This window comes from Lissotriton vulgaris, chromosome 4_1 (assembly GCF_964263255.1).
Source record: "Lissotriton vulgaris chromosome 4_1, aLisVul1.2, whole genome shotgun sequence".
In the NCBI taxonomy this organism is placed as follows: Eukaryota; Metazoa; Chordata; class Amphibia; order Caudata; family Salamandridae; genus Lissotriton; species Lissotriton vulgaris.
The window spans coordinates 1,980,775,620-1,980,919,798 of NC_141691.1; the positions used below are offsets into that span (position 1 = coordinate 1,980,775,620).

The window sequence follows — 144,179 nt, forward strand, 5'->3', positions numbered from 1 at the left end:
ACACTCCCTGTACTTTGCCGAAGCGTTTCGAATTTAACATCCTTCTTCATAGGCACTTTGGAAATGACGGCAGACCACACAAGCACTGGCTTAATCCCTCATTTATTTCAAGCCTGACTCCCAAGGCATTATGGGACCAGTAGTGCGTAACATATATCACCAATGTGTGCCGTCAATATCCTTTTCACTACTTACAATCACCAGGGGTTAATTGTCTGCAAGTCTTTTCAATCATTAGGGCGTCTTCTGTTTCACTTCTAGCTGTCATAATCCCGACAGCGAGTAAACCCACATTGCAGCAGCAGTGGGATTCCCCCGTAGCAAGGCAATGAAGAAATCACCGCACCGTCTCCCAAACAATCCGTAGTGGACGGACTCCTGCGGCTTCGTGGTGGCGCCTGCCGTGACCAAGGGCGGGCCACTAGTATGTCTCTCCAAGTTTCCCATATGTGGCAGGTACACACAGGACTACTCCTCTCCAATCAGGCTGCCAGACACACTCCCTGTACTTTGCCGAAGCGTTTCGAATTTAACATCCTTCTTCATAGGCACTTTGGAAATGACGGCAGACCACACAAGCACTGGCTTAATCCCTCATTTATTTCAAGCCTGACTCCCAAGGCATTATGGGACCAGTAGTGCGTAACATATATCACCAATGTGTGCCGTCAATATCCTTTTCACTACTTACAATCACCAGGGCTTAATTGTCTGCAACTCTTTGCAATCATTAGGGCGTCTCCTGTGTCACTTCTAGCTGTCATAATCCCGACAGCGAGTAAACCCACATTGCAGCAGCAGTGGGATTCCCCCGTAGCAAGGCAACGAAGAAATCACCGCACCGTCACCCAAACAATCCGTAGTGGACGGACTCCTGCGGTCCTTGCCGCAGGAGTCCGTCCACTACGGATTGTTTGGGAGACGGTGCGGTGATTTCTTCGTTGCCTTGCTACGGGGGAATCCCACTGCTGCTGCAATGTGGGTATACTCGCTGTCGGGATTATGACAGCTAGAAGTGAAACAGGAGACGCCCTAATGATTGAAAAGACTTGCAGACAATTAACCCCTGGTGATTGTAAGTAGTGAAAAGGATATTGACGGCACACATTGCTGATATATGTTACGCACTACTGGTCCCATAATGCCTTGGGAGTCAGGCTTGAAATAAATGATGGATCAAGCCAGTGCTTGTGTGGTCTGCCGTCATTTCCAAAGTGCCTATGAAGAAGGATGTTAAATTCGAAACGCGTCAGCAAAGTTCAGGGAGTGTGTCTGGCAACCTGATTGGAGAGGAGTAGTCCTGTGTGTACCTGCCACATATGGGAAACTTGGAGAGACATACTAGTGGCCCGCCCTTGGTCACGGCAGGCGGCACCACGAAGCCGCAGGAGTCCGTCCACTACGGATTGTTTGGGAGACGGTGCGGTGATTTCTTCGTTGCCTTGCTACGGGGGAATCCCACTGCTGCTGCAATGTGGGTTTACTCGCTGTCGGGATTATGACAGCTAGAAGTGAAACAGGAGACGCCCTAATGATTGAAAAGACTTGCAGACAATTAACCCCTGGTGATTGTAAGTAGTGAAAAGGATATTGACGGCACACATTGGTGATATATGTTACGCACTACTGGTCCCATAATGCCTTGGGAGTCAGGCTTGAAATAAATGAGCGATTAAGCCAGTGCTTGTGTGGTCTGCCGTCATTTCCAAAGTGCCTATGAAGAAGGATGTTAAATTCGAAACGCGTCGGCAAAGTACAGGGAGTGTGTCTGGCAGCCTGATTGGAGAGGAGTAGTCCTGTGTGTACCTGCCACATATGGGAAACTTGGAGAGACATATATATATATATATATATATATATATATATATATATATATATATATATATATATATATATATATATATATATATATATATATATATATATATATATGTGCATATGTGTGCACATAGAGAGAGGTAGAGAGTTGGAGAGGTAGAGAGGTAGAGAGGTAGAGATAGAGATGTGTGGCGTTTAGAGCTCCGAGTGAATTTTCCCGATTCATGCCCTTATATAGGTACAATTCACATTGCCCTTATATAGACCTAGAAATCAATCCCTTATTTAGACCTAGACCATGCGACCCAAATACAGGCATGGCTACTTCCACCCGTACCAAATGTCACAACGATTTCTTGGAAAATCGGCTTAAACAGTTAGGGAACTTCCCCTTGCTTGAATATTTATTTGTCCAAGAACTCATGCACTTTGCAAAGAACAACTATTCCCTAGGGGTTCTTTCCTGAAGTTCATATGCCCGACTTTACGTCAAACTATGGCATTCCTAAACACCTTCAAGGTATAAATATACCTTCGTTTGCTAAGGCAAACTACGGTGGTTAGGAGCAGTTCAACTATCTACTTGCCCGACGCATCTCGCTACAGAAAGTACGGAAGGAAGCGGACTCTCCAGCTGAGGCACTGATCAAGAGGCTGCCCTTCTTTCGCCGAAAATCCAGCTCCAGCGTTTCCAAGCTCCCCTTGGGGGCTGTTGAGAAATCGAGTCCCGAGACAGAGATACCAGACCTCCTTTATTCTAAACTAAGGTATGGAGCTGATTAGAACCTAGAGAATCCTTGGGTAGATTCTTTGCAAAAACAACTAAACCTATACTACATAATACTTACTTCTTCTTGCGTACTAGACTTAGGTTAGGTAGATTGGGGTAGGCTTATTTAGAAGCACCAGTTGAGTATTTTCAGTCAATATTATTTATGTATGTATTTTTTATAGCTTAGAAACCATACAATGCTTTTACAGTATTATTTTATAATACTATTCTCGCTGTACGCATTATACTTTGCCGTCTGCTTAACGATTATAGCAGTTCACTTCTCTTGTATGAGAAGGAAGACTTTTCAATAAACCAACGCCCGTCTCTCTATTTCTCTACAACTCTGTTGAAACGAAGCATGCACGATTGACTGAGTAAAATACCTATTTATTGTTTCTACGACTCTGAGAGATATATTTCTTATTCTTGGGAAACAAAGTTGTCATGTTTATGCAGTTGTCAGAAACGAATCCCTTCTTGTGAATTCAAGAAAGTTTCTAGTGACCTCTGAGCTAGCTGGGACTCACTATTATGTTTAGTATATTCGATAGAGACCTAGTCGACCTCAGTCCCACGTCTAAACTATAGGATATACTATTCCAATGTGCAGAGCCTATTGGGAATATTGGAACTACACTACAGAGAGGTAGAGGTAGAGAGGTAGAGTTGTAGAGACAGAGGTTGAGATAGAGGTAGAGAGAGAGGTAGAGAGTAGAGTGTAGAGAGTCGAGTGTACAGAGTAGAGTGTAGTGAGTAGTAGAGAGTGAGTAGTAGAGAGTGAGTCATAGAGAGTAGAGATTGAGTTGTAGCTGTTAATAGACCTGTGCCTGCGCTCTGTGCGCTTCGGGACCGGAGCTGCTGACAATTTTAATCGTACCTCGTTTTTATTTTATTTGCATTTCAGCTATTTTACCTTGCTCTTAATTTCGCTGGCCCTTACCTGCACCCTAACTTCTGGGAAATCCACCGCTGTTGGGCGGGTCCGCTTCCCGGCGTAATTCCCCTGCAGTAGCGCCATCTTGTAGGTAGACGGTGCCGCGTTTCGCCGCCATCAGGTAGTATACACGCTCTAGTCGTCAGAAGGACGCTAGGCGTGTACAAAAGAGAGGAAAATCTTGAACTCTCCCTTTCTAGCTGTTAATAGACCTGTGCCTGCGCTCTGTGCGCTTCCGGACCTGAGCTGCTGACAATTTTAATCGTACCTCGTTTTTTATTTTATTTGCTTTTCAGTTATTTTCCCTTGCTCTTAATTTCGCTGGCCCTTACCTGCACTCTAACTTCTGGGAAATCCACCGCTGTTGGGCGGGTCCGCTTCCCGGCGTAATTCCCCTGCAGTAGCGCCATCTTGTAGGTAGACGGTGCCGAGTTTCTCCGCCATCAGGTAGTATACACGCTCTAGTCGTCAAAAGGACGCTAGGCGTGTACAAAAGAGAGTCATGCAGACGCGCAGCGGTTACGCGCAGCGGGGACGCCTGATTGACGCCGGAGTCACGCCAGAGTCCAGCCCGTCTGAGCCCGTCAGCGTCCGGGAGGCGACCGGGGCGGCGGGTTGGGCTCAGCCACAGGGCATATGTGTGCCTGGGTCCCTTTTGCTCCGATATTCATCCTGGGAGCTACGTTCACTACAAAATCCTTTGGGTGGCTGCTGTACAGTCTTCCCCGGACGATATAGGGGTAAGTCACGCTGCCCTGGCTGCGGCTGGTGCCCCAACTGCGCTCTGTCTTCGCTTCCCAACAAAACGACTGATAGTGTTGGGTATCTCTGCATGCTGCTAAACACCAGATCCGCATGCAGACATGCGCAAGACATTTACGATCTCCTTGATATGGAAAAGCCACTCTGTCTCATGTTGACCGAGACGTGGTTGGGGGAATTCTCAAATCCAGATGTGGCCATGGCTATTCCTCCTGATTACAATGTTTTCAGGAAGGACAGGCTTAAGGGAAGGGGCGGTGGAGTGGCACTGGTGGTGAAGAAATGCGTGCCATGTTCTATTCTGCCAGTGGATGATATCCGCGGCTCTGAGTCTCTTGCCTTTGCTATCACTTTGGCACCTCACCAATCCTTCAAAGGACTATTAGTATATAGGCCACCTGGTCCACCTGGAACCTTCTTTGAAGAGTTTGACTCGGTTCTATCGGGACTAGCCCTGAAAGCAGAACATTGCATTGTAGCCGGGGACTTCAACTTTCGTATGGATGATCCATCGGACCCGGATACCATTAAACTTCTGGAGGCCACGGCCCCTCTGGACCTGATTCCTTATCTTCAGGGACCAACGCATGACAAGGGGCACACTCTTGATCAGGTCTTCTCGACATCTCCGTTGGAGGTGAAGGAGATTATCCCGGTGCTTTGGTCAGACCATAGGCTAGCCAAATTCCTGGTTAGAGGCACGGCGAAACCGTCCAATCCCGTGGCTCAGCATCAGGGACGAGCCCCTAGGGCATATCATCGAGTGACTCCTGCAATGCTGGCTCAAGCTGCTCTGGATCACCCTTGCCTCCTTTCTGGCGACCTGGAGAAGGACCTGGAGTCTTTGCAAGTATGGCTATTAGATAGGCTGAACGATCTTGCCCCGGTGTTGGCCCCCCGCATAACATCTAAACGGGTCTCGGCTCCCTGGTTCACTGCGACACTGTCGGCCGCTCGGCAGCAGTGTAAGGCAGCCGAAAGAGCTTGGCAATATGACTCTGTGGCAAGGCTGACCTACAAGACAGCGATCAAGACCTATCACCGGGACATTCGCCTAGGAAAAAAAGCCTATCTTGCAGGGAGGATAGAAGCCGCCTCTAACTCCTGTAAGGAGATTTTCACCATAGTGAGAGAATTTATGGCCCCTCGTTCCAATACATCCCAAGGTATGCCTTCTAAATCCTGGGCTTCTGATCTTGCGATTTTTTTCACCAGCAAGATTAAACTTATCCAGGACTCTTTCCCACTGGCGACGCCCATGGGGCCGGTCAACCCTGAGGACGATTTGTGCCTTTCGGCCCCGCTAGGCCCAGTGCTGGCCGTTTTTCCAATTATTTCAGCTCCTGCTTCCTTAGCACTGATGGGCAATCTTAAATCTGGGTCGCCTTTGGACCCCTGCCCTGCCAAATTCTTGGCAAAAATGGCGGAAGTGATAAATCTGCTGGCGAATCCACTCCTGAATCTCTCGCTGAGCAAGGGAGTGGTTCCGCAGGCCTGGAAGCAGGCAATGGTCATTCCTTTGCTGAAGAAGCCTGGCCTCGATCCCAAGGCTCCGGTTAACTATAGGCCTATTTCCTTACTGCCTGCTCTCACGAAAGTCTTGGAGAAGCATGTACATATGGTGCTTTCCAATTTTCTGGAAACACATAAGATTCTGCACGCCACTCAATCTGGCTTCCGCCCAAATCTCAGTACAGAGACCGCGCTCCTAGAGGTCTCAGAAACCATTAAAGGGGTTCTGGACGCTGGGGGCAAAGCCATGCTGGTTATGTTGGACTTGTCGGTGGCCTTCGACACCGTCCCCCATGATGGCCTTCTCGCAAGACTCTATGAGATTGGCCTACGGGGAACGGTGCACAGCTGTTTTTCATCTTTTTTAGCTGGCCGCCGGCAAACGGTCTGGGCCTCCCCAGACTCCGCCGTGATGCCGCCACTGGGAGTCGGGGTTCCGCAGGGCTCTATATTGAGCCCGACCCTTTTTAACATCTTTATGACCCCTTTGGCGGCGCTGGCGGAGTCGTTCTGGGCCCAGATCGTATCCTACGCCGACGACACCCAGCTCCTCTTCTCTTGTAAGAGGGGAGGAGACTTCGATGGAGAGAGTATCCGGGATTGCCTTAGGGCTGTTTTTAAATGGTTCCAGCTGAACAGCCTCAAGTGCAATTCTGATAAGTCCGAGGTACTCTTCTTCGGGTGTGCTGCGGAGCCAGAATGGCATGTTTGGTGGCCTAGTAACATGTTCCATCCGTCTTGTTCATCCCAAGTAGCTAAAAACCTGGGGGTCAAGATGGACAAGGGTTTGACGCTGAGATCCCAGATCCTTGGTGTGACGGGCACATGCTTCGGCCTCCTTAAGATGCTGCGGAGGTTTCTGCCTCTTCTGTCTGAGGAAAACAGGAAGCTGACTGTGCAGGCTCTGATAGGTTCTAGATTGGACTATTCCAACGTCCTCTATCTGGGCCTGCCAGAGTATCTGCTGCAGCGGCTTCAAGTTGTGCAGAACGCGGCCGCGAGGGCCATTTTTGGCCTAAATAGGCGAGCCAGTGCTGTTGGCCTTTTGCAGACCTTACATTGGCTGCCGATCCGTAAACGGATTGCTTTCAAGGCATTAACTTTGGCTTACAAAGCTCTTCATGCTGTGGGAGCTCAGTATCTCCAAAGGAGACTCGCCTTCTACCAACCGGCTCGCTCCCTCAGATCAGAATCTCTGTTTCTGGCGGTTGTGCCGCGTGTAAAGAGAGCTCGCATTGGAGGCCGCTCCTTTGGACTGCTGGCGCCACAGCCGTGGAACACCTTGCCGTTGGCACTCCGGGGAGCTACTAGTCTACTCGCGTTTAGGAAAGGCCTAAAAACCTGGCTGTTTGCCCTCTAGGTTTTTTTCTGTTTTTTTTTCTGTTTTCTGCTTTCCACTTTGTTTTTATTACTGTGTTGTGTTATCCCGCTGCAGGTCTCATTATTAAAAGCGCTGGGACACTCTTTTTGAGTAGCCGTGCGCTATATAAAAATAAATATAACATAACATAACAGAGAGTAGTAGAGAGTGAGCAAAGAGTAGTAGAGAGAGTAGTAGAGCGTGAGTAGTAGGAGTAGTAGAGAGTGAGTAGTAGAGAGAGAATAGTAGAGAGTGAGTAGTAGAGAGTAAGTTGTAGAGTGTAGTAGAGATATAGTAGAGAGTAGTAGAGCAGTAGAGAGTGATCAGTAGAGAGTAGTAGAGAGTGAGTAGAGAGTAGTAGAGAGTAGTAGAGTAGTAGAGAGTGAGTAGTAGAGAGTAGTAGAGAGTGAGTAGTAGAGAGTAATAGAGATTGAGCAGTAGAGAGTAGTAGAGAGTGAGTAGAGAGTAGAGTAGCAGAGAGTAGAGTGTAGTAGAGAGTGAGTAGTAGAATAGTAGAGTGAGTAGCAGAGAGTGTGTAGTAAAGAGTGAGTAGAGAGAAGTCTATAGTGAGTAGTAAAGAGTAGTTGAGAGTGAGTAGTAAAATGAGTAGTAGAGAGTGAGTAGTAGAGAGTAGTAGACAGAGAGTAGTAGAGTTAGTAGAAAGTAGTAGAGAGTGAGTAGTAGAGAGTAGTAGAGAGTAGTAGAGTGAGTAGTAGAGAGTAGTAATGAGTGAGTAATAGAGAGTTAGTAGAGCCTGAGTAGTAGAGAATAGAGGGGAGTAGAGAGTAGTAGAGAGTGAGTAGTAGAGAGTAATAGAGATTGAGTAGTAGAGAGTGAGTAGAGTAGTAGAGAGTAGAGAGTAGTAGAGAGTGAGTAGTAGAATAGTAGATTGAGTATTTGGGAGTGAGTAGTAGAGTTATTAGTAGAAAGTTGTAGAGTGTGAGTAGTAGAGAGTGAGTAGAGAGTAGTAGATAGTGAGTAGTAAAGAGTAGTAGAGAGTGAGTAGTAGAATGAGTAGTAGAGAGTGAGTAGTAGAGAGTAGTAGAGAGAGAGAAGTAGAGAGAGTAGTAGAGAGTGAGTAGTAGGGAGTAATAGAGAGTAGTAGAGAGTGAGTAGTAGATAGTGAGTAGTAGATAGTAGTAGAGAGTAGTAGAGTGAGTATTAGAGAGTAGTAGAGAGTGAGTAGTACAGAGTTAGTAGAGAGTGAGTAGTAGAGAGTAGAAAGGAGTAGAGAGTAGTAGAAAGTGAGTAGTAGAGAGTAGAGAGCAGTAGAGAATAGAGAGTAGTAGAGAGTATTAGAGAGTAGTAGAGAGTAGAGTAGTAGAGAAGACAACACGGAAAACGCGAGGTGTAGAGGGGTACGGTAAACAGCGGCAGAGGGAAAGTGGGTGGGTGACAAAATAATGTTCTAGAACCGTAATGAAGAAGACTGGAACACTGCTTGCCATCTCCCACGTTCAATAAAGGAACGATTGCATGACAGGAGCTCGCTGCTCTCCACACTGAACACCACAGACTCGTGTGTTTTTTTGACTCATATGTTTTTAGGTCTCGCCTACACAGCGCGCATGCGCTAGTAGGAGAGAGACCTAATGCCATTGGCAGAGCTTTGGGGGCTAAAACATGCACGCATTGCCTTGCTTGCAATGCCAACGCGTGCACGTCTGGCGATTGTCCTGCGGGAGCGCGCTGCTCCATATGGTGGCACCATATGGTCGCAACTTGCTGCACGCTCCCGCAAGGGAATCGCGCAGGTCCCCTCCCCCTGCTGCCGCAGGAGTGCAGTAAACAAGCAGTTCCAAGCCTGTCAGACTCACGGGATCAGCACTGCAGCTTCCCAATGCATCTGTCTCGCTCACCTCGTGAGCAGGGCTTCACAGAGGTACCAAAATTAAAGCAAAGTTTTATTTGGAGGCGATTATTTACTATTATCTTCATTAAGTGTGTTATCTATTTCTAAATGAATGCAAGTACTCTGAAATCGTCGCTTGTAAGGAAAGCTGGCATAGAGCAACATCGCCATATTGCGGTCTTTCTAAGTAAAGCTTCTGGCAGCAGTATCACTAAAATTCATGAGTAATTCACGAGTGCAGTTTTTATTATCAAAAGGAATGCAACCATCAATAGGAAGGAAGAGGCGTTGGATTCAGGAAACTGCTCTTGAATCTTTATACAGAGGTTGCTACTTTATCTGAAGAGTCCAAACATCTGGTAGATCATTTACACTTTGCCCACTATGAAGCATTCCAGTGCTCCAAATATTTCATCAACATTGATCGCCTTGTCCAGTGTCATCCTGTCAGTCAATAAAAGCTTGTCTTTGAACTTCAATTTTTTTAGCTCCTACAGAACACCTTCAAATTAACTTAGCACTGAAACTCCTTCCATTCCCTAGTGTTCAACTTCATTGAAATAGACTACAAGTCACGGAGAAGAATACGTGGAGAAGTGTGGCTCACTGGTTAGAGCAGGCAGACCCTGAAGCAGAGGTCAGACCTGGGACCAGGGTTTGATTCCCGACGCGGCAGGGTGTTGAGCTCAAATGTCCACGGACTCGATAATTCTCGCTTCGGTGCCTGACCTAATCATGGGTTCACACTCTGCAACTCTGGGCATTAAGCTTGCTTAATCTCCACAACGCCCCCCCGCGGCGGGATGCCTGGCTTTCACCTTGGGGATGCCCTGTAGGGGCTATCTCACAGGGAAAAACCAGGACGGGTTCCCAAGGCAAGCGCGGAGATACCCCTTCGGGGGTTCGATTCTGGCGCTATATAAGAAATACAATAACAATAATAATGTATGCTACCATGTTTAAGATTTAGATTTTCTCAAACTGAAGTGTCATAACAGTAATAGGCCTGGGCGGTAAATTCCGTTCCGTTCGCGTAATTTGCGTAATTTTGGTAATTTCGCATTCCACAGAGAATGCAAAATTGCCCAAAAGCCTGCGTTCCTCAACTTCGTGAAATCTTTTGCTTGTTCGCGTTCTCAAAATGCCTGTTCGCAAGATATTTTTCCCCGAGCACGCAAACAGCGATTGCGAACAGTAAAAAAGCATTGCAAAAAAGCAATTCCGCGTGTTTGCAGAATTTCTGCGTGCTCGCGGGGATTTTTACCGTTTCGCAGAGATTTGCGTAAAGTGATTACGCAAATTCCGCCCACCCCTAAACAGTAATCGATAATTCAGCATAGAAAGTTATAATCACTTTTGTATAGAAGCATTACCTCAGTAGCTCACATGCCTGGAATTCAAGTGGTTGAGTACAGCAGAGATCCTCACACATTGTATCACGCTATTGTCTCTCAGCATCCAAAAAGCAGCATCCTCACTGTAAGCTGGTCATCGTTGGCTATCAGAGAAGCTTTCAGAAGCTTTTCAGCTGCATAGCGTTGTGGGGTACTCAGTGTCATAACACTTTTCTGATGTGTCGGTGTTGTGCCATAATGATGCTCGCCGACATCACATGTAGATGTGATGTTGCAAACACTTATTGCTGGCCTTCGGCTCCAGGCAGGGATGTAAGCATCAGGTGATGTCTCCGATGCCTGTCACACATTTAACCCTCCGGCTCACTTTACCAATGCAGTGCTCCTCTCTTTGACGTCACTTAACATTGGCTCACTTCTGTGATAATAACCACATTCTAGTCAGTATTTTTTTTTAATAGGTGCAATGCTCACTTTTGAGGAATAGTGATGTTCGGTATCAAACAGGTTTTGTCAGTTGATATCCTTCTCTGCAATCTCACTTGTCGCCAGGTGTAGAAGTGTATTTATTGCATCAAGCACAATACATCTTTTGGAGAAGGGAAACCCCCAGCAATTGACACTATAAGAATAATTGTAGCCAGCCTTTTATGTGGTACCTTGTCAATACGTATTCTAAGAACAAGAGGATGTAGCTTAACGGCTAGAGCGGTCAATCTCAAATCTGGGGAACCAGGTTTGAGTCTCGGCAATGACACTCAAAATCCTGCGAATCACTTAATCTCCCCTTACCAATCAAAAACCAGCGTTTGCAATGCAATAGGTCTAGCATTTGCGAGTGTTTAAGCTATTAGCATTGCAAATGACAATGCATTTTATTTATGTTTTAAAAACCAAAACATAAATAAAAGTTCTTGTCATTAACAATGGCAATAGCTCAAACTCGCGTAAATACAAGACCTTTTGGATTGCAAATGCTTGCTTTATTTGTATTCTTTGAAGAGGCAAACACAGATGCATATCAGTTGTTCTGCTTCCTCCCAACACGTTTTCCCCTGCCGCAGTATGCTACTCTTTGCCTAGGGAGGGGCCCTATGTGAGGGCGCGAGGGGAGACAGGAGGAGGTGGTGAGGGTGGGAGTGAGGCAGAAGAGAGGGAGCAAGAGGAAGGAAAGGGTGGAAAAAGGCAGGGAAAGAGCGTGACGACCCAGGGAGGGAAGGAGGCAGGTGGGTGAGAGAGTATTTCTCTCAAATTGGATATCAAAGTTAACCCTCCTTCAAGGTTAAGAAGTCCAACCATCAAAAAATACTCTTTGTGGTGGGGCAGGGTTTAGAAACTCAGATACTATGCGATTCAAGTCAGTAAAATCTACAGTCTCAATGTTTAGTGAGAGCATCACCTTTGAACACCAACAAATAAAAATAAAAACACACAAACGGTCGACTGCTTGCCAGTGGAAACAGGAAAGTCTTTATTTTTACGTCAGGAACTGGGAGTTCAAAAAGAAAGCTATGAATATAATCTAATGAGAAAAAGTAAGCCCCGGTATTTACACCCACGACGACGAGTTGGTTTACTACTTCATGCTTGGAGATGGGCACCTATTAAAAAAGTTGGTGTAATTTAGCAGCCAAGAAAAAGCGAGACCAAGTAGTTGCAGGCTATGCTTTTCTGAAAAGTGAGAGTGCCCTCCACCCCAAAACCTCAAGCTGAGAGGCTGCACAAAGCGCAGCTGGCCTCTTACCGTGACCATCCATCTGCTGCCGGGCACTTAATTCTGACAGCCCTGGAAGTGCCCGGGGCGCCCTTCTCAGGCCTCTTCAACGCGCTGCTCCCATGCCCACTGACAGCTGCTCTGCCACAGTCTCCCCCCCGGCTCCACCTGCCTTCAGAGAAGCGCCGCCGACCGGGCTTAGACAGGTGACCGACAGGAGGGAGGGCGAGGGCCGTGCATGGAACCGGAGCAGCACCCGGCTTGCAGGACACCATCTCAACGCCCAAAATCCCTTTAGGAAAACGTTTAGACTTTTAACTATTAATGTGTGCTATTAAAGCCCAATCCCCCTAAAAAACAAGGAAAGAACGCACACAAAAAAAGCTCTCGCCAGTCAGCCACTGTTCATTTTTGCATCACGCTTTCACTTTAAAGTGAAAGCGCGATGCAAAAATAAACATGTGGTTTGCTTTCCTTCTGTCGAAAGCGATTTCTTGTCTTTATCGGGGCCATGTGTTTCAAACACATGGCCCCATAAAGATAAGTAATCGCTTACGACAGAAGGAAAGCAGGTGAGGCAGTCCAAGTGAGACGTCACAAAAAGCCAAAGGGAGGCAACAAACACAGCTCTTTTCCAATGGCTGGCCACTGTTTTGCATAAACGGTGATGCCAGCCAATGGAAAAGAGGGGCGGGGCTTAAATCCCTTTTGTAAAAGTACTCCAAGACAATAAATCTCACTGAGCGAGCTGCGTATGAGCGCAGCCACGCTAGCCTGACCTTAAAAGAAAGCCCTCTTGCTACATAACCGATGACCAGAGGAAAAATTGATTTAAAAAATATTAACTCTACAAGTATTAAGCGCACATGTCCAACAACATAGGGTCGGCCCATTGGCTTCTCTTGCAAACTGGATAATTCTATATGGCTTTAAGTAGACGTACACGACCCATGGATTGATAGAGAACCATTTCCCAATATTTCAGAAATGTTATGCACGTTGGTTGGTGCAAGTGTATTCACTACATTGGACATGTCGACTGTATATCACCATGTAGTTTTATGTGTAAATTCAAGACACCTCACCACTTTTGTTATGCCTGAATGCGCATTTCGTTTTATATGTATGCCTTTTGGACTTGTATCAGCCTCTTTAGTGCTTCAAAGATCAATGAGAGAAATTTTTAAAGATTGTTAGGGAGTACATTGTTTCCAGGATGACATATTAATCTTCAGTAATAGTGTGGATCAACACACTATAAGATAGCATAAGGTATTGAAAGTTTTACAGGATAAGGGTCTAGAGGGTGACGAGTGCAAATTTGAAAAACCAGTTGTAGACTATTTAGGGGATCACATTTCTGGAAATGGTGTAAAACCTATAATGAAACAAGTAAAGGCTATTGAAAATGTACCCTCTACCCACAGACAGAACCAATTGAGGTCTTCTTGCGTTTGGCGTAATTGTATTTACTATCTGTGCCACATTTTTCTTGTATACCCAGTCCTCTTAGGGATTAACTGAAGAAATGGATTTTTTTTGAGTGGGACGAAAATATTCAGAAGGCATTTGAGAGTATAAGGAATGCAATTGTGGCTGCTCAGCCATTAAAATCTTTTGATACAAGGAATGAGTGTGATTGTAACAGATTCTGGTAGTTGTGGTTTGGGTGGTGTTCTAATGTAAAAAAGGGTCAGTGATTGTGAAGAAGTTATAGCATTTGCTTCCAGAGCACATAAAATACTGAACATACTTATTCCACTATCAAAACTGAAGCATTTGCCATGTGGTGTAGAACACTGTATTTTAAGCCGTATATATGGGGTTTTCCTTTTATCATCCACACTGACCACAAACCGCTAGTTGATTTGTTTAGCACAAAGAACATGTGTAGGCCACACCCAGAAATGCAAAGTGGCAGTAGAGGTTGCAAGAGTATAATTATAGTGTTGAGTATGTTCCTGGGAAAAGAAGCGTGATCACAGCTGAAGATGACGTGGTGAGTAAAAATGATGAAAAAGCGTGTTCCAGATAAAAGATGTGATAAGTAGGACAATTGAGGAATATTAATGTTATGTTATGTTAGGCGTATTTTTATAGTGCACAACTCACCCGGGGGCATCTCGGCGCTTACCTACTGACAGGAGGCTGATTGGATGATACCAGAATCAAGTTGGTGTATAAATTCAAAACAGAAAGGCTTTTGATTGTTTCCTGAAAATGCTATATGAGGTACATTCATGCAGAGCAATGGGCAGTTGGTTCCAGTACTGCGGGGCAAGGTACGAGAAGGCCTTGCCCCCAGAGCGACTGAGACGTATTCGGGGGGCCTTCAGGAGAGCTAGAGAATTAGATCTGAGGTTACTACCAGTTACCTGTTTGGTAAACTTCTTTTGCAGATAATAGGGGCCTTTACTGTTTAAGGCATTGTAGGTGAGGCAGCAGATCTTGAAGTTGGATCGATTCCTTCCTGGTAACCAGTGAAGCTCTCTCAGCAAGGGGCATGGGGGGTACCTGCCGGGCAATTCAGAATCATTCTTGCAGCGGTGTTTTGAATCACTTGCAGTTTGGCAAGCAATATAATAATAATAATAATAATACTGCATTTTATAGAGCGCGAACAGCTACCTCGCTTGGAGGTGTCCCTGCGCTAGAGGAACATAGTTGACCTAGAGGCAGAAGAAAAAGGAAGCTAGCGGGGTTGGGTGAAGAGCCACGTTTTCAGCAGCTTCTTGAAGCAAGGTTCAGAAGGAGCCTGCTGAATTTCTTGAGGTAAAGTGTTCCAGAGAGAGGTGACGTTTGCCGAGAAGGTCCGACCGCCTAGTCGAGCCTTTCTCGATCGTGGAACGACCAGCTGAACACGGCAGTTGGATCGAAGTGCACATGTTTGGGCATATCTTGGGAGGCGTTTTTTTAAATACTCTGGGCAGGAGCCATGCAGAGATCTGAATGCTAGCGTAAGTGCTTTGAATTTTATTCTGCTGGTCACTGGCAGCCAGTGTAGAGAGCGAAGATGCGGAGAGACTGACTGCCTGAGAGGAATTCACAGTAACGGTCTCGCAGCCGCATTTTGGACTACCTGGAGTTTTTGCGTCAGGTATTTCGGTTGGCCAAGATAGAGTCCATTGGCGTAGTCCAGCCGAGATGTAACAGTGGCGTGAATAACCGTTTTCCGGCAGCTCTCCGGGAGAAGTCTCAGGATTTTCCAGAGATTTCTCAGTTTGCTGAAGCAGCAACCGGCAACTTGTTGGATGTGGGAGGTGAAGGACATGCTATCGTCCCATCTAACTCCAAGGTTTTTTGCCGAGCGGCTGGGTGAGGGGGCTGGGCCCATCTCCGTTGGCCGCCAAAGTTCTGAGGCAGGGATGGGGCCTCTGCCAAAGAAGATCACTTCGGTCTTATTGGCGTTCAGTTTTAATTTATTCGTGTTCATCCAATGGGCAATATCTTGGAGACAGCCTTTGAAGTTCGAAAAGGACTCCTGCGTCATCTCTGAGTACGGAAATACCAACTGGGTGTCGTCGGCATAAGAAATTGCCTTGACACCCCAGTTGGCAATCAACGTAAAGAGAGGCGCAAGGTAGATGTTGAACAAAAGGGGGCTGAGGGCCGACCCTTGCGGAACTCCACTGCTGAGGGCCTTGGGGGCTGAGGAAATCGTCCCTAGTGCCACCTTTTGTGTTCGCTGGGACAGGTAGGAGTGAATCCATCCCAGCGCCTTGTCCTGGATGCCTATCTCGGCCAGCCGGCTGAGTAGTCTGGCATGGTCCACCGTGTCGAAGGCGGCCGACAGATCCAGGAGTACCAGCATTGCTGAGTTACCTGCATCCATCGACCACCTTAATATCTCGCCTACTTCCGCTAACAGTGCGTTTCCATAGTCCAGGCGACTAACACCATAGCCTGGACCAGGATTCTACGGTGTTTGATGGGCAGATAAGGCAAAATCTTGCATAGGAGACATAAGCTTATAATAACAGGAGCTAGTGATAGCAGCAATGTGATCTTTCATAGATAATGTCTGATCAAGTTTTTGTCCAAGATTTTTCACAGATTGTTTGGAGATAGGGGCAACTCCCAGCTTAGACAGCCACCAATCATCCGTCCAAATGGTTGATGCTTTCCCCATTAACATAACCTCGGTTTTACTAGGATTCACCTGAAGGCAGTTCTCCGTCATCCAGCTTGAGATGGCGAGCATACCTGCCGAAAATCGGATTTTCTCAGCTTCTATGTTGGTGCTGATTGTAAACATAAGCTGAGTATCAACAGCATATGAAATTATTTCGAATCCTAATGGTTCTACAATTTTTGCCAAAGGGGCCATGTAAACATTAAATAATGTAGGACTTAGGCAGGAGCCCTGGGGTATGCCCCTGTCTAGGCGAATTTTCTCTGACAGATAGGGACAAGCATAATCGTCTGACGTCTATCCGACAAAAAATTCTGCAGCCATTTTAGGCCTGTGCCTTGAATACCACAGGAATATATTCTCTCCACGGGCTTTGAGTGTGAAATGGTATCAAATGCCACAGAGAGATCTAGGAGGATCAGGACTACTGATACACCTGCATCCATTATCTGTCTGGGGGAGTCAGTCACTGCCAGGATAGCGGTCTCAGTGCTAAAGCCTGGGCGGAACCTGATTGTGAAGGGTCCAGAATTTTGTTAGACTCAAGATATGCGCTTAGCTGCCTATTTATTGCAGTTTCCAATTGTTTACCCAGCAGGGTTGACAAGGATATTGGTCGATAATTACTGAGTACCTGAGGGTCGGCGGTTGTTTTTTTAAATATTGGTCGTACAAATGCTTCTTTCCATAGGGTTGGGATAATACCTGATTGAATTGAGCAAATTAAAATGTTTCGAATTTCAGCAGCACAACTAGTGAATAGAAGAGCTATTATTTAATGGAGGGGGAAAGTAATTGAGGAACTTATGAGATGTGTAGTAAAACGATGGACAGTTTAGAAAAATGAGGATCAGGAAATTAAATGATATGTATGCATTTCTTCTGAACTTACATGTTGTTACAAACACTTGGCTAGTTAGTTATACCAGACTATTAGGAAAATAATTTTTGAGTTGGTACATGAGGACTATATTGGCATTGAAATGAAGAGTGTGTGAAGATTAGTGGTGACCTGTAGTGGTTAAGGATGTTAAGCAGTTCGTGACAGATTGTAGACTACATGTTTAGAGATAAAACACAAATCACTAAACATTCACCAGTCGCGCATGTAGATGTTCCTTTTTTTATGTGGTCGAAATTGGTGTTGGATATTGCTGGCCCAATTAAAGATTTGGGTGAAAAGTTCAAATATGCCATTGTATTAATAGATTGTTAGAAGTTGGGTCTCTCGTTGACAGAGGTATGCACTCTGCCCAAGTAGGGACCACAATCCTCGTCAGTGTAGGAAACAACACAACCTAAATTATCATATGCTAACCCTCCGGTAGCTTGGCACAGAGTAGTCAAGCTTAACCTAAAAGGCAATGTGTTGAGTATTTGTGCAACACCTCATGCAAAACACAGTGAAACCACCACAAAAAGACTCCACACCAGGGTAGAAAAATATATTATGATTTTATAAATAAAACAAGACCGCAACAACAAAAGTCCATCAACTATAAGTCGAGTTATGATTTTGTAAAGAATAAATGTCAAGGTGGTGCTTAAAAGCAATAAAAGCTTAAATGGGTTCATTTGGTCATACTAGACCGGGGCACAGTCAGAATTTCAGGCGGACCACAATGGAGCACGGGCTGGATACGGGAACCCACTTGGGCCAACTGAGCCAGTCAGAATTTCAGGTGTACCACAATGGAGCACGGGCTGGATACGGGAACCCACTTGGGCCAACTGAGCCAGAGTAACTTGATCCCGTATGCTTCATTGTCGACAAGGATGCGAGGTGCAGCTAAAGCGATGTGTCGGTGTTGAGTCACGCAGTGGACGAGATGCATTGTTTTCCTCTACGCAACTGCGGCAATGTGTTAATCCCAAGTGCGATCGCTGGTTCCCGATGCGATGCATGGCTGTAGCTCTTGCAGTGTGTGATGTGTTGAATTAAAAGGCGATACACTGGTTCCAATAGTGATGGCCAGTGTCTGCTCCACACGATTATGAGGATGGGCTGGTTCTGACTTACTCAAAAGCCGAGATGTGCCAGATCCACTGAGGATACATGGGTTCTGGATGTAGAGCACATTAGACCTCACTCCCATGTGTTCAGGACTGGGGTGCACCACTTGACAGAGCAACCTCACAGCTTTCAGAGTACAGGTACAGATGCAGGTTGTTTAAGTCTTTGATATCCCTGAGACTTGAAACAGAATGCAAGCCAGAAGGCCCATGGAGTCATTCTGGATTTCAAGTGATGCAGGGCCAGTCATTCTCACCCAGGCAGGAGAACAGCATGCAGCAGTACAGCAGAGTTGCAGTCCTTTCAGCAGCACAACAGCTCTTCTACCTGGCAGAGTAGTCATTGGTCCATAATTGTACTGATGTGGTAGTACCGGAAGTCCAGTACTTATATCCAGTGGTGCTTTGAAGTGGGTGAGACTTCAAAGAAAGCTTTGAAGTGCACAGAGGTTCTCCCTTCTTGCCCTGGCTCTAGATGCACCACAGGGGGGTTAATCAATCTTTTTATGTGGGGATACGACACATCCCTTTCAGATGTAAGTGTCAACTCCTCCTTCCCATCCGGCTCAGGATGTTCCATCTGCATGCAGATGACCACTTAGGCACACCTACCCTTCCTTTGTGAGTGACTGTTTAGAGAGACTGCAGGACACCAGCTGTCACCAACCGCAAACTTGTATTACAGAGACAGGCAGAAGGGACCAAATGGTTAATTAAGTAAGAGCCAACTTGGGGAGAAATTTGTGTGCCCCCGGAACCTGTCTCTTTGGAGGAACATCTGTCGCCATAACCTATGACACCAACTGTGACACGTTGTGATGCTGAATCCTGTCTTCTCTTCTTCCCCCCTTCTATCCTGACCCGCTCTCCTGTGTCCGTGTTTGTGTACCCGCAGCTCCCCCTGCCCCACTGTCAACGCCTCGCTGATCTCATCTACTCCATTGCCACTCTTCTAACGCCTCCTGGCGTCTCTTCTTTTTCTCCACTATGTTCCTTTATGACACAAAATAATAAAATCAACCTTCATTGTACTGTGCCATCTATTCTTGCACTGTTGCTCTCCTGCTTCATTATGCTGCCTTGCCTCCGGGATGTTAGGCTGAATAGCTGTGTGCACTTTTTTGAATACAGGTTTTACAATAAAAAAAGAAAAAAAAGTAAGAGCCAACTTTCTAAATGTTGCGTATTTGAGGGTCAGCCCTTTTAAACAGCAAGAGAAATTAGCCATATTGTAGTCCCAAACTGGACCAAAATAATAAACGCATCACTGTCACAAGGGATCCTCCCCGACTGCCTAAAAACAGGGCAAGTTGTTCCCATAATCAAAAAACCTACAGCGGTTGCAACAGATCCGAATAACTTTCGCCCAGTAACCAACATCCCTATACTGGCCAAACTAATTGAGAAATGCGTGCAGTGCCAACTGAGCCAACACATCACCAAGTTCTCACTACTAGATGAATGCCAATCAGGATTCAGATCTGGGAATAGCACAGAAACAGCGATCCTCCATATTATCGATGATGCGCTACAGGTCCTAGACCAAAACCAAGCATGCTTACTGATTCTCCTGGACCTGTCGTCGGCATTTGACACAGTAAATCACGAAGCTTTGCTGACCAGGCTGCAGGACAGGATGGGACTAGCGGGAAATGTGCTGAAATGGTTCGAATCTTTCTTACGGAACAGAACTCAACGATTCCTGGTCAACCAATCAATTTCATCTATATGCCCTAATTCAATTGGAGTTCCACAAGGATCAACACTATACCCTGACTTGTTTAACTTGTATGTCGAACCTCTCACAGAAATTCTCCGAAAATCACAGATATCCTATCACATGCATGCGGACGACACGCAGATATACATAAAGATCGCCTCCCTTGAAGACATTGAGCTAATGAATGAGACTCTATAAATGGCATTGCAATGGTTAACTTCCAATCATCTGAAGCTAAACGCCCACAAAACAGAGTTCCTTCTAATTTCTCCAACAAGGAGCCAGGCAGAAATAAAGGAATGGACCAAGCTGGTGACGGCGCTGAACTGCACCCCTACTCTAGTCAATTCAGCTAAATTGCTAGGAATCACTTTAGATGAAAACCTTGACATGAAAGCTCACATTAATTCAATGGGTAAAAGTGCCCGCTTCCACCTGAACTACTTAAGAAAATTTAAACCATTCCTCTCAGAGGCAGATCTTAAACTTGCAATCCAATCCCTAGGATCGAATATGGCTGCACCACCCTAGCTGGCCTACCAAAAACTTCCACAGCACCTCTAAAAGCTTGCCTCTACGCAGCTGCAAGACTCATCACGGGATCAAGAAAATTTGACCATATATCCCCTCACCTGAAAGCTTTAAACTGGCTACCCGTTGAAGCCAGAATTCATCTAAAGATAGCGTGTATCACCCATAAAGCGCTCCTCTACAGCACGCCAAGATACCTAGCCAAAAAAAATAAGCTACCGGGAGGTAACAGACCAACGAGGAGTACCAAGGAGCTGCTGCTGCAACCAGCCTTTTTCAGAAGGAAAAAAACTTATGACATAGCGTTCTCAGGAGCCGCCCCTAGAATTTGGAACTCACTCCCTCCAAACATCAGGAAGATTTAGAATATTGGAACATTTAAGCGAGAAGTGAAGAGCTTCATGATGTGTAAATATCTTACATAGGTTTATTGATCACGGTTACAAACAAGTGCAGCTCTACTTCAGAACATTCCCGCCATCAGTAAAGTGGAGCCTCAACAGGAATAAGTTGTAGGATTCAACGACTTGAGACTGGCGTCATTACTGAGGCAGGCATCTCTACCTCATGTCAATGTTAATTTATATATTACCTCACATCGTAAAGCCATATAATCTTCTACCTCATACTGGTTTGCGTAAATAGATGTGATGTAAGTAACCGTAACCGACCTCCTATGGCATAATGCTCATACTGAGGTATTTATATCTATACGCTCCTCCCAAAGCCTTATAATTATCTACCTCTTATTTGTGTGATGTGACTATCTACCTCAGTTCTATGTGATGTTATCGATATGACTTTATATGTTAATCATGAACATGTTCTCTCTTTCTATGTGAAGCGCTCTGATACCCATGGGTCTTGTTCGCGCTATACAAAACACTATAATAAATAAATAAATAAATAAATATATATATATAATCATATGCCTTAGATGAAATTATTCAGAGAACGCTTTAAAGTCTAGGACAAGTAAATGAATTGCTTTCTTGCTTTCTTGTACATTATAAGACTGGTCATCCAAGCACAGTTTTAAATTTCTTTTGGTGTTTATGCAATCACTGTATACTTTTTGTTGAATACATGTATGGTTTTCTAGAGTGTAATAATATGATTGACTGAAAGTGGTTTAACAGACATGTTTAAGTGCAATTTTAAAAATTGCATGAAAAATGTAATAATTGGAATAAATACTCAGGTCAAGAGAATTGATTTACTTGTCCGAGAATTTAAAGCATTCTTTAAATACGTTTCTAAAAGTGGCCTTTGCTAAATTGGAATTTAAAATCTAACTTCACCATAATAAATGATGTTAATTTGTGAATTCAGTGACACTAAACTTGAAAAGTCTATCTCTTCACAACTGGGAATTACACTTAATAGATATAATACAGTAATCCCAATGTTATCCTACGGGGGAGATAGAACTTACAGTAGTGAAAAATGAAATTGGGAGTTATTCACTACCAGGCCATGTAAAACTTACAAGTATATGCTCTACTTTTTAAATACATTGCATCCTGTCTTCTGGGGTGCCCAGGGCCTACCCTATGGGTGACTTACCTGTATTGATAAAGTCAAGAGGTTTACCTTGCCATGTTGATATGGCAGTGTAAAATTACACACACAGGCTTTGCAGTGGCAGACCTGATACATGGTTAAGGGGCTACTTATGTGGGTGGCACATTCAGTGCTGCAAGCCCTCTAGTAGTATTTAATTTACAGGCCCTGACACACGTAGTGCACTTTACTAGAGACTTATAAGTAAATCAAATATGCCAAATGGGTATGAGCCAATTGCGTATGAGCCAATATTACCATGGAGAGGTGTGGCACAGAGGCCAGAGAGGTTGACTCCGGAGAGCAGGGCTTATGGTTCAATCCCTGATGCCGGCAACAGCTCAGCTCAGCATCATGTGACTCTGGGCCATAGCTCACTTAATCTCCCCAAAGGTCCCCCCGGTGTCAAATATCCTTTGGCGTAATTAGTTGCGCTTTACAAATCCAGAATTATTATTAACATGTTTGGAGGAGAGAGCACATGCACTTTAGCACGGATTAACAGTGGTAAAGTACTCAGAGATCTAATGTCAGCAAAACTGAGGTCAGAAAAAGAGGAGGAGAAATGCAAAATGTTTGGAGTGGCCCTGCAAAAAGGGCCATTTCCAACAATTATACATCTTGATGTAAAGAAGTAATGTTTGTAAAGAATTTGAATACTGAAAATATAATCCTATTTCTATAGAGAGTATTTATGAGAGAAGGTTATGCAAATTGAATTGTAACTGACAATGACAAAGTTAGTTTCCAATGAGGTGAGAAGGTTTCTGGATGCCAATTGCTAAAACATTCCAGAACATCATTGTACCATCCTTGGAGTAATGGGTAGGCCGAGCTTCTGAACATCACTTTGACGGCACAACTTTAAGTAGCATTGGTAGGTAAATGTTTTTGGGCCTATAGAACTGCGCCTAATTTTGCCACAAGTGTGTCCCTATTTGTTTTATTGATAGGGTGCGTACCTGATTCCAAATTGAATGGAAAATGAATGGAATGGAGAGAACAAAAGGATAAGAGTATATCACTAGTGAGTGAAAAGTCACAGTGTGGAACTGATAAGTCAAGTAAGATGATCAATGAGTAGTTTGTGTAGCTCATCCAAATTGCCTGTGCTAAGCACAGTGTGGTTCATGCTAGTGATGGGCGAGTGTGGAATAAGGAAAGGGAGGCTTTAATATCACGTGGAAAAGGAGGAGTTTGTCTGCATGCGTATTGATAAGGATATGGGTTTATCAGTTGAAGAAAACTTACTCTTGCTTTTATTTGCCACAGTACGAACTTAGATTTAAATTTCTGGAACCTTTTACTGGACCTAACAAGATAATGCCTTTATTACTTCTAGTGGACCTTAGGTCCCCCTATTATTAAACCCCTTTCTAACAGGACAATTTTGAGAACCTTGCACCCGAATTCCATAGTAAGGCAGTATTACTACAAGAGTAAGTAGTGTACACTATTAGCTACATCTTTGTGAATATTGCCTAAAATGTGTTGCAGACAGATGCAAGGCCTAAAAAGCAGTATTGTGCAGTTTCCCAGGTCTATACCTGACCAGCTGCTCTAGTCACTGTATACTCTCTGCATTCTGCGACTTGTAGTTCTGGGTTTATAGTAGGATACACAAGACTATACGTCCCGGGTGCAGAGAAAACATATCTAATGGAGAAGCTGAGCCTAGACCTAAGAAACCTGGCAGTGCTGAAAAGAGCCGTCGATGCTGTAGTTGGGTCAAACCTTAAAACACTCGAAGGGCGATGAATGGGAATGCACGAGTCAGTGTTTCTTTTCCATTGGCATTGCTCTGGGTGGTTTTGTACTGTACAGCTGTTTACTTTTATGTGCAAATACAGAGTGAGACCAGTCAAACGGATACCAGTCACTTCCCTTGCGCACGGAAACAAAGCAACGCCCTGGCAGAAAACGTCGTGACACTCCAACGATTTACAACAGCTCTGAATCATTGCACACTTCAGGAACGACTCACATTACCTTTTCGAAACAGGGTTTAATGCAATCTGTGCAGAGTCGAGGTAAAACTACAAAATATTGCAAACATTTGCAATTTTCCAAAGAGACAAAATAAAAACAACATGCAGCAGCAGACTAGCCCAGCCAGAGTAGCAGCTCGCCCCTCCAGCAGTTCATGTTTAAAGACCCGAGATCGCCTCTCTCTCTGACTGAATGTTTTTTTATTTAAATAGTTTTAACTGTATTGATCATTTGAAAACAATGCAACACTAGCCTGCCGTATCAAAGGCCCTAATACCGGCAAGGAAAGCGGACTCCTAGAAAACGCTTGGGTAGCAAAACAGGTGCTTATTAGTGTAGTGAGCCCGGGTGCCACTGCACCTTCCGCACAGAGTGGCTCTGCAGCGGTTTGCACCCTTCCACCCAACCTGAGGCAGACGATCCTTGGCCCTCGTATAGTGAGAAAGTGCAACACTAGGGTGTAGCGTCCAGTGTGTAAAACCAGAGGGTGTGTAGAAGTGCAGATTAATGCCCTGGCTCACCCTGCTGCTTTTCCGGTGCTTCTTGTCCTGGTAATTATAGGCTGTAAACTAGGGCAGGCAGGGGAGCTATCCACCTCACCTCTTAGCAGCCTCAGTCCAGACTCACGCTCCAGCATGGAGACAGGAAGGATGCTACTGCTGCTGGCCGCAGCCCTGTGCGTGCACCCAGGTAGGACCTCCAAGGCTACTTTAAAAGTAGGAAGGGATTAAAATAATTGAATTTAAGTGCAATACTGACAGCTTGACAGGTCATTCTGAGAAGGACGATACTTATTCCTATACAGTCAGTAGTTTAAATATGTTTGCTGTCATAACTCTTATTCTAATTATTAAAGTTATAGTACTTGTATTATAGTATTTCCATGATTATGGTCGTTGTTTTTATGGCTTTATAAACACTTCAGCTGTAAAGGGTGCTCTGATATTATTCTTGTTGCTAGCCTTCATGCTCTTCTTGATGTTTTTACATATTTGATGTCAAAGATGATGATTATTGCTATTGTTGTTATTATTAGTTAAATAATTAATAACAGGGTTTTATTTTGAATTTCTGTTGGATTTTGTTTTAGTATGTGTTTTGTTTTTTGCTGCAGTTGCTAAACATATAAGGGATGTTGATGTTTTTTTGCCAATACATTCTTTTATAATCATCATATTTATTTTCTATTTAGTAATGTAATTTGATTATTGTTGGTATCATTCTTGTTCTTATTGTTATCATCATTATTATTATTGTTCTTACCATTATTATTAGGATCATTATTATTATTATTAGAACATTGGAATGCTGGGAGCTCCATTGAAAACAATGGAGTGCTCCGGATTATAATGGCTGGTATAAGCCTGGAGCTCCAACATTCCAATGTTTCTTTGTTCACAGCTCTGGCTGTGAACAAAGGCTTCAGGGAACCTGAGGGGATTCCAATCCCCTCACGCTCCCATAAGGCTTTGTTTTTTTTGTTAGAACATTCTGTCCTCTAGTGACAGAATGTTCTAATAGCCTTATAGCCCTTCGTAGATGGGCTATACCGCTATTAAAGTCCCTCTCCCTTGTTAAAGGCCCTCGCCTTCGGCTCGGGGCCTTTAACGCTGGAGAGGGCCTTTAATAGCCGGTATAGCCCTCTACGGCGGACTATAAGACTATATTATTATTATTATTATTATCATCATCATAGTACTAGTAAAAGTGGGAGTATCACTGCTATTGTTATCAGTATCATTGTTATCATCATTATTATTTTCATTATCATCATCATCATCATCATCATTAATATTATTATTTAGGAGTGTTATTATTGTTGCTATTATTAATATTATTATTATTATTATTATTATTATTATTATTATTATTATTTGTATTACTATTATTATTATTGCTGTTATTATTAATGTTGCAACTATTGCTAGTGATAATACAAATAATAGTAAAAATAGTTTATGAGGTCTTACTCATTTGAGAGTTCTAAATAAAATCTCAAGTTCTATGTTGTGGTTAGTGGCTGGGTGACAAGCAGAAGTGAAGCAACAATCTACATGGGTTACATGTGGAAGGGCGTGTTTGAGTATTATATGGGCATGACTTCAAAAGTAGGAAGGGATTAAAATAATTGGATTTAAGCACAATACTGACAGCTTGACAGGTGATTCTCTGGCCATGAAACAACAAGCATGACGGTACCCCTGGGATCCGACGACACGCCTGGAGGCAATGCTGTGGCACGTGAATTAGCCTTTAGCAGCAAAGTGTGCATTGATCACACAGCAGTCATCACACTAACCTGCTATTAACTCATCAGTGGCGATGTGCTAGTTAATTATGTGAATATTCTACTCTTACTTTCACAAGCTAGGTACAAGGCAGATTTAGCAATATTTCACACAGTGCATTGTAGCAGCCACCTTGCTGCACTACACTGCTTGAAAGGGAGTGGGCAGATTTGTGTTCTATTTGAAAATATATGGCACACTACTGTCCTCTTCTTGTAATGGCGCACATGTGGCTGCCTAGCACCAATGCAGTCGCCCTTACGTCATGGTGCAAGGATGCCTGCGTTGCAGGTAGGTTTGTTTTTGTGTTGGAAGGGATACCTTTCTGCATAAAAACAATCCCCCGGTGTTATTTCCTCTTTCTGTGTGTGTTGCCGAATGCAGCACACTTAGAAAGAAGAACAAACAAGGAGAAATAAATATATTTCTCCTTGTTACACCTCCCCTAGGAAGTCGTAGCATTTTGATGTAATCCCAGCGTTACCACACAAATCTGGGAATGTGCCATAATCCATTGTGGCAATGTGTAAAATCTGGTCCTAGAAGTGTTGTAGCAAGGATCTATAAGCATACAATTGGGTTAACTCAAAAAGCTTCACCAATGTGCACAGAAGAAAAGCACATTTAACCCCTTCGCTGCTGGGGTTATTCCCCCGCTGTGCTGGGGGGGCGTGCACAGCGTCCGCATGCTCATGACGAGCTCAGCTTGTCATGAGGCACGGCGCTCCTGTCACAGGTGCATTGGCTCCCGTGGAACGTTCAGCACAGCAGGGGAACTCTCCCCACACCTGAGCGTTCCACAGGCCATGACAAGCTTAGTTCGTCATGAGCACTGGAGCGCCGTGGCTCATGACGAGCTCAGCTCGTCATGAGCATGGGAGAGGGTTAAAGAATGCATTTAGCAAGGCTGTATTTTCCAATATCTCACAAAAAATCTTTCATCACTCATGGTAAATTATGTTAAGGGCTCTGAAACTATTATATGAATCCGTTGAGTTTGTTACACTCTTTACACATGAATGCAAGTGGCAATACTGCAATGATTTTCAGCACTCCAAGCAAAATATAACTCAAACACTATACACTCAAAAAGTATTTTTCTGACCTTTTGTTGCAATTCTAAATTAATGCGTGGTGACACCTTCAGGGATGCCTTACCTCAGCTGATAGAAGCGCTGGTTCTTATGACAAGTTCTTCTCGAAGTGCAATTGCGTTTGTATGCACAGGGCAAATTAAAAACACTTTGGTTCAGATTTATCAAAGAATTGAGTTGCCCTTGCGTAACACTTGGTGTGGTAAGGGCAGTGCAATCCTTAAGTCAGATTTACCAAGCCACGTAAGAACGTGGCTCCCCGTTACTTGGTAAATCTGGAATAACGCGAGACAGCACAAGTCGCATGGCTTGGTAAATCTGGAGTCACAAGAGGCAGAGAAAGTAACGTGGCTTGGTAAATCTGGAGTACCACAAGACAGCACATGGCGAGTGACTTGGTAAATCTGGAGTCACAAGAGGCAGAGAAAGTAACGTGGCTTGGTAAATCTGGAGTAACACAAGAAAAGCACATGTCGAGTGACTTGGTAAATCTGGAGTCACACGAGGCAGAGCAAGTAGCGTGGCTTGGTAAATCTGGAGTAATGCGCAACAGCACAAGTCGAGTGGGTTGGTAAATAATGAGTAATGCGAGACAGCACAAGTTGTGTGGCTTGGTAAATATAGAGTAACGCGAGATAGCACAAGTCGTATGGCTTGGTAAATCTGGAGTCATGCGAGACAGCACAAGTCACGTCGCTTGGTAAATCTGGAGTCACATAATGTAGAGCAAGTTGTGTGGCTTGGTAAATATGGAGTAATGCGAGACAGCACAAGTCGCATTGCTTGGTAAATTTGGAGTAATGCAAGACAGCACAAGTCGTGTGAGTTGATAAATATGGAGTAATGCGAGACAACACAAGTCGTGTGGCTTGGTAAATCTGGAGTATTGTGAGACAGCACAAGTCGCATGGCTCAGTAAATCTGGAGTCACACGAGGCAGAGTAAGTTGTGTGGCTTGGTAAAGCTGCCTTTTGGACTGTGTTGCCCTTGCAACACTATGTATGGCCAAATGGCAACGCAATCCTTTGATAAATCTAGCCCCAATATTTACTGGGGTCGCAGAGGAAGAAAATTCAGAACCTGGGATAATATTTTCAACAGGAGGGAAAAACAGAAAATTAACTAAGCAGCATTTGCCTCCTAACCTTAACCACAAATCATGGAATTTTCCTCAGGCCAAACATTTGCCAGTTTAAAGTTTTTAACCCCTCCCATGCTCATGACGGAGCCGCTCTGTCATGAGCATCGGCTGAGCTGTGCTCATGATGGAGCGGTTCCGTCATGGCCCTGCCGTCGCGGCGCTGATTTCGCGCCTACGCTGTGCGTTCTATTGAGCGGGCGGGGCCATGACGGAACCGCTCCGTCATGAGCACAGCGCAACCGCGGCTCATGACGGAGCGGCTCCGTCACGAGCATGCGAGGCCCGCTCGCCCCCCCCCCTGCGCCGCGGCGGAATTGCCGCCGCAGCGAAGGGGTTAAATGACACATATGTCAACAATATTCAGAGACTTAGTTGTACACTGCAGTTATTGTGAATCCCTTCAAAGTAGTAACATTGCATAATCTAACTTCAGGAGAGCTTCACTAACTGTATCCCCAGCCAGGGTCATATTTTCCTTTCAGTGCCTACAAAATATGTGCTGGTGTCTAAAATTATATCATAGGACAGAGCCACCCAATAATCCCACAAGGACTGGGTATAATCAATAACAAAATTACAAATTGTCCCCGTAGGAATTAATTTACACAATATTCTTCAATCAATTTCCGTCACAATCGTGATCATGAATTTATAAAGCAGCAAGGAAATTAAAGTTTTAAGAACTATTATTTTATTTTGTTTTTATCAAAAAGTTTTTTATGGCAACAAGGAATACTACATAATATATACACTTTTGATTGTAGTATTGGACACCTTCTGTTTTTTAGCATAGGAAACACATTACCATGCCATCATCAGGACTGGTTGCACATATATATCAATCGACCTCGCATTTTCAACTTACTGAAAGAAAGATAGGAACGCTACTTTTCCTGACCAGTGACTCAGGCGCTGCTGTCGAAGCACTTGTAAGATGCCTACCTTCATTGCGTTTAGAAGTCGTTCTTGGTGCATCTAATTGAAATTGAATTCGGATTGAATCACGTACTTTCCGTTATCAGTGATTTTGCCGCTGTTGAACCAACTATCACATTCACAACGTTGAGCTTAGACACTTTTGAGAGTGGGCTATATTGGTCAAACAACTCAATTCATCTTAGTCTTCATCACCTCCGGCTGGAGGTCGATTGATATATATGTGCAACCAGTCCTGATGATGGTCCGATGGATTCTGTGTAACCAACGAGGGACCGAAACGTCGACGCATGACACCACTTTATTTGTTTCATTGTTTGAATGTTTGTTACAATGAATGAATTTCGTCATAATTACTATTGTTTTGCATGGTAATGTGTTTCCTATGCTAAAAAACAGAAGGTGTCCAATACTACAATCAAAAGTGTATATATTATGTAGTATTCCTTGTTGCCATAAAAAACTTTTTGATAAAAACAAAATAAAATAATAGTTCTTAAAACTTTAATTTCCTTGCTGCTTTATAAATTCATGATCACGATTGTGACGGAAATTGATTGAAGAATATTGTGTAAATTAATTCCTACGGGGACAATTTGTAATTTTGTTATTGGTGTCTAAAATTGTCTTGAGGAGGCTGCAGTACTTTTATCACTGTCATGGCCCACATCTGCCACGCATGGGGCTCACTCCCAGCACTGGTGTGAAAGCCCGATCCACTGCCTCTATGGTCATCTTAAGTCAAGCCCCCGAACCCTTCAAGGGGCTCTATCCAGCCCAAGGTCAATGAATATCTGTGAATGTGAGATATTAGAGATTCAGCCCCCCACCCCCATTACATTCTACATGGGTGCCCTATCATTTTGCGTTACATCACTGTCAGAGGGGTAGAGTCTGGAGCTCTGCTTCCAAGTATCTGGTCCTCCTACCCACAAGAAACAGAGAAAGCGATCCAGAGAAAGAAAGACAGAGAGAGGGAGACAGATGGAGGCAAAGCAAGAAAACAGCAGTTGAGGAGAAAAGAGCAAGCGCAAATGGAAAAGGAAAAAAGATAGATTGGGAAAGGCAGTAAGAGTAGAGAGTAAGGGAGAGATGAGATAGAAGAGATTAAGAGAAAGGAGAAAACTAAAAGCTGGAAAGGGTGACAGAAACATAGAAAGGGGTAGGAACGAGAAGGAAGCAATGGAGAAGGCACTAAGGAGGTAGTATTAAGGCCTAATGGTGAGAAAGAGAAAAAAAAAGAACAGAAAAAGTGAGGGTTGGAGAGACACTGAAGCGGGAGGATGAAAGGTGAGGGAGGGAGGGAGGAGAAATGGAAGGTAGAGAGAGAAAGAAGGAAAATGACAGGAGGCTAGAATCACAATGCCAACTGAGAGAGTGCTAGCAATGGGGGTTGTGGTTCGCTGGGGAATGCACCTAAGCCAGGCAGAAGGCACCACTCTAGTCAGTGCTAGTTAGTTACACACCAAAGATAACCTGTGCTCACCCTCTGATACCTTGACACAGAGCAGTCAAGGTTGTCCTTAGAGGTAATGAATAAAGCGTTTGCGCAACACCCTCATACAAGTAACACAATAAATACACCAGAAAACAGACTCTACATGTGATTATATAAAAATATGTTTCTGTACTGTATATTAACAGAGACCAACATGACATGAAGCAATAAGTACTTTGCTCACAAGGCAATTGTTAAACATCACAATGAGTGTAAAAAGATAAAGACTTCTATGTTGCAACCATCATGATACAACATTAAAGTGCATACTATGCAGTCGCATTATATAGTACTCGTTATCCTAAGGAAGGCAAGGAAAAATCACATACATCAATATATTAGTAATGCTGGTAATGCTGCAGGTAATGACCAAACTCTTAAATTATAAGTAACGTGCATATTGTGCCAAACTGTGATAGTACTTGTTATGCTGTAATCAAGAACAAGGAAACCTCCCCTTGAACTAAATATATAAAAAGGCAAACACTCTAATCTTTGGTTCAAAACATCATCATTGTCCCACACAGAGAGAATTTATTTGAAAAACATATGTCTATTTATTATTATTTTCTGAAGTGTTCATTCATAAATCCAAAAGCAATAAAGACATCGATATATATATACTATATTTACATTTCAAAGCATATGTAAAGAAAACCCTCTCACAACTTCAATACAAACACCAATCACACCCATCCAAACCATCATCAATCATACCACTCGAAAATATATACAGAGAACACAAAATAATTACAAAAACTTGACATTCATATATATACACAAATTCAAACAAACACGAAAAAAGTAAACGTCATACCTTAGACCATCGGGGACATGCAATGCAGCAAGGTCTTCCCTGAACCGGAAACAAGCATCCTGGGACCGGTTTCGAAGTAACACCCTTCATCAGCCACGCTAGCTTGAATCCAGTGGCAAAGGGAGCAAGGGACCTTTGTCTGGGCATACCCTGCCAACTTAGGCCGAACAAAGCAAACACAAGGAGATGATGGACGGAGCGCTGAAACTTTTCAGACACTCACCCCCAGTCACAGATCGGGGTTGAATCCATCTTCATTCTTAGCTCACTTCACCACCTCAGTTCAGACCCAGCTATATGCAAATCAGTCTTGACCCTGTGCCTCATGGGAACAGTCCAGCTCGAACTGCGAAGCCAGGTCTTGCAGTTGCATTATATAGTACTCGTTATCCTAAACAAGGCAAGGAAAAACGACATACATCAATATATTAGTGCTGGCAATGCTACAGGTTATGACCAAACTCTTAAATCATAGGAAATGTGCACATTATGCCAACCTGTGATAGTACTTGTTATGCTGTCAGTGCAAGAATTGAAAAGTCATACCTTAGACCATCAGGGACATGCAATGCAGCTGTTAGGTTAAGATCATGTCACTTAGATCACCATATGTCACTATAGCGATCATCGGTCTCAACATATGACAATGAGCACATAACTCCCTTTCAAATGCAGGCAAGGCATAGATGCAGCGAAACTGTGCTCCTATTGCATGTTATGTGGTACAATGAGCCCCATGGAGATAAATGCTGCTATAACCTATAGTGATTCAGAAAAGGGGGTGGTGATGAATAGAGTGTCTGAATTAAGCAGACCACTCTTACCCAGTCCAAAGATCAGGGCTTGATCCATCACCGTCTTGGACTGGGGAAGAGTGGTCTGCTTAATTCAGACACTCTGTTCATCACCACCCTCTTTTCTGAATCGTTTTCGGCCACTATAAGTGTGGCAGGGTATACTCAGACATGAGTCCCTTTCTCACTGCTCCATCAGGATTCAAGCAAGCCGGGCCAATGTCAGCTGAAATGCCAGAAACCGGTCCCCGGAAGCTTGTCACCTTTCCGGTGAAGAATTGGCTTGGTAGTTTGGTCTGCCCTGTTCCCATGATGCACTGGGACAGGGACAGACTAATTTGCGTATAGCCAGGTTCTGAGCTGGGATGGTGCAGTGAGCAAAATAACGGTGATGGATCAAGCCCTGATCTCTGGACTGGGTAAGAGTGGTCTGCTTAATTCAGACACTCTGTTCATCACCCCCCCTTTTCTGAATCGCTATAACCTATAGGTCACAGGAACATCCGCGTACCTACTACACAGAACACGGCGGCATATTATCAACAAATAGCGATATTTATCGCTAAGTAGGGTTAGCGCCAATTTCTTTATCGCCGCGCATCACCGGATTTTATCGCTGAGATAACGTGATATTACCAACGTTTATCTCAAAAGCGATACAATTTCCGGCGATAGTGGGGAAATCCGTGAATATCGCTTAGAATACAGCGATATTCACGCATTATCGCTAACAGGGCATTAGTCATTCTATCCAGCTCCCATTGGATATAATGGCTAATAACTGGTCTTAGCAGGCGTTAGTTTTTTGAGATATTTGTGCTCAGGGGGAATATTTCCATCGCTACGCCTGTGTTGGTAATAGGCGATAGCGATATTAGTGTCTGCTTTCAGTCGCTAACAGGTTGGGTACGCCCACTTTGCATGTCATTAGCGATAGATATCGCTGACATGCAAAGCGGGCCCCAAACCGCTTGCTATCGCCTACAAGCTGTCGCCAACTGCTTTTAGCTACAGCTTGCTAATAGGGTGATAGAATTATCGATGCTTAGCGGCCGAAAACGGCTGCTAAAGTGGCGATAATTTCCTATTGTCCCCCTTGATAATATGCCCCATGGTACTTTTACAGTGCCATTCCTTTCCTAGAAGCACTAAGGATCTAAAACATACTTTTTGCTAAGTTAGCAAGATTAGCTGGTCCAGAAACCCCTTTTCAGGTAAAAGTTTCCCACTGCAATCATAAAGGCCCCCTGGGTTCAAGTGCACTAACTGTTCCTAAAAGTGGCAGAACTCAGTAGTGTCGCTGTATTTCCCTATGACGGGCTCTGCGGTGTGGTATCTAGCTCGGTTTTGCCCTGTTGCACAACTCTGCATTCCCTCCACACTCCTATCTTTCCTGCTTCACTTTAGCTCTCTTCAACCAGTGAATGCCTGTCCCATCAACAAAATAAGCCCCCACCACTGAGAAATTACCCCCCCGCTTGGCAGCACACACAACTGCCCGGTAGCCAGTCCGGCCCTGTCTATAGTGCCTCTATTCTGCCATGTGACAGGCTCTACAGTTACTCTGTTCTGCCCTGCAACTGCACTCTATAGTGGCTTTGTTCTGACCTGTGACAACACTTAGCACTTTTTCTGATATGCCCTGTTACAGACACTGCAGTAGCTCTGTTCTGTGACACGTTTTGTGGTGTCTTTGTTCCGTCTTGTTATATTCTCCGCAGGATCTCTGTTCTGTCCTGTGTTGATGCATGTTATTGTCCCCTGTGGTGCTCACCACTTTTCCCTGCTGGCAGCCGCCACTGGAAAGCAGGAACCTACAAGCGTGAGATAAAGGGGCAGGCAATGTCTGGTAGTTGATTACAGAGGCCCAAAGTGGTTTTAAGACTATCATCCTTGGCACTCAACGCACTGAGAGTTTCTAAGCAGAGTTTTAGGCACCAGCACTCTTTCTTCATAAATGAAGCTCTAGGGGGCTACAGAGAGTAACCCTTGTGCTGTTGAATGCAGACACTCCAGGGAACACTGAAATAGCCTACTGAATTAGGTAAGAAATAAATAGTACAGTGGGCTGGGCCAAGGCATGATTGAAAATGTGCAAAACAAATAACTAAAATAGGCTGGGCAAAGAAATTCAATGGTTGAAAAGGACAGACTTAGAGCCCACTCCATGTATTATCAACAATAGATCTGTTTGGATGATGTATTACACTCCGCCAGACTCCATAAAATGTATGCGTGAGTCGACCCTCGATGCTTTAGATGTCAACATGCAATAGGGGACTGGGCACGTGGTATTTACGTGCGCTCACTTAACCCCTTCGCTGCGGCGGCTATTCCGCCGCAGCGTTAAGGGGGCGGGGCGGGCGGGGCGGCCGCGCGGCGGTTCCGTGCTTGTGACGGAACCGCTCCATCACGGCTCGCGGGTGAGCTGTGCTTGTGACGGAATGGTTCCGTCACTAACCCGTCATTTCGTCAGCGCAGGCGCGGAATTCGCGCCGCGCAGGCGCGGCGAGCAGGCCGTGACGGAACCGTTCCGTCACAAGCACAGCTCACCCGAGGCTTGTGACAGAACGGTTCCGTCACAAGCATGCAAGTAGTTAATGAATTTCTGGAAAATGTGTTTTTCGGATATTGTAAGAAGTCTGGCAGTCAATCTTCCTCCCGATGCCCCTGCTGCCCTCTTAGGGAGAGTAGAGGCTCAAGAAGAACTTACTCTCGGCCAACAACAATGTATCTTTATTGCCACTTCGGTTGCTAGGTCGTTAATTCTTGCCCATTGGAAATCAGTAAATATACCCACAACTTCCCAATAGTTCATTAAAATGAAAAGAGTGTTCAGGCGGGAAACTACATATGCAAAGAGGGTGGGTTCAGTAGTCAAGCTAAATAGAAGGATTGGAAGTAATTGTTTTTAGTCGTGGGTTAGGATATTTGCTAATATAGTTTTACATAGGATGAATTCCAGCATTGCACTATTTGCAATGATTTTTCTATGTATTTTCCATGTCTATGTATTATTTAACTGTATGAATTTCATTCTCTATATACACTATATATTAATATTTGAAGAGAAAATGGGAAAGCCTTTTTATGCCACATTGGAAATAAAGAATAATACAAAAATTACAATAGATCTGTTTGACAGCTGCACTGTGAAAACAACGACCTATAAATGGCAGGAACTGAACAGTTGAATTGACCTTTGTTCTTAAACTATCTTTGTCTGCATAGCTACTACATTAGTTTTCATTTTCTCCTGAAAATACATTATTAGCCACGACTTTGTCTGTTTTATTCAGTATCGGTTTGGTTCTGTATAATAATCTACTAACTTTGTACCATGAACTGAACGTTTTGTGTAGTGTCTTAGTTTTCAATCACTGAACTGAATGAATTAAAAAGCTTTAAAGTAATCTATTGAAGAGAAATATTTAAAATAATAGAGCATTGGCTCTGATATACACCTCTATGGATGGCCTGGCTGCTGTGCAGCTTTCAGAGCGGGTTGCCCAGTCTGAGCTTCTGTCTCAAAGACAACAGTGCGCTCACAAGGTGCAACTCGCCGCTCCCCAAACTACTCCCAATGAGATAGCCAATTGCAATTAATGTGGTTTAAAAAGGGCGAAGCATTTTGTTCACATAGTCACATTGCATCAGTGAGGAATGATAACCATAGTTAAGCATACATCATTGTTATGAGAATACAGTGAGATAGGCCATACATTGTTATGGATACAGGACATAAGCTTTAGTAAAACAACTCACCGATTGTACAGGCATTAAAACAGTTGTTTCCACCCATTACAGCACAACAATTCAGAATGCACTTGTAAAATCAGTCCAAGGCATTTTTGTTTTGAGAAGACAAAGATCAGCAAAACATCTCAAGAATTGTAAAAGCAATAAAAACAATCGGCAACACTTCGGAATTCAAAAGTGCCAGCAGGCCACTTTTCCATATCCATCGCCCAAGCCCTCAATCTAGGGCTTCCGGGGCATAACTTTGCAGCAACTTCCCCTCCATCACTCAGAAGGATGGCAAAACCGTCAGTTCCACATACCAGGGCACCACATAGCACTTCGTCCCTGCCGGGGTACCTGTCACCAGGCCAAACCCCCAAAAGTTTCACTCTGGGCATCCCGGGGTAGGGCGGAAAGGTCCAGGACCTTCAGCGGGTCAGTCCCCCTTCATGCCTGCCCAGTGCCCGCACAAAAGCACCCCTCAAAGGGGTAAATTCAGTATATCAGTCCAAAGTTTGGGTAGCCCCCCTTTTTCTGCTGTAATACATTCCACCAGTTCCTCCCCCTCCAGGGGTATTTGATGCAGTCTTCAGGCTGGGCCTTACTAAACAAAGAGCACAATAAACGGAATGCAGACACTAGCTAGCAGTTAGGGCCGAAGACCCCGAGGCGGTATCGCGCCCGTTTATTTATACCTGGGGCGTGACCCGCCCTCAGGCTGTGTGCGTGCGTGCGTGCGTGTGTGGACGGGCCGGGTGGCTCCGTCAGTACATCCCTCCAAACTCACAGTTCTTTAGTCCCAGTTACTTTACAGTCCCAGAGACGCGGAGACCCCATGCATAGTCCTTGAGTCTCTGACTGGGGGTTGGGTTGGGTCGGAGATTGTATCTCCGGCTCCGTGGCTCTGCAACGGACTCCTCATTTTCCGGGTCCACTGGGTTACTTACTGAACTTTCCGGACTGCTGCCATGGTCCAAGGTCGGTCTGGGCTCCGGTGTTTCCCAAACGGACGGCTCCGTCGGCGTCCCAGGGGGCGATAGGTCTTCGTCGCCTCCCTCTCCGTCCTCGGACTCTCCTCCTCTCTCGATATCTTCTCCAGAGAATTGTTTGAACCATGACACGTTCCTGCCGTGTATGGCCGATACCATCATGCCGTGGATGTTCACGACCTCCCATATCTCGGGTTCAAAGGTGGTTTGATATTTCCAGTTATGTTGACGGGTCTTCAGTACCACGCGGTCACCGACCACCAGTGGTCTGACCTGGGCACGTCGTGCTCGGCTGGCCCTTTCATTGGTGCTTCTCCTGCGGTTCTGGGTTGCCTCGTGGTCTAATTCGGGGGTCTTCCATGCAGGGCTCGTTGGTATACAGTCTCGCGGGGTCCTGCGAAACATGACGTGCGCCGACGCACACTTGGTGGTGCAGTGTGGGGTTTGCCGATATGCGCTTAGGAACTGGGCCAGGCACTCTTCCGGGGCTTCTCTCTGCTCCACACCAATCTTGAGGGCTCTGTTCATTGTTCTCATGAACCTCTCGACTTCGCCGTTTGCCTGCGGCCATTGCGGCGTAATCTTCCTGTGGTTTATTCCTCTCCTGCTGAGGTATGTCCTGAAATCGCTGCCTTGAAAAGGCGGTCCATTGTCTGATTTAACCTCATCAGGGAAGCCTAGCATGGCAAAGATACGGTCGAGTGCGGGCTTCACGTGGACGAACGCAGTGGATGGAATCACCTCGACTACTGGGAACTTGGAGCATGAGTCGATGAGCATCAGGGCCTGTCGCCCAACAGGGAATGATCCGAAATCCATACTGATCTTTGACCACGGGGTGTCACACAAGTCCTCTGTGATGACGGGGTGCGGTGCTGGTTCTTGGCTGGTGATGGCACACGAATGACAGTTTTGGACTTCTGTTTCCACTGCATTGTCCAGTCCAGGAAACCATACCCGACTCCGCAGGCGGGCTTTTGTCTTTGCTACTCCTTGATGTCCTTGGTGAGCGAGGCGAACAACTTCTTTCTGCAGGCTCGCTGGTATGACAATGGTGGTGCCTCTCAACACCACGCCATGGGGCCCCATGCTTAGTTCACTCTGAGCTCGCCATATCTGTTGCCGGAATGTCTGTTCTTCCTGCATGAGCGCTCCGCAGCCCTCCAGAAACCGCTTCCAGCAGTGGCTTTCAAGTGTGGCCTTTACTCTGCTGAGACATTCATCTCGTTCTGTGGCGGCACCTATCTCCTCCAGCGTGAGCACTTTGGGACAGGCACCCTGGGTCAGTGCCCTGACGAATTCTTCCACGTCTTCTCCGTCTTCTAGCTCTGATGCGGGAGAGGGTTGCCCTGGGTGTCTTGACAAGAAATCCGCCAGGTTATCCGCTCCAGGGCGGAAGATGACTTCGAACCGATATGGTTGAAGCTGGATGGCCCATCTTTCGATCCTGGGTGGTGCCAGCCTGGCAGAGCCCCCGAACAGTGGCACGAGCGGTTTGTGGTCCGTGATGACTTTGAACTCGTGGCCGAACAGATACAAGTGAAAATGCTGGCATGCCCACTTGATTGCGAGTGCCTCTCTTTCTATTTGTGCGTACCTCATCTCGGTCGGTGTCAGTGCTCGGCTCGCATATGCGGTGGGAACCCATTCTTGACTTTCCGTTTTTTGCAGCAGGACTGCACCTAGCCCCACCGGGCTGGCGTCCACGACAACCTCTGTTTGTCTGTGCGGTCTGAAGTATGCCATGACCTAGTCGTCTATCAGGGCGTCTTTTACTGTTCGGAACGCTTCGTCCTCCTTTGTCGACGACGACCACGACTGCCCTGACTTGATGAGTGTGCGTAGGGGTTCCGACAGGGACGCCAAATTGGGGATGAAGCGACCGCAGTAGGTGGCCATCCCTAGAAAGCTGCGGACTTCGGTCGCAGACGTCGGTTTCGGTGTGCCCGGATGGCGTCCGCCTTCTTCGGGTCTACTTTCAGGCCGTCTCGGGAGAATATGTAACCGAAGAATTCCACCGATTCATTGTAGAAGGAACACTTCTCCCTGTGTAGGGTGAGGCCGTGCTCCGTAAGCCTCTTGAGCGTGGCCCGAAGGTGTCCGTGGTGCTCCTCAAGTGTCTTGGAGAAGACGAGGATGTCATCACTCAGGTTGATGACGCCTGGAAGTCCCGATAGTGTCTCCCTGATTGCATTTTGAAATACTTCGGCGGCCGAGGAGACACCGAAGCTCAGGCGCTTATACCTGCGGAGGCCTACGTGGGTCGAGAAGGTTGTGATGTTCCTGCTGTCCGGGTGTAGCTCGAGCTGGTGATATCCAGCATTGAGGTCCAATTTAGAGAACCAGCGGGCTCCGTTTAAATCTGCCACTATATCGTCCATCGTTGGCGTGAGGTGCCTCTCTCTCTTGATGGCCTTGTTGGGGAGGCGCATGTCCACACATAGTCTTATAGCACCTGGTTGCTTTGGCTTGGGGGCCACCACAAGGGGCGACACCCAGGGAGTGGGCCCTGATACTTTCTCTATCACCCCGAGTTCCTCTAGTTTCTTCAGCTCGGCTTCTACCTGCGGCCGCTGGTGCCGTTGGATTCACCGTGTGGTCGATGTGTAACTTGAACATCTTCCCCTTCAGGCGGCCTAACCCTTGAAAGAGCACTGGGAACTCATCTAACATGGCATCCGCGTGTCGTTCATGTATCTGGTTAGCGAAGAACACCAGTTGCAGGTCCTCCGCCGCGTGGCAGCTGAGGAGCGTGCCGCGCTTGCCACCGGTCACATGGAACTTGGTGTTTACTTCCTGGCCATTGCAAGCAACTGTTACGTCAATTACACCTCGCAGGGGTAGTGGATCATCGCTGTCATACGTGTATATTCTTGCCTTTGAGGGTGACAGTGGCGGTCGAGGGGATAGTTGCTCATACTGTACATTGTCCATCACATTTACCGATGCGCCGGTATCGATTAGTGCCTTTACCGGGGATCCATCAATCTGAACCTCGCACATGGGCGGCGGCCTCCTCCTCGAACCTTCCCGTCCCACAAACAAGACGAAGAACACCTCGTCATCCTCATCGTCCATTCTGCAGGCTGACTGGGCAGCGTCACCATCGGGGCCAGGATCCTCCAGCGACAGTTGGCGCACCCCCTGGGCGACACTTCTCCCCCTTTGGCCAGTCCGTCGATTGCCATTACTGCGACACACCTTCGTGAAGTGGTTCAGTTTACCGCAGTTTGAACATGTCTTCCATCTCGCAAAGCACCGACCTTGCGATGGGTGATCCATTCCGCAGTTCCCACAGGCAGAACGCGGCGACGTGAGCTGTTGGGTCTTCTGCGTGTTCTGGAAAGGCCTTCTGCGGAGAGCGTCAACGTGTTCCTCCTTCACCGACACGTGTTTTGCTGGAGCAGCAGGCCGGTCGAGCGCAGCTTGCATCGCCTCAGCCCGGGCATTGGAGAGTTCATACAACCTTGCTAGGACGAGGATCTCGTCGAGACTTATCCGGGGCTGTCGTAGGATGAGGCGTCGCAGTTGGACTGATCTGCAGCCTTGTATGAGTTGTGCCCTGATCTCCAGAGTCCGGTCCGGCAGTTCGCAGGAGGTAGCCAGCTTGCGAAGCCTCGCATAGTATACATTGATCGACTCGCCTTCCGCTTGACGGGCCTGGCGCAGCTTGAACCATTCGTAATCCGGGTTGGCGCGTGGGTTGAAGTCGCGATTGAGCGCCGTGACCGCAGCCGTGTAGTCATCTTCATCACCCCGGTCTGGCAGGGTCTCGAACAGCTTGTACAGCTCGTCACCTCAGTAGCACATGAGTAGGGAGCGCTTCACTTTTGCGTCAGTCTCCCGCACACCTACGAAGTAGTGTTCCAGCCGCCCCAACCACAGGCGCCACCGCGCAGCCGCTGTGGGCGGATCCGCCAGCTCGCTGAAAGGTGGGAGCGGTGCGGCCATGGCATGTCCTGGCAGGGCGCGCGTGGCGTTGGCGGCGGGGGCCGGCGCCTGCGCATTAGGAGGGGCCGCTTGTTGCTGGGCCGGAGGGGCTGCTTGTTGCTGGGCCGGAGCTTGAGGGGCCGGGGCCGGAGGAACCGCGTTGCCGTCCCCTTGCACGTTCATTTTCTATGTATGGTGGCACGTGGGCCACGCGCGGGCGTGAAGCTCTGCGAGGCGACGTGCGTCTGTCTGAGGCAGTGTATTCGAGCGTGTGCTTCCGCAGCCGCCAAGGGGGGGTGTCAGGCGTGCACCCTCGCGGAGTAGCCGGTCACAGGTGGCTGTGGAGCCTTGAGAGCGCAGTGTCTGGTCACAGGAGTAGCCCCAATCACTCCCTGCAGTGGAAAACGGGCCTCCGCGAGATGCGTGAGGATCAGCAGGGCGGGAAACACGTGCCCGCGAGATGCGTGAGACAACGCTGGGGCAGGCTGTGCACATCCGAGAACGTTGAGCGCGGAGGCGGGGCACGCGTCGGGGGCCAATGCTTCCCCCCGGCTGACGCTCGTCGAGCACCCGCGTGGTACAGCGGCCACAGACCACGCACAGCTGCGCGGACCCGTAGGGGACGGGGGCGTGAGGTGGGGGCCCCCTCCCAGGACACACGGCGGGTGGCAGCAGACAGCGAGGTGAGGCCCTGAGGATGGGGGTTGGGGCGGGGGCTCACCTGAGCGCCAAGGCAGGCGCGATGCTCACTTCCGCGGTCGAACAGGGCCGACCAGGCCCAGGCAGCAGTGCCACCCACGTGGGAGACAACGTGGGCCACAGCCGCAGGCTCGAGCACAGGCAGCGCAAGCGCGGTGCCCAAAACACCGCGGGACACCGCAGGCGTGTCCACGGGGCGAGGCGTGGGCAGAGTACCCGCCTCGTCGCCAGTGTGCTGTTGGCAGGGGTAGGGACCACCTAGGCCGCAAAGTGGGGCCTTACTAAACAAAGAGCACAATAAACGGAATGCAGACACTAGCTAGCAGTTAGGGCCGAAGACCCCGAGGCGGTCTGGCGCCCGTTTATTTATACCTGGGGCGTGACCCGCCCTAAGGCTGTGTGCGTGCGTGCGTGTGTGAACGGGCCGGGTGGCTCCGTCAGTACAGTGGAGAAAAAAAGAGCGGTTCTTCCCTCTTGCGATGCCTTATATGCCCCTGGGCGCCCAACGATGACATCACCAGCCAGCGACCCTCTTCTCATCCTGAAAACCGAGGAGGGACCCCTGCTTTTAGGCTCTTGTAGTTGGAGCGACTGAGGGCGTCCCACCGCTATTCACAGGGCGCCTGATCAGGAGCGTGAGGTAGAATTTCTTTATTAGTTTTTTTAATGTTATGATCAGTACTAGCTACTTTTAGTTAAGAAAAATGGTGTGTTTAAAGTGCAATAGGTTTAAATTTAGAAAAGAGCCTAGTGACAAGGGGCCGAGCTATTCAGGTGGTTTCCCCGAGATAGTCAACACCTTTGCTGTACTGGAAATGATGGCATACCAGTGGATTATTTTCATTGTTACACCATGAATAATTTTTTTGAATTCACATCTATATTTCTTAAAATAAGGTAAAGAAAAGTACTTAAAGGCGATGACCTCATGTTAGGCAGGCTGTAGCCGTTTTCACGGCACTTTCTTGCTGTTCTGTTTTTGGCGCAATATTTTATTTACTGACACGCCATTATGATGTTTATAGTCCCAGGTGTTTTTACTTACAATTGCACCATTCATAATACCTCCAAATTACCAGATTTCATAACAATATGCACCTAAAGAGGTTAGCCTCTCATAGCCTTTTGATATGTATTATGCTTTTTGGCATTCCAAGTCTATGTTTCGAAATGGCAGTTAAACAATTGCTTTCTTTTTATGTAGTGTTGCTGTGTGTCTCCATTTGATTACTTCAAATCAATAGGCAATACACAGAGAAAGGCAGAAGGAAACAAGAAACAGCAAAGCCAATTAGTCATGTTTTTTGCTAACGATGAGCAGCATCAGCAAAAACCAACAAAAAAACACCAGCACAGTGATGTGTGTGTGTTTCATCACGCATGCACACATATGTGTAATGAAACTGCGGTGGCCCCAGCATGAGGATGTATCTGGATGCTTGCGCCATCGCACGTGTGCTTGACTGCACCATAACTCTTTTACAACTATGTTTTTTCTTCTTTCAATGTACAGTTTCAAGATGACAAACGCTCATCTTGGAGCAGTGAAACCAAAAAATGTGTAAAGAGCACAAAATGTGAAAAGAGCATTTAGAGACAAGGAATTGCTGCCACCTGGCCCACCTTAAAATAAATTATTTTTTATGTTAAAATGATAACAAAAGAAAGTAGATCCCTGAGTGGAAGAAGAGGAAGGATACAAGTTATCCGATCAAAAACATGCCAAAGAAGCTATGCCCCCGGGCAGGGTCAAGCAACAGAAGAGGAAGGAAATCCATCAAATAAGAAGAAAGCAAACAAGACAGTCAAGGAAAACAACCAGTGCTAAGCAATGGGCTGACTCCAAGCCCAATGCAAGCATATGTATTGTACACAATAGGTCGTTCAACAACAGACAGCTAAAGGTGTCTGAAGGCGAGACCTAAAGAGGAGCAGTTAGCAGATGAAGTCTAATGGGCTACTGGATGCTCCTGGTCGCATAGGTAACGTCATCATATTTTATGTTAGGTGTGTACGCACTTCTAGTGAGGCTGACCTTTGTTACGTGTGTGTCACTGTTATTTTTATGATCGGACTTTGTTCTAAACGCCTCACTTTTACACCAGTAATGGATGGATTGTTAATCCAGCGAACATCCACAGACCTCTAAGGCATGAAATACGAAGTGTACTTCTGCCGCTGACGATTAATATTTCAAGGCACTGCAAAATATTTTATTCAGATTATACTCCATTATGACATGCTAACATTGTAAATAAAATATCTACCATATATCTAGTTGTATAAATATATTTTCAATATAAACAAAACGTGCAATAAAACACGATATAGTAATGCTTAATATTACACCTAAAATAAAGAAAATTGCCATTCAGTGTAAAAAAGTAACACTTCCTATGTTTTCGATTAATGTCTTTGACAAAATTCCCTACTGCATGCATTATTTCCACACCCTGTCCTTGTGATAAAGTTAAGTAGCACTGGGAATGACCAAAGTTCTTGCTGCCTTTTACAAATTGACTAAAATATTTAAAACAGCCTGTTGCATTTGAAAAAAAACCGGTTGCTTTCTGTTTAATAGAGGATAATTCAGACTACTTTTGAGATGTAAAATAGTCCATCGTACACTACAATGGAAGCTCTCGAAATGTGGTGAATTAATACACCAGTCACTAGCGTGATGTGACAGAGACATACTTACCTGAACAGAGCAAAAGGCCACTCTATGTGTATTATAAATAAGGCTCCTTGTTTTTCATTTTTACTGTTGTTTACAGATAAATACAGACATAAAACATTCATTTTCTCTTCTGTATTTATTTTTAAATGTGCATAAAAACAGAAGTTGGGTTGATTTTTAAGTAATTCTAAATACTGTCTGCCATGACTGCCAGGCCAATAGCTGTGTGGATTGATAGATAAGGGGGTTAAAAAAGAAAGGAATTTTTTGTATAGAGGCTTTAACAGCAGTAGATATGCACAAGGTTAATACAGAAATTTGCATATTTTCATATAAGTGCATTGATTTATCTTCTGCTGGTGTTCACAGTACTGAAAACTGGCAGGCATTCAAGCATGACTGCATATTCATGAGTTAAATAAATGTGGAAATATACTAGGTTCAGCTTAATTTTCCACAAAACCCAAAATAAATTTGGATAAATACTAATGAAATATGCATAAATACAGACGCAAATGGCAAAAAAATAAATGCCATAAAAATGTGAGCCCTAATTATAATAATAAAGAATTGGTAGCAATACGTTTCGAAAACAGCTAGCGGGCAAGCCGGACCCAGAAAGGGCTCTTCTTGGATAAGACTTGGCAACTTTGACTGAGCCATTGCCCTCCATCTCCACAGAGAGGACATGTCAGACCAAAGTGCAGTTGAATCATCAACAACATTCATTGCGCATCTACGCACAACAGAGCAGGGACCATCTGCACCACCTTTCCATACATCTAATATGGCCGACCTCCCCAAAAGGAGTTTTGAATCTATACATATAAAAACAAAAGTAAGTCTGTTTGTCCTTTATGTATTATAACACCTTTCATCCGATCGGCATGAAACTTTGGGAAGTTGTTGAGTACACTCCCGCAGAGGTTTCTGGCAAAAAAAATAAATGTGTTAAATATCGGCCCCCGGCCCCCCAGGGCCCTCATAATGTTTCCAACACTGAACGTTTACAGTTTCTGGTGCGACTCGCTTTTGCAATGACCATCAACAAAGCACAAGGACAATCGCTGCAAGTGTGTGGACTAGATTTGGAGAATCCGTGCTTCTCACATGGACAACTGTTGGTGGCCAGCTCACGCATCGGAAAACCTTCTGATTTATTCATGTACGCACCAGACGGAAAAACAAAAAATACTGTGTATCCACAAGCACTTGAATAAATAAACAGAATTAAAATAACACTTTAAAATGTTTTCCATATTAAAATTAATATGTTTCAATAAAAATGGCACAATGTAAATGAAATGTTATCATAACAAGTTTCCTTAAATTTCCTTTCTTCTGAGATCGCAGCAACGCGCGACGGGTAAGCTAGTACACTATAAAAAGACACCTATGGGATCTGAGGAAAGCTGGGCCAATTCTTTGTTGAACTCTTTCAGCTATTTTCAAAAGGCCTGAGGTTGACATGCACAAGCAGTGTATAGGAAGTTGTTGTATTTATTGATTATGTCAGATGGATGGCTGCACCAGGATATTTATTTACTGGAAAGACGTCTTGCCTGGCCTATCCTTGCCTGTCTCACCCATTGATGAAGGTGAATTACGCCTCTACTTCTGCCCCTGGGTGCATTACGTCTACTACTGCTTCCCAAAGGTGCATGACGCCGACTAGTGCTTTTACTTTATTACAATGGGGAGATTATTGCATTGTTTTTGCCCGCACTACAATTCTCATTAATTAAATGGTACACACCATGGCTCTGCGCATGCTTTAATGAAGTGTTGGTCTGTATATGGCCAAGTTACCACTTTCTAAAAAGACTCACTCCAGCCTCGCACATTACATGGGTAGGAACTTAACTCGCACTGACCTTCCACAATAACTTGCGGATGTTGAATCATGAACTTTGCTTTTACCGGGAATGAATACTTGTGGAATAATTCTAGTCATTATTTACCCACAAAGATAAAAATAGGGACCAGAGGCCGGTAGTTTGACTCCATCTTTGCCTTTGGCCAAACCAATTGTTCAACATTGTTTTCATTTTTGCTTAGCAGCCCTCGTCCTTGTTCACCACATTTCCTGTAGGTACTCTGTACTCATAGTTGCTCAACACTGAGGGGTGTTTGCTTGGTGCTCTGTACTCATGGTTTCTCAAAACTGACGGGTGTTTGCTTGGTGCTCTGTACTCATGGTTGCTCAACACTGACGGGTGTTTGCTTGGTGCTCTGTACTCATGGTTGCTCAACACTGACGGGTGTTTGCTTGGTGCTCTGTACTCATGGGTGCTCAACAGTGACGGTTGTTTGCTTGGTGCTCTGTACTCATGGTTGCTCAACACCGACGGGTGTTTGCTTGGTGCTCTGTACTCATGGTTGCTCAACACTGACGGGTGTTTGCTTGGTGCGCTGTACTCATGGTTGCTCAACACTGACGGGTGTTTGCTTGGTGCTCTGTACTCATGGTTGCTCAACACTGACGGGTGTTTGCTTGGTGCTCTGTACTCATGGTTGCTCAACACTGACGGGTGTTTGCTTGGTGCGCTGTACTCATGGTTGCTCAACACTGATGGGTGTTTGCTTGGTGCTCTGTACTTATGGTTGCGCAATGCTGACAAATGTTTGCTTGGCTGCTCCATACTTATGGTTGCTTATGGCTGACGAGTATCTGCTTGGCTGCTCCGTTCTCATGATTGCTCAATGTTGAAGTGTGTTTGTTTGGCTGCTCCGTACTCATGATTGCTCAACGTTGAAGAGTGTTTGGCTGCTACGAACTCATGGTTGCTCAACACTGATAATTCTTTGCTTGGCTGCTCTGTACTCATGGTTGCTCAATGCTGACAATGGTTTGCTTGGCTGCTCTGCACTCATAGTTGCTAAACGCAGACAGGTGTTTGCGTGACTGCCCTGTACTCATCGCTGCTCAGTGCTGACAGGTGTTTGTTTGGCTGCTCTGTACTCATGGTTGCTCGACACTGACAGGTGTTTGCTTGGTTGCTCTGTACTTATAATTGTTCATCGCTGACGGGTGTTTGCTTGGCTGCACTGTACACATGATTGCTCAAAGCTGACAAGTGTTTGCTTGGCTGCTCTGTACTCATGGCTGCTCAGTGTTGAAAGGTGTTTGCTTGGCTGATCTTTACTCATGGTTACTCAGCGCTGACGGGTATTTGCTTGGCTGCTCCGTACTCATGATTGCTCAATACTGAAGTGTGTTTGCTTGGCTGCTACGCAATCATAATTGCTCAACACTGATGAAAGTGCTTGGCTGCTCTGTACTCATAGGTGCTCAATGCTGACTGGTGTTTGCTTGGCTGCTTTGTACTTGTGGTTGCTCAATGCTGACAGGTGTTTGCTTGGCTGCTCTGTACTCATGGTTGCTCAATGCTGATGATGGTTTGCTTGACTGCTTTATACTCATAGTTGCTTAACGCAGATGGGTGTTTATTTGTCTGCCCCATAGTCATGTTTGCTTAGCTGCTCTGTACTCATAGCTGCTCAATGCTGACTGGTGTTTGCTTGGCTGCTCTGTACTCCTGGTTGGTCAATGCTGATGGTTGTTTGCTTGGTTGCTCTGTACTCATAGTTGCTTACCGCTGACAGGTGTTTGGCTTCCCTGTACTCATGGGTGCTCAACATTGACAGGTGTCTATTTGGCTGCTCTGTACTCATAGTTGCTCAACACAAATGGTTGTTTGCTTGGCTGCTATGCACTCATGGTTGCTCAGTGCTGATGGGGGTTTGCTTGGCTGCTCCGTACTCATGGCTGCTGAGCGCTGACAGATGTTTGCTTGGCTGCTCTGTACTCATAGTTGCTCATTGCTGGCATATGTTTGCTTGGCTGTTCTGTACTCATGGTTGCTCAACGTTGACCGGTCTTTGCTTGGTGCTCTGTACTCATGTTTGCTCAATGCTGACGGATGTTTGCTTGGCTGCCTTGCACTCATGATTACTCAACAATGACGAAGTGTTTGCCTGGCTGCTCCGTACTCATGGTTGCTTAAAACTGATGACTCCTTGCTTGGCTGCACTGTACTCATGGTTTTTCAATGTTGACTGGTGTTTGATTGGCTGCTCTGTACTCGTGGTTGGTCAGTGCTGACAGGTGTTTGCTTGCCTGCTCTGCACTCATGGTTGCTCAATGCTGACAGGTGTTTTATTGTTTGCTCTGTACTCAGTTGCTCGTCGCTGACTGGTGTTTGCTTGGCTGCTATGTGCTCATGGCTGCTCAACGCTGACAGGTGTTTGCTTAGCTGCTATGTACTCATAGTTGCTAATCGCTGACAGGTATTTGGCTGCTTTGTGCTTATGGTTGCTGCTTGGCTGCTCCGTACTCATGATTGCTCAGTGCTGACAGGTGTTTTCTTAGCTGCTCTGTTGTCATGGTTGCTAATCGCTGACAGTTGTTTGGCTGCTCTGTACTCATGTTGCTCAATGTTGACGGGTGCTTGCTTGGCTGCTCCCTACCCAGGGTTGCTCAACGCAGATGGGTGTTTGCTTGGCTGCTCCGTACTCATATTTGCCCAGCACTGATGGGTGTTTGCTTGGCTGCTGCGTACTCATGGTTGCTCAGCACTGACAGGTGTTTGCTTGGCTGCTCCGCACTCATGGTTGCTCAGCGCTGATGGGGGTTTGCTTGGCTGCTCCGTACTCATGACTGCTCAGCGCTGACGGGGTTTGCTTCACTGACCGTACTCATGACTGCTCAGTGCTTACAGGTGTTTACTTGGCTGCTCAGTACTCATGGTTGCTCAAAGGTGCCAGCTGTTTGCTTGTGTCTGCAGAGATGGGTTGGGTCTCCTTGCCAGTTGGTGCAGATTCAAGACTAGCAGGTGGAGTTTGTTCTTTCATTCAGATTTGCTTCTTATCAGCCAATTGTATTAGTATTTATTCTTTCTGTAATAGCATTTGATTATCACTATTTGAATTTCTAGGCAGTTTTACTTTGTATTAAATCATGGAATCCACAAAGCTTTGAAACTATCGGATCCGACACACCAGGAGTAAGATCCCAAATGATGCCAGCTCAGCCGGAAGCATTAAAGAGTAAACATTCCATAGATGTATCAGCTCTTTCATGGCTAAAGCTTGTATAAGGCATCTCACACAAAAGAGCATTTTTCACATCGAGTTAAATTTAACAAAACCATGCAGCATAAAAAATATATGTTAGGTTCTCCTAAATTAATAGGTGTTGCTTCAATATAGGTCAACGACTGCTGAATGCCTGAGAAGGTGTCTACAAGGCAGCTCTGCATATGACGCCAAAAAGTACATGGCACTAGAATGCTAGCCACAAATACAAGGCTGGGGATCCTGACAGTAGTGAGAATAATCCTTTTTATAAAACATAATTCCAATCTGCAGCAACCCAATAAATGACGAATGAGCATCCATCAATGACCAACCGCATCCCACTTCTTGTCCTGCCCCTCCCCCACACCTCAACCAGACTCTTTTCTGCCTCTTAGAGCAAGAATATGGAAAATTCCAGCTCTAATCCCTAACTTTTTACTCCTCTGCTTCAACTGTCTTTCTGTATAAACCACGTCCATACTACTTCTCCTCTATCCTTCTAAAAACACAGGCGATGAACAAGAACCACTTTTTGACATGTATGCCCTGACACAAGCCAGACCCCAGTCCATCATTGAAACCTGAATGGGAAACGACACCTCTAACTAACAAAAGCTTTTAGGATTATATGCCCAATCATACCTCGACTTAAGTTTGTAGAATAAACTCAACTTCGCAAAACTTAACTCCCAACTCACTCCCTACCAAGTAGTAGATGTGGACCAGCTGTACAATTAACTTGCATAAGTCTTTGACAAACTCATACCGCTCATGGCATCCAAGCAGCCAACTGCAAACTGAAGACTCTCTGGCACAACTAAAAGATAAAGAAACTGAAGACAGATTTCCATATACTACAATGCATGAAGTCCAAAATAACAGTGTCACAGTTGGAACTATAAATCATCCATTAAGTAGGCAATTGATGTTTCTGTTCTGATTGGATCGCTAAAGCTAAGCTAAATTTCTTTCTGAGCATTTACATTAATACCTCAATACAGTTTGCAACCCAGACTGCAATATTACCTGCCATTCACCAGACCAGCTTGCCCGAGCCCTCTTCACTTGGTAGGCCAGAGTCAGAGCCACTGTTTCCAAAGAACTCCACTTCTACGCCGGACCCCTTAGCTCAGAACTCTAGACCCCCCAACACCGCAGAGGAGAAACTTCCTCTATTTCAACCTGTGCGCTTTTACCAGAAGGTGTTTGCGGGGCTCAACACTGCCCGTGGCCCCATTCGAAGCTCCAGATCATATGGGAATACTGCTCACTGTCAAATACTGCAGGATCTCATAATCTTGATGAACCATCAGCCATCTTGAGCGTGACTTGGTACGAAAGATCTACCACAACCGGCAAGTCTCAAAGAATTTTTGGATATTACAAAGCAACATCTCATATATGGAGTTCCTAACCCTGGCTACATGGTTCTTCTATTTTCTAGCCTGCATGTAGTAACACACAGTGATTACTGCTCTCCTGAAAAAGCCCACAGCAGACCCAAAAGAGCTTGGCAACTATCAGCCTACTACTCGACCTCTCCGCAGCCTTTGACACCATCTCCCACAGCACTCTCATAACAAGACTCCACAGCTCTGGAATACATGGTCCTACCCTAAGGTGACTGGTTGGCTTTCTCTCTGACCGGACCAAGCAAATAAGGCTTCCGCTCAAGACCTCCGAACCCAACAACCTCATGTGTGGAATCCGTCAAGAATCATTGCTGAGCCCTATTCTCTTCAATATCTACATGGTGCCACTAATCCACGCCGTAAGATCCTGTGGAATCAACATTATATCTTACACAACATTATATCCTACACAGATGACACCCATCCCTCTCCCACACAGACAACCACACAACCAGGACCAACTACAACACCTGCATGTCTAATGTAGCAGAATGGATAAAACACAACTGCCTACAGCTCACAATAGATACAACTGAAGTCCAGATCTTTGGGAACAAGAGCTCTCCATGGGACTCCTCTTGGTGGCCACAGACCTGTGACCTGTACCCACCCCTACTGACCAAGCCAAAAACCTTAGCATCATTGTGGATGACAGACTCACAATTGACAAACAAGTGCATGCTTTCACTTCCTCATGCTTTGTCATCCTACGTATTATCTGCAAAATATTCCATTGGCTCCCCATCAACGTTCTACGCATGATCACCCAGGCCGTCATCTCCAGCAGACTACACAACAGCAATGCACTCTATGCCAGCATCACAAATCAACTCCTACAAAGAATCCAGACCACCCAGAACACCACGGCCAGACTCATCCTCAACATCCCTGAAACACATCACACCACATCTCAGAGAGCTACACTATCTACCAATCTCTCCCAAGCATTAAAAGCCCTCCACAAAGTCGGACCTGCCTACCTCAATCACCACCTCAACTTCCACCAACCACCAGGCAACTGTGCTCAGCCTCACTCTACCTCATACAAATACCCTGCATCTGCAAGAGCATGTCAGGAAGATGCTGTTTTTCCTACATTACTGCCAAATCCTCGAATGACCTTCCACACCACATTAGGACCTCACCATACCTTCTCGAATTCCGCAAGAAACAAAAGACTCTGATTCAACTAGGAGCCTGATCGACCTACTCATCTACTCCAGTGCCAGGATACCCCTCAAGTGTTAAGCGAGCTGTACAAATCCTCATAACATAACAGAACACCCATGCTTACCAGTTGATAGCCTGCATGTATTTTAGGACCCAAACTGAGGGCCACGTCACAACAGTAGTTGAAAACAGCCAGTGAGTGCAAAACATTGGATAAGGACTCCTGGCCTGATTCACAAACTGCACTTTGTGGTAAGTTTTGTAGTACTAGTGTACTTGTGGAGAAGTGTGGCTCAGGGGTTAGAGGCGGCAGACCCGGAAGCTGAGATCGGCCCTGGACCAGGGTTCAATTCCCCGCCTCGGTGGGTCTTGGGCTCAAAAATTCCACGGACTCGATAATTCTCGCTCTGGTGCCTTCTCAACTCACGGGTTCACACTCTGCGACTCTGGGCAATAGCTTGCTTAATCTCCACAAGGGCCCCTCGCGGCGGGATGCCTGGCTTTCACCTTGTGGATACCCTGCCGGGGTTATCTCACAGGGGAATACCAGGACGGGTTCCCTAAGCAAGCGCCGGGAAACCCTTTGTAGGTAGCTGTGCGCTATATAAGCTCAAATACATTTACATTTACAACTAATAAACTTACTACAACTGCATTATTGAGTACATTTACATTTTTGAGTACGTTTACTACCTTTAGGTATTCACAAACTTCATTTTTATAGTGACATACACTTATGTAGTAAGTTCCTGCCTTCATTATTTTCTATGGAAGGATGTTGCAGTACCAATGGTTCGCCATGTATAATGCATGACCTACTACAAAAGTGTAAGTTACTACAAAACTACTGTTTCCTAATACTGAAAAGTAGTGAGCAATGTGAACTTACTGAAAAGCTTAAGTTACCCTTTTGAATCAGGCCCTTCATATCCTCCACGCAGATCTTCTACATGCGCTGCCCTTAACAGAATGCATTGACTGCCCATGCCCAAGAGAATAACCTTCAAATCACTCTGTCTAGTGCAAAGAGCCATTCATCCGGTCGTACCGAATTATCTTCAAGATAAATTCCGTCACTACAATCCTGCCAGCCTGCAGGAATGTTTAAATTCAAACACCCTAGTTATACCGAAACATAAGTGAAGTGGAACTGTAGGTAGGGCCTTTACTGTGCCAGCCTCGTGTTTCTGGAATAGTGTGCCGCTATTCCTTTCCAGCATTCAAGACTTACTCTGATTCCGCGAAACATTACAAAACTGGTACTAGACTCCTTTGGTTAATAAGGAGTTAGCATATTATATTGTATTTTTTCGGAATGGGTTCTTTAGTTGGTAGACGTATGCACCCTGTTCAAGCAGGGCCCACCACTCTAGTCTGGGTAGGTCAGATACACACCCTAAATTAATCTGTGCTCACTCTCCTGTACCTTGGCACTGAGCAGTCAGGTTTAACTTAAGAGGTCACGTGTAAAGTATGTGTGCAACTCTTATTACAGTAAAACAGTGAAAGACACCACACAGAAATACTCCACACCAATTTATAAAAATAGAGCTTATTTTAGTAATTCATTTAGTAATTAATTTGATTTAGTAATTTAGTAACAAGACAAAAATGACAAAAATCTAAGGTGAAAAGTTTGGTTTTCTAGTTTCCCCAGGGTATTTTCATACCTCAGCCTTGGGATTCCTGCTTACGCTTGTGTGACTCCTTTTACCATAGTAAGAAAAGTGACACTGCTTGGCATATATTTAATTCTTAGGATCCTTCAGTTTCTTCCGCAGCGTTGCTAATCTTTCTATGTCAGAGGCACCATGTCCAGGAGAGAACTTCTTCCCATCCTTGTTAGTCAGTCCCACCCACTCTTGTAACTATTTTCACTTGTCTTTATCATATTGGTGATGCATAGTATTAGCAGGAGTCCCTTTCAGTTGGGGCTCACTACGTTCAGATTTTTTTATCCGAATCACTGCTCTTTTATAGTTTACACACACACTTAACAAGGGTTGTCCTCATGGCCACAGATCATCTCATGGAGGAAGAAAGGGAAAGAAACACAAACAGGATAGTGTTCCCTCAGTAATATTTCTTCCAACTGATGTTATGGAAGGGGAGAAAGGGAAAGTATTTTTTACTCACACCCAAGAAACCCCTTGTGTTTTACAGTTTTTTCATTCAACACCTGGCAACACCAATACATATCATGTTTTCTCAGGAGTTAGAATTAAATAAATGAATTAGTTTGATGAGATGGACATAGTAGTGACTACGGCCAGGAGGGCACAGAAAGCTTTACGCTACCTTCTCAATTAAGCAACATTTTCACAACCTCAGAAGCCTGTGTGTGTGTGTGTGGTCTATCTGATTCCCAAAGTGTACATACATTTTGAAATTGGAAGCGGAGTCTGACTAAGCCTTGGCTTAGGGATGGTCCTACACATTAGGCCGAAATTGTGACAGAAGGCAGTTTCAGAGTTGGCATTGTGTACATCCAGCAGAGAAGGAATGATCTTAAGCTGCAGATCCTCAGGGATACTCTTAGGCATCCTGTCAGAAATTGGGTTTCTGTTTGGCAGAGATATGCATCCTGTCTCTGCAGGAATCACAGTATAGTTAGGGTAAGTCAGATACACACCCTAAATTAATCTGTGCTCATCCTCTGGTACCTTGGCCCAGAGAGGTCAGGCTTTACATAAGAGACAATGTGTAAATTATTGTTGCAACTCTTATTACAGTACGAACAGTGAACAACACCACACAGAAATACTCCACACCAAGTTAGAAATAGAAAGCTTAATGTAATAAACAAAACAAGACAAAAATGAATAAAATCCAATAAGTAGAACTGTAATTATGGTTTTCTAAAGATTACTTTGAAATCTAGGGCTTAAAAGTCAATAGTGCTCAAGGGTAACTTGAGGTTGTGCTAGACCAGGTCAAATCAGAAAATCTAAGTCAACTGCGCTAGAGCATGGGCGGAATACAGATGCCACACAGTCCCCGCTGAAAACAATACCTTTCTGGAAGATGTGTCGATGTGGAAGAGCAGCTGCGTTGGTTCCAAGTCACATCGATGGGCCTTGCGTGATTGTCAGGCCCCTCTACAATGAAGGCAGAGTGCTGTCGAAGAGCCTTGCAGGTGGACCCCTGATCGTCAACAAACTCCTTACGATAAAGACACTTCGTCATCGTCGAGCCTCGCAGTTGAAACCCACATCACCCTCAAACCCCTTATGATGAAGGTGCTGCGTTATTGTCGAGCCGTGGTGTTGATGCCGTGGAGTCTCAGCAGTGCCCCTGTGTCGGCGTTGAAGGCGAATGCATCAGTTGTCTGCAGGTCTAGAGTTTACTGAGTTGGTGGTGTCAGGGGTCCAGTACTTCTACCCAGTTGTGCCTTTCAAGAGGGAGAAACTTCAAAGAGGCCCTTGAAGAACCCAAGGTCCCTGCCCTGGTTCCAAATTCACTACAGGGGATTATACAGCTCTATGTGTGGGAACAGACACAGCCTTATTCAGGAGCAAGTTTCAAATCCATCCTCCCACCTAACCTAGGAAGACCCATCAGACTGGTGATGGGCCATCAGGATGTGAATGTCACACCTCAGCCACCTTTGTGTGTGACTGTCTAGTTGGAATACATAAAGCCCAGCTGCCACCCACCCCAGATGTGTATTCAGAGACAGGCAGAGACGCAGAATGGTTAAAGTAAGAAAATGGGAACTTTCTAAAAGTGTCATTTTCAGACTTAGAATTTAAAATACGATGCCCCATAAGATGTGATTTTAGATTGTGAGTCCAGGGACACCAAACTCAAAATTTGATTCATTTAATGAACAACGTCCACACAAAGAGCCTGATTTTGATGTCGAATGGACTCCGCGGTCTCGGGACCGACCAACCTCTGGTCAGTGGTCCCAACACTGCCACCATAATGCGAACGCACATGGTGTGGTTGTATACTCCAATTTCCCTATGGGAGCTTGTGCTACAGCGTAAACCGGCCATAGCACAAGCTTGCATGGAGAAATGGGAGCCTGTGTAAAGACCTGCAGCAGGTGGCAGGCACCTCACGATGCCTGCCACATGGTGCAGGAATTTACAGGGGGCTCCAAAGGTGCCCCTAACCAGAGCATCAGAAATGCAGGGCCCCAAAGTAACTTTCTGACAGACTTTTCATGTCTTAAAGCCTGACAAGATAAGCCTGTCGGGAACCAACATCATAATCCCCAAGGCATAAATACCATGCATATGGGATTAGGAGTGGCCTCATATTGGCCAAGCGGCTCCTTGATATATTAATATAATTGAAAATAATTCGGTCTGTGGTGCATAGTGGGGACATATGCTTGAGAATCCAGCATCTTGGATTAAAGAACTTGAGAAAAAATGCCATTAACAACTACGATTTTGGATTGAGTCTCAGGCAAAGGCCAAACTTCCTGTTTGGAAGGAATAGGGAAAGGAGACCATGTTTTCCTGCTTGTATTACACAGATTCTCCTGACAGCCGTATGTAAGAAGGAAGGAATTCCCTTCCCCAGTCACAGAGGAAAGGACTGTAGCATGACCATATGCTCACAGGTCTAGGTACAAGAGGATTGGGAAACTGCCACCACTATAAGCCCATGTTGCCTTCTTTTTTCCTGTTATTTCCTGAACCTAAAGCTCTGGAGGCCCATCCACCAGGAAGAAAACTGGTTCTTTCGAAAGGACCAGTAAGATGAGGTTTTAATTTAGAAAGCGTAAAAGTAAATGTATTGTGTAAGTACGCAGAAGGTTTAAATGATTGAGAAGAGGATTTACCCATTTAGAAATGAAAAATGGTCCAAAAAAGAAAGGAATTAGTTTAAATGGCAAGGACGAGCAGGTAGGATGCAACAGGAGAACCAAACTCCATCACCAGGAGCAAATTTTATTTAAAATGACTGCAGCAGGTATTAAAGGACTAACCTGAGGAGAAGCTGGAATATCAGAAGGGTAAAAATAGCATTGTTGACAGAAAAAAAACGTGAGATTTTTGTTTAACAATGAAGAGCTTCACTGTAAGGGAACTCAGAGAGTGCTATATAGATTGACAAACTGTTCTGTATGACATTGCAATAACATTGTAAATACTAGCCCAGATATGAATTTATCCTCTCAGTTTGCCTGTTAGACTATGGGGGGTTGCCTGAGGATAAGGCTTGTTAAATACCTAGCACAGAACAAAGAGCCTTCCAGAAACAGGGAATGCATTGTGATCCAAGCCATAAATAATAATTATGGGACAGCCAAACGATATTTGTAAGAAATCTTTGGGCAATTGTCTTAGCAGATGGCATTGACTTGAAGGGAGAGAAATGAGCCATCTTTGTAATGGTATCAACAGTCATCATAATTACTCAGAAACCTGCCGAAGATGTAATGTCATCTATAAAATCAGTGGTGATATTGTGTCAGTGTTCTGTAGGCACAGGAGGAGGATGCAAATAACGAATAGGTTGTTAATTTAATACCTTTTCCTGAGCCCAAACAGGACAGACTGTCACATATGGAAAAACATTCTCTTTTACATTAGCCCACCAAAAAGACTATGAGACAAGGTCTAAAGTAGTCCTAACGTGACTGCATCATTGCACATTTCTTAAATTTCTTCTTGAAGTTCTATAGTATCTAAAAAAAATATTAATTTATAAAGTTTTATATAGCATGACTTGACCCTAGAAGGGTATCAGAGCAGTTTTCAAATAGTTCACTAAGTAGAAAATAGATAACCAAGAAACATAAATGCTGACACTGTCTGTTGCAAATCAGGAGTGGGACAGTGAGTTATAAACCAGGACTCAGACGGCGTGTGCAAGCCCCAGTTGGAGAACTGTGTCATATCAGTATCCAGAGAATGAGTCAGTGGGTTCATGGAGGGTAGAGCTTAGTTCAATAATAGCAGTTTGATTTCTTTTTTTAATGAAGTGATCAGTCTGATTTCAGGAGGCAGGGAGTTCCATATTATAGGGGCTAATTCGGAGAAGGTTAGGTTGTAGGTTTTCTTTTCCCGAAATTTTTTGAGGTTTCTACAGTAAGGTTCTTGTGCTTCTAGATGATCTGCCACCGTCGGACAGTTCCAGTTTGTCAGCTCGGTACTTTGGTGTGTTGAAGTGTAGGGCTTTGTGGGTCATGCATTCAGTTTCGAATCCTTGCCTCATAAGGGAGCCAGTTTAGTGCCTTCAGATCTGGAGTGATGTGGTTGTACCTCTTTGATCCCATGATGTACCGTGCAGCAGAGTTAAGAGATGCCCTCAGTGGAGCCAACTTGGATCTCGGCAGACCACATAGGGTAGCATTCCCATAGTATAATCTGGGAATCACTAGAGCTTGCACTGCTAATTTAAGATCGTCGAAGGGGTGCTCATTCGAAAGTTTGCTCCTCTGTTGGCTGAGCTGATGTGTTCCTGCATGTCGAGATTCTTGTCTCATGTAATTCCTAGTGATCTTGTGATATCTATAATGTGTGGAAGGCAGTTGAGGGCTTTTAAATGTTTCATCCAAACTTTGATGTTGGGGATCGTATTGATGGGACAATTAAGAGGAATTCTGTTTTACGTGACTTAAGTTTAAGGTAGTTTCTGATTAGCCAGTTTGGGGTATTTTGCAGGGTTGTGTTGAGTAGACGGATATCCTCAGGGGAGAAGATTCTAAGGTATAGTTGGGTGTCATATGCAAACATGTGGAATTGTACATTGGAAAATTTCAGAATTTTGGTTACAGGCTCCAAGAACAGGTTAAAGAGGGTAGGTGATATGGTGGACCCCTGAGGGACGCTTAAAGTGACCAGAGTGGTAGTGGACAAGGATTGGTTAACCTTAATCCTTTGAGTTCTGTTGTGTAGAAATGAGGCAAACCAATTTGGGACAGACCCATTCTGTGTTCAATTTATTCAAGGAGGCGGTCATGTTTCACCGTGTCGAAGGCTGAGGACAGGTGTAGGAGGATTAGGAGTCATGATTTGTTCTTATCTAGCATTTTAAGCATGTCAATAACTATGTGTGTGAGAACTGTTTCGGTGCTATGACCCTGACGGAAACCAGATTGGAATTGGTCAATAAGGTGGAACTGATCAATTTGATTGCATAGCTGAGTATGTACTCATTTCTCAAGGAGCTTTGCCAGAGAGGGAATGGTGAAGACGGGATGGAAGTTATCTGGGTTTGTATGATCTGCTGTGTTTTTTTTAGAGTGTGGGTTACCTACCCTGATTTTAGGCAGTCTGGTAAAGCCCCTTGGAGCTGTGAAGCATTCAATATCTTAGTCCAGAGAGGGAGTAAAGAAGTTTTAATCTCATTTTTTTGATTATTGCATTTGTAGAGTGCAAACTGTTGCTCCGAAAAGAACATCCTGGTGCTAGTTAGAGAAGGGTGAGTTGGATCCTAAATGAGGGAGAGGCAGAATTTGTCTGATACAAGTTTTCAGCGCCTTCCTAAACTGTGTCTCTATTTTTAGCAATCTCAGATGGGTTGGCTAAAGATTCCAGGTTTTGGTTCCCAAGGTGGCTACTGTTTTTCCTCTCTTTTTTTATATCTAAAAAAGGGGGGTTTAAGGAAGTTTTCTGATGAGGACCTACATGTCCTAGTCGTGATGTATGGGGTGAATATGGCAGAGAGGTACTTTTGTCCCAGTTTGAGTGAAGCTCTGAAAGTGATAAAGAGAATCTTAAATATTATTCTCTTGTGGAATGGAAGCCAATGAAGGGTTTTTATAGCTGCAGATGCGGAGGACCTATGTGGTACATTGAAGACGTTAGCTTGTAGAGGGTCCCAGAAATGGTTTGATGGTTTAAGTGTTGTTAAGATATTAAAAATGGCATTTTCATCAAAGGTTTTGAAAGAGTCCCACAACACGTTATTTTTTAGGGTGAGTCCTTGAAGGTCTGGGTGCGGAGCGATCATACACGGGCCTGGGCTATTCAGAGGTATCATTGGGAAGAGCTCAATTGCTGTTTGGAGATCACTTTTAATCTTTTTAGACTTATCAAGAAAGAAGGAGGCAAATATGTTGCAGTTTGGCAGCGGAATGGATCCCATTGTGTCGGAGTTGGGTTTTTAAGTAGATTGATGTTTGATAATTTTAAACAGTTTTCTTCGACGATTTCTGGCTTTGTCTAATTGAACTTTGAAGAAATGTGCGTTTTAGTTTTTTATGTGATTATTGTAGGTGTTTCTCGGTGATGGCAGGTGCTTGAGGTGTTCTAGGGACGGTGAAGATCTCCACACTCGTTTGACTAGTTTCAAATTGCGTCTTTTTTTTATTGAAGATCCCGTTGTACCATGGTTTGGAGTCTTTAGTGGATGGTCATTTTAGCTGTAAGGGCGCAACTGTATCAAGAATGGTCATCATGGATTTGTTGTAGTGGTTTGAAAGGTCATGGGCATCTGACATGTCCACTGGAGGAGGCAAGACATTATTGCTGAGGGATGTCAAGTCAATGAAGTCTATGTCTCAAGTGATCCTTTTCTATGTCTGTGTATCTTAAGTTATGGTTTATGTGTCCTCACTGATTTAGTGATGAGAAAGGTGATGCAGTGGTGGTCTGTCCAGTAGCATGGGACAATATATTCAAGTTGAATGGAGTTTGCTTTAGCAATGATTAGGTCCAGGGTAGCACCCAGGTTGTGCGATGGGATGTTGCAGATTTGGTTCAGGTTAAGGTCTGCTAGAAAGGATTTTAGGCTGTTAACTGAGGGGTGGGTCTAGTCGTTCCCAAGGAAGGTTGAAGTGTCTGAGGAAGATCTGGGAGCAGTGTTGTCCTGCGTTGGTAGTGATGATTTCCTTGATTTGTTTGATGAACGAGAGGTCGTTGCGTGGAGAGTGGTAGATCATGTGTAGTTTACATAGTGGTTTGTTGTTACTCGCTATGTATATACAAAGGTATTCACAAGCAGATAAGTCAACGGTTTGCAACTGATTCACTATGGGGTTACTGTGGTGTATGCAGGCAATGCCTACACCCAGTCTGTTCAGTCTGACTGATCTTGTGATGTCATAGCTAGGTGGGACTAATATGTCTAGGATTGGTGCAGAGGAGTCATTTAGCCATGTTTCTATTAGGCATAAGAGGCCAAGCTTGTGGGCTAGGATTAGGTCCTATGCATGTTTCATGGCCAATCTGCAATTTAGAAGCATGCATTTCAGGTGTGGTTTGGTGTCTACTGAGGTGGTCTGTACAATGGGGACCTGCTTAAAGTTGGATTTATTTACCTCCCTGGCGTTAGGCCTAGGTTCTCTGTGTGGGTTCGAGGCAATTGTTAGTATGGGAGCCTGGCTGTCTGGGTTTTGGTGGTGTGCAGGATTATATGTGAGAAGAAGGGATTGTATGTCATTGTCAGTGGATCCTTACGCCTGACAGGCCTCTTGGAGGCATCGTGGTAGAGTATAGATTGCCATCTTGTGAGAGTGGGTGGTGATATGGTTTCCAACCTGTTGTAAGGAGTACCTGTTTGTGGTAGTCATGAGAGGTATGTATTAGGTTGTAGATGGATGTGCCTATTACTTTCTGGAATCCTTTTCGGGCATCTGTTATGGGACAGCACCAATGTGATATTTAATAGACTCTGTAGATCAGACTAGAGTTGGTGTAGGTCTTGTGTAATTTTTCAAGTCTAGATTCTATTGAGGCGTGAAAGCATGTGGTTGTGGTTGGGTGAGGAAAGCCTGATGAGTACGGGCCTCAGCAAGGCCCGCGAGTGCAAAGGGTTCGCCCTTCGGTGCACGAAATCCTCAGACTACACAAAAAATTGGCACGGAAACTGGAAATACAAAGACATAGTTTAATAAACCTTTAAAGGTGGCACTACAGCCCACACAACACTCTACAGTATTGTACAAGGTAGCACAAAGAACTCAGACATGCGGTCCCCTTTTATACACAAAGAAGGGGCTCATAAGTAGGCGGTTACAGCTCAAAACATGATTTACAACCATATATGGATATTTCTTGAACATAATTGATACATGGGTGGAGTTAACGGTTCTTGAGACCCGCCAAAATACACATTCCAATCTACGCTAATCAGAGACAGATGTAACTCCTACTGAGTATGCGCTAGACGCACAAGGGACTATTTATAGCCTGTTGCGGGGCAAACTTCAGGGGTGACAATCAGTGAGGTAGGACTCGCCTCGTGGCGAGCACATGGCAATGTATAGCACGCAAGATGGACGCCAGAAAGCAAAATGGAGTTTGGCCGTATTTCAAGTACGAGCGGGAAAACTAGAACAAAGACACGATAGCATGTCTTCAGTGAATGCTTAATACTATCGCTGTTTTATTTACAACAAGCCGGGAGGTGTGGGGGGGGGGGAGCTCTGAATTGTGTAGTTGGGTTTGGTGCTGATCTGAGAGAGATGGTGAAGGGGAGGTCTGGCTGGAGATGGTTTTAGGCTTATATTCTGCAATCGGGGTGGGTTTGGGTGGTGAAGATATTTTTGTTGCTGTGTAACTCGGTGGCCCTTGTTATAACAGTGATTTGTGGGCATGCTATGGTTTGATGACTTGATGGGAATGACTGGTCCATCAGGAGGTATGGAAGAGTTGGTATTGTGTGGGCTGATTGCTGTGCTGGAGTGTGTAGGGGGTAAGGGTGGACTGTTTAATGTGGCTAGCCTGGCCGAGGACAATTTAGGACGCCTGTGGGTCATGTGTAGATCTGGGATGATCTAGAGCGAGGGCTGAGTCCTTATTAGGTACTGCGTGTTTGATGATAGTTAAGAACTTGTTAAATAGATCTAGGTTGCGGGCTGATGACTGGATGAGGATTATCCAATTGTTATAAATGGAGATGGTTATTTTTGCATTGGAGGCCTGGGAGGGAGCATCATATAGTCCTAGGCTATGTGAGGTTGTCCTGTATGTAGAGATCAAGAGAATTGAGTAGAGGGCTTTCCTGAATTGAGCTCTTTTTTGTGTAGATGAGATCATTTATTATGGTTCCTTTAGGTGCGCAGAAATAGGGATCAGAGATTAGAGTTTCTGGGTGCAGATTGAGAAGTCTGTGTTTGAAGTTCTTGTGGGCCTTTTTTGTTAGATTTTGCGGGCATTTAATTTTATAGGCATTGAGGCCGGCAAATTCTAGGTAGGTGTCTAGTGCATCGAGTGAAACAAGATCCATGTCTGATAGGGAGCTGAATGCAAATGGATAGATCAAAGAGAGACAGGATGTATTGTGGCTTGACTGGTGCATAGCAACATACTGTCAGAGCAAGGGAAAACACCAGATAATGAATTAGATTAAAATCACGGGTTATGCTCCTATAGTCATTACTGTTTTGAGGAAAGAAAATGTGATCCTCAAAATAGCAGTGCAGACCACCCTGGGGTGAGACAAGTACCATTAGGCAAGTTCGAGTGTATAGGAAATGGGTAGGGGATAGGAGAAAATCCTGATCTGGTCAATAACGAAGGGGTTCTGTATAAGAGTTCAGTTAAAATAAGATACATTGCAGCGACGGCTCGTGGAGGGAGTTACGGTGGGGCAGGAGGGTGGGGAGGGGGAGGGGCAAGGTGGAGGTTGCTAAAAACCGGCATATGGATAATTGCAGGTAAGTAAACAATTTAATTAATAAAACGAATTTCGTAGTGCGCCTTGCATCGCAAAATGCAATGCAGTGCGAGCTACGAAATTCGTTTTATTAATTAAATTGTTTACTTACCTGCAATTATCCATATGCCGGTTTTTAGCAACCTCCACCCTGCCCCTCCCCCTCCCCACCCTCCTGCCCCACCGTAACTCCCTCCACGAGCCGTCGCTGATACATTGTCTCTATCACATTCGACTTCATGTAGCTTCTTTGAGAATTGTGTTTGTGGAAGATGCATGAGTAGGGGGCAAGAAAGGGTCTCTATCACCTTCTTGTAACTTGGTTGAGAATTGTTTATCTGGCAGAAGTATATAAAGAACCAGAAGGTGGCGCTGAAGCCTCATTTTTCTATTCTGGCTTTTCCTTTCAACATTGTGTACAGAGTTCAAAGCGATGTGAGCCAGAGTTTCTTTGATGTCCGATTAACACATGAAATTACCAAGGATAACACTCACAATTGGCAGACTGGGCTATTTAGAAATTTTCTAGGTGTATAGTAGGGGTCAATACATCTTGTTGTCAAAAATAAAGATCACTATGTCGAGCCAAAGGTGTTTGTAATTGCATCTTCTCCAACATAGTAGGGTTAAGTTTATTTTAAGATTTCTTAACCCTTCTAAGGTAAGCCTGGACAAAATCAATCATGCCATAGCCAGGAAGACCTTCTTCCAAAGGCTCAGTTGATTTGAGAAGAAGATCTGACACGGCATTGGCAAGAATACGCTGGGAATTTGGGGGCAGATTTATGAGGCCGTTGCGCCTCTTTGCGCCGCAATTGCGTCACTTTAGTTGACGCAACTGCGGCGCAAACAATGCGCCCTATTTACAACGTGACGCATCTAGGAGATGCGTCACGTTGTAAAGCACTGCGCCATAAGGAGGCGTTCCTGCGCAGGGGGTGGGCGTTCCTGAGATTTCACTCAGTCACTTTCAGGGCAATGCTGCATCAAAACCCTGCACCTGCTTGAAGCAGGCATAGGTCTTGACGCAGCATTGTGCACATGGTGTACCCCCGAGCCTTGCTGGAGCTGCGTCGCGCTTGCGACACAACTCCAGCAATGCGCCACATTTCCGGCACAGATGCGTCACACATCTGTGCCGTTTTTGCACCATGGTGCGCCGCTTTATAAATGCGGCGCACCATGGGTGGCGGAGCTGTGGCGCACTGTGGCGCATGTTAACTGGCGCATCCCTGGGGATGCGCAAGTTAACATAAATCTGCCCCTTGGTATTTAGGTGACATAAAATCTGTATGCCCATTGAGCTCGACGACTGAGGTTTTATAAACACTGCCGATTTCTGTGATCTGTTCCGTTTCATATGGTTCTAGCGCTTCAATGAAAAGGTTTCTTCATTCCCGAAAAGCATGATTTACAGTAAGTAGATACCTTTCAAGGACAGAACAGTTTACTTCACAAGGTGTTAGAGTACATGAAAGATAACACATTGAATGATCTTTTGAATAATTATCCTGGATCTGTGAAGGGACCGCTCCCACGGCTTTCCCGTTGGCTCTGTCTGCCGTTCATTTCTTGGAGTTGTCTGTGTGCTGCAAAGTCTGTGCCTGTGTGAAAGCTCGCTCTGTTTCAAACACTTGGGGCCTCATTTATGAGGCTGTGCGTCACTTTTACGCCGCCGGTGCGTCACTTTTTGTGACGCACCAGTGGCGTAAAAAATGCGCCTTGTTGAGCCATATTTACAAAGTGATGCATCTAGGTAGATGCGTCACTTTGTAAACCCCTGCGCCACATTATAACGGCGCCAGGTATATTGTATGCAAGGGGGGCGTATTGACGCAAGAAAGGGTCGTAGAAGTGATGTAGTGATATCTATGAGATTTCACTGTGTCACTTTTAGGACGCCGTTGCGTCAAAATCTTGTGCCAGCCTCATAGTAGGCGTAAGACTGACGCAGGCCCTTTCACATGGGGCTTGCCCCATGTGAAAGGATGTATTGCTGGAGTTGCGTCACTGCGTCTCTTTTGTGACACACTCCAGCAATGCGTCACTTTTGCGCTCACAGATACGTCAGAAATACTGACGTATCTGTAACTCCTTGCGACATGATGCGTCATACATTAAATATGACTCATCAGGAATGTCGCAAGGAGTGTGCAATGAGAAGTGACGCATCGCTGCTTTCACGCAGTGATGGGTCATTTCTCATAAATGAGGCCCCTGGTTTACTTCTTCCTCCCAAACGAATTCTCCATACGAAATGTCTTTCTTTTGTGTCCTAGAGACACTACTCGTAGGCGTGAGCAAAACTGGAGTCATTGCCGTTTATGGAATTGTGCAAACAATTTCGTGAAATAACACGTCTTGCCTTAAACAAATTTATTTATTTATTTATAAAAGCATTTGTAGAGCGCGAACGAAGGCCCATGGGCATTTCGGCGCTAGAGTTGCTGCAGTGTTTAGCCCTCAGGAGGGCAGAGGTTCATTGGTTGAAAAGCCAGGTTTTAAGTTGCTTGCGGAACATCCAGAGGGAGGTGCTGATTTTGATCGATTGTGGTAATGTGTTCCACAGTTTCGGTGCGGCTACCAGGAATCTTCTGTCCCCCCATGTGACAGATTTGGTTCGAGGTACCACCAACTCGTGCAGACTGGACAAGCGTAGCGTTCTTGAAGGACAGTAAGGGATAAGGTTTTGGGTAAAGAATGCAGGTCCAGCATTGTGAAGAGCCTTGTATACCAGGCAAAGAGACTTAAACATAATTCTCTTTCTCACTAGTAGCCAGTGGAGCTGTCTTATGGTGAGTGCGGCCGATTGATGTTTGGGAATGCGCCCTAAGAGCCTGGCGGCAGCATTCTGAATGGCCTGCATTTTCCATAGCACTCTCTCCTGGGCACCTAGAAACAAAGCATTGCAATAATCTAGGGTCGACAAGACGAGGGAGCTCACCAGCGTTTTTCCGGCACTCTCCGGTAAGAAAGGCAAGATTTTCTTAATGAGCATAAACCCCCAGGGCCACTTTGATCAGGAATTAGCATACTGGCTCTAGCCAGCTATTTTCTACCTCGGTTCCTCAGCTCTACCAAATCCACACATCCCATTCCTGCACATCTCACCCAGTTTTTCAACGTTCTGTTCACTATTTCATTTACTTTCACGTCCCTCTGCTGTTTTTTTTTTCTTTCCCTCGTGTATGTTTGGTTTGCTTATTTATTGTTACCCCCTGTTCCCACAGTTATGGCAAAGGCAGGCAGTGTGCCACATGAGGTGCCTTCTGTAACGCCCACATTCAATAAAAGGCAGTCACCAGGAGCAGCGTGTTTTCAGAGGAGAAGGTGGCTCTGATGGTGTTTTATGCGACCTGGGGGAGAGTGCATAGCTGCATGCGTTGCCACACCGGAGTCTCCCACACCCAGTGGCAGATCAACATCCTGGACTGGGAGTAGAACCAGTGGGGCATTGCGGTGGTGGATACTGGTACGTGTGGTTAAAAGTGGGCCATATATGAATTTTGTGACAGAACAAGAGTTCAAGAGGTGTTGTACATATGCAGTGATTTACTTAAAGTGCATAGTCAGATCTGGAAGCTAACACATTTCAGTTATATAGAATCCTTTTTCAAAGCCATCAGCACTGGTCCCTGCGTACGAATAAAGAAATTGGGTTACTGGTTGTGATGGGTGAAACCCTTCCCAAGCAGGAACCACAATTCCTGTCAGGGTGTGGTAGCAAGCAAACCTTTACCTGTGCTCAACCCCTGGTAGCGTGGCATAGAGCAGTCAGGTTTAACTCGGCGGCAATGTGCAAGGTATCTGTTCAATACTTTAAACAGAAAGAAAAAGACAACACACCACAAAAAGGATCCAACCTCCGATTAAAAAGAATAGAGTACATTCTAATACCTATAACAAGAGCAAAATGACAAAACTACAATCAGTAGAACCGGAGATTTTTGTGAAAATAGCTTCCAAAAGTGCCAACCGTAGTTAACTGGCCTCCCCAGATCAGGACAAAGTCAAAAGTTCAGGCCGGCCATGACGAAGAGCAGGCAGGCTATAGGGATCCAGTTAGGACCGATGAACAATTGTACGGAAAATCCTGGTTTGTGGAGCATTGTGAGGTTCCTTGTAGAGGATGTGTCCCGCAGTTGAGGTGATGCATCAGTTCCACAGAGCTGCCAGGTTCCAGTGTAAGGCCCTGAATCATTGTCGACGATTCCGTCAATGAGGGCTTGTGATGCGAAGACCAGAATCGACAATGCGTTGCACAGCCTCAGCGATGCGTCGCCATGAGTAGCTGTGGAGCTTGCGATACGATGTCTGGATCGGCCTCAAGGAGCCCTTCGATAAAGGCTTGTAATGTGAAGTCCGGCATCGAGGATACATCGCGCAGCAGAGGAGATACATGAGTTCTGGGGAGCTGTGAGACTGAGATGCAGAGACCTGGCACTGGCAGAAGTCCACTCAGCAGAGGAGATACGTCGGTTCTGCTCAGGTATGTGCCATGCAGCTGAAGAGATGCGTCAGCAGTGATGGGTTGGCAGAGCACCTTCAGGCCCACTTCCATTCAGTAGAAAAAACACATTTAATGTGTTATTATGTGCACATGTGTCAGCATATATCAAGATATTTTGTTTTCTGCCAAGTTAGTTTGTAGGTGGGGAGTGGAGCATGCTTGGTCCAGACTGAGATTTCTGAGGAATATCAGGGAGTTATCATGAGGAATTGGAGTATTAGGGATGTAAAGACATATTGAAGTGTTTTGGGATTTTAAAATCAACCTCTCCCTTACTACTCTTACATTTCTCCACTTGAATTTCTACTTCTCCTTTTAATTATTGTTTTACTGCTGCTTGTGTAGCTTTTCCCCCATTAATATGACTTTTTATGGCATTTAATGAATACGCTTTTGAATTTTAAAATACAGAAGTGCTTCTTTCAAAGTGATTCTTTGGCAAGCAATACATTCAGATATGATAGATATTATATTGTTACTTTTGAAAAACACTGCAGTTGGCATTGACATGACTAAATGCCTTCCTTTCTCAAAGCAGAGACAGAGGAGGAGGGGCATAAGGAAAATCATAAGGAGGAGGAGGGGAGCAGGTGGCTGCTGGGACCAGCGGTAAGTCAGAGTCCCATTTTCCCTTCTCAATATTTTCTGCATCCATTATGTTTTGATGAGTTTTCCTTTCCTTTCTTGCTTCTTCCAAAAGCCTATTGCCCAATCCTTTTTAAGTTATCCATCTTCCTGTGTTTCTGTCTCTGCCCGTTAGCCATTAAATTAAGGGAAGAGGTGTGTTCATTTTTCCCTCGCCCAGTGCCCAGTGCCCACTCTCCACCTATCACTGCCCATCCTGTCCCATTCCAAATACTTGACCCAAATTCTACCTCAATTTGCTGACTTTCTTCATTGTGTGCCATCCATCAGTGTTCTATATTTGTAAACCAACTAACCTGCCCATAGCCCAGCCTAGGCCTAGCCCAAACCCTGCCCTAAAACGTCAACCTTACCCGGCTCTGACTTGTTCCCTAACCCAGGAATAAGATGTGTTGTACTGGTAATGAAGTAGGAGTGAGTGTGGTGTGGGCAGTGGAACTTGAGTGAACAAAAAGAGAAGGGCCACTGGAATTATTGTAATGTTCCAACAGTTGGCCAAAAAAGCAAGCTGCTCTTTTAACTTTGCTCTTTTACTGTTGCATATATAGTAACATCAATTGTGCCCCATACATTTGAAGCACCAAAGTTTTCGGTGCAATGTATATAACTATGCAGTCAATTGTTTTAGCATATAATACTTAAGTGAAGTTTGAAAGAAAGTGTCACAAAATTAAAAAATGTATTTCAACTTTTCTATTTTAATTTTTATTACGTTTTTAATATGTATTTAATTATGCAGGTGCTTGTGGCATATTAATACATTTTTAATGAATACAAAGTACTATAAATAGTATTTATGTAAATAATGACTAAAGAACAGAGGGGCATATTACCAACAACTAGCGATAATTTTTGTCTCTAACTTGTTTAGAGACAAAAATTATCGCCGCACATCGGCGATTTTTATCGCAGATAAACCTTGCTATTAGCAAGGTTTATCGCAAATGCGATAAAAAACGGCCGCAATGCATGAATATCGCTGAAAAGTCAGCGATATTCATGCATTATCGAGCAAATGCTCTTAGCCATGTTATCCACCTCCCATTGGATAACATGGCTAAGAACTGCTCAGGGCAGGTGTTAGCTTTTGGAGATAATCACGCTTAGCGCGAATATCTCCAAAAGTTGGTAATAGGAGATAGCGATGTTAGGGACTGTTTCCAGTCGCTAACATCTTGGCACGCCCACTTTGCATGTCATTAGTGATAAATATCACTGACATGCAAAGCGGGGCCCAAGATGGTCGCTATCTCCTATTAGCTGTCACTAACTGGTGTTAGCGACAGCTTGGTAATAGGGAGATAATTTTATCTCCGCTTTCTTGGCTTTTAAAGCCAAAAAAGCGGAGATAAACCCCCTTGATAATATGCCCCAGAGTTTCAAAAAAATCCAGTGGCCCTAAAGAACTAGCACAGCAGTGTTTCCGACTGATTATACAAATGTGTCTGCAGTAGGTACTACAATTCATGTTTGTTTCTTTTTTCCTCACCTCAATATCCTGCTGTTCCTGTCTGAAGCCCTTCCCCCAGCTCCACCTATACTACCAAGAAGGACAGGCGACAGCAAAAGCTAGCTGTTCGACTACGCCTCCTTAAAATGGAGTTGGAGTATCTCCAGGTGATGAAACTGAAGTAGAAGGAGGAGGCAGCAGCATTCCTTATAACCAGTGCCCAGCTGATGGAGCTGAGGGCAACACACCCTCACCCAGGATACCACAGGTGGGCGAGTGGATGCTCGTCCCACACAGCAGCCACCACCCCTCCTCCCTTACCATCGAGCTCCTCCCCCAACAATGCCTCAAAGACATTCGAGAACTAAAGTAGGGCCAAAAGAAAAATGAAGAAAACACTGGACCATTTGGAGGGGTATCAGTAGGGAGGATTGGGCCTGTTGCGGGTGGTGTGGGTGGGAGGGCTAGAATAGATTAAATACTATATTTTAATTTTGAGTGTTTTTGAGGGATTTATGGAGAGGATGGGTCGGTTGCGGTGGAGTAGCAGGTGGGTTTATTTTTTGTAAAAATAAACGCTAATGTTTTCAGCGTATGTTTTTTTTAAATTCATGATTATGATTATTGTTATTATTATTGATGTTATTATAAGTTGTATTGTTAGTTGTAATTTTTACAGGGATGCTCCACCTATCTATCAATTTACAAGAAAACAATAGCACCATTTATCGCGTGGTGTGTTACAACATCACTTTAAGATGGAGGGCGGTGGAAACATGAGCTATGTTAGCATAAGCTCAGTTTCTAATTAGTTTAAAGCAAACTGAAAAGAAAACAGCTCTCACATCCCCTTCCCAACTATTGAAAAAGCTTCCATGATTTTCATTTGTTTAGCCGTTGAATGCTCTACTAAATACATTTATGTCCAACTAGCAGCCCGCCCCGGCGTTGCCCGGGGGCAGAAGGGGGCTGGGGGCTGCTTTTAGAGTATTAGTGTAGTCCCGGCCTGAAGCCCGCCCCCACCGCCCTCCCGCCCGCCCCGACATTGCTTGTACCGCTGCCCTCCAGCCTGCCTCCCGCCCGCCTCCCGCCCGCCTCCAGCCCGCCCCGGCGTTGCCCGGGGGCAGAAGGTGGCTGGGGGCTGCAATTTTAACATTTCTTTAGTCCTGGCCGGGCCCCCCGCCCACCCGCCCACCTCCCTCCTCCCTCCTTACCTCAGTCGCGCTCGTACTTAGCCCCCACTCCCGGGCCCACGCCAGCCCCGACATTGCCCCTCTCGCCTTACCTGAGCCGCCGCGCCACTCGTCACTCCTCGCCGCACATCGCCCCTCGTCCCCGCTCCTCCCCGCACGTCATCACGTAGGTGTAGGTCGCGGTCAGCGCTACGTCGCGGCCGGTGCTTGTTTTAGGGGACTACTTTTTTTTTAAACTTTATTTTTTTAATTTACGTTTATTTTTTATTTTTTGCAGCCTATGTCCATCTACACATTCTGTGGTGTACAACAATGTATTGATTGTGTGGATTGGCGCTGTGGTTCCCGAGTTTACCTTGCCAAAAGGTGCAAGTTCTCTCTTTATAATAGTAGTATAGATTATAACCTGAAAATCTGTGACTGTTAATCATCACATTTTGGAACTTCCCAATTAGCATCAGTGCTAGCTATATTGATATAACATTTCATCGGACGTGGCAGTATATTGTCTCGGTTTTTATTGTTTTTTTGTTTGTCGCCTCTTTTAGACGCTTGGGTATATCCTCATTGCGTTAGCACTCGGATGAGAAAGAAGGGTGAGGAGGTAATGCCCTGGTCTTTATTACTATGAGTCCTTGTCTTCCTTGTCACAGTCTTACATTCCAACCCATCCCACCTGAGGCATCCACAAGGTTGACAAACTACTTAAAACACTTGGAAATAACAGGAAGTGTGGTGATTGTCTCTGCCTTTTAAGGGAGAGGAGGGTCTAGGAGTCATGAATGTTGTATCAGTTCATATTGATTTGGATAGCAAGCAGTTCTGTGTGTGAGGAGAAGTCTTTATTGTAGTAGGACTGGGGAAAGAAAGACTGACAGGAGGTAATTGATTTCTACTGTTAAATGCAACTTTTCAGTGCTTGATTGTACACTCCCTGGAAAAAAATGCACCTGCAAGCAGCAATTATCTTTTTTTTGTTTTCCAGGTCATCCTCTACTGTGTTACCACTGCCCGTCTCCCACTGACATGGAGAAATGCACGGATATTCAAAATTGTTCTAATCCATTTGAAACATGCAAGACAAAGCATTATTCGGAGGATAGCCGTAAGTTCCCCAATTATGATTAGAAGTGGAGTGATCAGGTTGTGCTGAGTTGCATCGTCACCCTAGTACGGTCGGATTATACTTGTATTGGTAGCCCGAAGCTGGAATGTGGATCTGGGGTACAGCAAGTAGAGGAACCTGAGGCTCTGTGCCCCTGGGACAATTTGCCCTTTTTAGATCGAAAGTCAAGTCAGTGCACATGCGCTGCTCTGTGAGGCATGCAGTATTCAGTTTTTAGTAGTTTGACCACGCCCACCTCTGTTAATTGGTTTCTCCCTGTGCTTTTCCAAATGCTTTTCTCTTGTTTGGTGTGTTTGTCACGCCCATGGCGACCGGCCCCCTTACTTGGGTCATTTCACTTCAGGCCATTTGAATACTCCAGTCACACTCTTTCTTTTTATTAACTTGTGTTTTTAGACTTAAAGCTAGCGCTCGTGTTTGGTGTCATAGCGCACTTGTTTGCTACAGAAAAGCACCCTCCAGCAGAATTGTAGGCAGCTAAGCATGAGCTCCTCAGCAGCTCAAACCCTGGGAAACATCCATGCCCGTCCTCTGATTTCACTTCCCAAATACCACACTGTTGGCGTAAGGCAAAGAAGAACAGAAACGCCTGACAGCAGGGGTAGTAAACCCGCTCCGCAGCATGCAGGCACGCAGACTGTTGTCGTCCTGATAATAATAAAAAATGCATTTTTGGCTTTTTAAATGCTTCATACAACCAACCACGGGAAAGCTTAGGACTATGCACTTTTACCTGTACCCCCCTGCCCCGATCCGATTCCCAGCCGCCACATATGTGCTCCAAGGCCTGTATACCCCACCTCATCTCTCCTCCCCATGCGCGCTGAGGCATAAACAGAAGCAGGAAGGGATGCCAAAGCATTACTGAGCAAGTAGCAGTGCTCAGCTTGACAGAGTGTGTGACTGTAGCACACTCACTGTGCAAAGTTAAATAAAGCACTGACTTTTTTCATCCATTCCAGGTCAACCAGGAGTGTCTTGTGCCAGCCTCGGGGCTCAGCTGCACTGGCTGTTGCACTCATTCAAAGTCTCACTTGAGGGCTGCGAGCTGGCTTCAGCCTCACTCGCATGATCATCACTTGACACTGCTGTGGTTTAGAGCGGCAGGTCATGGTTCCTACAATTGCAGCTTCTCACCATGCCTCTGCTGTATTTGGTCACGGTACTTCATCAATACTAGGGGTGGGCAGAATTTGCGTAGTTGCACTATGCAAAGCTCCACGAAACGATAAAAAATCTCTGCAAGCACGCAAAAGTTCAGCAAACACGCAGAATTGCTTGTTCCGCCTGTTCGCAATACTTTTTTCCTGTTCGCGAACGCTGTTTGCATGCTCAGGGAGAAATATCTCACAAATACGCATTTTGAAAGTGCGAACAAGCAAAGAATTTTTGGTAATTTCACGCTCTCTGCAGAACGCGAAATTACCCAAAGTACGCAAATTCCACGAGCGGAATGGAAATTACTGCCCAGGTCTAATCAATACCCAGCCGGCAGCATTCATTGGCCGGTCGTAGAGTTCATGCAAGTCTAGGCAGGATCATCGTGATGTCATAATCATAAAAGTGAAAGGAGACTCGTTGCGGCCGCAGTTGAGAGGTCTGTAGTATTATTGTGAATAGAATATGATTTACAGCCGCCTGTAGCTGTAGGGGGCTCCGGAGAGGGAGAATTATTGATGGAAAAAAAAGACAAGGATGACAACTATTCAAGATGGCAATATTTTTCTGAATATTCCGGCTGATATTACCACAGATCATTCAGAAAAATGTTGCCATCGTTGTATAGTTTTTATCCTTGTATTTTTTTCCATCAATATTTTGCCGTTTTACCAACATGTTATTTTACTGATTTGTCACTCTCTGTACGAGAGGCCTTCTTTGACAGCAGCTGCTGTTTACGCACCCCCCATACATTCATTTTTACAGAGTTTATTTAGGCAAATATAATATAAAAAACAAATCAAAGTTAAAAAGAATACTTGTCATCTAGCTGGTTTATGGTGGACCTGGGGATTCAAACATGGGAGTGGCAGTGCTCTGTGAGGCCTCCTCTTAATTTGCCTGCCATGGTGTTCAAGAGGCCCTCTCGAAGGAAGAACTTTTTTATTGCAATCGCATTCTGACAACTTCCTGTTTACAGACAGTTGTACACTCAGCAGGCAAACTACCCCTGCTATAATGACAGAACTGATCTAGACTGCTGTCCTTTGTATTTCATCCTGGAGTAAAAACGAGGTGCCTGCTTAATGGCATCTCACTTCAAGTGCTGTGGAGGCCAAGGCTGTTGGATTCAAATGGAGTATTGTGTGCCATCAGAGAATCCTGTTGTGCCCCCCTATGGTACCCATTAACTATAATATAAGTGTGCTCTAGGGAGCAGAGGCTACCACCATGTTAAAGCGGCCCACAAGAATGAAAAATACAGGCGCTGCACTGAGCTGCATTCCCACACAACCTCCTTTTTTTTGTTTAAGAAATTTTTATTAAGCATTGAAAAGTGATACAAGAAGCATGTCATGAAAAATTAGAAAAAAGTACATATGAGTATAATAATAATTAAAAGACATCAATCTATAGGAATTTATATAGAGAAAAGAAGGGTATGAAGAGATAGATAGAAGAAAGAAGAAAGGAAAAAAGAAAAGGAGAAAAGCAGAAGACAGGGAAAGAGAAGAGGAGAGAAAGAAGAGGATAGGGAAGTAAAACTAAGGGATCATAAGGGACAAGGAGCACGCGGTAAGGGAGAAGGATTAGAAGAGAGATAGGAAGTAAAGGGAAGCCATAATAAATCAGATTTAATTTTCAAAGGGATAGAGGTAGAAGAGGCTATAGAAATTCTATGTTCATCACAAATATAATTCCACCATGTGTGGACCGAGAGTTTTGAATTATCTTTCCAACACGATAAAATAACTTTAAATGCAAGTGCAATAAAAAGGTCTAACAACTTAGCAGAAGAGGGTGTAACAATATCAATATCATCAGATAAAGAACCTAAAAATACGTGTATAAAAGATAATTGTGAAGAAAGAGATAACATTTTCATACATATATTCCAAACATCAGTCCAAAAAGATAAAACTGGGGAACAATGGTATAGTTGGTGTTGTAGAGTACCAGTAACTTTGGAACAGGACCAACATAAAGGTGAAGAGGTTGGAGAAAATTTATGTATAGTAACCGGGGTAATAACAACTCTGTGGTAAATAAAAAGTAAGGATTGGGTAATGCGTGCAGCAACAGAAACTTTGAAGAGTCTAGACCATAAACGATCCCATAATGCAGTGTCAAAAGAGACATCAAGATCAGTTTCCCAAGCAATCTCTACTGTAGATTTAGATCGAACAGAACAATTAGACAGTAAAAGTGAATATACAAGAGCAGCTTTAGGTTGTTGAGTAGAAAAGAGAGGGTAAAGTGGAGTGACAGGAGTGAAAGAGGAAAAGGAATCGGAGGAAGAAGATAAAGAGGATAAGTGAGATTGAATAGCAGAGATTATAATAGAATATTCAGGAAGAAATGAGGCGGGTAAGTTAAACCTATTTTGTAAATCTGTAAAAGAAAGAAGAGTGGAATCAAGGAAAAACTGATGTACAAACATTATATCCTTTTCTTTCCAGTGTTTAAAATAGAATGATTTACCTTTATATCTGAGAAATTTGTTGTACCAAACTACAGATGATAAAAAACATTGTAGAGGGGAGAGGGTAGAGGAAAAAATATTTTGCAAGGTAGATTGGCAATATTTCAGAATAGGATACTTGGATATAAAGGTACAATTTGACATGAAAGGAACATGTTGAAAGGAGAAATCTTTTAAAAAAGAGCGTTCCAGAAGCACCCACTTAGGAACAGGAGTTTCAAGGAAATCATATGCCAAGGAGAAGGATTGTTTGATGAAAAAGGCAGAATGATAAGAGCCAAAATCAGGGAAACGAACACCACCTTCATTTTTAGGACGAATCAACTTATGTAACCCAATGCGGGGATGTTTATTATTCCACCAAAATTTTGTGCATATAGAATTGATACGAGAAATATAGGATTTAGGGATTTTGAAGGGGAGCATAGAGACTGTATATAAAACATGAGGGGTAATCATCATTTTGATGGTATCTAATCTACCCCACCAAGAAAGAAATAGGGGAGACCAAATCTGCAGAAGGGATTGAATTTTCTTAATTAACGAATCAAATGTTATTTTAAGGGTATCTTTTAGAGAGGAAGAAAACCATATGCCAAGGTACTTAATTTTAGAAGGGCACCATGCAAAATCAGTATTATTAAACATATATTGAAAACACAATGAGTTAAGGGGAAGCACTTCCGTTTTGGATAAATTGAGCTTATAACCTGATATTGAAGAATATAACTGAACTTCATCTAAAAAGGGCGGGAGGGATGATTCGGGATTGGACATGTAGATAAGGACATCATCAGCGTACGCTGAGAGTTTAGTTTCGACAGAGGAGAATTTTAAACCAGTGATATGGGGGTTGGAACGAATACGTTGTAAAAAGGGTTCAAGGCATAAGATAAATAATAAAGGAGAAAGGGGACAACCTTGTCTTGTGCCTCTGGTTAAAGAAAAGAATCTGGAAAATTGATTGTTAACAAAAATGCTGGCACGAGGGGAGGAATAAAGGAGTTTAACTAACGCTATAAAATTTGGACCAAAACCAAACCAAGTAAGGGTTCGGAACATGTATTGCCAATTAATACGATCAAAAGCTTTTTCAGCATCTAGGGATAGGGCTGCTAACGGGGATTTGACATTTTTACTGTGAGAGAGGACATTGGAAAAAAGACGGGCATTATCAGCAGCGAGTCTGCCCTTAACAAAACCCACCTGGTCTGTGTTGATTAAACGAGGGATAATGGAATCAAGGCGAGAGGCAAGAATTTTAGCAAAAATTTTACAGTCATAATTAATTAAGGATATGGGGCGGAAATTTTTACATTGGGAGTGATCCTTATCAGGTTTTGGGATGATGACAATGAGGGCGTCCAAAAAGGACCCGGAGGCCTTAGCTTCAAAAATAAAAGAATTAAATAACTGAAGGAGTTTGGGAGCAAAAAAGGAATGAAAGGAGGAGTAAAATTCAACTGGTAGGCCATCAGTACCAGGGGCTTTTGATTTCTTAAGGGAATGAATGGCTGAGGTAATTTCTTGAAGAGTCATTTCCCGTTCTAGGTGTGAAAAGTCAACAGGAAGGGCAGGGGGGGTGGGGAAGGCCTTCAAAAAATGTTGTTAAGTTTGCATCAGAAGGATGAGTGTCGTCTGTATATAGGGCTTGATAGTAGTTGTGAAAAACTTCAGCAATGTCTTCATCAGAGGTAACCAGTTTGTTGAGTGAATCATTAAAAATTGGACCGACAGCTTTGCGTTCAGATTTGATTTTCAAGTAATTGGCCAACATTTTACCTGCTTTGTTCTGACCCCCATGATATTTAGATTTTATTTTAAGGAGGGTATGACAGGCTTCATTAGTTATAATTTTATTAAGAGTTGTTTTGGCAAGAATCAAATCCTGAAGGGCAGATGGGGATTTGGAGGAGAAATATGTGTGTTCAAGGGTTTTAATATGTTTAAATTGATCTTCATATTTTTGCTTATTAAGCTTCTTTTTGGCAGAAACATAGGAAATCGTAAAAGCACGAAAAGAAGCCTTAAAAGCATCCCAAGTGTTAGGAATGGAGGTATCGACAGGGTCATTTAAGGAAAAATATTCATTAAAAACGCAGTACATTTTTTCATAAAAGTGGCATCCGATAAAAGAAAAGAGTTAAATTTCCAACGACTAAATTTAGAGGGACTAAGGGATAGGTCCAGGGTAGTATAGACCGGGGCATGGTCAGAAATAAAAATAGAACCAATAACAGATTTTTGAAGGGAGGGAAGAAGAGACTTACTAATCATAATATAATCAATCCTTGAACGTGTATGATGGACATTAGAAAAAAAAGTATATTCCAGTAAATCAGGATTATACACTTTCCACGAGTCATATATAGGACGAGAGGCAATGGCAGATTGAAAGGCCTTATGGGTTTTATCAGGTTGAAATTTACTCGAAGATAACCGATCTGAAAAAGGGTCCAACCATTGGTTAAAATCACCAGCAACGATGAAATTAGGGCAGTCAATGGAAGCAATGAGCAATTTAATGTCTTTCCAAAATTTGGGGTCTGGACGTACAGGGCCATAAATATTCAATAAGACCATCGTCTTGTTGTGAATAACAACCTTTGCCCTTGCCCAACGACCTTCGTCATCATTTTGAGAGGAGATAATTTGTGCATTTAAAGCCTTGTGAAATAATATGGCGACCCCTCCTTTTTTGTTGACCGCAGGAGAAAACACAACCTGACCCACCCATTGTCTCTTTAGTTTAAGGGAGTCAATGTCCGAGCAATGAGTTTCCTGAAGAAAAACAACCTGTGAATGAAATTTTGTTAAGTGAGACAATACCTTCTGACGCTTGACAGGATGACCAAGACCACGAACATTCCAAGAGACAAAATTACACATGTTGGAGGGAGGGAAGAATGGGCGAAGAGTGGAGGCAACACACAGCAAGGAGATCACTACATAGGGGAAGACAAAAAATAACAGTTAAACATTGGAGTAGTAGAACGCTCATTTCAAAAAGGGAAAGAAGAATCAAACAGCAAGAAAAGAATAAACGGAGAAGTAAAGAAAACAGCAGAGGTAACTTGTGAAGAAGGAAGCGAGGAAAGAGAGAGAAAAGAGAGAAAGAGGAAAGATACATAAAGAAGGAAAGAGAATTAGAAAACAGGTCAAGGCACAAAGGCTTGATCTGAGAAGAAGACAGTAACCAAAACATGTGAGACGCGGGTACGCCTGGGAGAGGACATGTCCCACGAGCGAACCTGATACGGACATCATGAGAAAGGATAAACACAAGGATGTGAGAAAAAAGTTAAAACAAAATAGTAAAGGGAGATAAGTTAAGAGAAATTAGATAGATTAGAGTGGTAATTTTTAGAAGAAGAAAAACATTGAAAAACGAAAAGGCATTAGCTAGCAGTGTCCATGGTGGAAGGTGAGATACTCATCAAAAAGTCGCGAAGTTTCTGGGGATCATCATAGGACCTGGTGCGGCCATTGTGGGTGATCTTGCAGAAGCAGGGATGGAGAATTCCATACTGAATGTTGAGTTGTCTCATCGTGGGTCGAAGGTTCAGGAATTCCTTACGTCGAGCATTGGTAGCAGAAGAGAGGTCTTGAGAAATGAAGATGTTGTGACCAGACCACTGGAGACGACGTTTGGCCCTGGCGGCTTTCAAAACAGCCATGAGCTCTGTGAACTCCAAGAATAACATGATGATTCCACGTGGTTTGGTTGCATTGGAATTGAGACGACCAAGACGATGTGCTCTTTGGATGTTGAGAGGATGAGTCGATGGCGAGAGTTCCAAAAGTTCCTGAAGAAGTTTCCGAATAAAAGAGACCATGTCAGACCCCTCCAAATTTTCCGGAACACCATAAACGCGTAGGTTGTTGCGTCTATTGCGATTTTCCAAATCTTCGGTGTGTAGTTTGAGTTTGTGGATTTCTTGTTCCAAAAGTGGAATTCGAGTTGAGAGGTCTTGGACATCGCTTACACGTTGTTCTAAGTTCAAAACCTTATTTTCCATAACCACCCAGCGCTCCTCGATCTGCTGAAGTTTAGCATTGGTAGCAGTCATAAAGGGTTGGAGACCACGCACCTCCTCAAGGATGGAATCCAGAACAGGATTAGGCGAAGAGTTAATGGGGGAGGGTGGATCATTTTTTGGTCTTTTAGGTTTTGTTCCTGTTTGCGATAACTTCGGCGAAGTAGAGACATTTGCCATGATGGAAAGGGAGCTGTGACCAATAATGCTGTATAATATGAAATAGAATGTGGGTGCCCAATGTGATAGGGGCACACCCTGTGGCAAAATATAGGACACTGAGAAAAAGGAGTCGTCCAATGACACACTATTAATCAGTGCGAAGATGCAGTAACAGCCACACGATGTCAAACAAGAGGCATCCACTAAATCAAAATCTTGACACTGTGATAGACCATCATGCCAGTATGGAATGTCAGACTAGATGAAAGAAAGCGCCAAAACACTCAAAGGTGAGTATAGACAGTGCATTAAGGCAATGGAGGAGACCGATGGTCATTAGAGGTCAGGGGAACAAGAAACTTGAAATGGCGTTGAGGTATTCATCACATTCCGTGAGTATATCAATAGTAGAAAGCTAGGCATCCAGAAGCACAAAATGGCGGTTGCTCCACCACATAGAAAGAACTGCGCATTTAAATTGAAAGCAGGAACATCGCCAAAAGTGAAAAAGAGTCCACAGCAACTCATCAGTGTCGCAGCATCCTACGGTGGTAGCAGAGCCAAGCTAGCGCCAGAGTGAAAGGGGAGAGAGCAGTAATAGCGCAAATAAAACATACGAACCGGCGGCATACAAAATGGCGGCCGTTCGTGTTCTGAAGTGAAGAGATATTTACCATTGAAAATAGTCCTCGAAATTGCGCTCGTTTCGGTTGGCAAAGTGCTGCATTATGAAGTCCCCACCTTCCAACACTGAAATATGGCAAGAAAAACCGTCCGAAAGACGGTTAGACGATTTCTCACGGCATCCGCGGGTTGTCCGAGACGGAGCTCACGGGAGAGACGTCCTCTATCGCCGGCGCGCAAGCCACGCCCCCCCCACACAACCTCCTGTGTCTGGAAAAAAGAAGCAAGTAGATTACAATACCAAAAACACTGCACATGTGACAAATAAAATTCAGGAGAAAGGAGGCACTTATCTCATGGGTGCGGAGCAGCGAAGAAAGAAAGGTCATGATAATAAAGGAAGGACCATTACTGGACTCCCAGTATTCCTCTTGACTGATTTTTAGGTCTCACCTACGCAGCGTGCATGCACTGCATAGTAGGACCTTTAGCCACCACTCTGGTCATTTTCAAGCACACACTGATGCTTGTGATAGCATCCACCTTGTGGGAGCGAGCAGGGACGCGCCACAAGCACGAGTGCAGTGCTTGAAAATGAGTGCGAGGCGATTCTCTCTTCTCCCTTGTCTGCCTTCTTCTCTCTTGCGCTGGGCCACAAAGTCGGAGCCGTACCACTGCTCAGTCAGTGCTTGTTCCTTACAATGTATTTTTCACGTACCTACAGATGTCTCCTTTAAGGTTCAGTGTGTATAGGTTCTTTTGTAGCACCTGCATGAGTAAAGATTCTTAGAATGTTTGTGGGGGGTCTTGTCAGTTAAGACGTTACCTGCTAGCCACCTGAGGTGATTCAACAACATAGTGGAGGAATTAAATAATTTGTGATGTGACGCATCTATATTGCGGTAGTTTCTACTTACCAAACTCTGCTTATGGCATTGTATGCATGTATATATTTAACACTGGATGATTTCTGGGTGGCCTTGTATGTAAATCATTTACAGAAGTGGGAGATGGTCATACTAGGGACTTTGTTTGAGGCATTCTGTGGGGTATTCAGTGTGCATCTTTGCCTGGTTTATTGTGTGTATGAGGGGGGGGTGACAGCTGAATGTCTTACTTATGCCAATCGGGCCTCCAAACATTATCCAATGTGTGTTGACATACTCCCATCTTCACCAGGGGCCTGAAGCCCTGGCACATAGTATTTAATGTTGGCAACACAACCTTCCTGATTCTCTCTGCGTGCCGCTGGGGCCCTGGCATGCTCTTGGACCACTAACAGCCCTCACCTTCGGTAACCTATCTCCATAGAGGCTGCTTTCCATCCTGCTCACCAGCATCAGTTTGCTGGACAGGTGCCTCTAGGCCTGGTTCACTAGGGCTGTGTACCACGCTAGGGAGATGCCTAACAGAGGCAGCAATGTGGCCCAGACTAGCACAAACAGCAGAGCTTCCAGGCGAAACCACAACACCATCATAACTCAGGTAGAGCGGTAGGTAGCCTAACAAAGTTTAGTGGTCGGGGCATAGCTTGCCAGATGCTTTCAAACATGATTCTTGACAGAGAGGCAGTTCCTCTATTGGATTGCGAGGGACGTCGACCCACTGCCCTCGAGTTGCCATATCACAACAAATGTATAATCTAAATGACATTGATGCCATACTTTAAGGAAAAAATGCCTTGCCCTATCGCCAAACCCCTGTGCCAGATCAGAGCCCTCTTTCCGTTGGGCTGCTGCTGCGAGCGTCAGGTGTCTTAGAAGATGTGGCCAAATCTTGGCAGAAAGAGAATTAGATGATTGACTCATAAAGGGAGGATGAAGACAATGTAGTGCGCATCACAGATAAAGCCTTCTAGTCTTCCATGGAAGGCTGGATTTCCCTGCTTCAACCAATCCTGGCGCTGTTTCTAGACTGCACAGGGCAGGAGAATTACATGAGTGGCCAATCACCGTGTGGCTTTATTTTGAAGCTATATAGTGATTGACCATTTGTCGGCGACATTCTTTCTGGCAGTTTGGAATTTTGACTGCACACAGCAACGGCCAACTTCACTGCACGAGGACAAGGTAGTTAAGAGCACTGCCACCATTTGCTATAAAATGTACAATTTTAGCCACCATTTTCCATTTTTTTGTCGGCGAGAGGCCCAATTACCCCTTTATCGGTTTGGTACATTTATGCCCAGCCCACCACTTTTAAAAAGTCTCCAGCCACTACTGATTCGTGTGTGATTACAAACTGCTCTGAATAAAAGCTGACACACCTGGAGTAAAATTAAGATGTCATTTCTTTAGAAAGCTCTGCAATATCTCCTTGTACCTTTGTGAGTAAGAAAGTGGCTGTATGTAATGCTGGAATAAATGGTGGCCTGTGCTAACTCAAGTACAACAGATTGGTTAATTACTACTTGCAGTGGTGTTTCAGGTCCTGGTTTTAGCCCTATTTTCACTTAGAAAATTAAAAAACATATCCTTCAGAACCCCTTCAAAGTTTGGACAAGATGTATGGTACTGTCCACAATTGCGTTCTTGGACATAATCATGCTTGGAATTTGCAAAGCACTAATATAAATGTACTTCATCTATTGCCTCAAAAATCACTATATTGACAATCAGATCGTTGTTAACCTAGCTGACCGAGTCAGGCTCCCAAACCGAGTTCCAGGGGGCCCCTCCTGCACTATTCAGGGCAGCGGGCACCTGGCCTGAGAGCACCTGATTGGGTCTTAGGGGCCCTCCATGTAGTTTGCGGGGGCTGGGGGGGACCCAAGTTTTGTTATGCCACTGGCATCCGCCTGACCCCTGCAGGAGCATGGGAGAGAAGACAGACATCCCTCAGACAGATGGACCTGGGCTCCACCCATTCACCCATCCCTTCCCTTCTCTTCCATTCTCTGACCCTTTCTTCCTGCCCAGTCAGCAGTTTTCTCCGTGCCCTTCATGTCTGTGTATTTATTCCCTATTCTATATCTTGGTAGAGGTGGAATTTGATTTAGGGTGTTCACACAGAAGCCTTTTTCGAATCGCAAAAGGCCGAAATTCGCAGAATTTCGGCCTTTGCGAATCGCAAACGGCCTTTTTGCATGTTTTGGGATCTATGAAATATTCGCAAAATAAGGAATAGCAAAGATTTGCGATTCCTTATTTTGCCATAGCATTTAAGGAATCGCAATTTTGCGATTCCTTAAATGCTATGTATGCAGCATTTTTGGGCTGCGATTTATGGTTAAGAATTCCTAAATTACCACCAACTTGTAGTTGATGGTAACTTGCGAATTCTTCAACAAATGCACAATTTGGCATTTTTGAAGGTGGCATGTGATGCACACACATGCCCATAGGGCATGTATGTGCGCCATATGCACACTCATGTACATTTCAGGGGTGCAGCAGGGTCTCTTTGAGACACCCCTGCACCCTTGAAATAATTCTCAAATTGCGATTAGCAAATTGCGAATTCGCAATTTGAGAATTATTTCGCAATCATTCCTATGGGCCTCCTGGCCCATTGGAATGCATTGTAAATTATTCCTTAATTGCGAATAAGGAAGATTAAGGAATCGCTAAAAAAGCGTAATTGTTCATACATACCATTTTGCAATCCCTAAATAGCGATTCCTTATAAATCGCTATTTAGGAATCGCAAAAGGGTTTCTTGATACATATGGCCCTAAGTTCCCGGGTATCCCCACACCAAATTCCGACCCACTGCTAATGAGGGAATCAGAGTATGTTGTATTTTGTGCTTAAACTGAATGGTTAACTGAGTGATTTTTCTCTTCTAGAGTTTCCTTTTCATGGAAATGGGAAAGTTGTCAAGGGCTGTGCTGCCAATTGTATCCAGACGAAAGATGAAATTGGGCTCAAGCATCCCACGGACTGCTGCTCCACTGATCTTTGCAATAGAAGAGGTGTCCACCTAGGAGACAGGAGCAAAGCAAACAACCTGGGCATCAAATACATGCTTCTGGCAACTTCAGCTGCACTGATGTATGTCCTAAGTCAGACTGGACTTTGACCATATTTCACAGCTACTGCACAGAATGAGGCCAGCATGATTGGAAAGACAAGCAAAGAACACTGAGTGTTCAAGCAATGACAATGACCCTCGAGTCCACTTGTCTAGCAGCAACAATAAATTACTGTTCAAAAACATAGCAGTGCTAAAGGCAGGCAGGATATGTCCTGAGGTGAAGCAACACAAATTCCACCTTCATACCTCCAGCTAGGATGTTTTTTAAAGTGTACCTTTTTAAATTAAAAATACATAGAGTATTCTCTATTCTGCTGCACTGTGAAAATGAATATCTTCACTGGTCCCAAGTTGAATGTATTGAGGTTATATTTGTGTAGTTGGTTGTGGATCACTTAATCAAGCTCTCTGTCTGCCACTTTGAATAATAAAATTCCCAAAATAGATGATCTATTCTCAGTTGATTTTTGCTAAGATTTTGCAAGCAATGGTAGAACCCAACAGTCCCATGATTTGCTGGTTTTACATCTTTGGAAGCAAATAAAACATTTTTTTGTAGTGAAGTTAGTTGGCAGTTTAGAAGCACAGGAACTCATGGACGTCTTGAAGATTGACTTAAGGCTTTAATAGTCAATCAGGCACTGGTACAAGTATATATGCCAGACACAACCCACCAGGAGCAGACGCTACAGATTGCTCAGCCCAGGTCTAACAGCCAGGAACAGTAAACATGAAACCTGCAACCATAACTGTCCATGACATCACTTGGGAGAAGGAAAGCAGGTTACTACAGATTTCCTCTTTTAGCAAAATAAGCAAAGAATTAAACTTGTAGATTGGGAGGAGCCTCGAAGGGCTTCACAATACCCAGTGATGAAGAAACAGCCAATACTTGGAGATGCAGAAAAAAAACACACTCCTAAAACCACACACCTTACACTGTACACTAAGGGGCAGATTTTCAAAACTTTTGCGCCGGTTTAGCATCACAAAAGTGACGCTAACCAGTGCAAATTTGTTTTTTTCTATTTTCTTTCCTGCGCAAAATTTGTTTTGCACTTTAAAGTACCCTATGAGTAGCGCAAAACAGCGCCAAGCACTGCTTTGAGTTACTTCCCTCTGAGGGGCGTGACATGATTGGTTCATCAGTGTTCCCATGCAACCACCCAAGCCCTTTGACGCAAAACCATATTTACAAAGATTTGTAAACATGGCTTTGCGCCAAAAGTTAACTCCCATTCAAAGGAGGCGCTAGCAGTAGAAATGCTTTCATTTCCCAGTGCTTTTCCGACTTTCCATGCGTACTGCACTCTGCAGCACGTATGCAAAGTGGGAAAAGCTTTGCATCGTGCCTTGCCTAGTATTTTGTACAGGAAGGGTTCCCTTCAGGTACAAAACCTATGCTGCACTCATGCACACACCCTAGCGCTACGGCGCTAAGGTGTGTGCCTGGCACACGATAGCTGAAATCAGTGCCGGCACAAGGGAAGATATGGCGCTCTCCTGCTCCCTCCCTGTCGCTCAACGCAGCGCAGCCTCACGGGGGACTGCGCTGTGTTGCCACACCACCCAAGGAAAATAAATACTCAACACACTTGACGCACATCAATCCAATTGACCTGACTGACCCAATGAAGTACTGTGAGTGTGAATGCCTTCAAGAGAACCATGAGTACAAACACAAACAGAATAATTTGCACACATATACATCCATAGAGAATCTGACTAATAAAAAATGAGTCTAAAAAATGAGTAAATACCCAAAATTATGAATTGCAAAGAAATTAGGATTGTGACCCCGTCCCTGTGGCAGCAGATAAGTAGAAGTTACCAACCTGTTCCAGAAAGGTTTCCATTCGCTCAACCAGTGTGCGAGGAAATTGAAAAAACATTTCCAATAAGTAGAAGTTACCAGCCAGCCCCAGAAAGTTTTCCATTTCCTCAACCACTGAGGGGGAACAGGAAAAGTGTTATCAAGCAACTTGATGCAGGAACACGGTGCAACTTGACCATGACACGTCTCAATCAGTGAGAGAGAACAACACAAAACAAGGTTCAACACAACCCAAACTCTTCTCAAGATGGAACACTGTTCTCAACTTCTGAGAGAAAATGAAACAAAACATGGTGCAGCACATCCCAAGCAGTGCTCAACACAAAATAGGGTGCAACACAATCAACACATTCCTAGCACTGGCAATGTTCAACTTGGACAAGCCTATTCAACCACTCAGGGAACAACATAAAATAGGCAAAAATAGAAGAACCTGTCTTCCTATTTAATAGCCATCAGGGAATTGCTCTTGTTCATCGTTGATTATGATTTATTCACCCTGATTTAATATGTATTGTTTCTTGTTGAAAAAGACAATTATTTATATTTCTCTTGAGACTGTACTGTAGGCGCCACACTCTAAAAAGATATGATCTCACTGTCATTTACACATAAATATATGTACACTTTTCTGCTCTTTGAATAAGGACAAAGAATCACCCTGACTATATTTTCATAAGAGGGCAACAAGGGAGGATTGGGTCCTATCTCTGACCGGCTTGGACCACTCCAATATACCAAACAGAACAAATAGCCAGACAGGTTTACTTTTTTGTCATTTGATCACACCCAGCCTATGAGTACTGAGTGTTCTACTATTTTATTTTAGTTTTCTGTCTTATTTTACTTTTTTCATTTAATTTTTTGTATGTCATCAAAAGAACAGTTATCAAACAATAAAGAATGTATTCAGAAAACAATGTGCGCAACATATACGAGTGTTCAATATGTACAGAATCAATACTCAATTTCAAAGACACCAAAGATACATTACAAAAAATAAATTAATACAATGCCTAAGAGCAACTTTTTTTAAATAGGCACCAGTCCTTCATATTATATACCAGAAGACAGGCGGACAACAGAGTTCATAGATACTGCCTGCCTGTCTTACTGAGCCAGGGATTACATGATTGTAGGGTTGCACTGCTAGGGATGGAAAGCGTGGTATTATTTGTATCCGTAGTTGCACCCTTCTTCTTTATCACAGGCTCGGGGTCAACGCGTTTCGAACCACAGAAAGATTATGGGTTCTCCTCCGGACACGGACTGGATAGAGCCGTAACTGTAAACAATCATAATGGAATTTGGTGTAAGTATTGTGTTTCAATCACATTAAGGTGGGCTCTCAGACTCTATAGAAGGTATATAAAAATACCTGTATGTAGCACTCATGACCACTTCAATGGAAAGGGAAGCCTCAGATGGAGTTTCTGCAGGAAAACAGGTATGTGATTGATTAAAAGCCTGTATCTGCGACAGGAGGTGTAACGTGCTGCAATTTTAAGCTAGCGAGAATCGCCGGCTACAATCCTACCTGAACCTCAGGCGGAGTGTCGTGTAGAATGAAGATGCGTGGGCTGTTCGCCGGTCCGGTGAATCTATTATTGTATTGCTCAGTTCAATTGGGGCTAGACAAGGATGTAAAGATATACATTAGATTCAGGGTCGGGCGCGATCTCACCAGAGAAATCTGCACTGTCTATAGCGTGTTTACTTACTCGTTCGGTTGGTGAACCGCTCTGCATCTGCACATACGGCGTTTGGAGTTTACACGCCGTGAGCCGACTTGGGTAATTTAAAGGGACCGCATTTAAATCGCACGGCATTAGAGATTGAAAGGGGCCGCGTGGTGGAGTACGACGCTAGGGAAGATGGTAATCGTAGTGCTCATTTAGCAAGCTGACACGGCCCGGCCAGGAAAAAGTCACAGACAATGCCGATGCAATCGGCTGAAATTAGAGACAAGCCTGGATGAGAGATGGCCTTGACTTGTCCACAGCAACGATTAAAAACAGGGGGGGGGCTTGTTGATCATAGATTGCCCAATTCAGACAGTTCGTTCAGCCCAGAAATGGCTGTATCAAATTTCAGTATTAAATACGCTTCCTTTTGAGATACGCGTGTTTCTGGATCACCACTGCCGCTTTTGATCACTGCCAACACGGTCCATCTCAGATCATTCACCGAGTGATTGTGTTGTAAAAAATGGGACACCAATGGTGCTGTCAGGGTTTTATTGTTGATTCAAGAACAATGTTGTATAATCCTTTGTCGCACCTCCAGTGTTGTCTTTCCAATGTAAACTTTCTCACATGGACACTGGATGGCATATACTGCATTTTTAGTCTTGCAGTTGGTGTGCTCCTCATGACGCCAAAATTTCCTTCTGTCAGTGAACAGTGAGCCTTCCATAGTGAGGTTACAGACGGAACAAGTTCCACATTTGCGATGTCCCTTTACGGGGTTCATTCCAAAGATGGTACTCTGAGTGTCCTTTTTCCTTGGGGGCGTGTAGATGTAATCAAGTGCCCTATGCTTCGATTTTTCTTCAGGGCAAACAATGGTGAACCAACATCAGGCATGATTTCTTCCACCAAGTGCCAATTTTTTTGAATAATTTTCTGCAGTGGGTGAGTGTGAGGTCCAAACGTGGACACACACACAATTCGCTGTGTGGGTGATCTTTGTCTCTTCTCCAATAAGTGCTCCCTTGGAGTCCATCTGGCCCTTTTTATAGAGTGCTTGAGCAACTTGCGAGGGTATCCTCTTTCTTGTAGTTTCTTGACCACTGCTTGACCGTGAACGTCAAAGTCTTGGACTCTGGAGCAATTCCGCCTTACCCTAAGGAATTGCCCGTAGGGAAGATTATTCTTTAGGCTCCTGGAGTGATAGCTCCTGAAGTGTAGGGCATTGTTTTTGTCCGTTTTATTCTGGAAAAGGGAACATGCCAACCCGTTGGGTGTCGTCTTGACTTCCACATCCAAAAACGGTAAAGCTTTTGAATCATAGCAGAGGCTGAACTTTATGTCCGGACTCCGATTGTTGAGCCAAACATGAAATTCTTCCAACAGCTGTGGTGTCCTGCTCCCGATGCACCACACGTCGTCTATATATCGTAGCCACTGTTGGATGTGGTATTGATATGGATTGTTGTTATGTACATATTTTTATTCATATTGGCCCATGAACAGGATCGCCATTTCAGGGACAAAAGGGCAGCCCATCGCTGAACCTTTCACTTGTAAAAACATTTCTTCCTCAAATGTGAAAACGTTTCTTTTTAACGCCAGTGATGCAAAAGAGATAATCAGGTCTGTTGGCACTCGGTGGGGACGGGGCCTTTTTTTCAAATAGATTTCATGGACGTCAATTCCATCTTATTGAGGGATTCGCGTGTATCATCAGCTGTGTAGTTGGATCAAACTGCAGCCCTTCAACTTTATTGATAAAATCCATTGTGTCCCTAAGGTAGGACGGTACCTGGACTATAAGTGGTTTCAGCTTTCGGTAGAAAGTATAGGTGAGGCATCCTCGAGTGGATCACCTATACTTTCTACCGAAAGTTCATAAAGATACCACAAGACCGCCCGGACGGCCCATCGTGTCTGGGTGTGACTCTGGCCTTGAGCCGATTTCCCAGTTCGTCAATGTGTTTCTAAAACCACTTATAGTCCAGGTACCGTCCTACCTTAGGGACACAATGGATTTTATCAATAAAGTTGAAGGGCTGCAGTTTGATCCAACACCACAGCTGATGGTCACGATGGACGTGCCGTCATTGTACACGCAAATCCCTCAACAAGATGGAATTGACGCCCTTGAAGTCTATTTGGAAAAAAGGCCCCATCCCCACCGAGTACAAACAGACCGGATTGTCTCCTTTGCATCACTGGCGTTAAAAAGAAACTTTTTCACATTTGAGGAAGAAATGTTTTTACAAGTGAAAGGTTCAGCGATGGGCTGCCCTTTTGCCCGTGAAATGGTGATCCTGTTCATGGGCCAATATGAAGAAAAATATGTACATAACAACAATCCATATCAAGACCACATCCAACAGTGGCTACGATATATAGACGACGTGTGGTGCATCTAGAGCGGGACACCACAGCTGTTTGTAGAATGTCATGTTTGGCTCAACAATCGGAGTCCGGACATAAAGTTCAGCCTCTGCTATGATTCAAAAGCTTTACCGTTTTTGGATGTGAAGTCAAGACAACACCCAACGGGTTGGCGTGTTCCCTTTTCCAGAAAAAAACGGACAAAAACAATGCCCTACACTTCAGGAGCTATCACCCCAGGAGCCTAAAGAATAATCTTCCCTACGGGCAATTCCTTAGGGTAAGACGGAATAGCTCCAGAGTCCAAGACTTTGACGTTCACGGTCAAGCATTGGTCAAAAAACTACAAGAAAGAGGATACCCTCGCAAGTTGCTCAAGCACTCTATGAAAAGGGCCAGATGGACTCCAAGGGAGCACCTATTGGAGAAGAGACAAAGATCACCCACACAGCGAATTGTGTGCGTGTCCACGTTTGGACCTCACACTCACCCACTGCAGAAAATTATTCGAAAAAATTGGCACCTGGTGGAAGAAATCATGCCTGATGTTGGTTCACCATTGTTTGCCCTAAAGAAAAATCGGAGCATAGGGCAGTTAATTACATCTACACGCCCCCCAAGGTAAAAGGATACTCAGAGTACAATCTTTGGAATGAACCCGGTAAAGGGACATCGCAGATGTGGAACTTGTTCCGTCTGTAACCTCACTATGGAAGGCTCACTGTTTACTGACGGAAGGAAATTTTGGTGTCATGAGGAACACACCAACTGCAAGACTAAAAATGCAGTATATGCCATCCAGTGTCCATGTGAGAAAGTTTACATTTGAAAGACAACACAGGAGGTGACACAAAGGATTATACAACATCGTTCTCGAATCAACAATAAAACCCTGACAGCACCATTGGTGTCCCATTTTTTACAACATAATCACTTGGTGAATGATCTGAGATGGACCGTGTTGGCAGTGATCAAAAGCGGCAGTGGTGATCCAGAAACACGCTTATCTCAAAAGGAAGCGTATTTAATACTGAAATTTGATACAGCCATTTCTGGGCTGAACGAACTGTCTGAATCGGGCAATCTATGATCAACAAGCCCCCCCTTTTTTTAATCGTTGCTGTGGACAAGTCAAGGCCATTTCTCATCCAGGCTTGTCTCTAATTTCAGCCGATCGCATTGGCATTGTCTGTGACTTTTTCCTGGCCTGGCCGTGTCAGCTTGCTAAATGAGCACTACGATTACCATCTTCCCTAGCGTCGTGCTCCACCACGCGGCCCCTTTCAATCTCTAATGCCGTGCGATTCAAATGCGGTCCCTTTAAATTACCCAAGTCGGCTCGCGGCGTGTACACGCCAAACGCCGTATGTGCAAACGCGGAGCGGTTCACCAACCGAACGAGTAAGTAAACACGCTCTAGACAGTGCAGATTTCTCTGATGAGATTGCGCCCGACCCTGAATCTAATGTATATCTTTACATCCTTGTCTAGCCCCAATTGAACTGAGCAATACAATAATAGATTCACCGGACCGGCGAACGGCCCACGCATCTTCATTCTACATGACACTCCGCCTGAGGTTCAGGTAGGATTTTAGCCGGCGAGTCTCCCTAGCTTAAAATTGCAGCACGTTATAGCGCCTGCCGCAGATACAGGCTTTTAATCAATCACATACTTGTTTTTCTGCAGAAACTCCATCTGAGGCTTCCCTTTCCATTGAAGTGGTCATGAGTGCTACATACAGGTATTTTTATATACCTTCTATAGAGTCTGAGAGCCCACCTTAATGTGATTGCAACACAAATCTTACACCAAATTCCATTATGATTGTTTACAGTTACGGCTCTATCCAGTCCGTGTCCTGAGGAGAACCCCTGTAGTTCGAAACGCATTGACCCCGAGCCTGTGATAAAGAAGAAGGGTGCAACTAGGGATAAAAATAATACCATGCTTTCCATCCCTAGCAGTGCAACCCTACACTCATCTAATCCCTGGCTCAGAAAGACAGGCAGGCAGCATCTATGAACTCTGTTGTCCACCTGTCTTCTGGTATATAATATGAAGGACTGGTGCCTATTTCAAAACAATTGTTCTTAGGCATTGTATTAATTTATTTTTTGTAATGTATCTTAGGTGTCTTTGAATTGAGTATTGATTCTGCACATATTGAACACTTGTATATATTGCGCACATTGTTTTCTGAATGCATTCTTTATTGTTAGATAACTGTTCTTTTGATGACATACAAAAAATTAAATGAAAATAGTAAAATAAGACAGAAAACTAAAATAAAATAGTAGATCACTCAGTACTCATAGGCTGGGTGTGATCAAATGACAAAAAAGTAAACCTGTCTGGCTATTTGTTCTGTTTGGTATATTTTCATAAGGGCACAAAAAGCTTTATTAGGACAATCCAAACATCCATTGTCAGGATAAGCATGATCTCCTAACAAATTCAAATTTGCCGGAAAGTGATGTTCGTGGCCATTTGCTGCTTGGGAATGCAGTCTGACCCCATCCATGGAGGAAGGCCTGACACATTAATGTGTAGAAGTCTTGAGTCAGAACTCCCAACCTGTCACGTGTCCCAGTTAGGATTGGCTGGAAACGGTGCCATTTTACATGTAGACAGCTTTTTCTAGAAGTTGCCTCCACTTTTGCACATCGACTTTTGACACCCATTTGCAGTTGTGAAATTTGGGTTAGTTTCTTGGAAACATCGACCTTGCTAACACAGAGAACTTTATGAGAACACTATCACATTGACTTGGAATTGTGTGCAAGGACCTTACGTGTTTTGTACAAATGTGTTTGTTTTTAATTCCATATGGCGACACAGCTATCTGTGGAATGCAAACAATTGTAGACAAGATGGTGAACCTGTAGTGCCATGGCTGCTGGCTCCTACCTGATCTCCAGATTCCTGGTACAGACTGCAGAAAATGGAGTTGACATAGAGTGGTGGATTTGGATTATCGGAATACGGACCAACAGGTAGTTGAACTGGATTTTAAAACCTCCAGTGCTCTGCTGGCCGGGCGGGTTGGCTTCATCATCTCAATCCGACAAGATTCCTGCTCCCGGAGAATCCGTACCAGAGTCTGAGTCACGAATGCCTAAGGAGAGTTAATGACGCTGAAAAATGTTAAAGCTGCGGAGCGCTCTTGCTCCCGGGCGACAACTAACACAGTAGGGGCATCTAGCCAGATGATGCAGGACTGTGGCAGAGGAAGCACTGGAGTTCGGCGCGAGATTGGGACAGCCAAGACAGGAGTGGCATCAAATACCTGTGGGGTAGAGGCCAGTCCACAGGTTTTAAAAGGTGAAGAGAATACATAGATAACTCCACAATCGGCAATCACAGATTTTTGGTGACTGCCTCTTCCGTGGCCATGGGTCTTCTGAATCAACCCAGCCTGGTGGGAAGAACACAGGGAATACCAACATGAGCGATGCCCCCCAGGCTGCAGAGGTAATACTTCTGAAGAGGCTGTTTTAAGCTAAAAGGAGATACAACCAAAATCGGCAACTGTATCCAAGGCAGAGGGTTGGACTACATTGAGGGCTAGCAAAATATCTGTAGTTGAACACTTAATGGAGACCCCCTGAGTGTGTGTGTCTCTTTCTCCTGAAGGGCAAATGAATTTAAGCAAAGTTTGGCATCTGCTCTAAAAGAAATGGTGATCGTAAAAAGTAAAGAGGGGGTGCAGAGCCCAATGGGGCTGGGAAGAATCTGGTCCTGAACCGCGAGGGGGTTGAACATTTTATTCCCCCATGGATGAATCTGAGCCCTCTGATGTGAGCCTTGGAACAAGCGATGAGGAAACTAGCGACTCCCCGTTGAGAGCGAGTGGTGGTAGCTTCTTCACAATGCAGGGGGGCACTGTGAAGCGAAAGAAGCATCTGAAACCACAGAAGGCTTAGGAAAATCAGAGAAAGCACCCCTCTAAAAAATCTCTTCAGCCAGCAGAAGCACTAAAATGGAATTATTCTGACACACGATTGCTGGGCCAGGCCGAGGACCATGGGAGTTACAACGTCTCAATAGGGACGGGCGCAGCCTATACCGGGGAGGAGTCAAATGAGGCTACAATAAAACTTATCCTGAATATGATTAAAGAACATCGAGCAGAGACAAGATCTGAGGGTTACAGAGCCACAGTTGCTACTATACTGCTACAAGGGACAGTTAAAAAAGTAGATAAGGCATGCAATGAGATTGGGGAGAAACTCAGCACAATAGAAGAGAAGACAAAATAGGTTGAAGCAGAATTGAGGAGGCTCAAAGGTCAAGTTGAGATGCATGATGACCAATTGGTTGATATATTATGGAAGATCAAGGACTTTGAAAACCGCCAAATGCGAAATAATGTTCAATTTCTCTGAATAAAGGAAGGGGCAGAGGGCAGTGATATCAGATCCTTTATGCTTGACCTATTAAAGACTGCCTTCCCAGAACTTGTGTCTTGGAACTGGGAGATCGAAGTACAGAGGGTACATAGATACCCACTGATGTGCAGGAATCAGAATTCTTCTGGCAGAACAACTACAAGTAGACCTCCATCAGTCTTGGTGTATTTTGGGAATTTTCCTTCTCCGGCAAAGTATTTTCGAAAAGGCATGACCAGACTTCTAGCGGAACTTTAAAGAACTATCATTCTTTGTACGTCCTGATTTTGTACACATCACGGTAGAGCGAAGGTAGTGGTTGAGGCAACTTATAAAGCCTTCTCAAGAAGCTAAGCGGGTAGCGGTTATGCTGGCTCCAGCTCGCCTTGAAATGATTGTTAAGAGTCAAACCAGAACCTTCACTTCAGAAATACAGGCAACAGAATATTTAATTAGGTTGGGCCCACAAAGCTAGTTTCCTTCAGTAATCTAATATCGCGAGCATGGCTTAAGATATGGATTGGTATAATCTCTTTAACATAATGAGAGGTACATTGGCAGTGCTGATCATGGTGGATGAGGCTGGGGGGAGGTGAAGGATACTGAGAGGCCAGATGATCAGTTGCTGTTTTTTTTATTCTGACACTGCATTTTTACCCATAATCACAGGGGTGTTTGGATAGGGAGCAAGAGGGTGGGGGCCGGCAGAAGGCATGTGTTGGAACCAACCATCAGGTCTTGGAGGGCCTGTCTGCCTCTAGTGGAAGCTAGAAGACTAAAGAGGTAGGGTGTTCCTGGGTGGCAAATTGACCACTCGGTGAGTACTCAGAGTTGTGGGGAGGTGGGGAATACCTTTCGGAACTAGGACCCTCACACACCCAGCAACCTTGGTGTCATGCTTCAACATATGGGTCTGCTCCTCGTCGAGCCAGCACTGCCATGCTCGACGGGCACCCATAAAGGGGCTCTTTATCAGAGATCTTTTGTTCCTTGCCGTATAGGTGCGGTGGGTGTGAGGGGTCTAGTACGATGTAGCTGTGGTGTGTGGGTTAAAACAGGTAAGGGAATCCTCTGTAATTATTCTTGTTCTGGAGAGGTCACAACCTAATTAAAAAGTAAAAGATGAAGGAGGGTGACTATTTTGTTTTAATTTGACAAACATTACGCTCTACCCCTTAGTGGCCAACATATTTCTGCCTGTAAATGTCCCTAATGGATCAATTGGCGATTCCTCAGGACCAAGTGACTAAATGAAAACTATCTACAGAGTTTCGGGTGGTTCTACATACCACTTCTTATTTCGGTAGGAATTTGCCCCGGAGAAAAGCAACCAACATTTTACGGATTCAAATGCTGCTACATCAGACTGCAGCGGAGTATATGGCCCTTCCTGATGCAGCAGAGCGGGTAGGTGAGCGGGACTGGTCTTAGCCGGAGCAGCGACACCACATTGAGTGTCTATATACTCCGCTGCAGTCGGATGTAGCAGCATTTGAATCCAGAAGAGGTTGTCTGCTTTTCTCCGTGGCAAATTCCTACAGAGAGAAGAAGTGGTATGTAGAACCACCCCACAGTCTGTAGATAGATTTAATGTAGTCACTTGGTCCTGAGGAATCGCCAATTGATCCATTAGGGACATTTACAGGGGAGAAACAAGTTGACCGCTAAGGGGTAGAGCGTAATTTTTGTCAAATTAAAACAAAATAGTCGCCCTCCTTCTTCTTTTACTTTTTAATCAGGTTGTGACCTCTCCATAACAAAAATAATTACAGAGGATTCCCTTATCTGTTTTAACCCACACACTACAGCTACATGGTACTAGGCCCCTCACAGCCACAGCACCTATATGGCAAGGAACCAAAGATCTCCAATAAAGAGCCCCTTTATGGGTGCCCGTCGAGCATTGGAGCGCCGGCTCAATGAGGAGCAGACCCATATGATGAAGCGTGACACCTAGCTTGCTGGGGGTGTGAGGGTCCTAGTTCTGAGAGGAGGTATTCCCTACCTTCTCACAACTCTGAGTACTCACTGAGTGGTCAATTTGCCACCCAGGAACACCGTACCTCTTTAGTCTTTTAGCTTTACCCAAGGATAGTACGGTGGACCTTTATCAAGCCCTCATTGTCCCCTTTGTTGTTTATTGCCTCTAGTGGAAGGCAGGGGAAGAGGGTAGGTATTACACGGGTGGGGTAGGAAGGGTAGATGGGTCTTAGGATGAGTAGGGGTGGGGGCCTGGGTTAGAGAGGGTTGGGCATAGTTTGTTTTTTCAATGGGATGGGGAAGAAGTGAAAGTCATCACTAATCCGAGCAATGACAGAAAGATATATTGTTTGATGCAGGAACAGACAACAGTTTGCAGAAATGGTGGCTGCCTGGTAGAATAATTCAAAAAGGATTAGGCAAGATAATGAAATGGTTGGCCAGTTGGTTGGAGTTGCAAAGCTAATTTTCATATTGCAGCTATACATTTTGTGGCTTCAACAATAGCGGGAAAAGGCCGAGGGTAGCACAGGATTTAAAAGCTCTTAATGCGGATCTTAACTATTAGAGATAAAAATACGAAGATGTTGGAGGCACAGGGTTTAAAATGAATAGCTAATACCACCCAAGACACTAAAAATAAAGGGGTACCAATTTTAGCTTGGAGAGCAGTGGGTAAGTGTGTACGTAGTAAAGTAGATAGATACAGGTGGTGGGTTGTTGTGCAATGGTGATATGGTGAAGGTTCCTTTACTCTTTGCACAATTTATGGAGTGGTTCTTAATGATCATGGTATACTGGACTTTCTTTCAGTGGAATTGTCAGTTTGGCCGGCACCTTATATCATCTGTGATGATCTTACTCTTAATGGATCAAGATGAATGCAGCCACAAACATCAAGCAACTATGCAGGACAGAAGTTAAGGGTGTTTAAAGCTCGTAAACATCTACAAGGGAAATAGGAACAAAGGGAAATAGGTCTGGCAGATGTATGAGAGGAGTTAAGGGCATCGATCCCAGGCTATAAGTATTATTTAGCTCCTCACCGGACTTTTAAATGGTTGGATTATTTTTTGATGTCATCAGAACGGTTAAGGGATGCTTAAATTGAATTATACACTAATGTGATGTCAGACCATAAACCACTAGTAATGGAATTGGCATGCATGGCATTACCAGGAACATTACTTGGTGGAACTTTGAAAGAGCCCTGTTGGTAGACCTCAGCTATCAAGCCCATATGAATATTTTGATCCCAGAATTTCTTGATTCAAATAGGGGGAGTGCCACTCGGAGGGTGGTTTGGGAAGCTTTAAGGCAAGAACAAGAGGAGAATCTTTTAGGTACAGCCTGATTCGGCATAACAGGAGAAATTACAGATAGCAGAATTATATCAAAACCTCATCAAAGCAGAAACTTTCCTAATCTCAATAATAAAAGAAGGGGGAGCTAGTGTTGACGCCACCCTACAACAGATAGTTACGGTTAAAACTAAAATCAATGAGATTATAGCCAAATAAAAAGGCAAAAAAATTCCTCGCAATAGGACAAGAGTGCTATGAATTTATTGAAGCGGTTGGTCACCTATTAGTAATACGCACTTGACAGAAGGTAGCTACTAATTAGTGCACACATAAGAAAATTAAAGATATGGATGGCAAAATATTCTCGGATCCTGAGGATATATGGGAAGGATTCCATGATTATTATGTAAATCTTTACCATGCTCAATCTCAAGAGGATGCACAGAGTATTGAGCAAGTGTTGGCCTCAATTCCTGTGGAAAGTGTAACACAAGAGGAACAAGACATGTTAGGGACATGCTAAGGGCAGGTTTACTTCAGAGAATCTCTCAAAGATATGCCCTCAAGGAAAGCCTGTACGATTGATCAAATCACATTGGAATTTTAGAAAATGTTGTAACATAGTGCCAGATATGATGGAACTCTTTGCTCAGATGCAGAGAGGAGGCAGGACTCCTGAATACAGGATGAGTGCCATTATTGTAGTTTTCTTTAAAAAAGTTAAGATACTGGCCGACCCAGAATCATAGCACCCCATCACACTGATCAACAGCGATATGAAGATGTACTACAAGATGCTTGCCACCCAGATGGCTCAAATTATAGCTAAATTGGTATTGGGGAATCAACATTGATTTATTCCAGGTAGAAATACCACGGACAATGCTTTTTGATGTACCAGAGGTTGCGGGAGAACCAATGGCTGTGGATCTGATGGATGCCAAAAAGGCATTCAACATGGTCAATTTGGAATATTTCTGGGAATTTATGAGAAGGATCGGCTTTGGGACAAGATTGTAGAAGCAATACAAGCACTGTATAGGTGTCCAGTGGCCAGGTTGCGAATCATGGGAAATCAATAAGGATTTATCAATATCGAGAGAGTAACGGGGCAGGGGTGTCCCTACTCTCCTTTGCTATTTGCTATGCATATAGACCCTTTTATTTATAAATTAGAATCCAATTCAGGCACAATCCCTATCAAATCTCAAGGCTTTGAAACTATAATTCTAGCTTACTCAGATGATAATCTGGTTGCATCAGTAGATTTTACATCAACTATGTTGATAGCGGAGCAGGAAACAATAGAATATGGGAAAATGTCAGGCTGTTCTCTCAATCGTCAAAAAATGCAACTGGTAGTGAATCAGTTTGTAGTCAGTCAGGATCCAAGGGTGGTAGAGCAGGCGGTTTACCTGGGAACAAGGATAGGGGCAAAAGTAGATCAGTTGTTAAGAATAATATCAGACCGATATTAGTCAAAGCAAAGCAAGATGTTGACCGATGGCACAATCTTCATTTGTCTATCACTGGCCACTGTAATATCATAAAAATGCTGCTTCTACCAAAGATTTTACATCTTTTTAGATCCATTCAGCTTGAATTTGAAAATGTTTTGGTTCAAAGCATTAGATACGTTTGTGTATAGATTCATATAGTCTTATGGTAAAACAAGGAGGGAAACTACATTTTTTACCTCTGCCAGAGAAATGAGGTGTGGGGGCTAGCTCTCCCAAACTTTAAAGCTTATCCCTTAGCTTTTGCTCTCCAATATATGCAGTTTTTCTTTAGTAATAGTGAGGAAATACCAGAGTCTATATGGGCGTGCCATCAATTTTTGAGCTAACAGGAAGATCGGCAGCGAAGCGATGTTAGCTAAGACAGTTAGAACTCAGCTATAACAGGAAAGGTAGGTTTAAGGTGCTGGGGTGGCCTATAAAAACTGGGCTGCCCTGAGAAAGACGTTTGGAATTAGTAGAAGTAAATGGTATACCTGGATACAAGTAAGTAAGTAAGTAAGTAAGTAAGTAAGTAAGTAAGCTTTATTTGATTTTCAATTAAAATCATAAAAGCACAACAAATACATCAATTGAAAATTCATAAACATAGTTGATACAAAGGATGCTTACTTATACACATTCATTTAAAAACAAGTGTATAGACAACAAGATAAAACGTTAGTTGTTATAAATTTAAAATGCAATATCATCAAACAACAACCGTGGGCAAGGTGGTACCGGAAGGGGGAATATTTTGCCACATGGTTTTACGGTACTTTATAACAGTTCTTAAAAAACATGAAACAGCGAAAATCACATGATCATCTTCTAATCTTAACAATTTTAGAAAAGCTGGCCTGCAATTTCTTAAGCCCCATCGTTTTAATAAAGGTTTCAAATATAGTTTTCTGGGGTTAGAATAAAATGTGCAAAAAAACATTATGTGCATGTTGGATTGTACTGCGATATTATCGCATGGACAGGTCAGCTTGGTAGATGACCAGTTGTTCATGTCAGGTAAAGTTACCATACGGTAAAAAATCCCTAGACGCAGACGGGACAGAAGCATTCGGTGATACGGACTAGGATCAACATTCAGGTAAGTTTGCAGGCCTTCAGTGGGAGTAATTTCCTGGAAGTTTAAGATGGTATGTTTATGTTTTTCAAGATTCCATCTCGCAGTTTCCAGGTGGATGGTTATTGTTTTTTTGAGAGCTGATCTTGGAACACCCTCCATAGATCTTGGATTATCAAAGTATTCTGGATGTCCTAGTTCGGTAAGTAGTGATCTTACATATGATAACCATCTAAACTTGGCAACACCATCTAAGGCTAAGCAATCTTCTATAAGGTCCCTTTTAAAACTAGCTTCTTGTGTTGTCCACACCTTGTGCCACAGAAGAATAGGGGACATCTTAATGATGTCACTGAGATGTTTAACTCCTGTCTCGATATGCGTCATAAATGAGGATGTGCTTTTAGGTACTCTCAGTAGGTAGCAGATGAATTGATTTTCGCAACCCTGCAGGGAGTGGTCCCTCTCAATGCCCCATAAACCCGCACCGTAGGAGGCTGTGGAAGCGCATTTGGACCGATAAATCTGGGTCAGCTCGTTGATTGGTTTGCCACCGAGTCTGTCAGAGAAAGCGCGCAAGGCGCCGATGGTGCGAATGAAAGCCAACTTTCTTGCTGCCAGCGCCGGCTTCCAGCGACACCGCCTGTCGAAGAGAACTCCTAGGTAGCAAAACTTATCAATGGTAGCTATTTTTTGTTTGTCCAGGAATATGTTACAAGGGGCCCTCTTGAGCTTTCTGGTGCATGGCATAGTATATGTTTTGGAGATATTTACTTTAAGGCCTCTTTCCTGCATGTAACCCGCAAATTTGGTAACCGCCCTCTGTAGGCCGACTTGAGTCTGGGACATTATGGCCGCATCGTCGGCGTACAAGAAGATTGGTACTGGTAAACCTTTCACAGTGGGGTAATCATTCGGAAAAAGGGAAAGGTATTGTCCAACTGAATTTATGTAATATGTAAAAAGCCGTGGGGCCAAGATGCAGCCTTGTCTTACCCCTCTTAAAAGTGCTAATTTTTCAGTGCATTCCCCCTGTTTACCATATCTCACTCTTGCCCCACAATTATTGTACAGCTCTTTAATGAAGGTAATTATACGGGCGTCAATGCCCAGATCGCCCAGCGTGGACCATAACAACATGTGGTCCACGCAATCAAAAGTGGAGCTTAAATCAACAAAAGTTATAAAAAGTGCTCCGCCTCTTGCCTGAGTATACTTGGAAGTAAGGAGGGACAAGTTTAAACACTGTTCGGTTGTCCCTATACCTTTCCTGAACCCATATTGCAAGTGTGACACAACGTTATGGTCTTCCTCCCATGCTTGGAGTCTTTTTAAAATGATCCTTCCTGCTACTTTCATTAGGCCATCCAATAAGGATATTGGCCTGTAGCAGGTCGGGTCGTCTCGGCTGCCCTTTTTGAATATAGGGACCACTATGGCGTCCGACCAGGTTTCAATTAACCCATTTCGGTTTCCCTTGTTCAAAACATTTGTTAGCAGGGGGGCCCAGAAATCCGGTTCGGCTTTATAGACGTCTACCGGGGTGCAATCGGGCCCCGCTGCTTTACCTGGTGCACTTTCCCTAATTGCGTCTTGGACTTCTCCTAATGTAAAAGTTAAATCTATCGGGAATGGATAAGATAAGGGGTGTATATCTCTACTATTAACTATGCTTTTATCTACAGTAGGGCTCAACCCTGAAGGTAAGGTAGTGTCTGCTACCCTTGAATGCTTGTACAATTGCCTGAAGTGGGTTAGCCATCTTTCACCAGTTATGGCGAGGTCTATTTTGTTGCCACTATCCCTCGGTTGGTATAGGGTTTTAACCAGCCTCCAGAACTGAGAGCTATTTTTCTGTATAGAGGCTTCTCTCAGTGTTTCCCAAGCTTGCTTTTTTAAAGCCAGTCTTCTTTCTTTGATTGCGTGGATACAAAAGAACCCCTCAATCCCTGGAATGTGTCAGGATGCCTGTTTGGCTAGATGGGAGAAATTGGGATTATGTAGACTGGGAGACCTCTTTCAAGATCAGAGGTTTGCTTAGTTTGAAAAACTCAGGATTAAGTTTAATCTGAATAAAAATAAGTTTTTCAAATATCTGCAAATTTGCAGCTTTTTAAACAAAAAAAGATGGTGGAGAGGATACAACTCGTGGATCTTCTTCTTGGTGTAGAAAAACTCTCTATTGGCATATTATATTACCAGCTATGTAAACAGGCAACAGATGATCTTGAGAAGCATAATGTTAAGTGACACACTGAATGTAATCCTCAAAGCATCCAATATCACATGTATGCGGATTATACCCAACTGTACATGAAAATATCCTTCCCCGAAGACATCAAGTCACTTAACGGAACCCTGCTCAAAATCCTAAAATGGCTAACCTCCATCCATCTCAATCTAAACGCCCTTAAACGGAATTCCTCCTCATCCTACCCACTAGAAAAACCCCCACTGTTGTGAAATATCTATGTAACTTCATCGCTCTAAATAGCACACCACACATCATTGATTCCACGAAATCTCTGGGAATTGTGTTAGATAAGAACCTAAACATGCAAGATCACATCAGAGCATCGACCAAAAGAGTGAACTTCCAACTGAGCATCCTACGAAAACTCAAACCCTACCTCCCCCAAGAAAACTTCAAATAGGAGGTGCAAGCACTAGTCATCTCTAGACTAGAATACAGCAGTGCTACTGCGGTTTACCAAAATGCAGTTTAGCCCCCATCAGAGCATCCTTAATGCAGCTACTAGACTAATCAATGGCTCCAAGAAGACCAACCCCATCTCGCCGGACCTGAAATCGCTCAACTGGCTTCCTTTCAAGGCAAGAATACATCTAAAAATTACGTGTATGACCCATAGAACACTACACTTCAATACCCCATGCTACCTGTCAAACAAGCTGGAACTTTCTGGTGGTTCCCAGCCCTCAAGGAGCACCAGAACTCTGCTGCTTACACTGAAGAAATTAAAAAAACGTAAAACCTACAATCGAAAATTCTCTGGCATTGCCCTGAGAATTTGGAACTCTCTGTTAGTGGAAACAAGACTGATTCCCTCAACATTTGCCATCAAAAGGGAAGATAAAGCTCTACTAATGAACACTGGGCTAAACTAGAAGCTTTTCCCCTTATACCTCGATCCTGTTTAACTGCTATACCTACATCTCATTTGTTGCAGCACATGGTCGCCCGCCACAATGTCCTTATTTGCTCCTAATGTTTATTGCCGGACTTGTTTAATTCTCTCCCTCAGCTATCTTACTATGTCTTACACAACCATATGTAAAGCACTCTACTTGTGTCATGTTCATGCTATAAAAAACTTTTAATAAATAAAAATAAATATTTATTTATTTATACAGGATTTGTAATGTGCATGGCTGCCTCAGCGACTAGGCGTCCCAGCGCAGACAGAAACCAGAAGAGATAACAGGGAAACTCAACAAGCGACAAATATCAGATAGTGGGGAACAACCATGTTTTTAGGGACTTCCGAAACGTCAGAAGATTAGGGGTGGCTCGAATGCTTGCTGGAAGGGAGTGCCAAAGTTTGACTGCCAAAAGGCCAAACGAACGACCCCCTGCCCTCGCTTTCCTTACTCGAGGGACACAAACCAGACCATGGTTGGCAGAACGCAGAGCGCACCTGGGCAAATAGGGCATCAGTAAACCCGATAACCCCATAGGGGCGTGATGCCTCAGAATTTTGTGAACAATGCATAGCACCTTAAATTGAATGCGGGCTTCAATTGGAAGCCAGTGTAACTTTAAGAGCACCCGGGCCACTGATTGAGATCTTGGGAGTGCCACTAGCATACGTGCTGCCACCTCTGGACCCTCTGCAGGCATTTCATGCTAGCTTTATTGGCACCTAGATATAAGGCATTTCCACAATCAAACCTTGCAAGAATGGAGGCCTGCAAGATGGTTTGGCGTACTCTGGGAGGAAAGAAGCCAAGCAAGGACCTCAGTTCTCTCAGGAGCCCAAAGCAAACTGCAGCGACAGAACTTATCTGCTTCTCAAATGTTAGTCCGGTGTCGAACCAGACACCCAAGTTCTTTACCGTCTCCTTCGTTGACGGCGCGGGTTTCAGATGATCAGGCCACCACTGCTCTGACCAGAGCTCCTGGTCCTTCCCATACCGTAGAATCTCAGATTTACTGGCGTTTAATTGGAGGCAGTTAGCCTTCATCCAGTCTGAGATAATCGATAGATCCTCCTTGAAATTCTCCAGGTTGGCACAGCATTTTTTAGAAAATGCGATCACCAGCTGGGTGTCGTCTGCGTATGACACCAAGGACAACTCCGCCAAAGGTCCCACATACAGATTGAATAAAAGTGGGCTCAGGATGGAAACTTAAGGTACCCCCGGCACAGGGCATGTTCCTGAGAATGGTAAGGCGGCACAGACACTTGGAACGACTGCCCAGCCAGGAAGGAGCGGATCCAGTCCAGGGCATCATCCCTAATTCCGACCGCCCAAAGACTTTGAAGAAGGATCGCATGGGTCACCGTATCAAAAGCGGCACTTAGATCCAATAGGACCAAGGCCGCAGGGTCACCTACATCCAGCCTACTTCGGATGGATTCCTTGACCGCAAGAAGAGCTGATTCCGTGCTGTGGCAGGGGTGAAACCCATGTTGGGATGGGTCAAAGATGTTATGTTCGTTGATTTATTTAGACAAGATGGAATTTATGTGTGCCTCCACCACTTTAGCCATGAAAGGGAGCTGAGATATGGGGCAGTAATTGCCTGGGCCGTCCGGATCAAGTGATGGCATTTTTAACAGTGGAATGATTTTAGCATGCTTCCACGCCCTTAGGACGGAGGCTGATTTCAATGAAAGAAGGGCCATAGGGGAGATAAGTGGTTGGAGCTGGCGAAAATGACTCACTGCCACTGGGTCAGCTGGCGAGCCTGACTTGATTTTAGCACTTAAGATCTTAAACTCCTGGGGCGACAACAATTCACCCTATTGTCTGTCCCTGCCAGCACAGCGTTCTCAATATGGGTGCTCCCTGTAGAGAGGCCCTGGTAAATCAACTCCACTTTTTTCACAAAGTGGAGTGCTAGAGCCTCGCAATGATGATTTGGCGCTACAGGGGAAATACTAGTTTATACCTACACTCTTCATATTTTTAAGCAACTTGAAGATGGTCTTGGTGGGATTGGAGCTTGTCAAGATTTTATTGGCAACAAACTCTGCCCGTGTTTTGCAGATGAGCTTGTGATAATCCTTGACTGCCCCTCGATATACTGCTTTGGCAGACGGCTCATGGGAGCAACGTTAGGCACGTTCCAGCTGCTTGCACCCCTTCTTTGCCTGTGTTAGTAGATCTGTGAACCATTGATTAGATGGCCCACGTCGCTTACCTCCCCGCTTTGCTGGAATGCAGCTACCCAGACCAGCTACCAGCCAATCATGAATGCACACATGGACCTCCTCACTATCTGAGGGGAGCTGGGGTCTGTGTTCCCTTAAACAAGTGGCGAGCATCTCCCGGTCTAGCTTATGCCAGGACCGTTTTGCCACCACAACAGGACGAACCACATCAACTCTAACCTGCCACAGTAGAGAGAATGGAATTACTGAATGCTTGGTCCATGTCAGCGGAACCGGGGAAAGAATTTTTCAGCAGCCAAGATTGGAAAAAATGGGGTCAAGCAGATGCCCAGCCACATGTGTGCCCTCCGAGACCAGCTGCGGCAGCTGAAAAGCTTCTAGATCCACAGGGAAGTTGGTGATCTCAGCCTTTCCTTCCAGCTCGAGGTGTAGATTAAGATCCCCCAAGATGGTGAAATTAGCCGCTTTACTAGCCATAAGTCCGATTTTATTCGCTAGATCTTCGCAAAAATTTCCGGAAGGCCCCAAATAAGTGCGTGCTTTGAAGGTCAAGGCCTTGATGTTGCACTACAGTAGCCATCAAATCAGGGAGGGATGTGTTATCTCCTTCCCAGTCATGCCTTTGTTTCAGAGTCCTAGGAATGTTCACAATGCCTGGCAGGAGGTCAGATTCCTGTCCAATCAGGGAACAGGAAAGGCTGGGGAAACCAGGTGGGAAACAGGAAATAGCCGAAACCCTGCAGGCTCAGCCACGCATGTTCCGACATCGCAAGCATAACCACTCATATGCCTTAACCACGCATATGCATGGTTAAGGCAGTGCATGGTCTAGCGGCTGGTTGCTGCAGGGATGGAAACAGGAAGACCTTGCCAGGAAGAGAGCAGCGGTGAGATAAGTGGGGCTGGGCTGAGTTGTTTTCTAGGCTGGTGGGAGTAGGGGTAGATTTCTAGGTGGGGTGTGTGGGGCTAGTTTTCTGGGAGGAAAGAGTTGGAGGTAGTTTTCTGGGTGGGGGGATTGGGGATAGTTTTCTGGTCTCAGGGATCGATGGTAGTTGTCAGGACTGGAGGGCTCGGGTAGTTTTCTGGGCTGGGGGTCAGGGGTAGTTTTCAGGTCTTGGGGCGTTTGTGAATAGTTTTTAGGGCTATTGGTCGGAAGTAATTTTTAGGGCTGTGGGGGTTGGGCTAGTTTTCAGAACTGGGGGGTTGGGCAGTTGAAAGGGCTGGGGAGGGTCAGGGTAGTTTTCAGGGTTGGGGGAGAGTTGGGTACTTTTTTTAATTAGGGGTTAGGATATTAGGTGTAAGGGCAGTGGAAGGGGTTGGGTTAGTTTTAGGGGCAGCACGGGGTGGGAGGAATTCTGGGTAGTGTTTGTTATGAGATAGGGTTTAGGGCTCCTCGTGGGGGCGATGATGGGTAGTTTTAAGGGCCTAGGGGAGGGCGGAGTAGTTTTTAGGTCTGGGGGTATGGGTAGTTTTTTCAAATAGGGGTTTGGGTTTTAGGTCTAAGGTGTTTGCATAGTTTTAGGGACAGTGCAGGGAGTTTGGACAGGGTTGGATATTTAGAGCTCAGGGCAGGCGGGGAGTTTGTAGCTCACAGAGGGGAGAGCTGGTCGCAACCGTAGCCACTTATACCCCTTTTTCATGCATTCCTTTGCCACAAAATTATATTGCAAAGGCATGGATGGTAAAGGAATGTGTGGTTAAGGTGAATTTGTGGTTTAGGCTGCGTGTAGAGGCACGCATGGTTTAGCCATGCGTGCCTCTATCATACATCAATGGGAAACCTCGAAGGTAGACACCTAGGTGCATGCCACATCAAACCTGACATTGGAAAAAGGTCAGAAGTGAGAAAGCGTGTTGTTTGATAACAAGTTTACAACCTCAGGGGTGTACGGGTGCCAGCATGTAGACGTGCAGACTGCTGATCACTTATAGTAGTCTTTGATAGAAAAGGCTACTATAGTGACTGTAGGAAGGTGGATACCTGACTATGGTTACCCCAGAATTTTTGCCTAGTGTTTAGCTGGTTTTCGACTTAGTTGGCCTGGGACCCTGCTAATCAGGGCCTCAGGCTATCTGCTCTCTCTGTAAAATAGACTCCATGTACCTTAGGTACATCTCTAATTGGATATTGGGTTACCTTATCAGCCCCTGTACAGTGTACTATAGGTACCCAGGGCATAGGTGCATCCAAGGCCTACCAGGGGCTGCAGCTTGTATTATGCCACCACTGGTTGGCCATCCAAACTAACACAACTGGCTGATCACTCAGCTGGGGCAAGGTGGTGTAACCACCCCTTGCTTAGATATAGTATACCTATATCTAAACCTATATCTGGACACATATACACCTATAAGTCTCTCCTATGGCAGGCCCTAACAATCCTGGAGGCAGAGTGCTTGGTTTTATGTGAGTTGGTGCTCTAGCATGAGCTGAGCCTGTCTGCAGCTTTCGGAACCATGTCCCTTAGCTGTTCTGGGATATTGCCATACCATATACTCTAAAGTGCATTATAATCCTCGCGGTTACTTGCTAACTTTGGTTTGGCTTTAACAAAAAATGTTGTGTAAGGTGTCATACACTTTGGAATACTACCCCCTTGCCAGTTCTGGCGACGGGGGTAGCATTCCATCCTTCTAGAGGGAGAAGACATGTTACTTTGCTTAAACGCAGATAAATCTAACCAGAGCCTCAGCATCACAAAATGGATGCTGCTGCCACAGACACGAATATGGCCTCCTGCTGCTGACCGAAACTCTGGCAGGGGAGGCCTGGACAGTAGGTTTCCTGTCACAGGGAGGTGTTACACCACCCCAGATAGGAGATAGTGGATTGGGGCAGGGAGGGCTGAAAGAAACTAGACATGCAAAGTCCAGTTCAAACCGGTGCTGGGGCTCCCCAGCCCCAGCTCTGGCACGAAACTGGACAAAGGGAAAGAGGTGTAACCACCCCCTTCCTGGGTCCCACCCATAGTTGGGACCTAGCAGGTGATCCAGCCCCTTGATTTGGAATAAAGGTAGGAGCGGTGCCATTGCACCTCAGATCATCCTGACTGAAACTTTGAAACAAAACTCTGGACCCTTCAACATCCTACTCAACGTAGAATACTGAAGATTCTCCCTTGTGGTCAAGGAGTGGCCACCCTGTGCAAGCAGGCACCATCAGCGCATCAAGACTTTCTTTTTCGTTGCTCCCGCCGGAGCTCGAGCGACAGAGACCGACAAGACCCAGACTCCCAGACATCCGACAGCCCGATCCACAGTCCCAGCAGAGCTGAGACCCGTGGAGGCAACACAAGACGTGGGACCAGCCATCTTGTAAAGTTGACAAAGTATTTCCTGTGCAACTCCCTAGGTACCCTTGATGCTGTGATTTGGGGTTTGTAAAGCCCCAGCCCCGAGCAGCCTGTGCTCCATAGATCACCCCTCCACACTCACCGAGTGCTGCGTGGGGCCCTTTTGCACTTTTCCTGCTCGATGCGTTGTCCGGTCACTTGACCGTTGGATAGTGGCCTCTGAGACGACGAACCTACGATTTTGAACTGCTGGTCTAGTTGCTCCAGACGGCCCCTAGCTCCTCTGAAAAGGAGCCACCAATCTGACCTTCCCGGTCCGATCCAGAAGACATCTTCAAGTCCTGCGTGGGTTGCCTTTGCCAAGGCTTGGTGAATCCGATTCGAGAACCAACACTGCCGACAGCAAGAGCCTTTGTGGGACAGCTCGTGTTCACCAGCTGGTTTCTCCTCGATCCTTCCTGGTCAACGTGGCAGCGGAGACAAACTACTCGACAGCTCCTGATTGCACCGGACATTGCCTGGTTCCACCCTGGTTCCATCCTGGTCACTGGCTAGTGACCCAGACTCTGTCCCCTCTGCTTGCAGGTCCTCTACATCTTCGATCCACCCTTGGATCCAACCGGACTCTTCTCTCCTGGCCACCTGCAGCATCTTTTCCTCCAGGCTCCATAGAACTTCACAAAGAAACCTGACGCACTTTGGCACCTATGCACCTGCTTCCTGTGGGTGAGGTAACAAGGGTACTCTGGTGCCCCTGTAGTGATTTACATCCCTAGTGTCCTAGCTTCAAGTGGCTAAGTTCTAGTCCAGTCGGAAGTCTCCTAAACGTATAACTTTCTGATTTTTACGCACCATTGACTTGTATGGTAAATGCGGTTGCCTATAGACACTGCACCCGCATCCTGTGGGCCTCCTATGTCCTAACCTTCGTTAGTCCAGTGTAGGCCCAGTGATTCCCAAGGCCCTAGGCCTTACCATTGTTCATGACGTGGTACTTATACCACTTTTTTAATCTATGGTTTGAGGGGCCACCTGGCCTATCCATAATTGTGCAGCTTATTTTATGTTATACTGAGTTCTTTGTTTAACGCTTGTGCTTCTGTGCAGATAAAGAGTATAGGGGATTATTCTAGGAATAAATACATGAATTTTGTAATATATAACTTGTGTGGTGTCCTTTCATTTGGTATTTAAACGGATTGCAGATGGTAAAACAGCTGGCTTCACATGCCCTCTTGAGTTTAGCCTAAGACTGCTTTTGTCCATGCTGCCCCTAGGATAGCTGGTCTATAAGGTTGACTTACAACCAATCACCATAAGGGTCGTTTGGACTGGTGCAAGGTGCTCTCTAGAAGAGTGATCATCATATACCAGGCCAACTTCTCACAGTGACATATAAGCTTGCACTTATATCTCCACACCTTTAATATAATGCACCCTGCCTCCTGGGCTTAGGATGCCTACCTTATTGGTGACTGATATATATTAAAGATAGTGCTTTGACCTTGCCACTCATTGTGCGGATAGAGTCGAGTTGGAGCAGTTTGCGCTGCTCTTGCAGACTGCAATTGAAGGCCTGCTGAAATCTATTTACGTGGGTCACTGAAGGTGGCACAAAGAGTTCTTCAGGACCTGGTAAGCCATTTAACAAACGTACCCTGGGTACCCTTGGTACCACCTTACCAGGGACTTATAAGGGGGGGTTAAAGACCTTGCCACTTGGGAGTTCCAAGCTACGAGTAGGCAACTAGAAGTACCTGAGATTTGTTCTGATCATGAATCTTCACATCAGCAATGGTCAGAGATAGGTGTTAGATGAGGTAAGGCAACCCCTGCATGTGTCCTTCCAGAGTTTCATCTACAAGGAACAGTTTGGAATCTTTCCCCCCTCCCCCAAAGTAACCCCCTTAGTGGCTTTTCTAGTTGGTAAGGGGTAATGAAAAACACCCTCCAACTCAAAAACAAAGTAGTGCATTGGTGCAGCACTTGGTGGGGGGTGGGAGATACTTATTGTCTCACGTTAACATGATTAAAAGGAACAAATAGGCAGGGCCTGGTGGAAACACTTTGGCTGGGTACTGCGAGGTCATTAATTTCGACCAGCCAGATTTAGTAGGTCGTTTTCTGACTCAAGTAGGCAGAGCCCAGTCTCTTTCAACAATTATACAAGCTTACCTCTTAGGGTTTTTCTCTCCCCAAACCCCAATTCTAACCTTAGGATTGCACTTGGACAGAAGCAAGGGCGAACAGTTCTGGGAGCATCTAACCCCACTCCAATTGGGTGGAAGCCAATAGCCAACTTGCCTGTGCTGATTGACTGAACTCAGCCTTTGATGAGCATCCAAAGCAAATAAGGACGTCACTTGTCTCCAAATATAAGAGTGGAATCTTTGGCGTTTCTTAACATGGAATGTAGCAAGTCTGGGGAACAAGAAACAGGATGTTACCTGCTCAGTTTTGTTAAGACTTGTAGTATCATTGGTTTCCAGGAAACATAGGAAACAACAAGCAGTTATTTCACGGATGTTGTCTCTTTTTTCTCCCCTGCTGTTCCTGGAGAGCTACTCACCCTTATATCCTTAGGTCTAAATTGTATATCCACTTGGGTAGATCCAATTGACATTTCGTAATGCGCCAAATATTTTGGTACTTAACATTTATAATTGTATCTCTTCCAATTAAATGTGGAGCACTTGATCCTTCTGAAGGAATGTTCAGAACGGTACAGGGAAAAATACTGTTTGCCAATGCTTTGATACTTTCTGGGGATTTTAATATACCCCTTTGTAACAAATTCTGTCATCCTACAGAATCAGATCCCGAATCTGTTGTTGACAGTCTTCAACATGTGAAGCATACGACTCAGGGGGACATGTTTAATTATATTTTCTCCGATTTTAATCTTATTTTTGCTACTGCTCCGAATAAGGAAGACACTCATTTGAGAAGTGTGTACACTTTTACTGAAAGACGGCATTTAAGTGCCTTTGATTATGATTTTGTTTCTGTTTATTTGGAGGATTTGTAACGCTTTTCGAGGTCAGGTGGCGCCAGCGGAGTGACCATAATCCTTTAAATGTATCTGTGTCCTGGGGTGATGGTGATGGGAGCCTCTGTGAGGGGCAGCTCTCAAACAATCTAGTCAAGTCAATTGATCAAGGCCTTAGAATAAAATTGAAAACGATGATTCTTGAGTCTTTTTTATTTAACTTGTCAAAATGCTTGCGGGCATGATCCGGATACTTATTTAAATGGTACCTCCCAACAGGAAGATGGTCTAGCCTTTTTTTAACAGAGTTTGTAGCCATATTGTTCAGCATCTAACACCCCATTGATCAAACAAGTGTGAGATCCGGTGTACGTGGTTCAATAGTATGTTCTCAAGGGCACATTAAATGCTGATCAAAGCCATGAAGAAATTTGCTAGAACTAGAGGTGAGGTAAAGGCATGTCGTCAAAGCGATAAATTAGCAATTGAGGAACAGAAAAACCAACTTAAGTAGGGGGCTTAGGATCCACTCTTGCAGGCGGGTTCATTAACAGATAGTCAGTGGTGACTCCTACTCTAAGGTGGAGGAGCGTCCCTCACTGCTTTTTGCAGTGTAAAAAAAAGAAAAAGAAAATGATAATAACCCGAAGTTATTATCATTTTAGTTTTCCCCCGTTGTCTTTGTTGGGTGGGACTGCTCTCAGAGCCGGGGAGAAGAGGTTTGCACTCCTATATGAGCATGAGTGCTTGGATGGCCCTCTCGGGCCGCCCAAAACAGTCATGCGCACATACTGTGTTCTCCATGCAGGCTGCATTACAGCCAGTGTGGAGAACATGTCCATCCCTCCAGCCCCTGGCTAAGCGCTGTGTCACGGTGCTCAGACCAATTGGCTCCATGGAGCCTGGGAGCCTGGTGCTTCCTGTCTCTCCAAGAAGCCAGGAAGAGGATGAAGGAGAGGCGGCAGTTGGCCAGACGGCCAGCCGGGAGGAAAGTGATTTTTTTAGCCTATTTACACCCTCCCACCCCTCCCATCCCTCCCACTCGTACCCCCCCCCCCCCCCCACTGCTGCTAACAGGTAGCAGCTGCTGCTGCAAATTACGGTATAAAAGGGGGTGGTGATGGATGGAGCATCTGAACCAATCAAACACTCACACCCAGTCAAAAGATCTGGGTTTGATCCATCACCGTTCTTTAGCCCACTCTGTCACCCCAGTTCAGACATGGCTATATGCAAATCAGTCTGACCCTGTGCCTCATGGGAACAGTCCAGCCCGAACTGCCAAGCCATGCCTTCCCTGGACCGGAACCAAGCTTCAGAGACCGGTTTCTGGCATTCCAGCCGTCTTCAGCCCAGCTTGCTGGAATCCAGTGGCAAAGTGAGCAAGGAACTCACGTCTGAGCATACCCTGCCACACTTATGGCGGACAAAAGCGGTACAAAAGGGGGTGGTGATGAACGGAGCATCTGAACCAATCAAACACTCACACCCAGTCAAAAGACCTGGGTTTGATCCATCACCGTTCTTTAGCCCACTCTGCCACCCCAGTTCAGACATGGCTATATGCAAATCAGTCTGACCCTGTGCCTCATGGGAACAGTCCAGCCCGAACTGCCAAGCCATGCCTTCCCTGGACCGGAAACAAGCTTCCGAGGACCGGTTTCTGGCATTCCAGCCGTCTTCAGCCCGGCTTGCTTGAATCCATTGGCAAAGTGAGCAAAGGACTCACGTCTGAGCATACCCTGATACACTTATGGCGGCCAAAAGCGGTACAAAAGGTGGTGGTGATGGACGGAGCATCTGAACCAATCAAATACTCACACCCAGTCAAAAGATCTGGGTTTGATCCATCACCGTTCTTTAGCCCACTCTGCCACCCCAGTTCAGACATGGCTATATGCAAATCAGTCTGACCCTGTGCCTCATGGGAACAGTCCAGCCCCAACTGCCAAGCCATGCCTTCCCTGGACCGTAAACAAGCTTCCGAGGACCGGTTTCTGACATTCCAGCCGTCTTCAGCCCAGCTTGCTTGAATCCAGTGGCAAAGTGAGCAAGGGACTCACGTCTGAGCATACCCTGCCACACTTATGGCAGCCGAAAGCGGTACAAAACGGGGTGGTGATGGACGGAGCATCTGAACCAATCAGACACTCACACCCAGTCAAAAGATCTGGGTTTGATCCATCACCGTTCTTTTGACTACTCTGCCACCACAGTTCAGACATGGCTATATGCAAATCAGTCTGACCCTGTGCCTCTTTGGAACAGTCCAGCCCGAACTGCCAAGCCATGCCTTCCCTGGACCGGAAACAAGCTTACGAGGACTGGTTTCTGGCATTCCAGCCGTCTTCAGCCCGGCTTGCTTGAATCCAGTGGCAAAGTGAGCAAAGGACTCACGTCTGAGCATACCCTGCCACACTTATGGCGGCCAAAAGCGGTACAAAAGGTGGTGGTGATGGACGGAGGATCTGAACCAATCAAATACTCACACCCAGTCAAAAGATCTGGGTTTGATCGATCACCGTTCTTTAGCCCACTCTGCCACCCCAGTTCAGACATGGCTATATGCAAATCAGTCTGACCCTGTGCCTCATGGGAACAGTCCAGCCCCAACTGCCAAGCCATGCCTTCCCTGGACCGGAAACAAGCTTCTGAGGACCGGTTTCTGGCATTCCAGCCGTCTTCAGCCCGGCTTGCTTGAATCCAGAGGCAAAGTGAGCAAGGGACTCACGTCTGAGCATACCCTGCCACACTTATGGCAGCCAAAAGGGGTACAAAAGGGGGTGGTGATGGACGGAGCATCTGAACCAATCAAACACTCACACCCAGTCAAAAGATCTGCGTTTGATCCATCACCGTTCTTTAGCCCACTCTGCCACCCCAGTTCAGACATGGCTATATGCAAATCAGTCTGACCCTGTGTCTCATGGGAACAGTCCATCCCGAACTGCCAAGCCATGCCTTCCCTGGACCGTAAACAAGCTTCTGAGGACCGGTTTCTGACATTCCAGCCGTCTTCAGCCCAGCATGCTTGAATCCAGTGGCAAAGTGAGCAAGGGACTCACGTCTGAGCATACCCTGCCACACTTATGGCGGCCAAAAGCGGTACAAAACGGGGTGGTGATGGACGGAGCATCTGAACCAATCAAAATACTCACACCCAGTCAAAAGAACTGGGTTTGATCCATCACCGTTCTTTAGCCCACTCTGCCACCCCAGTTCAGACATGGCTATATACAAATCAGTCTGTCCATGTGCCTCATGGGAACAGTCCAGCCCGATCTGCCAAGCCATGCCTTCCCTGGACCGGAAACAAGCTTCCAATGACCGGTTTCTGGCATTCCAGCCGTCTTCAGCCCGGCTTGCTTGAATCCAGTGGCAAAGTGAGCAAGGGGCTCACGTCTGAGCATACCCTGCCACACTTATGGCGGCCGAAAGCGGTACAAAAAGGGGGTGGTGATGAACGGAGCATCTGAACCAATCAAACACTCACACCCAGTCAAAAGATCTGGGCTTGATCCATCACCGTTCTTTAGCCCACTCTGCCACCCCAGTTCAGACATGGCTATATGCAAATCAGTCTGACCCTGTGCCTCATGGGAACAGTCCAGCCCGAACTGCCAAGCCATGCCTTCCCTGCACCAGAAACAAGCTTCAGAGGACCGGTTTCTGGCATCCAGCCGTCTTCAGCCCAGCTTGCTTGAATCCAGTGGCAAAGTGAGCAAGGGACTCATGTCTGAGCATACCCTGCCACACTTATGGCGGCCAAAAGCGGTACAAAAGGGGGTGGTGATGGACGGAGCATCTGAACCAATCAAACACTCACACCCAGTCAAAAGATCTGTGTTTGATCCATCACCGTTCTTTTGCCTACTCTGCCACCCCAGTTCAGACATGGCTATATGCAAATCAGTCTGACCCTGTGCCTCTTGGGAACAGTCCAGCCCGAACTGCCAAGCCATGCCTTCCCTGGACCGGAAACAAGCTTCCGAGGACTGGTTTCTGGCATTCCAGCCGTCTTCAGCCCGGCTTGCTTGAATCCAGTGGCAAAGTGAGCAAAGGACTCACGTCTGAGCATACCCTGCCACACTTATGGTGGCCAAAAGCGGTACAAAAGGTGGTGGTGATGGACGGAGCATCTGAACCAATCAAATACTCACACCCAGTCAAAAGATCTGGGTTTGATCCATCACCGTTCTTTAGCCCACTCTGCCACCCCAGTTCAGACATGGCTATATGCAAATCAGTCTGACCCTGTGCCTCATGGGAACAGTCCATCCCGAACTGCCAAGCCATGCCTTCCCTGGACCGGAATCATGCTTCCGAGGACCGGTTTCTAGCATTCCAGCCGTCTTCAGCCCGTCTTGCTTGAATCCAGTGGCAAAGTGAGCAAAGGACTCACGTCTGAGCATACCCTGCCATACTTATGGAGGCCAAAAGCGGTACAAACGGTGGTGGTGATGGACGGAGCATCTGAACCAATCAAATACTCACACCCAGTCAAAAGATCTGGGTTTGATCCATCACCGTTCTTTTGCCTACTCTGCCACCCCATTTCAGACATGGCTATATGCAAATGAATCTGACCCTGTGCCTCTTGGGAACAGTCCAGCCCGAACTGCCAAGCCATGCCTTCCCCGGACCGGAAACAAGCTTCCGAGGACTGGTTTCTGGCATTCCAGCCATCTTCAGCCCGGCTTGCTTGAATCCAGTGGCAAAGTGAGCAAAGGACTCACGTCTGAGCATACCCTGCCACACTTATGGTGGCCAAAAGCGGTACAAAAGGTGGTGGTGATGGATGGAGCATCTGAACCAATCAAATACTCACACCCAGTCAAAAGATCTGGGTTTGATCGATCACCTTTCTTTAGCCCACTCTGCCACCCGAGTTCAGACATGGCTATATGCAAATCAGTCTGACCCTGTGCCTCATGGGAACAGTCCATCCCGAACTGCCAAGCCATGCCTTCCCTGGACCGGAAACATGCTTCCGAGGACCGGTTTCTAGCATTCCAGCCGTCTTCAGCCCGTCTTGCTGGAATCCAGTGGCAAAGTGAGCAAAGGACTCACGTCTGAGCATACCCTGCCACACTTATGGAGGCCAAAAGCGGTACAAAAGTTGGTGGTGATGGACGGAGCATCTGAACCAATCAAATACTCACACCCAGTCAAAAGATCTGGGTTTGATCCATCACCGTTCTTTAGCCCACTCTGCCACCCCAGTTCAGACATGGCTATATGCAAATCAGTCTGACCCTGTGCGTCATGGGAACAGTCCAGCCCGAACTGCAAAGCCATGCCTTCCTGGACCGTAAACAAGCTTCTGAGGACCGGTTTCTGGCATTCCAGCCGTCTTCAGCCCGGCTTGCTTGAATCCAGTGGCAAAGTGAGCAAGGGACTCACGTCTGAGCATACCCTGCCACACTTATGGCGGCCAAAAGCGGTACAAAAGGGGGTGGTGATGGACAGAGCATCTGAACCAATCAAACACTCACACCCAGTCAAAAGATCTGCGTTTGATCCATCATCGTTCTTTAGCCCACTCTGCCACCCTAGTTTAGACATGGCTATATGCAAATCAGTCTGACCCTGTGCCTCATGGGAACAGTCCAGCCCGAACTGCAAAGCCATGCCTTCCCTGGACCGGAAACAAGCTTCTGAGGACCGGTTTATGGCATTCCAGCCGTCTTCAGCCCGGCTTGCTTGAATCCAGTGGCAAAGTGAGCAAGGGACTCACGTCTGAGCATACCCTGCCACACTTATGGCGGCCAAAAGCGGTACAAAAGGGGGTGGTGATGGACAGAGCATCTGAACCAATCAAACACTCACACCCAGTCAAAAGATCTGTGTTTGATCCATCACCGTTCTTTAGCCCACTCTGCCACCCCAGTTCAGACATGGCTATATGCAAATCAGTCTAACCCTGTGCCTCATGGGAACAGTCCAGCCCCAACTGCCAAGCCATGCCTTCCCTGGACCGGAAACAAGCTTCTGAGGACCGGTTTCTGGCATTCCAGCCGTCTTCAGCCCGGCTTGCTTGAATCCAGAGGCAAAGTGAGCAAGGGACTCACGTCTGAGCATACCCTGCCACACTTATGGCGGCCAAAAGGGGTAAAAAAGGGGGTGGTGATGGACGGAGCATCTGAACCAATCAAACACTCACACCCAGTCAAAAGATCTGCGTTTGATCCATCACCGTTCTTTAGCCCACTCTGCCACCCCAGTTCAGACATGGCTATATGCAAATCAGTCTGACCCTGTGTCTCATGGGAACAGTCCATCCCGAACTGCCAAGCCATGCCTTCCCTGCACCAGAAACAAGCTTCAGAGGACCGGTTTCTGGCATCCAGCCGTCTTCAGCCCAGCTTGCTTGAATCCAGTGGCAAAGTGAGCAAGGGACTCATGTCTGAGCATACCCTGCCACACTTATGGCGGCCAAAAGTGGTACAAAAGGGGGTGGTGATGGACGGAGCATCTGAACCAATCAAACACTCACACCCAGTCAAAAGATCTGGGTTTGATCCATCACCGTTCTTTAGCCCACTCTGCCACCCCAGTTCAGACATGGCTATATGCAAATCAGTCTGACCCTGTGCCTCATGGGAACAGTCCATCCCGAACTGCCAAGCCATGCCTTCCCTGGACCGGAAACATGCTTCCGAGGACCAGGTTCTAGCATTCCAGCCGTCTTCAGCCCATCTTGCTTGAATCCAGTGGCAAAGTGAGCAAAGGACTCACGTCTGAGCATACCCTGCCACACTTATGGAGGCCAAAAGCGGTACAAAAGGTGGTGGTGATGGACGGAGCATCTGAACCAATCAAATACTCACACCCAGTCAAAAGATATGGGTTTGATCCATCACCGTTCTTTTGCCTACTCTGCCACCCCAGTTCAGACATGGCTATATGCAAATCAATCTGACCCTGTGCCTCTTGGGAACAGTCCAGCCCGAACTGCCAAGCCATGCCTTCCCTGGACCGGAAACAAGCTTCCGAGGACTGGTTTCTGGCATTCCAGCCGTCTTCAGCCCGGCTTGCTTGAATCCAGTGGCAAAGTGAGCAAAGGACTCACGTCTGAGCATACCCTGCCACACTTATGGTGGCCAAAAGCGGTACAAAAGGTGGTGGTGATGGACGGAGCATCTGAACCAATCAAATACTCACACCCAGTCAAAAGATCTGGGTTTGATCGATCACCTTTCTTTAGCCCACTCTGCCACCCGAGTTCAGACATGGCTATATGCAAATCAGTCTGACCCTGTGCCTCATGGGAACAGTCCATCCCGAACTGCCAAGCCATGCCTTCCCTGGACCGGAAACATGCTTCCGAGGACCGGTTTCTAGCATTCCAGCCGTCTTCAGCCCGTCTTGCTTGAATCCAGTGGCAAAGTGAGCAAAGGACTCACGTCTGAGCATACCCTGCCACACTTATGGAGGCCAAAAGCGGTACAAAAGGTGGTGGTGATGGACGGAGCATCTGAACCAATCAAATACTCACACCCAGTCAAAAGATCTGGGTTTGATCCATCACCGTTCTTTAGCCCACTCTGCCACCCCAGTTCAGACATGGCTATATGCAAATCAGTCTGACCCTGTGCCTCATCGGAACAGTCCAGCCCGAACTGCAAAGCCATGCCTTCCTGGACCGTAAACAAGCTTCTGAGGACCGGTTTCTGGCATTCCAGCCGTCTTCAGCCTGGCTTGCTTGAATCGAGTGGCAAAGTGAGCAAGGGACTCACGTCTGAGCATACCCTGCCACACTTATGGCGGCCAAAAGCGGTACAAAAGGGGGTGGTGATGGACAGAGCATCTGAACCAATCAAACACTCACACCCAGTCAAAAGATCTGCGTTTGATCCATCACCGTTCTTTAGCCCACTCTGCCACCCCAGTTTAGACATGGCTATATGCAAATCAGTCTGACCCTGTGCCTCATGGGAACAGTCCAGCCCGAACTGCAAAGCCATGCCTTCCCTGGACCGGAAACAAGCTTCTGAGGACCGGTTTCTGGCATTCCAGCCGTCTTCAGCCCGGCTTGCTTGAATCCAGTGGCAAAGTGAGCAAGGGACTCACGTCTGAGCATACCCTGCCACACTTATGGCGGCCAAAAGCGGTACAAAAGGGGGTGGTGATGGACGGAGCATCTGAACCAATCAAACACTCACACCCAGTCAAAAGATCTGCGTTTGATCCATCACCGTTCTTTAGCCCACTCTGCCACCCAAGTTCAGACATGGCTATATGCAAATCAGTCTGACCCTGTGTCTCATGGGAACAGTCCATCCCGAACTGCCAAGCCATGTCTTCGGTGGTCATTAGCTTGAGTTGCGCAAAAAGTTTATCTTACCTTTATTAAAGGGATGAACTTTGCTCCTTGTGTCTGATAAGACTCGCTGGATAAAAGATTATTCGTTTGTGATATATTTTCTGTACATTGGAGGAATTCTTACATGCAAACTGCCAGATCAAACTCAATTTTACATGATCTGTTCACACAGAAAAGGCCCACAGCAACCAAGGCGGGAATGGAGCGTGAGCATTCGGGATGCTAGCTTCTGTTGCCACTTCTAGAGCAGGGATGTAAGAGACTATCATTATCATTTTTCCCTGTGCCAAAGGGTGTTCTTTAAAATGGCCATCAGCACGGCAGCAAGAATTTTGGCTGTGGTTGCGAAGCATGCTTCAATAAGGATGGTCTCTCCTTCATTGTAAACTATATACATGTAACCTGAGATGCAGGGTACCATTCTAATAACTAGGGGCATATTACCAAGGCGGGCGATATGTGATTATCGCCGCTTTAGTGGCCGAAGCCGCTAAGCGGCGATAATTTTATCACCCTATTAGCAAGCTGTCGCTAACAGCAGTTAGCGACAGCTTGTAAGAGATAGCGAGTGATTTGGGGCCCGCTTTGCATGTCAACGATATTTATCGCTAATGACATGCAAAGTGGGCATACCCAACCTGTTAGCAACTGAAAGCAGTCGCTAACGTCGCTATCGCCTATTAGCAAGGCAGGCGTAGCGATGGAAATATTCACGCTAAGCGCGAATATCTCCAAAAACTAACGCCTGCTCAGACCAGTTCTTAGCCATTATATCCAATGGGAGGTGGATATAATGGCTAAGACCCTGTTAGCGATAATGTATGAATATCGCTGTATTCTCAGCGATATTAACGGATTTCGCCGTTATCGCCGGAAATATTATCGCTTTTGAGATAAAAGTTGCTACTAGCACATTATCTCAGCGATAATATCTGGCGATACGCAGCGTTAAAAAAATTGCCGCTAAGCCTACTTAGCTATAAATATCCCAAGTTGTTGGTAATATGCCCCTAGGTTTGTATTTTTAGGCATAGTCTGTACCATGTCTGCCTAGAGTGCGTGCAGTGTAGCTGTGTGGGAGAAATTAAAGTATAAATAGGTTTAACTTGCTCAGCATAGTGTGGCGAGAGTGTCCTTCCAAAGCTAATAAATCCCACTAGGACTTGTACCTTTCTTAACTTATTTGGAGTTTGCAAAGTAGCACATTTCTGTCGGTAATCTGGTTTTAGACCCTTGCTCTGGCTGGATAGTTCATATGTGAGGATAATCACATTCAAGTAAGTAATTTCAGATTTTTAAAGTTAATTTTGTAACCGTGTGAATCCATTATTGTCATTATCTGGTCCACTCTATTCAGGTGTGATTTAAGTCATAATCCTTGATGTAAATGTTGTCAACGTAAGCGAGAGCATCAGGATCTGTTAATAAGATCTCTGTAAAGTTTGATATAAAATAGCCAGCACTAGTCTTGTAGCCCATGGGGCATTTACCTGAAAATTGAATTGTATTAAAGGACTAAACAGTTAGGTACTCATTTTCAGGTGGTATGGTCTGATTGAAAAACACATCGAAAATCTACAGGGTTCTCTTTTTTTCTGCAACAGGTTTCTTATGAGACGTGCTGTGCAATTTTTTAACTGATTAAAGCGATGCGATTTGCACTGTCAGGTTTTCTAAAACTGGGAAAACAACTGGAAAACTTGAAAAACCCATCTTTGCATTCGGGCGGAAAAAGAATCTGAGTAACTCCCTAGTTAGAACCTCGGTTGCTTTTAACAGCAGTTTTGTCCAGATATCTATCACAGGCTCCAACCCCATATGTGGCACTCACAGATGTGGAAATTGTCACGCATGTGATGCCGCTACGGTCGCTTCTGAACTTGTTTGGGGAAAGAAAAAATTCACCCTCAAGGAAATGACCACTTGCCGGACAACTAACGTGAATTACCTTGTGCTGTGCCCCTGCCAGAAAGGGGTATGTTGGTGAGCCCAGCAGGGAGTTTAGAACGTGGTTCAGCGAGCCCAAGTCATCTATCCGCACCCAGATGACCGGAGCTCCTCTGGTTTCTCATTGGATTGAATGTAAACATACTATCCAGGATCTCAAATGGCTCATCCTGGAACCGGTGGCCGGTCCCAAGGATGGTAATATTCATGCCCGTCGACGTAAGAGGGAAGTGTTTTGTATTTTTACCTTGCAGACGGCCAGCAGTGGTCTTAATGAATGTTTGCTGTTGGAAAATGCCATTATTTAGGTCACCCGTGGCTCCTTGGTTTTCATCTAGGTGCCTGCCTGACTTTCTCATTCTCAATTCTCATCCTTTATCCTCTCCCTCTAGGGGACTATGTGAGACATCCTTGTCTGTAGCCCCAGGGTTGGCTACCTCCGCCCAGTACTTTTGACCCGATGTAGGTAATAGTGAAATACCGAATTTTAAATACCGAATTTTACTGATTCGGTATTTAGAAATTGGTATTTCAGATGTAGGTAAGAATTCGTTAAAAAATACTGAATCCTTAATGTTTGTTATTACCGAATCGGTAATTGAAATTCGGTAATAACGAATACCTACCCATTGGTTCGCCAAACCCGTAGGAATGAATGGGTAGGTATTCGTTATTACCGAATTTCAATTACCGATTCGGTAATACCGGGAGGTATTTCAAGGGTGCCAGTGTGTCCAAAGAACACCCTGTTGCACCCCTGAAATGTGCCTGTGTGCACATGTGGCACACATGCATGCCTTAAGGGCATGGATGTGTGCCACATGGCACTTCAAAAAAAGCAAGAAAGTGCTTTTTTAAAAAAATTCGGTAATTACCAACAACTTGTAGTTGGTCAATAAGGCCAATAAGGATCGGTATTAAGGAATTGGTATTTACCGATTCCTTGTTACCGATTCCTTCCCTTCATCAGGAGTGGCTAAGTACCGGTTGGTAACGGTGAAATTTACAGAATTTCACCGTTACCGACCAATATTTGGGCCACCTTCATCGAGCCCCTTTGTTTCTTATTTGGAATCTTGATTATCCTTTTCTATTCTTTACGTTCTTTGCTTCATATGTTGGTTTATCAATTCGGTAGTATTTCTGGTCTTATGTTTTTCAATTTTTCACTACTCATGGCCTCGGGTGTGTCATGCTGGTCTCTTCCACTTAGTAGTTTCATTTATACGGTATGGCCTTGCAGCGTTGTTTCTTCATTTTATTTTTTTTCTTTATTTTATTTTATAAATTCTGTTATTGCACTATTTGGGCTGTGTACATACGCTCGGGATATTTATTTACTATTTCTCCCATATCATGCATCCTTTCGGCATCTTCTGCCTTTCTAAATGTACTTTTAGAGCAAGTCGCTCTTTAAGATGGCCGCCCTCTGGGGCTTTCTTACACTTTTTTATGTGCGCTTCATTCCCCTTTTATTGTTTTGCGCACACATGCCCTTGTGCTGGCGTATAAGTTGAATTCAAAGATGGCCGACGTTTTTGGGCCATTTACGTTTCCGTTAGGCACTCTAGCTTTGCGCCAACTCTCCCAGGTGTGTTTGGTTCTGGGACACTGATTGCCTAAATGGCCGTGTATTTATAGAAGCGGTCAGACCCTCCTGGCGTACTGACCCAAACTATGGCTACACCGGCCGTTCGTTTATTCGGGAGTTCATACAAAGTTAAGCGGCATGTGGGACCATGTTCTGATGGCTTGAGGCTCTGTTAGATACGCCTTGCAGCTCCTTTGCTTATTTTTGTGTATGTCTTTCTTTTTCTAGCCCCAAAACTTCATATTCTTCTGGCTTGAATTTACTTGAGAACTTAAGATTTCTATATCTTCGGCATTTTGCCATTTTGACTCCGCTGGGTTATTTTGGATACCTGGGGCGTTACCCCGCTTCGCAATCCATAGCGATAGAATTAGCTGTCCATCTTCCATTCACTTAGCGACAGGACCCTCGGTTTTTGAACTGTGAGTAACTCCACATGTTTTGCCCATTCTCCTTTCAGTCCTTTCATTATAAATATAGGACATTAATCTTTTGGTCTTATATTCTTGCTTTTACATACAGATTATCTGGTTGGGTCTTTTATATGCTGCTTGGATTCTCTACTTCCTCTTCTTTCATTACCTCATTCAGGCTACGTCTTTTTATACTTCCAGGTTGGTCATGTGTTTTGTTTTTTACTTTGTTATATTTTCTGTTGGTCCACTTGTGTTATTATGGCTTCTCACTATACTCACCATATTTGTTTCAGAACTCCATATTTTTGGAGTCTAATTCAGTGCAGACTGGATTCCACTTTCCTGACAGTTCTTCCGGATCACTGATATATTATCGACGGTCACATTATCGACTTGCAAAAATATCGTTGAAAAATTATCGACGACAAAAATATCGACTTTCTATACTTATTACACAAACTACAAAAATATCGAGTCAAAAATATCGACTCTTTAGAATATCGAGTACATAAATATCGCCTTAATAAATATCGACACAAATATATCGTTTTTCATGAAATTACACCTAACACTACAAAAATATCGACTACTAAAATATAGAGTACTAAAATATTGTTTCCAAAAAAATATCGAGTTTATTTTTGTACCCTTTCATGTCTAAAATACCATATTAATAGTCAATAAAAGACATTGCTCTATACAAAATACATTTTACATATAATACCTGTTACTTTTATAACATTCCTATTTATCTACATTTGCTATACATTCTATTAAATGCGTTCTATCATTTTAAAAATATTCATTACATTTAACTAACATTTTCATTATTTTTTTTCACTTACACATCTATTTTATTTAACAACTAACCTGCTTTAATGCGGAAATCACCACATACCACCATTCTCACATCAACAAACACACCAATTAACAAAAAAAAATTCAAACTAGCCTATACAATGCTTCATTTCATCCTACAACCAATCAAATCAAAGCACACAAAATACACATACTATAAAAGGGATACATGCATTCTACCATTTGTTGCTGCTAACTCTATAGAAAGAAGATGCCAACACTCTGAGGATCTTGTTCCTGAACAAACATCTTAAAAGATCCAGCTCACTAGCTAATTATTCAAGTAAGTTACAGTACATTATTTAGAAATCTAAATTAGTAGTCTACTATTTTACTTATATCTCCTAACTCTTGCACTTATTTCATTTTTATCTCCTCCTACATTTCTGATAGAAACTACTCCAAATAAATTCCTAATACATGCTCCTATTTCTTCACCTGGAACATCAGATAGTAAGTATATATTAATGCTCTGTTATACACCAACTGCAGTTTTTAAACACTATTTCACAAGATTCATTCTTTATTTTAAACATTTTATTCACAGATAGTCTGAGATTTTCCGATTTGAACACTACAAATGTATAAAACTACACTAATTAAACATGTAAGTATATATGTTTTTGTTATTAAACAACCAATATTAAAAATGCTATTTTCTAAACAACATATCTTGCATATTACATCTTCCCTACAGATCCAATAAAAATATCCAACATCAACTATACCAAAAGACAAAACTACCCTTGTTAAAAATGTAAGTATACTTGCAATTTGTCTAAAACTCCCGAAAAAAACGAAAACTATGCTCTTAACACCATGTTATATATTTTATATTTCCTCTACAGATATTCTGAATACATCATACATCTATTCTACCTACAGCAAACAAAACTACTTATTTAGAAGTAAGTATACTTTTAAATATTTCCCATTTCCCAACCGTTCCAAATATTATTTCTAATAAATTACATTTATTTATTCTATCTTCTCTACAGATCTCAACTTTACTACCTTGATGTACTCCACCAAATACTACAACTCAACTATTTAAACAAGTAAGTATATGTAATGTTTACATCAAATGTACTACTAAGCAAAATAGAAAACTGCTTTTTCCTAGGAAAAACGTTTGTTATGTCTAAACATTTACTTAGCATTTCTATATTTTCATACCAACAGTAAATAAAGAAAAACATACAAGAAAATCCTGCAAAACACAGTTCGGCATTTTTGATTACAACTTTTAGTAACTGTAAGTATAAATACATCATAAATTATGTTTGCACCACAAAGTGAAATATATGTTTTTTGAATTTGTTTCTTTCTACTCTTTCCTAGAACAAGTAAAACAAAATGACAGAAGGTGCAGAATTTGTTATGTCACAGAAAAATAAATTACTGTTATGTTATATGGGTTATGTTTATAATCAGGAAAGACAAAGTGGTAGAAATGTTTTCTGGAAATGTACCAATATTACTCAAACAGATGTTATGTGAGGGCTACTACTGAGGAAACTAATGTGTTATTTACCAGGGAACACAATCATCCCCCCAATGTCATAGAAATTGAAATAAGAGATGCTTTAGAAAGTATAAAAACTGCTAGCACACAAAGTGATAAACCAACAACACAAATCCTTAAAGAAGAACTGTTAAAAGTCCCAGCCCATGCTTCAGGTCAACTACCCTCTATTGACTCCCTTAAACGCACAATTGCACGCACTAAAAGACTCACTACCACAACCCAACCCAACCCTACTACTTTTGAGGAAATTATTATTTCGCCAGAAATGTGCATCACACACAATAAAGACAAATTTATCCTTTTTGACAATGAAAGCAGTACAAACAGAATCATAATGTTTGCAACTGCAAGTAATTTAAGAAAAATCCAACAGTGTCCCCAATGGATGATGGATGGAACATTTAAACCATGCCCAAAACCTTTTTATCAACTATATTCCATCCATGGTTTATACCATAACTATAACATCCCTTTCATTTACTGTTTGTTACCTAACAAACAGCAAAACACGTATACAGAAATATTAAATGTTCTCAAAAATGAAATCAATAATTATTTTCCACAAAAAATAATTATTGATTTCGAATTAGCTATGATTAATAGCATTTTGAAAACATTTCCCCACACAGCAATCCAGGGTTGCTACTATCATTTCAATCAGAGCATATGGAGACATCTCCAGAAATCAACTTTAAGTATTCTATACTCAACAGATAGCACCTTTGCCTATCAAATTAAAAAATTGATAGCACTGGCCTACGTTCCTGTTACCAATGTAGCGGAACACTATAATTTATTAATTGACAGCACATATTACAAGAGGAATGAAGATAAACTAACCCCATTACTGGACTATTTCGAAGATACTTGGGTGGGAAGGTTGCACAGATCTGGACATCGACGCCAACCCAAATTCCAAATCCCTTGGTGGAATGTCTATCTTAGTACTTTAAACCAAGAGGCTAAAACAAACAACAGTGTAGAAGGGTGGCATAATGCTTTCCAAGCTACCACAAGCAGAGCCAAACCCACATTCCATAACCTACTAGAAGCTTTGAAAAAAGAACAAAGCTATCAAGAACTAAGAATGGAACAATCTGTGACCCAAATTGGTCCAAAACTAACTAAACAAACTAAACAAATGTTCAGACTACTGCAAAGTCAAGTCACACTATATCCAACAACTAGAGGATTAGAATACCTGTCAATAATAGCTAAAAGCCTACTATAAAAATGTCAACAAAATATACTAATGTCTTCTTACAATAATGGTAAATATAAAAATCATAAACATTTCTAAACAATTATAAATAATACATATTTGTTTAACATAGTTATCAAAATTTGGGACATTATTTCTGAACAAATATGCAATATTTATAATTACATCACACATACACATTACATAAAGATCGACATTTCCCACCCAATAAAAAATAATTTTAAATACTTACAATTTTTGTAGATGAAAAAGACGTAATCAAGCAAAATACAATCCATACAATCCATTCCAATGTAGGACAATTCCAATATGGGAAACCCTCAAAAACCCGAAAATTAAGTAAAAATGAAATAAACGCTCCAGGAAATCCCGAAAACAGTAGTGTGGACACTTTAGTATTTAAAGTGATATACACACAACTTTTAAAAAACGGTCACGCATATCAATGTATCAATCCAATACGAAACCCTTCAAAAACTCGAAAAATGTTTAAAAAAATTTAAATCCGCTCCTGGCAAACACGAAAAATAGGAGATACATGTCAAAATATAACCATAATAAGTCATACATTAGTTTCTCCGCAAAAAAACACGCTTCCTTCCATGTAGTTTTCATGCGAGGAACCGGAACCTGTAAAAAAACATACATAACGAAACCCACAGACAAATAGCCCATAACATTTGTAAATACACTCACAATTAACATTAACCATGTAAGAAGACATTTCCTAACATTTAAAATAACACTAGAACTGAAACATACACGACGCATCTATAACGACGACATTTCACCTAAAAGCTACATAAACAAATCATACATACACACAAAAACACTACACAGTTCGAATATACCCTCAAACATTACCACTCAGTTATAAATTGTATGTAAAATTACCCTTACCTCTCTCCACGCGAAGCAACTCCCAACCGAGAGCTTCTCCAGTCCTGAATGAAGCTCAATAACCTTACGCGGTAAAAAAGTAGTCCCCTTAAACCATTTTTGAAAAGGTATCATAGAAAATACAATGTTATAGTTAAAAAATATAATACATACACATTGTTTTTTTAACAAATTAACACACTAGACTCATTATAATTTAAACTGTTTAAAAAATATAAATATATTTAATATTAATTAATATATAGTAATTATTATATATTAATAATTTTAAAAAATTATGTTAAACTTGAAATAATATATGTAAATAATGTCTTATTGTGTACATTTATTGGAATAACTTTGTGTTTGTTTTTAACTAAACATTATAATTGTTTATGGTAATAATTATTAGTAATAAATAATATAACTTATTTATTGTTATTAATATAAAAATTATAACCATTTGATATATAAACAATGACCTGAAATAATGTATCGTTATTTGTCTGAATGTATGTTTTTCTGAAAAGAAGAGATAAATGATTATGTTTAGTAATTAATAATATTAATAATAAATATATTTGTTATTATTTTTATTAATTATTACAAAATGTTTTATAATAATTTCTAAGTATTATAAAAGTATATAATTGCATAAATAATCTTTTTCCAATACCAGATATTATTACTAAACATATTCTTCCCTTATACTGTTATAAAGTTTAAAACATAATATATTTATATGTTTTATTTAAAAACAACATTGTCTGAAATATGTACCAAAAAATGTCTTAATTTGTATTTCCATATCTTGAGCAAATATAATAATTTTCATGTTACTTTATAAAAATGTAAATAAAAATAATATATATTTAATAATATTAATATATAATATTAACATTATTAAATATAAATGGAAGAAGCTGAAAAAAACTGATTTTTTATTTTATTCAATATAAATACTTGTTACTCAAACTTAATGATGAAAAAATTGTTTATCTACAGAAAAAATGTTGTAAAATAATTTTGTGTGATAATTTACAACATGTACATAAATGATAATGTGTTATTCTGCGAATACTACATTTCAAAATAATGTTATGTTATTTTTGATTGTGATTGTATTGTAGTACACATAAAAAAATAAAAAAATCTTAATAAAGTTTTGTGTAAACATCCATGTTTCATTATTTTGTAATATAATAACACAGTAATGTACAATTATATGCAAATGTGCTGAACACTGACCAATTAATATTTACTATTGCTACTCCAGTCAAGCTAATATCATGGAAGGTGCTGGACACTGACCAATTATTATTTACTATTCCTACTCCAGTCAAGCTAATATCAGGGAAGGTGCTGGACACTGACCAATTGTTAATTACAATCCAACTCCAGTCTAGCTAATATCAGGGAAGGTGCTGGACACTAACCAATTAATAATTACTATTCCAACTCCAGTCAAGCTAATATAAGGGAAGGTGCTGGACACAGACAAAATCAAATTAATATTCCAACTCCAGTCTAGCTAATATCAGAAAAGGTGCTGGACACTGACCAATTAATAATTACTATTCCTACTCCAGTCAAGCTAATATCAAAGAAGGTGCTGGACACTGATCTATTAATAATTACTATTCCAACTCCATTCTAGCTAATATCAGAGAAGGTGCTGGACACTGACCTATTAATAATTACTATTCCAACTCCAGTCTAGCTAATATCAGGGAAGGTGTTGGACACTGACCAATTAATTATTACTATTCCAACTCCAGTCAAGCTAATATCAGAGAAGGTGCAGGACACTGACCTATTATTAATTACTATTCTAACTCCAGTCTAGCTAATATCAGGGAAGGTGCTGGACACTGACCTATTAATAATTACTATTCTAACTCCAGTCTAGCTAATATCAGGGAAGGTGCTGGACACTGACCAATTAATTATTACTATTCCTACTCTAGTCAAGCTAATATCTGAGAAGGTGCTGGACACTGACCTATTAATAATTACTATTCTAACTCCAGTCTAGCTAATATCAGGGAAGGTGCTGGACACTGCCCTATTAATAATTACTATTCTAACTCCACTCTAGCTAATATCAGGGAAGGTGCTGGACAGTGACCAATTAATAATTACTATTCCTACTCCAGTCAAGCTAATATCTGAGAAGGTGCTGGACACTGACCTATTAATAATTACTATTCTAACTCCAGTCTAGCTAATATCAGGGAAGGTGCTGGACACTGACCTATTAATAATAACTATTCTAACTCCACTCTAGCTAATATCAGGGAAGGTGCTGGACAGTGACCAATTAATAATTACTATTCCTACTCCAGTCAAGCTAATATCTGAGAAGATGCTGGACACTGACCTATTAATAATTACTATTGTAACTCCAGTCTAGCTAATATCAGGGAAGGTGCTGGACACTGACCTATTAATAATTACTATTCTAACTCCACTCTAGCTAATATCAGGGAAGGTGCTGGACAGTGACCTATTAATAATTACTATTCTAACTCCAGTCTAGCTAATATCAGGGAAGGTGCTGGACACTGACCTATTAGTAATTACTATTCTAACTCCACTCTAGCTAATATCAGGGAAGGTGCGGGACAGTGACCAATTAATAATTACTATTCCTACTCCAGTCAAGCTAATATCTGAGAAGGTGCTGGACACTGACCTATTAATAATTACTATTCTAACTCCAGTCTAGCTAATATCAGGGAAGGTGCTGGACACTGACCTATTAATAATTACTATTCTAACTCCACTCTAGCTAATATCAGGGAAGGTGCTGGACACTGACCTATTAATAATTACTATTCTAACTCCAGTCTAGCTAATATCAGGGAAGGTGCTGGACACAGATAAAAATTATATTACTATTCCAACTCCAGTCTAGCTAATATCAGGGAAGGTGCTGGACACAGACCAATTATTAATTACTATTCCTACTCCAGTCAAGCTAATATCAAGGAAGGTGCTGGACACTGACCAATTAATAATTGCTATTCTAACTCCAGTCTAGCTAATATCAGGGAAGGTGCTGGACACAGAAAAAAATTATATTACTATTCCAACTCCAGTCTAGCTAATATCAGGGAAGGTGCTGGACACAGACCAAATATTAATTACTATTCCTACTCCAGTCAAGCTAATATCAAGGAAGGTGCTGGACACTGACCAATTAATAATTGCTATTCCTACTCCAGTCAAGCTATTATCAGGGAAGTTGCTGGACACTGACCAATTATTATTTACTATTCCTACTCCAGTCAAACTAATATCAGGAAAGGTGCTGGACACTGACCATGTATAAATTAGATTTGCTACTTTAGTATAATCTTATTGTATAAAATTTGGTCCAATATTTATATATTTTTTATTAATTTTATTTACATTTATTTTGTATTTTTTGCAGAGTAGTAATACATTTATATTTTTGCAGAGAAATTTGCAACTTTTTGTCACAAAAATTTATTCAATTATTTTTAAATTTTATGTAATTTTTTTGCACACATTATATTCCTAAGACTAATATTATGTTAAATTTAATAATTCTAAATATTTTCTTACTAGTGGTAATTGATGTTTTTCTCAAATATTTTGGTAAATTATTTTTAAAGTTTTTGTTTTATTTTTCCATTATTTGTTTACATTTTTTCCCCCAATCATTACATTCCAATTACAAATATGTTACAATATATTTTAAAAATGTATTTGCAGACTAGTGAAATTGTTTTTTATTTGCAGAAAATTTTGCAACTTTTTATTTTACTTCTCTATTTTTTCCGCTATTTTTATTTTTTAATTTTACAATATTACTTTTTATTAATGTTTTATAACACTTTTATATATTTCAAATTATTTATTTTAAATTACTCCCCACCCTTATCCCCTATTAACCCAACATCCCGCTCCTAAACATTAACTACAATTTATATTACTATTAATAATTTTTTTTTATCCTTTTTTCTACATATTATCGATATTTTTAACTTTGACTATTTATCGGTATTTATTTTGTCTTGTCGATTTTTTTGAGTCGATATTTTTGTACTCGATATTTTTTTATCATTATTTTATTCGATATTTTGACCAACGATATTTTTGTTATCGATATTTTATTATTGTCGATATTTTTGACTCGATATTTTGTCCATTCGATATTGTGGAGTCGATAATATGTCTAGTTACCAGTTCTTCCACATTGACTGTTGAGATTTGTGTACAATGCAACTGGTGGTGGACATGCTATCGTGAGTGTTTCCTCAGATGGCTTGGATGTAAGGTTTGATCCACTCGACATCTTTTGGGTGTGTTTTTCACAATTCCTTTGTGTCATGTTTGTGTATCAGTCTTATTACCACATGCATAAAAACCTCTCATAATAACTTTCTTTGGTATGGAATGTCTTGCTAAATGTTTGACTCTATTTCAGTCCTTGTTTTTAACCTTGTACATTTGCCTCACCTTTCCCCCACAGACAGTTCTTTCAGCCCTGCTCTCGCACTATATTCCGCATCATTTTGACTGATGGCTACCTTTTGGCCACAACTGAAAATAAAAAGCATGAAAATTGCGCCCTGATTAAGGAATTTCTAAGCAGTGGTACTTCCGAAACGCATGTCGGCGCTTTTCTTTGTTGGTGTTTTTTATGTTATATTTGTGATTTGTACATATTGCGGCTTTATTGCTTATTGTTGTGTATTGTGTTAGATGTTTTCTGTTTTTGTAATAGCATGTGATTTGTATCTCTTGTATGTGTTGGTTCAATCTGCCACTAGGCTATTGTGTATATAGTGTGTTTTTTCTAGTTTGCATAGTATTTTGTGGACTGTGTCTATGTTTCATTAGTATTTATGTAGTCTGTATATGAATATGTTTTCATTAGTTGTGTTATATTTTGCATAAAAACATGAATTATTCTACTTTTCTCCTTTAAAAAAAATGAGGGCAAATAAATAAATAGTACATGAACTGATCTGTGTGTGATTTCTAATTATTCTTGGAGTTACTGCCCTTTTTTATACATATTTGGGAACATCCTCTTATTTTCTTAGTCAGGTCAAAGGGTAGCTACCTAGGTACTCTGTGGCTTATTTACAGGCACTTTGTGCTGCCGGTACATCACTTTTTCCCATATTAACAAATACATACCAGTGGTGCAAGGAACTTGTAAATAAGGTCTCACGTTGTACCTTGGCTTAGTTGTTGGCGCTGCCCCAGCCTTGTAAATATGGGGCAGCTTAAAAAAGCAATGGCTGTTGTGAAGGGACACCTACTGCAACACCCATTGCACATCCTTTCATGCTAAGTGAAGCGTGGAAAGGGACCTTATTTACAAGGTGGTGTTCTCCAACGTTAAGTGGCTTCATGCTGCATTGCAAATAACGCCACGAGAACGTCAATAAAAGTGACCTTCTGGTGGCGATCTCACCTTCTAATTATGCCCCTGGGTTTGGAGATGAATGCAGCTTATGTACATGCGTGGGACTTGGGCCATATGTAAAGTCAAAAGTGGCAGGATGCAAATACATAGAGATTGGATTGTCTCAACATGCATTCATTAACAAATTCCGGGAAGGGCCATATACTTTGGAGTATGTGTCATCACGTTGCTGCTGTAAAAAGGTCAGCTGTGCACCAATGCAGGGTTCCAGGAACCCTGGCTCAAAGTTGTCTGTTTTGCTGCTTGCACACGGGAAGGGCACGCTCATTCTGAGTTTGAGGCTTTCCTGTTAATGTGGTAATATGCTGGGTTGCATAGATAAAGTACCTTCAGCGACATGTCTTGTCAAAATATTTTCAAAACGGCCTACCATAGGTATATCTCACCATCTCTTCCAAAAATCGGGGGGTTCTGCATGACACATGTCACCTCATAACAGCTTACAGTATCAGTCTGTTGGGGAGAGCCACACATGATCATTGTTCCATCACTCTGTGGCAGTAAGTTGGTTGTCTGGACATTTGTCTTGAACACACAGAGGAGAGGGATCACTGCACACATACAAGTGTCTGGAAGAAATTCAGAAGATGTCACACAGACCTGTAGATGCCCAACCCTTCACATGGCGAAATAGAATGGATGTCAGTGATTCCTATATGACTACTAGGATAGGCCTTACCCACTCAGTGTTGGCACACAGTGGTAATGTCATAATCCTGAACTCCTGACATGTAACATTTATGGGCAGTGTAAACTACTATCCACAGCTTATGTAACAGGTATACCATGTATCACAAGAAAATGGAAAGTATTGTGCACGTTGAATGTCAAATGCTTAAAAACATGTCATCATGTAGCAGGCAGCATCAAAAATATGTGCCCTTTCCATTACAGAGGATGAAAGCTTACCTCCTGGTCAGCACCGATGATGGGATGATGATGAAAACCTACAAACCATCGACCATGACACTCTCCAAGAGCTCCTGGACTCCATAGGAACACTGTTTCCGGACCAAGAGAGGGTCAGTAGCGTTGTGGCATCTCCACATACTCCGACAAACTACCTAAAGGCACCACCTACCACCACAGCCAAACCCGTGGACTCCAAGGACCTATAGATCACCTTGCAATGGACTGCAGTAGGAGTCCAACAGGAGTTGGGAGACCTGGTACAGGTAGGATTGGAGGCCCTGGCAGTCACAGTAGAGGGAGTGTGTGGGTGCCTCAGTCTCAATAGGGACAACTTGGTTGCCATCAGAGGCACCTACTCTCTTCTCCCTGGCCTCCAGAAGTCCCTGGCTGACATCGCTGGGTTCATGAAAGAGAGGCATCAACACCTGTCCTGCCAAAGTGGCACCAGCGATGTGGCCAGAGAGCTGGGGGAAATCTGAAATATCTTAGAGATCATGGAGCGGAGGCAGGACTTCCACATGGCTGCCTACCAAAGCCATGTTGGAGAACCAGCAAATTGTCCTTGGTGCAGTGATGCCTCACATTTTGCTACAGATGAATGCTGCTGCAAGGATAGCATTCACATCTTCCACTCCGGATGTGTCTGTGCCTCCCTTGTAGTGTAGTTCCTATTTTCCCTATAGGCCCTGCGCATTGGAATAATATAAACAGCAGTGTAGACGTAGAATTGCGGTCTTCCAGGTCTCTACTGACTATGCTAAACTTAATTGGGTTTGTACCAACTAGCTCAGAGGTCACTGGAAACTTTCTTGAATAGGAAGTGATCAGCTCCCCTGGCTCAGACAAGAAGGGATTCAGTTTTCCAACAACCGCATAAACATGACAACTTTGCACCTTAGAATAAGAGTCAATCTCTAGAGTCGTGTGAAACAATAGACAGCTATTTCACTCAGTCAGTTGTGTAGATTACTTTCACCAAGATGCAGAGAATAGAGAGACGGGCGTTTTCAATAAAAAGGTATTATTTATTGAACAGTCTTTCTTCTCATGCAAGAGAAATGAATTGCCACAATTGCAGGACTTGTTATTATAAAAAGTGCGTACAGTAAAAGGAGGATTGCGAAATAATACTGTAAAAGCATTGATATGGTTTCTTAGCCATACAATGGTTAAAATGAGTAAAATATATACATACATATATACATTTGGCTAACTTACTCAACTGGTGCTTCTAACTATGCCTACCCCAGTGTACCTGACCTAAGCCTAATACATGGAAGGGAGTAAGTAAGTAGCAGTTAAGTTGGTTTTGCCAAGGGTTTGCTTCAAGAATTCTCTCCAAGGGTTTAGTCAACACCAACCTCTGGAATAGAATGTTGGAGGGCTGGTATCTCCTTTCAGGATTCGATATTCCAGTCACCCGCAAGGGTAGGCTCGAAACGCCGGAGCTGGATTTTCTCGGCAGGAGAAAAGACAGCGTCTTTCTCAGCGCGTCAAGGAGGAGGAGGGGCAGCGTCCGTGTGCTTCTCGCATCTGCTGGGCTCTGCAAGGGACAGCTGTTCTGCTCCTGTATTCACCACACCACCGCTCTTGCTTAAGGCAACGTTGGTAATATTTATACCTGAAAGGTGCCTTGTTTGAAGTAAGTTTTTGGACATAAGACGTCAATAAAGATGTCACTCGGAACTGGTCGTTCTTACAGTGCTCATTAGAGTTCTATTACTAAAAAAAACAAAGCAAGCGGGACTTTCCCAGGTTGCTGGGGGTTTTATCTTGTCGAAGAACTCGGAGTGTAATCTAGGAATCTAAGATAGTGGCTTCTGCTGTGTCATGCACTGTAATGAGCTGCAGAGGCGAGTTTCTGAAATATGGCTGAAATATGGCCTGATCGTTTATGCCATTATAGGGGTGTGAATTGATTATAGCCGTATAGGGGCATAAGGTCACAATATTGAACGGGGTCCTAGATAGAACACGACACCCACTCCACAAATTTATGTCCATCAAATTACTAAAAACTAAAGCAATAAGATGTGCATGTAACATTACCCATCCCAAAATACATATTGCATTTGAAATGGCGTATTTGAAATACATGAAAATATAGGTACTGTACATCTTTAAGCATAGAAATCATTCAAAAATTATAGCATATGCAAACAGTTGAACGATTTTGCGAAAAAAGGAATTACACATGAAATATCTCTTTATACAGAAAAGAAGGGCGAGATTATTCCATCACATAAAATGCGTTTGCTGTAAAATGTGCTAGAGGCTGAGGTAAAGTTATTTTGTCTCTAGATTTACTAAAAATAGAAGTTCTGTTCTTTATGAATAGTTCTACTTTAAGCAAAGGTTTTCGTGCCAGAAAAAAAAGGTAAATATTTTGAAAAAGTGTTCAATTAAAAAAAAAAAATTCATGGTGAACGGGGGAATAGAGTTCCAACGATTTTCAGTAGTTTTTGTTGATCAAAACTGAAGGCCGAATTCAGAGTCCATGCGAACGTTGTGTGTCGGAATGTTTTTCAAAATCATTGTTTCTGTTCAAGGGAGAACATCATATCAGACAGGCTCTCAAAGAATTCGTCTACAAAATCAGGTGACAGTTTGACCAAGTTCGAAAATGCTGTAACTTGGCAGGTGTGAGAATGATTGCTATTATCAATGTCTGGATCAGCAATGCTCACAGAAGGTCGTACCTGGGTGATGTTGCTTTTAGTTCTCGCTCCACTGTCGCCACCTAGTCGTAGCACAGGAGTCTCAACGAATGCCGTCATCAGGATTGGTAGCCGCTGGGGACAACACATGCATGAGCCGTTACAGGACTTAGCAAAGTATCGATATCCATTGGTACTGCTGATGGAAGTGCAAGACAGGTGTCCAACACGCATTCTTCTCCGCATAGCATACATCGAAGCACAAGTAAGATGTAGGTCTGCCATATAGGTCTGAATGAAAGAAACCAGGTCATGTTCAGATCTTTCAGCTTGGCCAATCCAAGGACTCTAGTTATGTGGTCCCGGTAGCGTACTGCTAGTATCGTTTCTTCCATCCTTGCCGGAGTCATGTCTGTGTTTTGGCTTGCCATATCGGAGCAGGAGGGTCAAAAATAAAATGCCTGCTACAAGTCCCAAAGTCAGGGGTATGCCGCCAAAGACTGAATGGACAAAATTAGGAATAATTCCTAGGATTGCCTTGAATGGTGTTAACAGTCCCGTATAAATGGTCTTAAATACGCCTGGGATGCCTACGGCACTTGACATATTTAGAATTTGGCTAAGCATTTCTGTGAAATGGACAAGGCAATTTGTTGATAAAAGGTCATGTATCTCTGATGCTGTCCTTGCAACTTGGAGATCATACGTCTCTTTTGATGACGTTATGGGCACTGTTGTCTGTAAAAGCATAGACTTCATTCTGCTTAAAGTATCAATTCGTATAGAAGAGACATTGAAACGAGGCCAAATGGGAGTCTCGGAGTCTCCAGGGCCATTTGGAAACAATGCTTGCATACATCAAGTGACCATGTAAGTTACGCTTACGAGATATGCTTTCCCTGGCAGCAAGCCACAACAGCTGTGATCCGTTATTAGAATGCTTAAAGAAAGGCTCTATCTGCGTTGCAGGTGTGACATGTTGGTGGCATGAAAGGTTGTTTGAAGTTCCTTCACAGGCCCCGTGTAAATTAATACCCTGGCACAAAAGTATACCGCTTAGTGAATATTTGCAATTTTCACCACTAAGAAATACATTTTTGTTGTTGTCACTATAGCATGTATGTGTATATGGTAATTTCCATGCTGACTTAATGTACCCTTTACCCAATCGTTCATACTGGCCAGTCAGTATATACTCAAGGCAATTTTTAAATCGGAAAGTTGTTATCGGAATTGTGATAATCCCGTGTATTATCCATTCAATGACAGGTCTTTCTGACATTATCAATGGTAATCTCTCAAGTTTGTCGATGCTCAGGATTGTATAGTCTGCTCCTTTCTGTGCCAAGCTGATTTGTTTATCAGTAAGGTTAAAGATGGAAAACAATGACGTTGTGTTGATTAAACGCCATGGCACATAGCCTGAACGAAGATTTTGCAGCGTCTAGCCTAGCTGTACAATAGAACGCAATTGCGACTGGCCATGTTGTAACATTAGCAAGTCTTTATCTATTATATTGATGGCAGATGACACAATACTGTCCAGTGAATATATTCTGGAAGACAGAGTCATAATCTCATTGTCCACAACAGAAAGTGATCTTTCCAAATTAATACGATCAATTTCTCGTATTTTTTAGCTGTTTCAATTTGAGTTACTTTCCAAGCCTCGTTGTATGCCGCATAGATGCTGGCCGCTATGAAGCATTTCTGACGCTGTTTGCGTGGTCCCATAATGAAATCACGCAAGTCAGCACCATCTTTAAGTAAGGTTAAGTGTTGCTTAATTTCTGCCAGTGTGGATGTGTTTAGCCATTCAAGGCACAGCTTCCCTACACTGTATGTTGTTACTATCCCTGGATATTGTCTCTGGGAGTATCTAGGGTCTGGTCTGGTCATTTTTAACTCCTGTGTTTTGTTCAGGAATCTATCTTGACAGTTATTCGTGTCTGTTGGCAAGATTAACCACTTTTTCCAATCAGGATGTGTTCTGTTTAGATGTAAAATTTGAGATACGTCTATTTCAATATCTGTTGTTGCATTATCAGGTATTGGCTTTGGAATAGACGGTTTGTTAAGGTCTTTAATCCTAGCTAGACCAAGACAGGATGTTTGGTAAATTGTGTCATTTAAGAACATTATTTGTTCTGGGAGCATGCAGGCTCGAAATAATGCTTCTACACCTTGTACCTGCCAATCTTTTGTACCCCAGATGGTTTTTTTTTCAATGTTATTTTTCCAAAAATCAAAACCAAATGTCATCATTTTTTCATAAAATGCTTCTGAATATATCAATTTAGTGTTTGTCAGAATTGTTTTCAACCATGTTTTATCTAACAGTTTATAATAAAACGTTTCTGCATCACTGGTGTTAAACCCTGAGAAGTATTGGAATCGCTCATAGAATGTTTTCGAACTACTTTTAGGTGGAGTAGCACAATGTTCCCATTGGTTATACTTTAAAACATTTCTAGGTTGTGCAGATTTATGTAAGTAATGGTCTCCGTAATGTGAGAAGCAGTACATCTGTTCATAATTAGACGAACCTTGTAAATAATCATGTTCTGTAAATCTTGCTGACAACACTAAATCAGACATCATATTATTTATACTTTCAAAATCCCAATCATCAGAAAATGTACTTGGTTTTACAAAGTCACTTAATGAAACCTTGAACTGGTGAGGATATTTCAGGATTTCGACCGGGCCATATACTTCATAGTCAGTTTTGTCCCATACTACCCCGCCGGGTATTGGAATGGCTGTGACATTCACTGATGACAGTTCTCTTTTCTCGACGTGAGATGATTTGTGTGGTTTCAGGACTAAGTTGATGTTCTGACTTGCTGTGTCCATTGAACTGTATTTTCCCTCAATGAATTTTCCCAAACAAAGTATCATGATGAGCCAAAGCAGGAGGAAAAATACACCTAGCCCAAACCAAAACTCTAACCATGGAGAAATAAGATACGTTTCCTTGAGTTGATGAAATAGTTCTGTTGCTTTTTCTTTAAAAGTCTTTGTTTCTGGCGTCATTTCAGGGTCGTTTTGATCTTCAGAAAAGGTATCGAAGTTGATGAAGTAGCCAGAGGCAGTTCTGTCAATTGTTGGAATTGTTTTCTCAATTTGTCTTTCGGTAGCACATTCTGATGCCACATCATTGTAGACTGGTGTTTCATGACGAACTGTTTCAATCTGTATTTCAAGAGGCACGAGTTCCATGGCATTATTGCATAGTCCTTCTCTGTGCACTGCAGGTTTATCAAATGTGATTAGTCTTTCAGTTTGAACCTCTTGGATTGTAGCAAATTTGGGTATTCTGTTATTTCTTGGGAGTCCACTTGGCCTACTGTTGATTATAGGCCACATGCTTGTGGTTTTACCAGGTTGATTGATACAACTCTGTTTTTACCAGCAAGGGGCGGTAGTACTACTGATCTTGTTCCGTTGATTGCTTAGACAGGTACTGGTTTTCTGTAAGAAGGCCCAAATTCCTTCTTCACCGCTATTTTTTCTCTGACTAGATCCCCAACCTTTGGAATCCAGACAGGTCTTGCTGGGGCTGGTGGTGCCTCTTCAGTGGTAGTTGGCTGTTGCTTTATTTTTATGTTGTTTAAGGATTTTCTTGTTTCATTCAAGTCCTGTAAGACAGCCAAACGATCTTTGATGTCAAAGTCTTTATTCTTATCTTTTACCACTGATGCCTGACTATCAAGGTCCTGAACATGCATTCTAGTTCCGAACAATAGTTCGTACGGGCTGAAACCTTTTAGAGAATTTCTTGGCAAATTATTTAGACTAAGTTGGAAACGTATTAAATGTTTGACCCACCCATCACCCGAACCTAATACCTTCGCTGTTATAGATTGCTTTATGTCTCGTTTTTTTTCTTTCCACTACACTGTTCCCCTCAGGGTGTGATGGACAAGAGTATCGCAACCCAACGCCCATACTGGCCATGGCCTCCTTATAAGCTCGAGAGGTAAAAGCAGGACCCTGGTCAGAATGGAACATGGCAATTGCGTATGTGCCGATAAAGACTTGCAGATCTTTTATAACAGTTTTGGCGTCAGCCGAGCGCTGGGGGCCACATTTTTTAAGTGAAAGTAGTGTTAAACAATTAATAGGATGCTGGTTTGCATATAGACAGCATTCTGCTACCTACATACAAGGCCATGGCATTACTGCGCTTGACTCGCTGCTGCGGTCTCTGTCGCAGTCTGGACAGTTCTTTACATATCTATAGTGGTGCAGACTCATCTCCGGCCACCAGTATACTGATTGTAATTCAGTCAGAGATTCCTTCATCTGTTTGTGCCTTGGACCTTCACCCATGTGTGCGTCTGCCAATAATAACTTTCTCCGGTTCATGTTTGGAATTACCCTATCCCCCACTCCAGGGATTCGAGCAAAAGGAACGGGGTTTGCATCAATTACGTATGCGTAATTGAGTGGATAGATCACGGGTAATGCTGCACAGTCGCTTTTTAAGGATGTTTTTACTGCCAGCATGGTTTCCCCGTCTATATATTTTTCTGAACGCTTTTTTGTGGCTACGGAAGCCGGTTTAGTTGCTACCGCTTTGGCTGTATTAGCCAATGAATTCCCTGCAACGTGAACGCCATCACGTTGATGACTCAGAGTGTGTATCACGTGAGTCTTTTGTAGTTCTTTCTGTAAAAGAACTACCTGTTTCCAAAGCATTTTATGCTTGATTGGGGCACCTGTGTCATCTTTGAAATCATTTTAAATCCAGCTCTGCAACTTAATATTGTAAGAATTGACGCAAAAATGCGAATCGCACACGATTAGTGTCGGGAATTCACGTTCTGCATTTTCAAGCGCCATCTTGAAAGATCTAATTTCAGCTCGCTGAGCCGAACATTTTCTCAGTGATTTAGTTTTTATTATTTTCGGTCTGAATTTACCGCACAGCCAGCGACCTTTAACAATCGCGCAGGCTGCATCGTAGGATTTGTTCTCTACGTTGTAATGCTGTACGAATCTGTCTGTGTAGATTATACAGGAGTATTGTTGTAGAGGAAGAATTTCGATTGGCAGAGGATATTCTTGTTCATAAGTTAAATCATTCCGTTTTTTCATGTGTGGGGCGAAATAGTATTTCACATCTTCCGCGCCAAGAGAATTTACACACTGTATCCATTTTGGATCCAGTGACACTGTAGGCAGGTTTACTGGGCTGAATAGCGCCTCGAATGCGGATTCCGCTGTGAGAACAGTGATCCTTTTGCTGTGTGCTAGTTCTCGTTCATTCGCTATTGCAGTTTGCACTGCTTTCACAGTATTTTCTGTGAGACTGAATGTTTTTTCTGCTTGTGTGTACAAGTGAGATTTGTAAGCTATT

At 43.9% G+C, this 144,179-nt stretch overlaps 1 protein-coding gene across 1 annotated transcript; it reads left to right on the forward strand.

Moving 5' to 3' along the window:
* The first annotated feature begins 24,591 nt into the window (after window positions 1–24,591).
* On the forward strand, window positions 24,592–85,674 carry LOC147724774 (secreted Ly-6/uPAR-related protein 1-like). Its single transcript, XM_086966294.1, has 3 exons — window positions 24,592–24,720; window positions 72,647–72,766; window positions 85,041–85,674. Exons 1-3 carry the CDS (start codon window positions 24,666–24,668, stop codon window positions 85,271–85,273), a joined length of 408 nt encoding a protein of 135 aa, XP_086822420.1. The 5' UTR covers window positions 24,592–24,665; the 3' UTR covers window positions 85,274–85,674.
* The last annotated feature ends 58,505 nt before the right edge of the window (window positions 85,675–144,179 follow it).

Excerpts from the sequence above, each read along its gene's own strand:
- LOC147724774 (XM_086966294.1), top strand. The coding sequence starts at position 24,666 with ATGGAGACAGGAAGGATGCTACTGCTGCTGGCCGCAGCCCTGTGCGTG. Across the intron at positions 24,721-72,646 it reads AGCCCTGTGCGTGCACCCAG|GTCATCCTCTACTGTGTTAC; the intron begins GTAGGACCTCCA and ends TTTGTTTTCCAG. Across the intron at positions 72,767-85,040 it reads GCATTATTCGGAGGATAGCC|AGTTTCCTTTTCATGGAAAT; the intron begins GTAAGTTCCCCA and ends TTTCTCTTCTAG.